The sequence below is a fragment of the Salvelinus fontinalis genome, chromosome 13 (assembly GCF_029448725.1).
Source record: "Salvelinus fontinalis isolate EN_2023a chromosome 13, ASM2944872v1, whole genome shotgun sequence".
Lineage (NCBI taxonomy): Eukaryota > Metazoa > Chordata > Actinopteri > Salmoniformes > Salmonidae > Salvelinus > Salvelinus fontinalis.
In genome coordinates, this window is record NC_074677.1 from 49,100,574 (window position 1) to 49,236,060 (window position 135,487).

The following is a 135,487-nucleotide window of genomic DNA, read 5'->3' on the forward strand; positions in this document are numbered from 1 at the left end:
AAGGGCTATGTGCCACAAACAAAGTTAACCTCCCACAAAGACAGGTGGGAAAAATGGCTACCTAAGTATGGTTCTCAATCAGAGACAACGATAGACAACTGTCCCTGATTGAGAACCCTACTCGGCCAAAACATAGAAATACAAATAATAGAACTAAAGAACATAGAATACACACACCAAATCCCACCCTGACCAAACCAAATAGAGACATAATATAGGATCTCTAAGGTCAGGTCGTGACAAAAAGAGCACATTTTCCATAACCTGTAGGTATCCTTGTGGTTAGAGCGTTGGACCAGTAACCGTAAAGGTTGCTAGATCAAATCCTTAACTGACTTGCCTAGTTAAATAAAGGTTTAATTTAAAAGGTAGGTAGGTAATGGGGTCTGAATGAATAGTTAGTGCTTCTGCTCTTTTCTATGACCTGTAGTGAACACAATATATGGTCTATACTTGGCATGTAGGTTTCTCACTTATGGGTGGTACAAATTGGGATATGGAAAGGGTATATGTAAACTAAACACTACAGTTTAACTATAGTATTACAATAATTAAACGGTAGTGTTTTTGCAGACTGTAGGATACTGTAGTATTTACATCTCATCGCTGTATTCTACAGTGTACTACAATCTTCTATAGTAATTGCTACACACGATCGAGAGACTGTAGTATACTGTAGTATTCTACAGTATACTACAGTTTACTACAGTATTCTACAGCAAACTGTAGTATTGTTTCATGTGGGACTGCAGTCAAAGTCGTACACAACCTCATATGGATGATATTATGCAAGAAAGAAAACAGAATGACACAATTTCAAGAACATTTTATGAATGGTCTAGACCCTTCATGTTACCTAAGGAGAAGTGTGAAGCCATTTATCTTACACATTTACTGTTCATCGTTATACTTTGTGTTCTGCATGTTTCTGTGTTCTCTGTGAGTATGTGTGTGCATGCATGCACTGTGTGTGTCTCCAACATCGTGACCTTCCATTTTAAAGCTTTACTTTGGTGTGGATTGAGGCCTACACATTCATATCAGTTGTGTTCCTACATTGTATTCATCTTTTCTTATTTCTATTGTGGATTGTGTTTATGTGCACCAATGGAAAGTCTACAAAACTATGAGCAAACCAGCCTATGTATTGAATACATGGATTTGGATTGTGATGATATTGATGAATGAATACTACACACAATGTGCTTATTTTTATTCTCATTGTTATGTATTTATAATCAGGAAGAATATTTGATTTGATGTGTATGAAAGTGTTTGGTGAAATATGAATAAAAAAGAGACTAATTGTCCATAATTCTGCACCTTTGGATAGTTCTACTGTCATGTGTGCTCCCTCTCCAGCCTCTAGGTCACCAGGCTTCTCGTTAAGGCACACACCTGTCACCATTGTTACGTGCATCAGCGCATAAGACCCTCACCTGGACTCCATCACTTCCTTGATTACCTGCCCTATATATGTCACTCCATTTGGTTCCTTCCCCAGGCGTCATTGTTTCTGTTTCCTGTTTTGGATTTTGTTCTATTTGTTTATTAAATGTTTCACTCCCTGAACTTGCTTCCCAGCGAACACATTACAGAATGACGCCTCACCATAGGAAAGCATCAGGGAGGTTTTTTTGTGTTGGAGGTGATGTCGGGTCCGGTTGTCCGAACCGGAGCTACCTGGGAGGCCTCAGCCGGTTTGTCGGATTTCCATGCCCAGCGGGCTCGACGGGCTCCCCTGCCTGAGCGGGCTCGATGGGCTACCCTGCCTCAGCGGGCTCGATGGGCTCCCATGCCTCAGCGGGCTCGACGGGCTCCCCTGCCTCAGCGGGCTCGACAGGCTCCCCTGCCTCAGCGGGCTCGACAGGCTCCCCTGCCTCAGCGGGCTCGACGGGCTCCCATGCCCCAGCGGGCTCGACAGGCTCCCCTGCCTCAGCGGGCTCGACAGGCTCCCCTGCCTCAGCGGGCTCGACGGGCTCCCATGCCCCAGCGGGCTCGACAGGCTCCCATGCCTCAGCTGGGTGAACAGGTTCCCATGCCTCAGCGGGCTCGACAGGCTCCCATGCCTCAGCTGGGTGAACAGGTTCCCGTGCCTTGACAGAGGCAACCGGTCCACTTCTGATACCCGGGATCGTCATTTTAGTCGGCGTCCTGAGGCTGGAGCTGCGCATCGGGGAGGGGGTACTATCACGTGTGCTCCCCCCCCCGACCTCTAGCTCACCAGGCTGCTCGTTATGGCTCAAACTTGTCACCATCGTTATGCTCGCATCAGCGCATCCCAACGTCCAGTGCACATCGCTACATATACTTCCAATTTTGATAATGATTTACTGACTGCAAAGAAAATGTATTGATCTACTTGGATTTTTAAAAGACAAACTAACTTTCTGTTTTGTCTGCTCGGACTCAATAGATAAGCATGGTTGTGTTTTTGCAGGCAGTCGTTCTTTTGATGAATGTATTTGCAATTTTGAATGCTCAATATACACTGCTCAAAAAAATAAAGGGAACACTTAAACAACACAATGTAACTCCAAGTCAATCACACTTCTGTGAAATCAAACTGTCCACTTAGGAAGCAACACTGATTGACAATAAATTTCACATGCTGTTGTGCAAATGGAATAGACAACAGGTGGAAATTATAGGCAATTAGCAAGACACCCCCAATAAAGGAGTGGTTCTGCAGGTGGTGACCACAGACCACTTCTCAGTTCCTATGCTTCCTGGCTGATGTTTTGGTCACTTTTGAATGCTGGAGGTGCTTTCACTCTAGTGGTAGCATGAGACGGAGTCTACAACCCACACAAGTGGCTCAGGTAGTGCAGCTCATCCAGGATGGCACATCAATGCGAGCTGTGGCAAGAAGGTTTGCTGTGTCTGTCAGCGTAGTGTCCAGAGCATGGAGGCGCTACCAGGAGACAGGCCAGTACATCAGGAGACGTGGAGGAGGCAGTAGGAGGGCAACAACCCAGCAGCAGAACCGCTACCTCCGCCTTTGTGCAAGGAGGAGCACTGCCAGAGCCCTGCAAAATGACCTCCAGCAGGCCACAAATGTGCATGTGTCTGCTCAAACGGTCAGAAACAGACTCCATGAGGGTGGTATGAGGGCCTGACGTCCACAGGTGGGGGTTGTGCTTACAGCCCAACACCGTGCAGGACGTTTGGCATTTGCAAGAGAACACCAAGATTGGCAAATTCGCCACTGGCGCCCTGTGCTCTTCACAGATGAAAGCAGGTTCACACTGAGCACATGTGACAGACGTGACAGTCTGGAGACGCCGTGGAGAACGTTCTGCTGCCTGCAACATCCTCCAGCATGACCGGTTTTGGCGGTGGGTCAGTCATGGTGTGGGGTGGCATTTCTTTGGGGGGCCGCACAGCCCTCCATGGGCTCGCCAGAGGTAGCCTGACTGCCATTAGGTACCGAGATGAGATCCTCAGACCCCTTGTGAGACCATATGCTGGTGTGGTTGGCCCTGGGTTCCTCCTAATGCAAGACAATGCTAGACCTCATGTGGCCGGAGTGTGTCAGCAGTTCCTGATAGAGGAAGGCATTGATGCTATGGACTGGCCCGCTCGTTCCCCAGACCTGAATCCAATTGAGCACCTCTGGGACATCATGTCTCGCTCCATCCACCAACGCCACGTTGCACCACAGACTGTCCAGGAGTTGGCGGATGCTTTAGTCCAGGTCTGGGAGGAGATCCCTCAGGAGACCATCCGCCACCTCATCAGGAGCATGCCCAGGCGTTGTAGGGAGGTCATACAGGCACGTGGAGGCCATACACACTACTGAGCCTCATGTTGACTTGTTTTAAGGACATTACATCAAAGTTGGATCAGCCTATAGTGTGGTTTTCCACTTTAATTTTGAGTGTGACTCCAAATCCAGACCTCCATGGGTTGATAAATTTGATTTCCATTGATAATTTTTGTGTGATTTTGTTGTCAGCACATTCAACTATGTAAAGAAAAAAGTATTTAATAAGAATAGTTCATTCATTCAGATCTAGGATGTGTTATTTTAGTGTTCCCTTTATTTTTTTGAGCAGTGTAGTTTGATGAATGTATTTGTTTTGAGATTTGGAAAACCCATTTACTGTTTTGCAAAAACAGTCTTGTGGACTCTGTTTTAAAAATCAACAACAATCAAAAAAATGCTTGTATGTGATTGAAAAAAAAACAATACGGCCGGCTCTACAGTGCATATCTCTGCCCGCAGTTATGCATGGGGACTGCATTTTATTTGAGTTGCAGGATAGAAATGTTTAGAGCCTTTGCATACCTTGTCACGCCCTGATCTGTTTCACCTGTCCTTGTGCTTGTCTCTACCACCCTCCAGGTGTCACCCATCTTCCCCACTTATCCTCTGGGTATTCATACCTGTGTTTTCTATCCATGCCAGTTCATCTTGTTTGTTCAAGCCTACCAGCGTTTTGTGTGTCAGCTCCTGCTTTTTCCAGTCTCTCTTCTCTCACCCTCCTGGTTTTGACCTCTGCCTGCTATCCTGTACCTTTGTGCCCCTACTCTGGATTACCAACCCCTGCCTGGTCTGACCCTGGGCCTGCCTGCCGTCCTGTACCTTTGTGGCCCTACTCTGGACTACCAACCCCTGCCTGGTCTGACCCTGGGCCTGCCTGCCGTCCTGTACCTTTGCCCCTACTCTGGATTACCAACCCCTGCCTGGTCTGACCCTGGGCCTGCCTGCCGTCCTGTACCTTTGTGCCCCTACTCTGGATTACCAACCCCTGCCTGGTCTGACCCGGAGCCTGCCTGCCATCCTGTACCTTTGTGCCCCTACTCTGGATTACCAACCCCTGCCTGGTCTGACCCTGGGCCTGCCTGCCGTCCTGTACCTTTGCCCCTACTCTGGATTACCAACCCCTGCCTGGTCTGACCCTGGGCCTGCCTGCCATCCTGTACCTTTGTGCCACTACTCTGGATTATCGACCCCTGCCTGCCTTGACCTGCCCCTGTTACAATAAACATTATACTTCTACACAGTCTGCACTTGGGTCTTACCTGATATACCTCTCATATAGCTCCCTCCTCTTCATCAGGTCCCATTGATGGGTTTTGCTCTGAGGCATTTATCCAGGCCCACTTCACCATTACTAGATATGAAGTGCATAGTCGGCCCTCAAAGATCTCTTTCCTGGCTCACTCCTGATTGACTGTGCATATTCTCTCTAAATTACAGTCAATCTTTCCTTATATTCAGACTATGGTTAATTCATGATCTTGTGAGAAAAGTACTGTATGTTTGGCCTGTGCTGACCGGGCTTGCTGTCTGCTGTGGATGTTGCCAGCGTAGCGCCTCATGCCTCTGTAATTTGATTGGTGTTTGGATAGCACAGTATAATCACATCAACTGGGAGCTTTCATAGCTCCCCTATGCCAGTGTCATCCATCCTTAATGATTGAATTGGATCAATCAGACCTGTTCAGGCCAGGTTTCATCTGTCTGTAATGGGAACACTAGCTACAGTACTTCACCTGGGTTAGGGAGTTGTAGAGGGAGGGCAGCTAGTGGGAACAACACAACTGTCACTGGTTGTAAACAAGAGACTGTCTCCATTGAGCCAATTATAACATAATCCCATAAGAACATGGACATTTTCAGTACCTTTGGACAAGTCCAAGCTAATGTTAGAGCCCAAATGTGATGTGTTATTCTAAGAAGTGCTAATGATGTCTCAACATGGTTTATAAAACAATACCTTGTCTGGTGGCCATTTCCTAATTTTCAATGTTAGATTTTGAGTAGGCCTTTAGGTCATCTTTGACTCCTGGGTTCTGGGTCCAATATGTAAGCTGGGTACTCAGAAGGCCTGCAGATAGACTTTAGCTAAGCTTCAAGCTAATGCTGGCGGAATGTTCTGGTGTTCTTCCAGAACAAACAGCACCACACTGCATCAGAAGCAAGTGCATTCATTAACATTTCTCCTTCACATGATGTGCAATTGAATTACCATCATGAAAGAAAACAATTATTAAATGAAGTGAAGGACGACCTTTGATATTTCAACCATGTACTGTATATTAGACACCAAAGGGCCATTGTTTCAGTTTTGTAGTCTAAGAGATGTGAATTTTCATACATAAAAATATATATATATTATATATTTGCATAATGATAATTTTCTCATGGGTCAATGCAAAGGCTGTTATGTTATCCAACACAGCCTTAACCTCGTACCACTTAACATCAGTCTAGTAATGCCCTATCATGTTGAAATCAACATAGCCTAATGGCCATTGTTTTGTTTTTTGTACACCAGGGCAGCTTCAAAGAGGACATCTTCTGTGAAATGATGAAAAAAGAGATGGCTGCAATACAGCATCCCCCTACAGTGTCAAGCCCTCATTAATCTGATGGATACTGACAGCTGAATTGACAGGACCCTGTCATTATACCAAGTCCTCAACAAGCTTGTTAAGCAGAGGGCTGGATTCTGTGCAGTAGTCCTGTCTGTAGTCCTGCCTGCAGGAGCAGATAAGCTGACAGAAGCAGTAGGTCTGATGTGGAGGCAGGGCTGGACCTTGTGACCTAGTGCAGGGGGAGGGACACCATGATCTCCACGGCACTCCGTTGGCTGTTTCTGGTGTCCTTCATCGTGGTGACCATCGGCGGGAACGTGCTGGTGTGTTTGGCCGTGGGGCTCAGCCGCCGCCTGCACCGCACTGCTAACTGCTTTGTTGTGTCGCTAGCTGTAACGGATCTGTTGCTGGGCCTGCTGGTGCTGCCCTTCTCTGCCTCCCTGGAGCTGCGGAGTGGACACTGGCCCCTGGGGGGCACCCTATGTAACATCTATGTGTCTCTGGATGCGATGTTTTGTACGGCCTCCATCCTGACTCTGCTGGCCATCAGTGTGGACCGTTACCTGGCCATCTCAGCCCCACTCTGCTACCCCCGCAGGGTCACCCCTCCCCGAGTAGCCCTGGCCATCACCACCATCTGGGTCACTTCCATGGCCATGTCCTTCCTCCCCATCCACCTGGGCTGGAACACGGCTGACTTCAGGGTGCAGAACCTGGACTGGGGCATTTGGGACGAGGTGGAGGAGGGACGCACCTGCCGCTTTGAGTGGCATAACAACTACGTGCTCCTAGATGCCTTTGGCACCTTCTACCTCCCACTACTGGTCATGTGCGGGATGTACTACTGCATCTTTCAGATAGCACGCAAACAGGTTCATTTTATTCCTTATATTTATTTGTTGTGTGGTAGTATCATTACCAGTGATAGTAGTGATAATAGTAATTATGGCTGGAGCAGCAATAGTAGTACTGGAATAATTAGTAGTAGCTATTATAGTTCCATCCATTTATTAATGTCATCCTTCCAGTCATCCATCTGCTGACCCTCTTCCTCTTTAACCTGTCTATCCATCCATTCAGGTACGGTGTATCCGAGCTGCCACACCCTCATTCGCCCCCACAGCATCAGCGGCGGCCACAGCGCGGGAACACAAGGCCACAGTGACTCTAGCAGCAGTTCTGGGGGCCTTCATTATCTGCTGGTTCCCCTATTACACCTTCTTTACCTGCATGGGCATCGGGGCAGAGACTAACCCCCCTACTACTGCCCACTCTGTGGTGCTGTGGCTGGGCTACTTTAACTCCGCTGTCAACCCCATCCTGTACCCGGCCTTGAATAGGGACTTCCGCAGGGCCTATGGGGAGCTGCTGTGCTGCAGGGGGCCGCGGTGGAGACACATGTCCACAACTATCTGTGTGTCCTTGCAGAAACAAGTGCCCCTCTCTAGCGAACACAGAGACACTCATCTGACCAATGGCCACACAGACACCCTCCCTAAAGACAATCAGCCAGAGGGAAAGAGCCTCACCCCTCAGAAGACCAATGACAGCAACATTGCTGACCAGACCTGGTAAAATACAGTACACACTGGATAGGGACTAGGTAACACATACAGGACACTTTATAAAGGTGAATGAGAGACAGTTGTGCAGTAGCTAGTACAGTATGATATAAAATGGCTGATACGTTATCTACCACCAGCTTTTAAAACAAAGGAGAACAAACCCATACCAAGAAGATAAAGAGAACATAGCCGAGTCAATATTAACTGTCTAAATAGCTGTGTCCGTGCTGATCATTTCCCAGCTAACTGGTGGAGACATAGGCAGTTAAATGTTTTGGTGATCCTTTCTGTTGCAGACCCACTGGTGGTGAATTAGTGACTAACCTGGCTGGATTTACTTGAATGTATGTATATGTGTCTTCATCCCTAAAAGGTACAGAATGTCCCGTCAGAGGTACAGTATGTTGGATGGCTTCCAGGAGGTTGGCGGAGGGGATACAAGGACATCTGGATGTGTCATCCAGGCATCCCGGCTCCATATGGGATACCTGTCCACCTTTAAATAATGTACCCCTGCATCAACAGCCAGTTGATGTAGTTCCACTGGGCATAGGTTCCCTGACGTCAGTGGTTTCTAAACCTTTTGGTGTCGTGACATCTTCCTGTGGTCCTCAGATTAACATAACTGTTTCCTGTCACAGCCGACAGCCCAATCTGTGACCCAGTAGAAATAACTGACCTACTGTTTGACAATTATTAGCTCACATCAACCCCCACATTCACATGTGCTGCCAAGATACACTCACCTGTGCTGCTATTATATGGCATGTGACATTCACACCATGAGACATTACTGTTGGCTGTTTATCAGAATGTAGTGTAATTTGTCCACTGGATTTGTAGACTTTGTTTGTCTGACCATGTGACCTCATATTGTACATACAATAGTTCATGATAAGTGAATGACATTTTTCAAAAAGTACCCGCACAATAAAATACTCTCATTCACACTCAGACACTTGCAAACTATGTACTTTGTCTGCAATGACTTCCATAAATAACATGTCCCTGCCCTCTAGTGACCAAATGTGTCATCACACTCACCCTTACAAGAAGAGGTGACAAAAATCAATTGTATCTGTTTGTACAAATCATTGTTACAGACACATGTTTATCTACAATGTATTATACATGTACATATGACCAATTATAATGACCTAATATGTCCTGGTTATTGTTGAACTGCAAAGCAAGAAATAAAATTCCAATCTGAAAATGGAATTTAAACATAACCTGACTATTTATTTCCACTAAGCACTTTCAGTACCTGTACTGTAATTAAAATCTGGAGAAACAACCAATTCTCCACTCTCACACACTGAACCCTCTCCAGCACCCAGCCAATCAAACCCTTCTTCTGGAAACTCTTGTTGCTGTCACGGTCGTCGTAATAATTGGCCCAAGGCGCAGCGTGCTTAGAGTTCCACATCTTTTAATAAACAGAAACTCACCAAACAACCGCACAAATGAACCGCTACTGGTGTGCACACAGGCAACTATCTGTAGACAAGATCCCACGAAACACAAAGGGGAAATGGCTGCCTAAATATGATCCCCAATCAGAGACAACGATAAACAGCTGTCTTTAATTGGAAACCATACCAGGCCAACATAAACCATTAAACACCTAGATGACCCACCCTAGTCACTATCACGCCCCAACCAACAGAGAATAAACAGCTCTCTATGGTCAGGGCGTGACAGTTGCTCTTGCTCTCAGTGACGAACCACTTCATATCCGAAGACAGACAGCAATCATATCCTCAATATCATACACAACAGTTTTTGACATTATACCTTTATGTGAAAATATTGTTTCTTCTTGTCATGTGTTTTTTTATATCTGTAGTAGTAGTGAACTACCATTGGGATTACTGAAGGTCAAGACAGCTGATGACCTCCAGGGAGAAGTTGTCTGAGCTCCAAGGAGACTCCTCAGCTCCACGCTTCTCTCCAGGCCCACTCTCTGAGTTAGGGACATCCTGACACATCTGAGATTAAACGCACCAGATATTCATATCCAATAATCATATTCCTAATTTTACATTTCTCTGACATCATTTGCATATTTCTGCTTATGACAAATTTGCGAGGAAATGTTGCCTGATAAGCCTGCATTTTGCAACACTGTTTTATGATATACCAAGAGGGATTATTATTATTAAGTTTATAAAACAATACATAAAAGATTAGTCTTGGGTCAAGGGAATGCATCACAACAAGTCATACCAGTTATGTCTTATATCCGCAGAAGCAAGGAAATAGCACTGAACACATAGCAGAGGGGTGTACCCTGATCATTCATTACTTGTTAGCACCAAGCTGGAAAACGTGAAACAAACAACAACAAAAAAATATTTGTCACATCCATTAGTAAATCCATTTAAATGCACTTTTTGACAGCACCTCTTTTGATTTGAACGAAACCTTTCACACAGAAAGGTTTCGTTCAAATCAAAAGAGGTGCTGTCAAAAAGTGCATTTAAATGGATTTACTAATGGATGTGACAAATATTTTTTTGTTGTTGTTTGTTTCACGTTTTCCAGCTTGGTGCTAACAGCTTGGTGCTAAGTGGTCAGAAAGTGACTTTTTGGACCTGAATGCCAAAACATTCAAGAGATAAAGGTGCTCAAAGTTGATCTATTTTGCATCTACCCCACCATGCCATGAGACATCCATGTCTTCTTCAGTGGAAAAGATAAATGGTTTAGATTGATATCATTTAAAAACTGTCAATTTTATCATTTAGTTTAAAAAAATGTATATACAAATTGCCTTTTTTTACATTAAACGTCAATTATCTAAAAACTCGTAAACTCCTATTTTTTTCATATTTCAGCTTAGACCCTCTTTTACATCATCTGATGTTTTTGTGTTGTGCCTGTCATCGGTTTGAGACACAACATGCTCTTTCTATGATTTCAATAGGTTCCTAGCCCAACACTTAACCGCTAGGCTACCTGTTAACAACAAGTGATGGTAGGCCTTGTCTGTTACAGCATTCCTTATTTTGATTTAGACAAACACATGACTAACTTGATCTTGGCGCGACAACAAATTGTCAACTCATGCACAATTAGGCCTAATCTGTGCTTCAGTCTGTAGCCTACTGATGACAACGACAGCTGCAGGTAGCCTAGCTTGTTTACTCTGATCCCATCTGGGCCAGGGGTAACGTAACGTCATGTTTTTATGGACTTATAGGCCCATTTATTTTTGTTCTGAGAAAATGTGAATGTGATCAAATGGGGTTTATATTCACACTTCGGGTGGCTTGGCTACCAAGACCTTTTTAATCCAGAATTATTGACTGGAATGAATCAATCAACACAATAGTGATGACATGCTGTATGAGTATCTTTTTAATTACAGATCCAAAGGCCGACATGATGCAACCCTGCATACAACCATCTCAGCCCTGTAAATTATATTGTCCAATCACAGTTGTTTTTTTAAACCATATGACCTGATTAGAAAAAAATAAAGCTGATTTATTACAGTCATACCCTACAACTAGGGTCTGGAGTTTTACCTGGTTACGTTAGCCTACCAGATCAGGAAAAACTCTGGTCCCCGGGAAAACTATTTCCCCCCCACCACTCTTGGATACTACCTCTGAAAACACTACACAATGTTACAAATGAAGAAACATACGCTACATAACCTGTAAGTACGTTTACTATCTTGACGTTTTGGTGGCAGGAATGTGCAGGGGGATAGATATGGACCTTACAGGAAGGACACATTTACCCAGCAGGTGGCACTATGTCTCAGATAATAACTTTACTCATATGTCCATGTTTAATTCCAAAATAACCGCATCGAGACTATGCCTCATTAGGAAAACATGTGGATCAGTTAGCCCTATGGGTCTACTTTCGAGATTTCACAAGGTCCAGCAAGGCACATTAACAGGGCAGTCATTTAGTGTATTTTGTTAGGATGTATTGACATTAACAGATGCCATTGGAATTATTGGCTTCTCCTGATACTGAGATGCGCTGCCTGCCTGTCGTGGTCTTGTGGATCATCATTCTCCCGAATGATAGAAAAATGTATTTCATCATGGCCACACATTTCTCTGGCGCAGCCAATATTGGAATCCTGGCACCGCCAGTGGCTGGCTGCAGCTTCTTTTGAGAGAGAGCAGTAGTAAAGGTACGCACACAAGCACGAAACCCGCCCTGCCCGAATCAGTTCTCAGAATTTGAGGCCCAGCCCAGTATAAGCCTTGAGTGGAAGAGGAAGGTAAGATAACAGAGAAATGTTGTTGATTTTTTTCTTGCCTTTTTTTTCTTAGGAGGACCCCCTGGTGTTGTGAGGCCCCAGGCAATTGCCTTTTTTGCATAATGGTAATTCTGCCACTGCTGGCAGTAAACAGTCTGTAGTCTATCCAGTCACTGGTCTAAGACTACCTGATAACGTGCAGAAGGGAAGATGGCACCGGGTAGAGAGGGACAGCAAGGGCTAGGCCTGAGCTAAGACTGGGGCCTGGGGCTGGGCCTGGGTCTGTTGCTGCTCAGGACACTTGACAGATATACTGACAGACTGCATTATGTATATGGCCAGATGTCACTTTCACTGAGGACAGCACACATTCTATCAGGATGTTACACACATTGGATAACTTGTTTTATTGAAACCTGTCCCAGAGATCACTTTCAAATTGAACTCTAGTTGTGTACAACCACATTACCAAGCAAATGTGTACCTACAGTATGTGATCTGATCTGTGATTTATCATGTGCGTCCATAAGAGTGATTCTGTGGAAAAGTCAACCTGAGCATGAACAAATAAAGTTAGTCATTTCCAAATGAAAGCACGGAGAGCTATATGTTGGAGCTCAGGCTTTTGACCATTGCAGAGTACGAGGCCAAGTCTCAAATAGCAGCATACCACCCTGCATACCACTGCTGGCTTGCTTCTGAAGCTAAGCAGGGTTGGTCCTGGTCAGTCCCTGGATGGGAGACCAGATGCTGCTGGAAGTGGTGTTGGAGGGCCAGTAGGAGGCACTCTTTCCTCTGGTCTAAAAAAAAAAAAAATATCCCAATGCCCCAGGGCAGTGATTGGGGACACTGCCCTGTGTAGGGTGCCGTCTTTCGGATGGGACGTTAAATGGGTGTCCTGACTCTCTGAGGTCATTAAAGATCCCATGGCACTTATCGTAAGAGTAGGGGTGTTAACCCCGGTGTCCTGGCTAAATTCCCAATCTGGCCCTCAAACCATCATGGTCACCTAATAATCCCCAGTTTACAATTGGATCATTCATCCCCCTCCTCTCCCCTGTAACTATTCCCCAGGTCGTTGCTGCAAATGAGAACGTGTTCTCAGTCAACTTACCTGGTAAAATAAAATAAAATAAATAAAAATAAGGCTTTCATATTTCATTGCTTTTAGAAAGGGCTCACAGAGCTTGTTTTTCAACTCACAGCTGTCTCCCAGTGTTAGTTATTGAAGTTGAGATGTTAATGAAGCAATGCAGATCAAACTGAAGCATCTTGGGTTTTGTTTGTGTGTTCTACAACCTTGTAAAGATAGGGGGGTAACTGGGACAGGCAATGTAACACTCCATAATGGTTTTCAGGAAAGGTTTTTGTAAAACATTCATCGTACTTCAACTTTCATCAAGGTTTTATATGGTCTAAAATTGTTTTAATCTCTTTTCATTGTCAGTATCCTTTTTCAGCGTTATGATATGCGTAACATCCGTAATAGTTGTGGATGTTATGGATATTGATGTATCAAATCTTAGCTTCAGAAGCTTGTGCATTCACCACATTTTGTGTGCTTGTTTCTGGGAAGAATTCTTCAGATTTTAATAGAAGCAATTGTTGATACCTTGAAACTGATGTGTTCGAGCTAAGATTAAGCCTGCTGAAAAAAGAGCATAGACCAGCAGAAATGTCAAGCTGGTCAATGCTGGTCCATACTGGTCTATGCTGGTCCATGCTGGACAGTGCTGGTCTAATACTGTTGGTCTGACCAACATGGTCTAGCTGGTTATGCTGGCTGGCCTGTCACCAGCATACCAACATCACCAGCATCAAAGCGTCCAAAACATAACAAAGACTGGTCACCAGCAAAACCAGCACTATGCTGGTCTGTGTTGTTTTTATTTCTGCAAGGAACTTAGATGCTGAAATGCATATATTATACATGGCAGTTTGTTTTAGATAGAAAGATGGAAAGAGTTGATCAGCTATCTGTGAATAGTCCTGGAGTGGCGGTATACTGTGTCATTTGCATACTTGTAAAAAATATTTCAGAAAAATGTTAATACGAAAATAAAATGGTTATACTTGTGTCTACATTCAACTGGTAAAGGTTACATTTAAGGTGTGATGCCAGGCCTGTTATACTATTCAGGCTACCTGTAATTATGCAATCAAGGTACTATGCATTCTGCTGATTATTTAAAACATTTCAAATGACAACAAATGACAACAAATGAGTTACGATAGATTTTTATCAAGAAATCTTTAAGATTTGAATGTCCATTTCAGACTCCGTAACATCCATAACGTAGGGTGTAACCTCCATAACGGAGGGTGTAACATCCATAATGTAGGGTGTAACATCCATAACGGGGGGGGGGGGGGTGTAACATCCATAATGGGGGGGTGTAACATCCATAATGTAGGGTGTAACATCCATAACGGAGGGTGTAACATCCATAACGGAGGGTGTAACATCCATAACGGAGGGTGTAACATCCATAATGTAGGGTGTAACATCCATAATGTAGAGTGTAACATCCATGATGTAGAGTGTAACATCCATAATGGAGGGTGTAACATCCATAATGTAGGGTGTAACATCCATAACGGAGGGTGTAACATCCATAACGGAGGGTGTAACATCCATAACGGAGGGTGTAACATCCATAATGTAGGGTGTAACATCCATAATGTAGAGTGTAACATCCATAATGTAGAGTGTAACATCCATAACGGAGGGTGTAACATCCATAATGTAGGGTGTAACATCCATAACGGAGGGTGTAACATCCATAATGTAGAGTGTAACATCCATGATGTAGAGTGTAACATCCATAATGGAGGGTGTAACATCCATAATGTAGGGTGTAACATCCATAACGGAGGGTGTAACATCCATAACGGAGGGTGTAACATCCATAACGGAGGGTGTAACATCCATAATGTAGGGTGTAACATCCATAATGTAGAGTGTAACATCCATAATGTAGAGTGTAACATCCATAACGGAGGGTGTAACATCCATAATGTAGGGTGTAACATCCATAACGGAGGGTGTAACATCCATAATGTAGGGTGTAACATCCATAACGGAGGGTGTAACATCCATAACGGAGGGTGTAACATCCATAACGGAGGGTGTAACATCCATAACGGAGAGTGTAACATCCATAATGTAGGGTGTAACATCCATGATGTAGAGTGTAACATCCATAATGGAGGGTGTAACATCCATAATGTAGAGTGTAACATCCATAATGTAGGGTGTAACATCCATAACGGAGGATGTAACATCCATAACGGAGGGTGTAACATCCATAATGTAGAGTGTATTATCCATAATGTAGGGTGTAACATCCATAACGTAGGGTGTAACATCCATAATGTAGAGTGTAACATCCATAATGTAGGGTGTAACATCCATAATGTAGAGTGTAACATCCATAACGGAGGGTGTAACATCCATAAAGGAGGATGTAACATCCATAACGGAGGGAGTAACATCCATAACGTAGGGTGTAACATCCATAATGTAGAGTGTAATATCCATAACGGAGGGTGTAACATCCATAACGGAGGGTGTAACATCCATAACGGAGTGTGTAACATCCATAACGTAGGGTGTAACATCCATAATGTAAAGTGTAACATCCATAACGGAGGGTGTAACATCCATAATGTAAGGTGTAACATCCATAATGTAGAGTGTAACATCCATAATGTAAAGTGTAACATCCATAACGGAGGGTGTAACATCCATAATGTAGAGTGTAACATCCATAACGTAGTGTGTAACATCCATAACGGAGGGTGTAACATCCATAACGGAGGGTGTAACATCCATAACGGAGTGTGTAACATCCATAACGGAGGGTGTAACATCCATAACGGAGTGTGTAACATCCATAATGTAGAGTGTAACATCCATAATGTAGGGTGTAACATCCATAATGTAAAGTGTAACATCCATAACGGAGGGTGTAACATCCATAATGTAGGGTATAACATCCATAATGTAGAGTGTAACATCCATAACGGAGGGTGTAACATCCATAATGTAGAGTGTAACATCCATAATGTAGGGTGTAACATCCATAACGTAGGGTGTAACATCCATAACGTAGGGTGTAACATCCATAACGGAGGGTGTAACATCCATAATGTAGGGTGTAACATCCATAATGTAGAGTGTAACATCCATAATGTAGAGTGTAACATCCATAACGGAGGGTGTAACATCCATAATGTAGGGTGTAACATCCATAACGGAGGGTGTAACATCCATAATGTAGAGTGTAACATCCATAACCGAGGGTGTAACATCCATAATGTAGGGTGTAACATCCATAATGTAGAGTGTAACATCCATAACGGAGGGTGTAACATCCATAATGTAGGGTGTAACATCCATAACGGAGGGTGTAACATCCATAATGTAGAGTGTAACATCCATAATGTAAAGTGTAACATCCATAACGGAGGGTGTAACATCCATAATGTAGAGTGTAACATCCATAACGTAGTGTGTAACATCCATAACGGAGGGTGTAACATCCATAACGGAGGGTGTAACATCCATAACGGAGTGTGTAACATCCATAACGGAGGGTGTAACATCCATAACGGAGTGTGTAACATCCATAATGTAGAGTGTAACATCCATAATGTAGGGTGTAACATCCATAATGTAAAGTGTAACATCCATAACGGAGGGTGTAACATCCATAATGTAGGGTATAACATCCATAATGTAGAGTGTAACATCCATAACGGAGGGTGTAACATCCATAATGTAGAGTGTAACATCCATAATGTAGGGTGTAACATCCATAACGTAGGGTGTAACATCCATAACGGAGGGTGTAACATCCATAATGTAGGGTGTAACATCCATAATGTAGAGTGTAACATCCATAATGTAGAGTGTAACATCCATAACGGAGGGTGTAACATCCATAATGTAGGGTGTAACATCCATAACGGAGGGTGTAACATCCATAATGTAGAGTGTAACATCCATAACCGAGGGTGTAACATCCATAATGTAGGGTGTAACATCCATAATGTAGAGTGTAACATCCATAACGGAGGGTGTAACATCCATAATGTAGGGTGTAACATCCATAACGGAGGGTGTAACATCCATAATGTAGGGTGTAACATCCATAACGGAGGGTGTAACATCCATAATGTAGGGTGTAACATCCATAAGAGAGGGTGTAACATCCATAATGTAGAGTGTAACATCCATAAGAGAGGGTGTAACATCCATAATGTAGAGTGTAACATTCATAACGGAGAGTGTAACATCCATAACGGAGAGTGTAACATCCATAACGGAGGATGTAACATCCATAATGTAGGGTGTAACATCCATAATGTAGGGTGTAACATCCATAACGGAGGGTGTAACATCCATAACGGAGGGTGTAATATCCATAACGGAGAGTGTAACATCCATAACTGAGGGTGTAACATCCATAACGGAGGGTGTAACATCCATAATGTAGGGTGTAAAATCCATAACGGAGGGTGTAACATCCATAATGTAGAGTGTATTGTCCATAATGTAGGGTGTAACATCCATAATGTAGAGTGTATTATCCATAATGTAGGGTGTAACATCCATAACGTAGGGTGTAACATCCATAACGTAGAGTGTAACATCCATAATGTAGGGTGTAACATCCATAACGTAGGGTGTAACATCCATAACGGAGGGTGTAACATCCATAATGTAGAGTGTAACATCCATAACGTAGTGTGTAACATCCATAACGGAGGGTGTAACATCCATCATGAAGGATGTAACATCCATGATGCCTCTTATTTTATTTACTTCTCCAAAAAGCCAATATTTATTTGTCCGCTTTTTATACACTCCCCCAAGGGGCACTATAGACAAACACATCAAAAGTTTTGTTTATATTTTGTTTATCCATTCTGTGAGACATTAAAGTTGTGATTTTGCATTCAAATGAAATGGTCGTAACGCTGGAATCGCCCATATCTTTGCACATGTTGACCCATACACACTCTCAACTCACATGTTGACCCATACACACTCTCAACTCACATGTTGACCCATACACACTCTCAACTCACATGTTGACTGTATGCAACATAAAGCATCACTAAAGCTTCCAGTATCCTAACTTCCCCAAAACAATTCATACTGACCTCAAAATAAAGAAAAGGGAAAGCAAACAGAGGCGATAATGGATGGATGAAGAGAGTGCATCAAAATGCGTCTGCAACTTCAGCACCTGTCTGCAGAACCCCTAGGGGGAATGGATAGTTCAATGATCTGAATACACTGTACCTCAGTTGACAACCGCAAATCTAGTTTGGAGACAATTACTCTCCTCTATCCAGCTCTCTGTTTGTTTTTTTCCATCTGTGTTTTCCAATCTGTTGAACTGACATGGTCTTTCCAGGTAAAAGTCTGTACAGATCAGATAAATCCTGTGCATTGAAGATTTATTTCTCATGTGAATAAAATGCACAACAAATATTTATTACTCCCAGAGTTGGCAATACGGTAAAAGAAAAGCAACAACACTGCATCAGAGAAAATCTAGTATGAACACACAGTCCTACAGAGAAGTCGGGAAAAGGAATTGATCAGAGATCATTTCCAACACCAGGGAGATGGAGACTGTGTTTTCCTCCAGAAGCCAGGCAGAGGGAGACTGTGTTTTCCCCCAGAAGCCAGGCAGAGGGAGACTGTGTTTTCCCCCAGAAGCCAGGCAGAGGGAGACTGTGTTTTCCCCCAGAAGCCAGGCAGAGGGAGACTGTGTTTTCCCCCAGAAGCCAGGCAGAGGGAGACTGTGTTTTCCCCCAGAAGCCAGGCAGAGGGAGACTGTGTTTTCCTCCAGAAGCCAGGCAGAGGGAGACTGTGTTTTCCCCCAGAAGCCAGGCAGAGGGAGACTGTGTTTTCCCCCAGAAGCCAGGCAGAGGGAGAAGAGGCAAGCAGAATGTAGCGACGTGATATTGCGGCAGAGATGGCATTTTTTGCTGAGCTGTTTCATTACTTTTCCACTCATTCATACCTGTCCCTGTTATAGCCTTGATTTGTTGTTCTCTTTTTAACACTCTTTCTTTACTCCTCCTGAGGCTATTGTTAGTTTTTGATTCCCTCTTTTTATAGTTTTGTTTCTGTTGGGCTGGAGGGGGCTCCAATTCCCTGCATTACCGCTCCCCTCACATTTAGAGTGCTATCATTCACACTGCTGCAGTACAGAGAGAGTGGGGGAAGAGAGACAGGGAGAGGGGGTAGAAAGAGGGAGAGGGGGCAGAGAGACAGGGAGAGGAGGCAGAGAGAGGGAGAGTGGGTAGAGAGACAGGGAGAGGAGGTAGAAAGACAGGGAGAGGGGGCAGAGAGACAGGGAGAGGGGGAAGACAGACAGGGAGAGGGGGCAGAGAGACAGGGAGAGTGGGTAGAGAGACAGGGACAGGGGCAGAGAGACCGGGAGAGGGGGAAGACAGACAGGGCGAGGGGGCAGAGAGACAGGGAGAGGGGGCAGAGAGACAGGGAGAGGGGGAAGACAGACAGGGAGAGGGGGCAGAGAGACAGGGAGAGTGGGTAGAGAGACAGGGACAGGGGCAGGGAGACCGGGAGAGGGGGAAGACAGACAGGGCGAGGGGGCAGAGAGACAGGGAGAGGAGGCAGAGAGACAGGGAGAGGGGGCAGAGATACTGGGAGAGGGGGCAGAGAGACAGGGAGAGGGGGCAGAGAGACAGGGAGAGGGGGCAGAGAGACAGGGAGAGGGGGCAGAGAGACAGGGAGAGGGGGCAGAGAGACAGGGAGAGGGGGCAGAGAGACAGGGAGAGGGGGCAGAGACATAACAATAAGGGAAAGGGGTGACAGAAACAGATGCAGAATGGGGGAAAAGGAGTCATGAGTACAGTGCACAGTGTAAAAGTATTTATATCTCTGCCAGTCTGTCTGCCTGTGTCTGTCTCTTTCTTATGCCCCTAATAAAGCATGGTGTTTCTCTCTTAACCAGAGTAGGTGTAGGAAAAACAAGAGTCAGAACTGTGAGCTCTGCGTTAGCTGCAGTATCGTGATGGGGAGGGAGCAGCTAAATAAATTATTATTGCTGCTGTTTATAGCTGCACAGTGCAAAGGGCTATTCTAAACCTGCCACACAAGCACCGTGCAATGATTACACCCCTCCGTGTAACACAGACATGAGCACCTTATTACATCCTACTAATCACCGACACACAATTATCACAGTGGGGTGCGGTTACTATTACTGAATTATGCGACTACACACACACACACACTCATGCTCTCATTAAAAGTGACCCCAAAAAAATCAGTGCTGAAGGTATATCTGGAATTATGTATTATAGTATTAGTTGATCCAGACTCTTCTTTTGTGCATCATGTGCTTAATATAAAACAAATCAATATGACTTTACGTCCCTCCTGTTTTTTACATTAATCCTCCAGTACACCTGGGATGCTTCACCAGTGGCCCCCTCACTACCTCCTTCCTGAATGGGATGGCGTGACAGCATTGATACTCACTAGGTGAGCCATTTATCCACGTACATACATGCTGACGTCTCACTCTATCTGTTGATGAATAGAGTATACTTGGCTAGCTGTTATCCCCTCACAGAATATTGACTGAATTAAAGGTACCCCCATCCTCCTCTGTGCGACGACTCCCCTGATAGCTACCTGACTCCCCCAACCCCCTCTCCAACCATACCAGAAGGAACTACCTTCTCAGACATGCAGGACGACATAGACTGTGAGAGGCCTTGGTCCAGGAAAGACAGAGAATGAGATTAGGGCAGATAAAGAGAGATGGGAGTTAAGGAGTGAGATATGTGGTGGTTTAGGCACTGTAATGTTCAACACTGACCTGTAGTCACTCTCTGACAAATTCTCATGGATACAGTATGGAGTGTGATAACAGATTAGCCTGCGCTGGGTTTCAGTAGTGGAGTTTTTGCGGTATAGGCCTGTACTTGTGGGATTAAAGAGTTGTACTGTGTTGCAAGGTAGTGTCAGTGTAAGTGCGAGTGTTAAGTGTGTCTTGCAATAAACCAGGTCTCTGTAATGTTCTGCTGCCCCAGATATCCCTCTTCTCCCTGGCCTCCCACTGTCTCTGTCACAGACCATAATGACACACACAGTTAACTGCTAATCTCCTGGAAGCGTCTGGAGATCCCAGGCAGGTTTAGCATGTACATGCTGACTACACCGGTCACATGCGTTTTTTTATTTAACCTTTATTTAACAAGGCAAGTCCGTTAAGAACAAATTCTTATTTACAAAGACAGCCTACCGGGGAACAGTGGGTTAACTGCCTTGTTCAGGGGCAGAACAACAGCTTTGTACCTTGGGGATTCGATCCAGCAACCGTTCGGTTACAGGCCCAATACTCTAACCACTAACCACTAACCACTCTAACCACATTTGCCACCCCCAAATGTTTGTCTACCCCCACCAGATGCGATCAGGACATGCAGGTTGAAATATCAAAGCAAACTCTGAGCCAACTATATAAATGTAATATGGGGACAGGTCGAAACACATATGAAACATTCATGGACATTTAGCTAGCTTGCTGTTGCTAATTTGTCGGGGGATATAAATATTGGGTTGTTATTTTTTCTGAAATGTACAACGTCCTTTTTTCGCTGGATCTTTGTAGAATATCAACCCATTTTGAGTCACACAAAACCGTGTGTTCTCTGCTCCAACAATTAATCGACAGATTAAAAGGGGAAACCTAGTTGGTTTCTAGTAATCTCTCCAAATTTAGTCTTCTTCTTCCGTGGATTTTATGTGGTGGTTGTCCACCAACTTTAAGGTGCATTACTGCTACCAACTGGACCGGAGTGTGGACCTCGTTCATCTTTCAATCACCCACGTGGGTATATGCTCCTAAAAACCAACAATGAGATGGGAGAGGCGGGACTTGCAGTGCATCAAGCATATTAAATAGAACCCATGTTAGTGTATAATTTAGTATTCAATATTTTATTAGGATCCCAATTAGCTGTTGTCAAGATGGGGTCCAAACAGAAAAAAAACTTTACATCATACAAATTAACATTGCTCAATTATTATATTAACATTTTACTACATAATACATTACCAAGAATAATGTGTAGGATATGTGTAGAGTGTGTGTGTGTGTGTGTGTGTGTGTGTGTGTGTGTGTGTGTGTGTGTGTGTGTGTGTGTGTGTGTGTGTGTGTGTGTGTGTGTGTGTGTGTGTGTGTGTGTGTGTGTGTGTGTGTGTGTGTGTGTGTGTGTGTGTGTGTGTCTACCCATTGTGCTGTAAACTCAGCAAAAAAGAAATGTCCCTTTTTCAGGACCCTGTCTTTCAAAGATAATTAGTAAAAATCCAAATAACTTCACAGATCTTCATTGTAAAGGGTTTAAACACTGTTTCCCATGGTTGTTCAATGAACTATAAACAATTAATGAACATGCACCTGTGGAACGGTTGTTAAGACACTAACAGCTTACAGACGGTAGGCAATTAAGGTCACAGTTATGAAAACTTAGGACACTAATAAGGCCTTTCTACTGACTCTGAAAACACCAAAAGAAAGATGCCCAGGGTCCCTGCTCATCTGTGTGAACGTGTCCTAGGCATGCTGCAAGGAGGCATGAGGACTGCAGATGTGGCCAGGGCAGTAAATTGCAATGTCCATACTGTGAGACGCCTAAGGCAGTGCTACAGGGAGACAGGACGGACAGCTGATCGTCCTCGCAGTGGCATCCCACGTGTAGCAACACCTGCACAGGATCAGTACATTCGAACATCATACCTGCGGGACAGGTACAGGATGGCAACAACAACTGTCCGAGTTATACCAGGAACACACACCCTCCATCAGTGCTCAGACTGTCCGCAATAGGCTGAGAGAAGCTGAAATGAGGGCTTGTAGGCCTTTTGTAAAGTGATGGTCGCTGGACCAGACAGAACTGGCAAAAAGTGCTCTTCACTGACCAGTCGCGGTTTTGTCTCACCAGCAATGCCACCAGCCATACAGCTTGTTCTGTGCGTGATTTCCTGCAAGACAGGAATGTCAGTGTTCTGCCATGGTCAACGAAGAGCCCGGAACTTGCAGGTGCCTTGGTGGAAGAGTGGGGTAACATCTCACAGCAAGAACTGGCAAATCTGGTGCAGTCCATGAGGAGGAGATGCACTGCAGTACTTAATGCAGCTGTAACAGCAAGTACTGACTGTTACTTTTGATTTTGACCCCCCCCCCTTTGTTTAGGGACACATTATTCAATTTCTTAGTCACATGTCTGTGGAACTTGTTCAGTTTACGTCTCAGTTGTTGAATCTTGTTATGTTCATACAAATATTTACACATGTTAAGTTTGATGAAAATAAACGCAGTTGACAGTGAGAGGATGTTTCTTTTTTTGCTGAGTTTATATGTATGTCCAGTCTCTACTGTGTCATAGATGTTTTCTTCAGTGCCATTCAGACTAGTGTCCTCATGGTTGGAGACACTATACTCTACATCTGTTATTGCGGCAGGTTTTATTTACTTTGATGAAAGTTGAACGCCGAATTTCAACTCTCGAAAACGTTGAACTGTGGTAAACTATCGTGTTATCCAACGCTCTCTCATCATGTGTATCGTCTCCCTCCTTTTGTTCTTACTATTCAAGCTCTACCTTTCATCGGAGACATTCCCTCCCGCCTCCAGCTCTTTGCTCTCATGCAGTTGTACAGAGCTGGCTGTGGCAGTTAGTGCACTTGATAGATATTGGAGGGAAGGGTGTACTGTTGGTCGTTTGCCAAATCTTCTCACTGATGTGGATGACCTTACTGTCTTTTGAAATGTGTTTAATAATAGGGATATGTTTTTACTCTACACAACCCTCAACTGTTTATATTGCTCTCACTACTTCATGCAAAGACTCATCATCATTTAGATTCCTATCTACATCTTTCTATCTTCTTGACTAATTTAATGACCTCTAACTGCTCTAATTTACACTCATTTTACTTTGATCTACTTTTTATAATAGCTGCTTAAAGCAAACATCCAAAGAGGAGGTTTGACTGGATTAGTGATATACTGTATGATGTGCTGATAGTGGTTCTGACAGTACTGGCTATCTTTGGGGTACTATTTTTACCTTGCCACTCTCTGGGTGAAGTGCTCCTCTCCTGGGAGACTGAAAGGATTGTGTAAACCACCTCAGGTCACAAGAGCATCATCCTCCCTGTGTGTGTGAGTGTGTGTGTGTGTGTGTGTGTGAGTGCCCATTTGTGTGGTGTTATAAATAGAATATAAGCACTTCTATTTTTTGTTGTTTAACCTTTATCTAACTAGGCAAGTCAGTTAAAAACAAATTCTTATTTACAATGACAGTAGGAACGGTGGGTTAACTGCCTTGTTCAGGGGCAGAACAACAGATGTTTACCTTGTCAGCTCAGGGATTTGATCTAGCAACCTTTCAATTACTGGCCAAACGCTGTAACCACTAGGCCACCTGCCGCCACTTAGTAGAAGCAATCTTTAGCAGTGATCACTAATTCATTATTTTCTAAATCCTTCAAGCTCTGTCAAATTGGTTGTTGATCATTGCTAGACAACCATTTTCAGGTCTTCTTGGTAAGCAACTCCAGTTTAGATTTGACCTTGTGTTTTAGGTTATTGTCCTGCTGACAGGTGAATTCAGCTCCCAGTGTCTGGTGGAAAGCAGACTGAATCAGGTTTTGGTCTAGGATTTTGCCTCCATTACGTTTATTTTTTAAAGGGGAAAAACTCCCAAGCCCTTAACGATTACAAGCATACCCATAACATGATGCAGCCACCACTATGCTTGAAAATAGGGAGAATGTCACTCAGCATTTGCGACAAACATAACACTTTGTATTCAGGACAAAAAGTGAATTGCTTTGCAACATTTTTAGCAGAATTACTTTAGTGCATTGTTGCAAACAGGATGCATGTTTTGACATTCACTGCTTGGCCGTGTGGGGGAAAAATATGGGGTAGTCATTCAAAAATAATTTCAAACACTATTTTTGCTCACAGATTGTGTCCATGCAACTTATTATGTGACTTGTTAACCTTTACTTAACACCCATCCCGGATCCGGGAGCATCCTCATCAGTAAAAGCTGACTAGCATAGCCTAGCATAGCGCCACAAGTAAATAATAGCATATAAATATCATGAAGTCACAAGTCCAATACAGCAAATGAAAGATAAACATATTGTGAATCCAGCCATCATTTCCGATTTTTTTAAGTGTTTTACAGCGAAAACACAATATAGCATTATATTAGCTTACCACAATAGCCAAACACACAACCGCATTTATTCACCGCATAGATAGCATTCGCAAAAAACAGCAAAAGATATAAAATTAGTCACTAACCTTGACCAACTTCATCAGATGACAGTCTTACAACATCAGGTTATACAATACACTTATGTTTTGTTCGAAAATTTGCATATTTAGAGCTGCAAACCGTGGTTATACATTGTGAATATGTAGCATGGATTCACCAGAATGTCCGGAGCTATTTTGGACACTCACCTAATCTGACCAAAGAACTCATCATAAACTTTACATAAAAATACTTGTTGTATGGCAAATGAAAGATACACTAGTTCTTAATGCAACCGCTGTGTTAGATTTTTTTTAAATAACTTTACCATAACAAACAGCTTGCATTATTGCGAGACAGCGCCCGCCAAAACGGCAGAGAATAGGAATCAACATTTTCCACAGAAATACGAAATAACATCATAAATTGTTCTTACTTTGTTGAGCATCCATCAGAATCTTGTACAAGGAGTCCTAGGTCGAGGATAAATCGTTGTTTGGTTTTAGAATGTCCTTTTCTCCTGTCGAATTAGCAACCTTAGCTAGCCATGTGGCGCGAACATGCCCATCTTCTCTTGACGCAAAGAACGGAAAACTCCAAAAGTCCAAATAAACGTTGAATAAACTGATAGAACTCGGTTGAAAAAACCTGCTTTACGATGTTATTATCACATGCATCAAATAAAATCAGAGTCAGAGATATTAGCCGTGTATACCGAACGCTTATCATAAGACAATATGGAGGTGCTTCCCGCGCCTAGGTAGAAGTAGGAAATTCTGGACACGTCATTCCAAGAGCTCTTGTTCGACCTCAGATCAAGCTAGACACCCCATTCCACCTTCCACTGCCTGTTGACATCTAGTGGAAGGCGTATGAAGTGCATGCATATCGATAACTATTAGGCAATTGAATAGGCAGGCCCTGAAACAGAGCCTCGTTTTCAGATTTTTCACTTCCTGTCTGGAAGTTTGCTGCAAAATTAGTTTTGTTTTACTCACAGATATAATTCAAACAGTTTTAGAAACTTGAGGGTGTTTTCTATCCAATAGTAATAATAATATCCATATTGTACGATCTAGAATAGAGTACGAGGCAGTTTAATTTGGGCACAATTTTTTCCAAAGTGAAAACAGCGCCCCCCTATTGTTAAGCAAATGTTTCCTCATGAACTTATTTAGGCTTGCCATTATTGACTCGACATTTCAGCATTTTTTATGTATTTTTATTAATTTGTTTAAAAAAAAAAAAACATAATTCCAATGACATTATTGGAAGTGTGTAGGCCAGTGACAAAATAATCTCAATTTAATCAATTTTAAATGCAGGCTGTAACACAACAAAGTGTGGAAAACGTCAAGGGGTGTGAATACTTTCTGTTGGCATTTGTGAGTGACAAGAATGGAAGGTTATTGTGGGGCTAAAATAGTCTCTGAGCAATAAATGTCAGCCCTTCTAGACAGAAAAAGGGTGGAGGTAGAAATAGAGCCTCCTGCATTGACTGACTGAGCCAGTTCAGTGGAGTGAGCAACAGAATGATGTCTAAAAGCTCTGTCTCCATACAGCACCAGCTTACGTAATGGTTCCCAATCCAGTGTCTGTATATGTCTCTCTGTGCGTATTGTGAATGTGGATTTGCATGTTTGTGTGAATGTCTCTCTCGGTTGTGCATGTTTGTTGCGTGATTTAATGAGACCGTATGCATGCGTGCGTGCGTGCGTGCGTGCGTGCGTGCGTGCGTGCGTGCGTGCGTGTGTGTGTGTGTGTGTGTGTCTACCCATTGTGCTGTATGGTGATGTATAGGTATATTCAGTCTATACTGTGTCATAAATATTTTCTTTAGTGCCATGCAGTCTAGTGTCCTCATGTATGAATGTTTTTGTGAGTGGGACCTAGGGCTGTGGCGGGCATGAAATTCTGTCAGATGGTAATTGTCATGCAAATGACTGCCGGTCTCACGGTAATCAATTGAATATAGCCTACGCCATTAAAATAAAATGATTTCTTGTGTTGTGAGAGGCCTATAAACCTGGGAATGTCTGATAAATCAAATCATATGAGCTCATGATGCGACTCTATATTGCTGATTTGAGAAAAAAAACGCTAAAAAAGCATGGGCTCTGATCCTTGCGCATCCAGCGGAGAGAGATAATTGCTGGGACAAAGTGTATATCTGTGTATTTCCTCGGTCCTCAATGACAAACATTCCCAGCCTCTTTCCCGTTAGTAAGGCCTTGCTACTAGCTGTCTGAATACAGATGTAGGATCTTAATTCGATTGCTCTTTTGTTGCTGAGAATGCAAACTTTTAGTGTATTTGAGGTTTAAAAAGGCATCTAAAGTTTGTGAAGTTTCTACTTTAAAAAAAAAAATGATTACCAAACCTTACGAAATGTTTATTATAATCCAAATAATGTCTCACAATTCCTGTTGCTGCAGCATTATTTTCCTGCTGTAGCAAACTGGCACAAATTAAGATCGTACATCTCTAGGCAGAGATGTGCATTTAGGACCTAAGGGGCAGCCTCCTGCTGCAGCCTCTTATGACTCATTGTATTTGTGAAAGCCTGCATTATTAATGGATGTAAAACTCACTGCTCTGCTGTTTCAGGAGAAAAACTTTTTTTCACCCAAAGTCACTTTTCGGGTCAAGGGCTATTTTCACTGAGAATGTACCATATTACGTCACAAATGTCCACAATCATCCAACCTCAACCCAAATGAGATGATTTGGGATGAGGTGGTCCGCAGAATGAAGGAAAAACAGCCAACAAGTGCTCAGCAGATGTGGGAACTCCTTTAAGACTGTTGGAAAAGCATTCGTGAGAGAATGCCAAGAGTGTGCAAAGCTGTCATCAAGGCAAAGGTTGGCGACTTTGAAGAACCTCAAATATAAATATATTTGGATTTGTTTAACACTTTCTAGTTAATACATGTTTCTATATGTGTTATTTCATAGTTTTGATGTCTCCACTATTATTCTACAATTTAGAAAATAGTCAAATATAAAGAAAAATACTGGAATGAGTAGTTGTGTCTGGTACTGTACTGTATATATGGTACTGTATATATATTAGTATGTTTGGTTTCTGTATTTGTGTTTCCAAATTGATGTGTATGCATTGGGAGTAAGTGTTTGTGTGTGGATGTAGCTGTGTGTATGTGGATGTATATTTGTGGATGTGGGTGTTTGTGTGTATGCATGTTCAGCGAAAGCTGTAATACTCCATTATGGTGATTACATATCCTTTGGGGAACACAGGGAAAAGGCGGCAGTGAACAGAACAGAGTCGCTCCATGAAGATTCTGCTCGCAAATTGCTTCACTGAATGGAAAACAACGACCCACTAAAGTACCCCCGCAATGGTGCACTAATAAGTTAATTTACCGAGCAACCCTAGGCTTCTTACCTGACTCAACAAGACCGTCCCGTAGGCCTGAGTTTTAGTTAGAGGGATGGAGGGGTTGGACGGAGAACTCTTGATGTCAAAAACATATTTTAAGGTTTTTAGAAACGAGGAAGAATTAGAAATGTGAGCGATAGGAGGGAGAATAGAGAGGTTTACTAGGAAGAGAAAAGATCGAGAGGATGTGCGGAGTCATTGTAACAAGGGACAGATGAGAATATAGTCATCATAAAGGGGTATAGTTGCGTTTTAGTGCAATGCTAGACTTAGTGGGTTGTTTCACTAGGTCTAGGACACCAACTGAAACACTGAGGTAACAGTCTTAAGTTTTGGGGACGAGTCACAAAGGAATCCATTATCTTTAATTACCGATCGATGAGGGGCACCAAGTGGAGAAGAAAAGTGCAATAGATCCTCACAGTATTTTCTCTACAGTATGACTGCTGCGCTTAAAACAGGCTTGTTCGCACCAATGTGTCGGAGGAAACATCGTTCAACTGACGACCGAAGTCAGCATGCATGCGCCTCCGGCCGCCACAAGGAGTCACTACAGCGTGAATGGACACAGACATCCCAGTTGGCCAAATCCTCCCCTAACCCGGACAATTGTGCACCACCTTATGGGTCTCCCGGTCGCAGCCGGCTGCAACACAGCCCGGGATCGAACTCAGATCTGTAGTGACACCTCTAGCACTGCGATGCAGCGCCTTAGACCGCTGCGCCACTCGGGAGGCCCAGAAGAACTTAGAGCTAGAGCAGAGGCCCAGCTGCAGTAGCAGACAGAAATGCAGTGCTGATTCATATCAGAAAGTGTCCAAAAGCCTCATTTATAAATGTTGCAATTCTAAATGTTTTATACATGCCAGAAGTTGTCATTCATAAAAACTGAACTTGATGTGAGAATGTGCTTGTCCTCCCGCAAACTTTAAACCAGGCGTACGCACAGTTTATAGTGGTTGAAGTATTGCATTACAAGAAGGCAAAAGTAGTAGATGCCTTGCGGGAATGAGGAATATATGATGCTTATTTATTAAAAAACTAAAAAACTGGTAGCTAAACATAATAACAAGATGCAATCAATTGCTATTAGTGACAAGAGTGAATATCTGTTAATTTTATCTTCGCATTCTAAAATAATTTGAAATCTATTTCCAATTCTTTATTTAATTTCAGATTCAATTCCTCACCTTTTCTGACTGTGAGGGTTTCATACTCGTCAAATAACCTATAGGCCTACAACAAGTTAGGATAGGCTAAGCTACCTATAGGCCTATTTCAATTATTTTGCTCTATGCAATCCGATCCGAAGTGCAGGTTAACGATAGAACAGACGGTTCACCTTTTCCACTGACGTTTGTAGGCTACGTCTGAACATTGTAATTTCTCCAGTAGCCTAGACAATATTTCATTTATAAACATAATACATATATGATAAACATTGCATCTTTTCTGGCCAAGAGTTCATATTCCCCAAGTAGCCATACAACAAATTACCATGTGCATCTCTCAGTTAATTGGGCCTATTAGAAAGGCTTATTATAATTTCAGGTTTTTGCTCTATGCATCCAAAAGGGAGAGTGGTTTATAACATACAGCAGAATTGAACAGGTGAACAGACAGTTGATATTTTGAGTTGAAGTGTGTAGGCTACCACTGTTAGAAACCCTACTGTAGTTTTTTTCCTTCAGATTATACAATGATTCAGAGTTTGCGGGCAGTGCAGCAGATTCAGGTTTGGGAGAAAGAGAATATTAAACATTATTGAACTCAAACAATCTGTTTCCAGGTCCACCACAATTTGCAATTGTTTTTGTGTTTCAGAAATAGCAAATGTCACTGAAAAACAAACAACATTCTGCCAACACCTAATTGATATTTCCTTTAGGTACACTGTCTTGGCCTAATTCCAATACGTCCTAAGTATACAGCAAATCAGGGCGTGTTTGTCACCATAATGGTCGTTATTCAGGCAGAGTAATAATGCTCGTTCACGCGTGCACAGTTTTATATTCGGTCTGATTTTGCAATGACCATCTCTGTCTCCGGGCTTGAAACCCATTGAAAACGGGTGGTTTGAATTGAAGAGGGGAGTACACAAGGGCAGACAAAGATTATCAAGGATCTGGATGGATTCTGTATGTAGGAATGGTCTAAGATCCCTCCCAATGAGTTTTCCAACTCATAAAACCTTTTAGAAAGAGGCTCAGTGCTGTTACCCTCGCAAGATGAGGTACTGAAAGGTATTGGAAACATTTTGACCCCTGCCTTTTTTAGGAGAAAATCATAGCACTTGTTAAACAAATCTCTTTCTCTGAGCCATCCTATTAGAATAAAATAATATCATTTCCCCAAAAAGTTGAGCTTACAATATAGCTCAGTATTTGAATGATTTATTTTATACAGTCATTTTTTGCTAATCTTTTTCAAGGGTGACAATCTTTTCTGATCCCACTGTACATATATATTTATCCTCATATTATTCCTCATCTAAAGCGTTAAGCAGAAAGAACAAGGTGCTCGATACAGCTTGGGAGTCAGTGGCCATCCATTGATTGCTCTGCTCTAAACTCACCTCCTTCCCCTCCTCCTTGTCAGAAAGCATCTCCATGGCGACCAGCCTTTAATTCTCCTTCTCACTGCTCCGGTTCATCTCTACAGCTCTGCCTCACAGGGCCATCCTCCTGCAACCCTACCGCATACCTACTGTACACAGTAATACAACAGACCCCAACACAACACTGTGTGTTCTAGAGCAGTGCTACCTAACCCAGGTCCTAGAGTACCTCCCAACAGTACACAGTTTTGTTGTAGCCCTTGACAAACACACCTCATTCAATTCATTGAGGGCTTGACGATTAGTTGACAAGTTGAATCAGGTGTGCTTGTCCATGGTTACAATAAAAAATGTGTACTGTTGTGGGTATCCCAGGACCAGGATAGGGAAACACTGTTCTAAAGATCATGTTACGCTGAAATGGTCTCTCACTGCCGCAAACTAGGAGTTAACATCTGTCCCAGCGCTCACTCCAATAAACGTCATCTGACCTCTTGTTGACCCCAACCCCAAGAGATGAAGACTCAGCCACAGCTTGCGTCCACAGGCCTACAGCACACACACCCACAAAGCCAACCTTCCACTTGCATTTTCCACACCCATTTCGTAACGCAGCTCAAATGAGATCATGCACACTCAGTGTCTGAGAGTTCTGACTGTGCAGAGGGAGCACTCTAAACTTGGAACAGAGGAAGACAGTGTGTCTCATTACATCTTCCATTAACCTGCCTTCCTCTGACCTACATGTCACTCCATTCCCACTGGATCTGTAGCTTTACACTGCTGTCTACTGCCAGGGATACTGAGGACAGATGTGTCTATTCTGTATAACAGGGGACCACATCGCAATTCAGTAGTAAGCGCAAATAACCCAATGTATTATTCCAGGCGAGAGCCATTTCCTTCCTGTTCAACAGAAATAGAGTAATTGTAGTTTCATCCTCCTTTGTTGGCCTCTAAACCCTGAGCTCTCTCAGCTCTAGGCTAATAGACATTTTATCTCTTATTTAATATCTGGCTTTAAAAATAGACAATGATTAACATTAGCCACCCTTCTCTGAGGCGTGTGCTGACCCCATAAGAATGGTAGTAATAGCTAATGGTTCTGACAGAGTGTGTGAATACACCTGGGGTGACCTGGCCACGGGAGAAAACGATGCCACCCCCTATTAACCTACATGTACCACTGTTAATGTAATGAGTTACTTAATGAGGTGGTAATAGCAATTTTTATGCCGTTATTATGGGGGTGGAAATACTGCAGTAGCAGCAGCTTTGTTTTAGCCTACTGAGATGGGGTTTTTGGGTACTCTTGTATGCTGTTTATGTAGTATTATTGTTTGTATTCTATAAGGAAGAATTGCTACAGTGGTTGATATACTGGATAATTAAGCAATAAGGCCCGAGGGGGTGTGGTATATGGCCAAAATACCATTGCTAAGGGCTGTTCTAATGCACGACGCAGCGCAATACAGCGAAATGCAGAAGACACATTTCAGTTGAATGCATTCAGTTGTACAACTGACTAGGGATCCCCCTTTCCCTTTCCTTTCCCTTAGACGTGATATATTGGCCATATACCACAACCCCCCGAGGTTCCTTATTGCTATTATAAACTGGTTAACAATGTAATTAGAGCAATAAAAATAAATATTTTGTCATACCCGTGATATACCATGGCTGTCAGCCAATCAGCTCTCAGGCCTCGAACCACCCAGTTTATAATATATGCTAATGCTAGTGGAGCTTCTCCTGATTTCATACCTTTTTGACATAAGTGCTTTCCAGTTACATAATAGCATTACCATTTGTTTGTCTTTAGGATGTTTTCATTGCACAGGTAGCAAAGTGGCAACACTGCATTAAAGGAAGAGCAGTATCATGGGTTTGAGTTAGCCTAGCTTTGCATGATGACGATGTACCAATGGGACAATAAACAGGCTACTGTACTTAATTGTGCAGTGTTAACACCACTATCTAATTATGCAGTACCTTTGTAGTGGTACAGTGGGACCTGGGAAATAGGGGCAGATTGGCCATCTGGCAACTCTGGCAAATTCCAGATTGGCTGGACCATTTTTTTGTTGGGTGTACTGGTTGAAATTAGCACACACACACATTTTTTTTATGAAAAGGTGGCATGGCCAGCAGCCCACGGGCCTGTTAATGTTTTTACCTTTCTCTGTTATACTAATCTATAATGAGCCTTTGGCTGATCTGTGAGCAATGGCCGGCCCATTTTGTTTCATGGCTCTGTTCAGGGCAGTCTTCGACAATCCTCCAGAGGGCAGAGAGGGAGTTGAGCAACTTTTCCAACTCAAGCAGGGTGCCCAGACCACTGCGGAGTACGCCCTCACCTTTTGAACTGTGGCAGCCTCCAGCGGATGGAATGAGCCAGCGTTCCATACTGGTGGCCCACCTTGGCGCAGGACGTCGCCCACTATGTCAACTCATGTTGGGTATGTACTCAATCCAAATCTCCCCGGCATGCTCCAGCAGGTAACCTATAGTTTAGAACTTCCCACCAACTACCGGATCTCACCCTCCTCTCATGTTTCCCTCCTCAGGTCGGTGGTTCCTGGTCCCCTGGCTGACACACCTCCACCTCCCCTGGACATCGAGGGGTCCCGGTGGCGGACATGCCAACTTCTGCTTCCTCCCTCTACTAACCACCGGTCCTGGCAACCCACATTGCGCACACCTGCTTCCCATCTATAAGCACACCTGGACTTCATCACCACCCTGATTACTCTTTCTTCTTTCTTCTATTGTTTTGTAACTCTCCATGTTCGTTGTTATTATTAAACTCACCATCTGCACCTGCTCCCTGAGTCTTCATTACAGCCCTGCCCCTATGCCTGTACCCTCACTGGGGCCTGCTGCTGTGATGAGCATGCCACTCTCATCTCCCCCCATGTACCCGAGAGAAAAAAGTGTCCTGATAGTATAACATTTCAAAATGCAATTGCTGGAAAAACACAGCTTTGAAAGCTTCGTCCCCTTGTCACTGCCGAAGAGAGGAGTGTCTCAGCTTTCTGTAAGTACAATTAGTATTTCTCAATTCTCAATGGTATCTATTTTAGAGTTAGCTTTCTACTGCGTGCCATTAAAAGCACACAATGTGTACATCATAAGGCCACACACAGCAGAGCAGATGTTAAACGTATCCCTCGGTATAATCCGCATATTAACTTCAAACCTCACAGGCTGTTTCAGGGAATATCATCAAACCAAGATCAATCAATTTTACACAAATGTGCTCATATTCACACACACATACCACAACACATGCACAGATACTGGGAAATACATTACATACATACGTAATTATCCACACTTCAATGCAAACATGAGATCACTGTATCATACGTCTCTTGCTCCAGTACAACGATCTGGTTTTAACTGAGTGTGAACTGAGCTGATATATGACAGCTAGTGTATTATGAAGTATGCATGTGTCACGAGGTGGAAAGGTGACAACATTTATTAAGACATGGTTTTCCATACTTCCATTTCAACACTTTCCAGTTTTTAATTTCCATTCAATTGCTTTGTTCCCATGAATATCATTTATTTAACTTTTTACTCTAAAACCATGCTAGTTCAAATCCTCAAAACAAAACAAAGAAAACAAAGGGGCACCGGAAGTGGTGCAGCACGGAAGGCATCCATCTTCTCAACACCTCCATTTTATCTTAAAGAACCTCCATTAGCCATGAGCTCACCAAAAAAAGCATGGGTAGCTGCATCCCAATTTGGTGACCACAGAATGGGCGAGTGGGTGAGTCGAAAGGAGTGGGCGTATGGAAAGTGAATCAGCTAATTAGGCAGATTGTTTGCCACTTAAGACCATTTTGCTTGACTGATTGGGCTGCACTATGAGTCGCTAGAAAGCCGGCGTCCAGTGCACCGGTGTTGTGCCTGCTTCCTATTGGGTGTCATGGTCGTGTCGCCGGTGGTAGCTACGTGGTCATTTTTTCTCAATTTGATTTTATTTAATGTATGATATCTTTTTGTGTAAGCTGCTATCTAATATTGATAACCATCTAGATGTCAGCTTGATACATACATAAGGTCTACTACTCAATGGGGATGGCATAAACGTCAACAACACAGCAACAACACATGGACAGAGTGCCCTTCACTCCTGCTTGACAAGCACTACTATCCGACACCGGCGTGGAAAGTAGCTACCTAGCCAATATTAGGTTCACAGTCACAGTAAGCACACGCAATGAAGCAACAGTACACCCATCTTTTCATAAAAAATAAACAATCTTCAATGTTATAACTCAAAGTGTACAATTATTTGTGTAAAACTAACAGTGAAATACGACTCAGACTAATCCACTGGCTTAAAAACAGAAGTCCAAACTCGTTCAGTACGGTAGCTCAATGTACGGTAGTTGCATCATGGCATGAAGGGAAAGAAAAAAAACACAGCTGAATCAAACTGTCTAATCTATAGCAAAGCACTTTCGACACACCCACTCCTTTCCACATGCCCACTACGTTCCTTTCGCGCACCCACTCGCCCATACTCCGGTCGCCATATTGGGATGCAGCAACCCCCTTCTCAAACAAAGCCCTACGTGCACTAACAAAACCTAGGATCCACCATGCCTTCGGACTGCATTCGCTTCTTGTCGGCGGCCGCCTAGAACACCGAAAGAGTTTGAACACACAGAATCCAAGTCACATGACTCATCAATTATCCAGTAGATATTCTTAATTTAGATGGCATATGCAAATAGCTCACAACTGTGACACGTCTGATGTACACTGAGTGTACAAAACATTAGGAACACCTGCTCTTTTCATGACATAGACTGACCAGGTGAATTCAGGTGAAAGCTATGATCCCTTTTTGATGTCCACTTCAATCAGTGTAGATAAAGGAGACAGGTTAAAGAAGGATTTTTAAGCATTGAGACAATTGAGATGGATTGTGTATGTTTGCCATTCAGAGGGTGAACGGGTAAGACAAAAGATTTAAGTGCCGTTGAACGGGGTATGGTAGTAGGTGTCAGGTGCACCGGTTTGGGTGTGTCAAGAACTGCAACGCTGCTAGGCTTTTCACTCAACAGTTTCTCGTGTGTATCAAGAATGGTCCACCACCCAAATGACATCCAGCCAATGGCAGGCCAGTGGTCGAAAGCAAGTCATTGATGAAAGAGGACAAAGGAGGCTGACACAAGTTGGTGCACAAAGACCCATAAAAAAAATGCACAACTTGTCGTACCTTGACATGAATAGGGTATGGCAGTCGACAACCTTACAGATTTCCTCTTCTTTCAGCAAGAATTAAGAAACTGCGATTGGAGTGGGCTAAGGAATGAAAACACTAGACACTGGAAAATTGGAAAAACATTGCCTGGTCTGATGAATCCAGGTTCCTGTTGTTTCACACTGATGGGAGGACTAGGGTATGGAGAACCACATGAGTACATGCATCCATCATGCCGCGTGTCAACATTACAGGCTGGTGGTGGTGGTGCGATGGTGTGGGATGTGTTTTCATAGCACACATTGGGCCCCTTGATAAAAGTGGTTCAACATTTGAATACCACAGGATATCTGAACATCATTGACAATCAGGTGCATCCCTTCGTGGCAGCAGTGTATTCATCTGCAAAGAGATTTTTTCAGAAGGATAATGTGGGCTCCCGATTGGCACAGACATCTAAGGCACTGCATCTCAGTGCTAGAGGCGTCACTACAGACCGTGGTTCGATGCCATGCTGTATCACACATTGTAAATAAGATTTTTTTCTTAACTGACTTGCCTAGTTAAATCAAATAAAAAATGCCGCAAAGCTAGGATTGTCCAGGAATGGTTCCATGAACATAACAGTGAATTCAGCTTACTGCAGTGGTCTGGCAAGTCACCAGATCTCAATCCAAATGAGCATCTGCGGGATGAGATGGAATGAGCTATTCTGAGTAGATATCTACAACCAACCAACTTGACACAACTGTGGGAGGCATTGGAGTCGAAATGGCATCCCTGTGGAACGCTTTCGACGCCTTCTAGAGTCCATGCCCTAACTAATTGAGGCTGTTCTGAGGGGAAAAGGGGGTGCAACTCAACATTAGGAAGGTGTTCCTAATGTTTTGTACGCTCAGTGTAGATCATAATGAGTGGTATCGGTCTTTGTGAGTAAGTGATGATGTGTGTTAGTGATGCACAGGTTGACTCATAGCCCGCAGTCCCCACGGTTATGTCCGCGGGCGGACTGGTTTAGGGTCATTAAATATTGTGTGGCTGAAGGGCTGGTGGATGGCAGGCGGTTGAATAAAGAGAAACAATACATAGTAAATTCCATAAACGTATAATTATTGTGAAATGTATATAGGCTACATTTAAGTTTTTCTTTAATTATTTTAGGCATTAGTGCATAAGCTTAAAATGTAGGGCTTAACTGTACACACGCCAAATAGCCTACATAGCCTATCCCAAACACTGCTTTTGGGAACAGGCAGAAACAATTCATGTCTTTCCACAGAGGCAAAAAGGACACTGTCAAAGTTTAATTGAGTAAGACAAAAGCTGCGAAAGGAGAGTTGAAAATAAAATAAAGTGGTAAAAGAGGATGATAACAGTCACAAGACGGGGACTTCAAATAGGCCCGTGGCATGTCAAGGGAACTGTAGCCTACTGTTTGATGGGTTTAATGGAAACTGAAATCTGGACATTGACTAATCAGAACAAATTAGTTTTTTTGCAAACTACAAAGTCCTCTGATAACACTAGTCCCCTTGCAAATCGGCATCCCTCTGTTTTGAGAGAAATGTCTGAGTTTGTCAGGTATTGCACGCGGTTTGAGCAAGAAAACAACAACTGATTTGATCAACTGAAGTGCTGCGTATAGCCTACTATATGAAGGGCCTGCATGTATCAACTTTCCCAGTGAACTTTTGTTTCTACGTTTTGTGCGAATGCATTGTACGTCACCAAATGCATCATTAATATTCCACCTATTTAATGCAACCCTTGCTGTTAATAGATCGCCTAGCGTAGCAGCATACAACAGATCTAAACCTCTGGAACAAGTTGACTTTCTCATCCATAGCCTAATAACGCATATTAAGTGCAAGGGCACTATTTAGCTCACATCTCAAGGTAGGGGGGGCATTTAGGACGTCTACTGTGGATCGCTAAAATATCCTTATGATTATGATCACACTTCCTCAATTCAAATATTATGGCGACACTATAGCAAAGATGGTTTAGGATGGTTTAGAAACTTGGGAACCAAGCTCGAGACATCAGTGTAGCCTGTTAACGTCTGGACTTGTCTTCACGCCTAGAAAATAACATCCAGGTTTACGTCATAGCTGTCAACTTACAGAAACATTTGTGTGATACTAGTCCCATGCGAATAGCCTAAATATGAACTCCTGCAGAATTAAGCATTTATTGCAGTAAAATGATACACCAAATGTAGGCAAAATATGGACAGCTTCTACCCCCAAGCCATAAGACTGCTGAACAGCTAATCAAATGGTTACCCAGACTAAATGCATAGTCACTTTACCCCTACCTACATGTAGGGCCAACATATAACCTCGACTAACCTGTACCCCCGGACATTGACTCAGTATTGTACATAGCCTCCTTATTGTTATTTTATTGTTTCTCTTTAATTTTTTACTTTAGTTTATTTAGTCAATATTTTTCTTAACATTTATTTTTATTAAAACAGCATTGTTGGTTAAGGGCTTGTAAGTAAGCTTTTCATGGTAAGGTTGTATTCGGTGCATGTGACAAATAACATTTGATTTGACTTGGGAACAGGAGTGGAGAAATATGTTTAATTTATTTCTTCATCTTTAAGGAATGTAATGCTCAGTTAGATACCATCTGTTGAGGGGCTGTCTTAATCATAAAAGCATCATAAAAGCTGATGGTATTTCAACCACATCAAATATGCATCAAAGCCGAACTGAAATCTTATCAGAAACACATTGGGTTGTTTTCAAAGCTTTCTTTTTACTCAGAACTGGTCAAACTGATGTCATTTGTGTCACAATACAGAGGCGGATGCAAGATGCAAGCAACGATGGTTTAATGAAATAGTTTACAGCATCAACAGGACAGACAGAATATACTCAGACAGAATCCAACCCAGGGCCTAGGGCACATCCTCTTGTGGTAGCGTGCTGAGATATCCAAGGGAGTGAGTCCGGCTGGGTAGGAAGGAGCACAGCAGATCATCCCCACAAGGGCTGCGAGAGAAAGAGCACTGACACACACGACACAACCTCAGGGAAGAAACAACGATCTGACAACAAGAAACACAGGTTACAGAACATATAAAGGGGAAGATAATTAATTCCAGCTGGCGCAGACAATCAGGCCAAGATTGGGAACCACGCCCACACAAACACAGGAGAGAGAGAGAGAGAGAGAGAGAGAGGCAGTGGATTCATGAACCGGGACAATTTGGACATTTTTCACAGAAAATCTTTCCCGTTTTTTATTTTGCGTTATTGTATTTTCTCCTCTTTCCCTAAACTTATTTGCTCCGCGATGAATGACAGAGAACTTTACCGATGTCAACTAGGTTCAAGAATTCATTCTATCGAATGAATTCCAAAATGTCAGAAATGATAAGCAGAAACATATCTAAATCAGGCAACAACAAAAAAATACTGCACCCCCACTCAAAAAAATTGCTCTGCAGTCTTAGACTGTAGCCTATAGCGCATTTTCTATATTTGCGTGTAAGGGTTGGGTGCAGGCCTCAGATTTTCACTTTAACAGACATGGTCGGGTGATTGTGGATGGGTTATCAGCAATTGCGCCCGGGTGCTGGTGAAAAAACAGCTGACCCAAGCACCACTAGTGTGTGTTACTAACTCGCTACACTGTCAGTTCATGTCTGTACAGACAGCCTAATTTAAAAAAAAGTATTTTGACCAATCAGATCAGAAAAAGATCTGATGTGAAATGATCTGATGTGATTAGTCGAAAGACCAATTAGTGAGAGAAAAAAAAGATCAGAATAGTGCTGCCTGTGTAAACACAGCCTATGTCTCTCACTCCCTCTCTGCTTTTAATGCCAATCTATATTTAAACCAGCTAAAAGAGTGCATCATTCACTTCTCATCAATCAAGCCCTCCTCCCACAGACATGTTAGTCCCCTCAAGGAGCAGGACTCTAACCCGGGGGCTTATAAGAAATCCCGCAATACCCTCCGACGAACCATCAAACCGGCAAAGCGTCAATACAGGGCTAAGATAGAATCGTACTACTACGCTGCCCAGTGACACGAGCCTAGCAGATGAGCTAAATAACTTCTATGCTCGCTTCGATGCAAGTAACACTGAAACATGCATGAGAGCATCAGCTGTTCCGAAAGACTGTGTGATCACGCTCTCCGCAGCCGATGTGAGTAAGACCTTTAAACAGGTCAACATCCACAAGGCCGCTGGGCCAGACGGATTACCAGGACATGTACTCCGAGCATGCGCTGACCAACTGGAAAGTGTCTTCACTGATATTTTCAAACTCTCCCTGACCGAGTCTGTAATACCAAAATGTTTCAAGCAGACCACCATGGTCCCTGTGCCCAAGAACACTAAGGTAACCTGCCCAAATGACTACCGACCTGCAGCACTCATGTCTGTAGACATGAAATGCTTTGAAAGGCTGGTCATGGCTCAGATCAACACCATTATCCCATAAACTCTAGACCCACTCCAATTTGCATACCGTACCAACAGATCCCCAGATGATGCAATCTCTATTGCACTCCACACTGCCCTTTCCCACCTGGACAAAAGGAACACCTATGTTAATCACCATAGTGCCCTCAAAGCTAATTTATAAGCTAAGGACGCTGGGACTAAACACCTCCCTCTGCAACTGGATCCTGGACTTCCTGACGGCCCGCCCCCAGATGGTAAGGGTAGGTGACAACACATCCGCCACGCTGATCCTCAACACGGGGGCTCCTCAGTGGTGTGTGCTCAGTCCCCTTCTGTACTCCCTGTTCACTCATGACTGCATGGCCAGGCACGACTCCAACACCATCATTAAGTTTGCTGATGAAACAACAATGGTAGGCCTGATCACCAACAACGATGAGACAGCCTATAGGGAGGAGGTCAGAGACCTGACCTTGTGGTGCAAGGACAACAACCTCTCCCTCAACGAGATCAAGACAAAGGAGATGATTGTGGACTACAGGAAAAGGAGGACCCAGCACGCCCCCATTCTCATCGACAGGGCTGTAGTGTAGCAGGTTGAGAGCTTCAAGTTCCTTGGTGTCCACATCACCAACAAACTAACATGGTCCAAGCACACCAATACAGTTGGGAAGAGGGTACGACAAAACCTATTCCTCCTCAGGAGACTGAAAAGATTTGGCATGGGTCCTCAGATCCTCAAAGGTTTTACAGCTGCACCATCGAGAAAATCCTGACTGGTTGCTTCACTGCCTGGTATGGCAACTGCTCGGCCTCCGACCGCAAGGCACTACAGAGGGTAGTGCGTACAGTCCAGTACACCACCGGTGCCAAGCTTCCTGCCATCCAGGACCTCTATACCAGGCGGTGTCAGAGAAAGGCCCTAAAAATTGTCAAAGACTCCAGCCACCCTAGTCAGAGACAGTTCTCTCTGCTACTGCACGGCAAGCGGTACCGGAGCGCCAAGTCTAGGTCCAAGAGGCTTCTAAACAGCTTCTACCCCCAAGCCATAAGACTCCTGAACAGCTAATCAAATGGCTACCCAGACTATTTGCATTGCCTGCTGCTACTCTCTGTTATTATCTATTCATATCCCCTTTAATAACTCTACCTACATGTACATAATTACCCCGACACCGGTGCCCCAGCACATTGACACATTGACTCTGTACCGGTACCCCCTGTATAGAGATCCGCTTTGGTTATTTACTGTTGATATTTTATTATTTGTTATTCTTATCTCTTACATTTTTAGGGGTTTTCTTAAAACAGCATTTTTGGTTAAGGGCTTGTGAGCATTTTGTCACCCTTCACTGTAAGGTCTACACTTGTTATATTCGGCGCATGAGACAAGTACAATTTTATTTGATATACTCTCATCCTCTAAGTATCCCCTTTTTCCCCCCCTGAAGTTCCTGCTCCGTATTAGACATGTACAATATACGCTTTATCATTTACAACCCTTAAAAAAAATCTCTCTCCCTCTCCCTCGTTCTCTCTCTCTCTCTACAGATGAATTGTTTATTATTATTGCTATCCTGGTACGCAGCTGTGTGCCTCTAACTGTACAGGCAAGACACTGCGCACAGCCTACATGCTCTCATCTCTTTCCCCGCCAGTACCTTTCTGTGTGTTGTTTCCAGTCAGTGGTAGGTGGCTGTATACAGTGAGGTCCGGAATTATTGGATCGATTGATAAAGCTGATCAAAAAATATTTTATAAAATGAACAATACAAATACTGAGCTGAGCACGCCCCCATTCTCATCGACAGGGCTGTAGTGGAGCAGGTTGCAGCATCCACATCACCAACAAACTAGCTAACTAACATGCTCCAAAACATGGAAAGATTAAATTATATTATACTAATACAATTCCTCTGTAACGGCTGTCGTCTTCCTCGTCTGAGGAGGATAAGTTAGAAGGATCGGAGGACCAATGCGCAGGGTGGTAATTGTTCATCTTACTTTAATAAAGGTGAACACTCAAAATACAAAACAACAAAAGTGACAACCGAAACAGTTCTATCTGGTGCAGACACACAAAGACTGAAAACAACCACCCACAAAACCCAACACAAAACAGGCTACCTAAATATGGTTCCCAATCAGAGACAACATAAAACACCTGCCTCTGATTGAGAACCATATCAGGCCATACACAGAAATAGGAAAACATAGAAATATAAACATAGACTGCCCACCCCAACTCACGCCCTGACCATACTAAAGAAAGACAAAACAAAGGAAATAAAGGTCAGAACGTGACATCCTCAGAGAAAAATATTTTATTTAAGAAGTAAAAAATATATAGAGAGATCCCCTGTTTTCAATCATCCAGCACCCCTCCCCCTGCGAGGATAATGACACTGAGACTTTTTCGAAAATGGTTTATGAGATTGGAGAACACATTGGGAGGGATCTTAGACCATTCCTACATACAGAATCTGTCCAGATCGTTAATATGCTTTGTCAACGCTTATGGACTGCCCTCTTCAACTCAAACCACAGGTTTTCATTGGGGTTCAAGTCCGGAGACTGAGATGGCCATTGCAAAAAGTTGATTTTGTGTTCAAAGGCTTAGTGTCGTTATCCTCACAAGGGTAGAGTGCTGCTGTATTGAAAACAGGGGATCCAATCATTTTGACCCATATTACTTCTTAAATAAAATATATTTCTCGGATAAATTGTATTAAATATAATATTTAATTTATATTTCCATTTTTCGAACAGGGTACGGTAGTAGGTGCCAGGCGCACCGGTTTGTGTCAAGAACTGCAACGCTTCTGGGGTTTTCACGTGCAACAGTTTCCCATGTGTATCAAGAATAGTCCACCACCGAAAGGACATCCAGCCAACTTGAAACAACTGTGGGAGGCATTGGAATCAACATGGGCCAGCATTCCTGCTTTCATCACCTTGTAGTGTCCACACAATTCAATATTAAGAAGGCAATATTAGGAAGGTGTTCTTAATGTTTTATACACTCAGTGTAGCTAGTGTTCATATTTGAACAGCTTTAGTAATGACAAAATGAGATATGCCTTCTCGTGGGGATAATCCACTTTTCAAACTCACACCATTCCAGATAAGAATATCTCTATGGACCGAGCAAGGCCCAACACTAATCTGCACTTTAATTAGAACTATGAAAGGCTTTTTAGAAGCATATTTTCTCCTCTTTGCATACCTATTTCTCACCACTCCCCCTTCCATCCATCCATCCTCCATCCCTTCCTTCCACAGCCTCTTCGCACAATAATCCCAGTAATTTGCCCTACTACTGTCATCTCAGTGGCTTCCTCCTCTAGCAGTTACAATCCCTGTAGCTGGCTGGTGTATTAACCCAATGACGGCAAGCAATAATCAGTGGCTTAAGGCTCACTTAAAAAGGATGAAATTATATACATTAAAATAAAGAAAAGATAGATTAAAGGAAGGGGAAGAGAGAACCAAGGGATGTCAATTGTTGCCTCATCCTCATGTGGCTATGGGGGGGTAGGAAGAGGTAGGAAGAGTGTGAAGTAAGAAGAGTGTGTGAGACAGAAAATGAGAGAGAGACCAACAGAAAGATAGAGAGAGACAGAGCACATGTGCGAAAGGGGAGGAGAGAGAGCGAGGGAGCAAACAGCGGTGGAAGTGGGTGGCGTTCTCTGCTGCAGGGATCTGTCCAGGAGCAGAGCTAGACAGCGGCAATACACAGCAGTACAGAACCGAACAGAACAGTACAGCACAGACGCAGGGCTCCAGCTATAAGCGGCCCAGAGAGGACCAGGCAACAGAGAGAGAGAGAGGTTGAGAGAGAGGTATATAAAGATAGAGAACCCGCTGACCACAGAGACCTCAAGAGGAACACCCCAGAGACTGAGGGAGAGAGAGGGTTGATCAAAAAGACAGAAACACAGAGGGGAGGAGAGAGGAGAGAGGAGTGGACACGGCATCTACACGGACACAGAGAACTTTCTGCAGCGCACTGAGTTCTCTACGATGGTCTGCATTCTACGCCTTCCTGAGACACTCAATTATTAATCTTTCTCTTCTCATCTGATGTTGAAACACAACTTTTCCTTTTAAAAGTTTGAGAGATGGACGTCTGGGTATTTCTTACCTACCAACATATATTTGTTTCTTATACTGCTGGCTGTTTTTCTGTCTGTGCAACAGAACAGGCTTTGGATCTTACCTGTGTGCCTGAGTGTGAGTGAGTGGGTGGGTGTGTGAGTGTGTGAGTCGGTGTGTGAGTTGGTGAGTGTTAGTGAGAAAGTGGGTAACTGAGTGTTTGAGCGTATAAGTGATTGAGTGAGTGTTAGTGAGAAAGTGTGTAACTGAGTGTTTGAGCGTATAAGTGATTGAGTGAGTGTTAGTGAGAAAGTGTGTAACTGAGCGTTTGAGTGTATAAGTGATTGAGTGAGTGTTAGTGAGAAAGTGTGTAACTGAGCGTTTGAGTGTATAAGTGATTGAGTGAGTGTTAGTCTGAATGAGTGAAGAATTGAGTTTTGGATTCAATGTAAGAAAGGCCTGAAGACAGGTACTGTACCTCTAACTTACAGGCGGCTTCATCTTTCCTCACAGTTTTCCCCATGAGGATTCTCTAAATGGGACTTTGAAATCTCTTCTCTAAGGGCCTCATCAAGAAGATATGTGTTTTCACACTGGATCATTTTAAAGGGTACGTCTTTTGCGTGTACGGAGCCAGTGAAGGAGACATTTCTCCACCTTAGGCTCCTGTCAACTCTTTGAAGAAGGCATTCCTATCACATATAATGAACCTTTGAGAGACAATTTGTTCTACTCTTCTCTACCCCATCAGGAGTGGGTGAGGAGGACAGTGGCAGATCAGCTCCAGTGACGCTCCAGTGGCCACGTCGGCCTCCTCTGTCAGGATGGCTGGCTGTACCTGCCGCTGCAGACAGGGGGTGCTCAAGTTCATTCAGTCTCTACGCAGACTTGTCTCTGGTACACTTACCAAAGGTATTGCACCCGCCTCATCTAACACGCCTTTACATCCTCTGTTTTCTTTCAGTTCTCTTATTTTCCTTGGCATCCTCCTTTACTCTCCCGCCAGCTATGTACTGTAGATATGATATTGTAAATATTATGCGAGAAAGGAAGTAACTACGTCTGGTCATTTCCATGTAGAAGGACCCATGAGCACCAACATGTGAAGTTTATCGGAGCATATCAAATTGGGTGTCAAATGACAGCTAAGAGACTATATTTTCGAACATTTTAATTAAGGCATTTTTACCATTTTCAACCATTTTAAATTGTAAAAATGTAGAATAAGCAAAAGGCTTTGATTTCTTGTCAAAGACATTGAAAAGGAGGTTTTAGAAAACGGGAAAAAGTCGTATTACAAATACACTACCAGTCAAAAGTTTTGGACACACCTACTCATTCAAGGATTTTTCTTTATTTTACTATTTTCTACATTGTAGATTAATAGTGAAGACATTCAAACTATGAAAGAACACATATGGAATCATGTAGAAACCAAAAAAAAGTGTTAAGCAAATCAAAATATATTTTAGATTTTAGATTCTTCAAAGTAGCCACCCATTGCCTTTATGCCAGCTTTGCACACACATTCTCTCAACCAGCTTCACCTAGAATGCTTTTCCAACAGTCTTGAAGGAGTTCCCACACATGCTGAGCACTTGTTGGCTACTTTTACTTCACTCTGCAGTCCAACTCATCCCAAACCATCTCAATTGGGTTGAGGTTGGGAGATTGTGGAGGCCAGGTCATCTGATGCAGCACTCCATCACTCTCCTTCTTGGTCAAATAGCCCTTACACAGCCTGGATGTGTGTTTTAGTTCATTGTCCTGTTGAAAAACAATTGATAGTACCACTAAGTGCAAACCAGATGGGATGGCGGATTGCTGCAAAATGCTGTGGTAGCCATGCTGGTTAAGTGTGACTTGAATTCTAAATAAATCACTGACAGTGTCACCAGCAAAGCACCCCCACACCATCACACCTCCTCCTCCATGCTTCACGGTGGGAACCACACATGCGGAGACCTTTCACCTACTCTGCGTCTCACAAAGACATGGCGGTTGGAACCAAAAATCTAAAATTTGGACTCATCAGACCAAAGGACAGATTTCCACCGGTCTAATGTCCATTGCTCGTGTGTCTTGACCCAAGAAAGTCTCTTCTGATTATTGGTGTCCTTTAGTAGTGGTTTCATGGCAGCAATTCAACCATGTAGGCCTGATTCATGCAGTCTCCTCTGATTAGTTGATTTTGAGATGTCTGTTACTTGAACTCTGTGAAGCATTTATTTGGGCTGCAATTTCTGAGGCTGGTAACTCTAATGAACGTATCCTCAGCAGCAGAGGTAACTCTGGGTCTTCCTTTCCTGTGGCAGTCCTCATGACAGCCAGTTTCATCATAGCGCTTGATGGTTTTTGCGACTGCACTTGAAGAAACTTTCAAAGTTCTTGACATTTTCCGGATTGACTGACCTTCATGTCTTAAAGTAATGATGGACTGTTGTTTCTTTTTGCTTATTTGAGCTGTTCTTACAATAATATGGACTTGGTATTTTACCAAATAAGGCTATCTTCTGTATACCACCCCTACCTTGTCACAACACAACTGATTGGCTCAAATGTATTAAGAAGGAAAGAAATTCCAAAAATGTACTTTTAACAAGGCACACCTGTTAATTGAAATGTAACTACCTCATTCCAGATGACTACCTCATGAAGCTGGTTGAGAGAATGCCAAGAGTGTGCAAAGCTGTCATGAAGCAAAGGGTGGCTACTTTGAAGAATCTCAAATATAAAAAATACTTTGATTTGTTTAACACTTTTTTAGTTACTGCATGATTCCATGTGTTATTTCATAGATATGATGTAGAAAATAGTAAAATCACAAAACATGTTTGGGTCACCTGCTACTGTCCTACCGTACACTGGCATACTGTTCAGCTGATAACTGTTTTCTTTCTCTTTTGGTCGTCTGGTGGTCAAAGCAAGAGTATGAAAAGTCTGGACAACCCCTACCTCGCTCTCTCTCTTCTCTCTCCCTTCAGTTAATGTCCCCTCTCCCATCTCTTACTGACACCTACCCATGAGCCCCCTCTCTTTCCATTTACTTTAACCAGCATCCTCACCCACTGAGCACCGACCAACACGGGATGTCCATGGACGTTGAAAAGTAGTTGAAATTTGGGCAGTCCGCCCTGGCCTTGATTTCAACGTCCACAGACGTCGCTTTTTTGTCCGGTCCTTCATTTGGCCCAAACCAAATCTGAACCAAATATAGACGTCTGTATTTCACAAGTTAGGACAGCACAGTACAGTACTGTACAGTACATTAAAGTACATTGATGTGATGACATTTCAGTACAGTACAGAAAAGTAGAGTACAGTTCAGTACAGTACAGTCCTATACTGTACTGTACTGTACTGTTAATTAGAGTTTAATATAGTGGAGTAGAGTTCAGTACAGTACACAGCAGAGCACACTAGAGTTGAGTACACTATAAAGTACTGTTCTGTTCTGTACTGTACTGATCTCTACTGTGCTGTACTTTGATGTCCAAACTTGTGAAACACAGACATCTATGATTGGTTTAGATTTGGTCTGGTTGTTTGGTGGCAGAGCACTTTAAACTAAGAGCCAGTCTGTAGAATAATTTGCAAATTAGGATATTTTTATATTTCCACCTTTATGTACCTATTATACATCACCATGAAGAGAATGACATTCATATCCATAATTATGCATTTCTGTGTAGTACAGATCAGGGACCCATGATGAAATTATGTTACCGCAATTCTGTTGCCGGTTGTAAATCCACTTAATTCGGAGCAGACGTTTAAGAGAGTTTTTGGAAAACATGGTCACATAAAAAACTGAGGGAGATTTTACTGAAATTCTGTTACCAAAATGTGGATCTTCACAGTTTTTCCAGTGAATGTGTTTGTGCAAAATGTTCAGTGTAAATTGTTAAAAGTAGTCCTTGTGCATCGTTAAACTTTGAAATAAATGGGGTTTTTTTTGGCATACATTTTATGTAAAAATCTGGGTCTCAGGGCAATTCCATTATCGTCGAACTTCCTGCCTGTCTTTGCATAATATCCTCCATGGGGTTTGTCAACTTGCCTGTAGCACTATATCTATTACAGAGAGGTCATCTGAACTATAGGTCCATGTACATTTTGACATTAGCTAGGGTAACAGTGACATTAGCTAGGGTAACAGTGACATTAGCTAGGGTAACAGTGACATTAGCTAGGGTAACAGTGACATTAGCTAGGGTAACAGTGACATTAGCTAGGGTAACAGTGACATTAGCTAGGGTAACAGTGACATTAGCTAGGGTAACAGTGACATTAGCTAGGGTAACAGTGACATTAGCTAGGGTAACAGTGACATTAGCTAGGTGTTGGGTCAAGCCTGAGGCTGACAGTAGAGAACAGCAGTATCACATCAAACCATTGATGCCACTACATGACCACTCTGACTAATACAGCTCCTCTTATCACATACAGTCTATTGTCCATTTCATCTTCGTCTTTCTCACACTGCCCACTCTACCCGGTGTCCTCAAAGGACTAGGAGACTGGCTGTAGGCACGGCCTCAGGATCCTCAGAGGACTAGGACACTGGCTGTAGGCACGGCCTCAGGATCCTCAGAGGGCTAGGAGACTGGCTGTAGGCACGGCCTCAGGATCCTCAGAGGGCTAGGAGACTGGCTGTAGGCACGGCCTCAGGATCCTCAGAGGGCTAGGAGACTGGCTGTAGGCACGGCCTCAGGATCCTCAGAGGACTAGGACACTGGCTGTAGGCACGGCCTCAGGATCCTCAGAGGACTAGGACACTGGCTGTAGGCACAGTCTCAGGATCCTCAGAGGACTAGGAGACTGGCTGTAGGCACGGCCTCAGGATCCTCAGAGGACTAGGAGACTGGCTGTAGGCACGGCCTCAGGATCCTCAGAGGGCTAGGAGACTGGCTGTAGGCACGGCCTCAGGATCCTCAGAGGGCTAGGAGACTGGCTGTAGGCACGGCCTCAGGATCCTCAGAGGGCTAGGAGACTGGCTGTAGGCACAGTCTCAGGATCCTCAGAGGACTAGGAGACTGGCTGTAGGCACGGCCTCAGGATCCTCAGAGGACTAGGAGACTGGCTGTAGGCACGGCCTCAGGATCTTCAGCTTCAGTTTCTTCAACGAAGACTAATGAAGTCATTCAGCCTCTGGCAACTGGTCTGTGTTCTCAATGATCTCAGCGGCTGAATAAGGAGGAAACAACCTGTCCACTTTCTCTCTTACTCTGGGCTGGAACATCTACACTACAGACAATCCATTAGTGCCACATGAACCAGGCATTATTAGAAGGCAGTTCAATTAAAACCCAATTGTGAACCTTTCACTGAAGGGATGTCTAATCAAACGGGGGCCATCACGCTCTCCCAGAAGTTTGGTTGGTGTGTAAAACCCCTGAATTCAGATAAGCAAATAGGTGTGAGGGGTCCCCAGGAGGGATTTCTGGCAGAGCCTGATAAAACTCACTGGTAGTGTGTCAGGGATGAGCATTCCTTCTCTCTCTCTCTATGTGCCACGGTCGGTTACCATGTTGGTGTGTCTGTGTTGGATGGTGTTTTACGGTGAGCGAAAGCGAGGCTAGCTCTTATTTATCACCCTGGTTTACAGCTCTGTGTGACAGTAAGCTCTGGAAGATAATGAAAAAGTGCTTGACATTTTCAGAGAATGACAGTGCGATCAATCTGGCTGTTTTGGGAAGGGTACAGGTGTAAAAGCACTTCCCTCACGCGCTGGATAAAAGCATTGTGTGTGTGTGTGTGGGTGTGTTTCCCTGTGTTTGAGTCAGTGTGTGTGTTTGGATTCTAAACCTGAATTCATGCAGGACTAAGACTCTCCTCTCCCTGCCCTCTCCTTGAGGCTGAAGCTGCAAATGAAGTGTCAGTTTACAAAATGTTCCTGACTGCTTCCATTTCAAGGTTCTCTTCCTCTCCCTCTCTCTCCTTCCCACTAAGTACCATTACCTTGTTAACTGTATCCTCTGTCCTTTCATCCTCTCATTGCAAATATTCCACATCCAACCGAGATGATTCCTTCTTCTCTCGTTGGCACCACTGGAATATTCTGCTGCCAAATATTCTCCGGCAGAGTGTTATGTAAATGTAACATTAGATCCAACAAGCCTTTATTCAGGCCCACCACACGAGCACGCAACCCCCCCTTCTACCTCTTCTCTTTCCTCCCATAATGAGTAAATAATGAGTACATGATGATTATGTGTGTGTATATTTCTGTAGGTTTTTGTGTATTTCTGCAAGAGTGTCTGTAGGTGTATGCCTGGGATGCATCGTAACCTCAGGCAAGCAAGCAATGCTGATAGGAGGTATCTCAGGTCAGGTCCTATCTGCAGGCTGCATGGGCCTGGCTGGCGTGCCATGGGACTGCTGCTCTGCTACACCACTCATCCAGTCATCCACGCAGATACACTCAGAGAGAACATGGGAGAGATGGAGTGAAAGAAGGAGAGTGCCCTGCCTTCCTGGCCTCTCATGGACTGTATTTGGAATGCTATAAATGACTAATATTGGTGTGTGTGTGTGTGTGTGTGTGTGTGTGTGTGTGTGTGTGTGTGTGTGTGTGTGTGTGTGTGTGTGTGTGTGTGTGTGTGTGTGTGTGTGTGTGTGTGTGTGTGTGTGTGTGTGTGTGTGTGTGTGTGTGTGTGTGTGTGTGTGTGTGTGTGTGTGTGTGTGTGTGTGCGAGAGAGAGAGAGAGCCCTTTCTAATCACAGCAGGCCCTAAACAACAGTAAAGGTCCATGTTTTCTATTCAACATTTTGAGAGTTGTATGGACCATTAATTAAGGGCATGTTTTTTGTCTCCGTTTAAATGGCTGTATGATATGCAATATATACTGTATATTTTTTTTAACTTATTTGATCACTTAATTCTCTCCATGTACATTGTGAAGACAAGGTGTAACTATTTCCTGGAACATTATCCAGTGATTGCTGTTGTTCTATACCTTGTGTTTGGCGCATAACATCCCAGTCTCAAGGTGTTTGCATGAGCAAATGTGTCCATTGGACTGTGGCAGATCTGATTTGTTCAGGCATATCTAAACTGCTGAATTCATAAATAAATCAATCCCAAACGAATTACCATAGACGTGTGAGTGAGCTGTAGCAGTTACCATGGTAATGGTTAACAGTTCTTTTTTTGAAAGACCTTTCAGGGGTCTTGAGGGGGTAGCTTGAGGGGGAAGCTTGAGGGGGAAGCTTGAGGGAGTGAAGCGAGACATTGAAGTGAGAGTGAGACAAGAGAGGCGCCGCTGACTGCCCCGTCTGCCCAGTCACTCAGCTCTCTCCCAGAGGATTATGGGTGAAGTTGGGCTTCTCTTTTGAGAGACCAGAGGAGCACAAACTGAACACACACTCACACACTTGGACACAAACAGAGACAAAGACCCATTCTCTCATGAACATGCAAACACAACAAAGAGTCTTACACACTAATACACACAGACACACAGCAAGACACACACACACACAACGGTGTGTGTTGCGCACACACACTCACGGAAAAACCCACATGACACACTTCAAATGGGCCCACACACCTTGATACAGGCACATCTACGTTCCTATAAAGGTTACACGGTCTGATCACGCACATTGGCATACACTTGGGTGAGTTTAGTTAGAACATCTGGATTCAGGTCCCACTGGTTGGGGTGTGGGGCCACAGCAAGGTCATTTGTCCCCCTCCATTATATCCTAGCCCTGCCTCTTACACCCTGGCTAGACTGGCCACATTGCGTGCAAGAGCATTGCAAAATAAATGTATGCGTATATGTTATTCAATCATTTCATCCACACTGCTCGCGCACGTCAATGAGCGTCTGCGTTGCCGGATGCTAAAATAGAACTTATTTCTATTTGAGACGCTTGACACGCTGCAAGTCCCGCCTCTCCCATCTCCTTATTGGTTTTCACAAAGATACAAACCCACGTGGCTGCTTGAAAGATGAACAGGGATAGATTAATCAAAGACAACTAAATAACAACTCAAATCTGTGGATGAATCATTTTAATAGAGAAACACACAATTGTGTATGACTCCGGGTCAAAATTCCACAAAGAACCAGCTAGAAAGTGGACCATACTGTATGCATGTCAGATATAATAACAAAGCAATATTAATCTCAGGACAAACTAGCTAGCAACAGCTAGCTAGCTAAATATACATGAATGTTTCATGTGTGCTTCGACCTGCCCCAAAATTAATATAATTGATTCACAGTTGGTTTTGATATTTTAACTTGATGGTGTCTGGTGGGGATAGACAAAATCACATGTGCACAATGACGTACACGGAAGGTTGAACCAAGGTGTTAGGTATTTAATCCCCCCAGTTGCTCTCTGCAGCATCACTCTTCCCCCCTCACCATCATGACCATGCTCTCGCCCATCTACCACCGCAGGTACAGTGACATTATTTGACTCTTCATACACACCGTGACTCAACCTTTCTTTACAGTACATCCACCTGAACGCCCTGCTCCCTTAGATGTACACAGGCGATGCTCCTAAAGTCTGGCTGGAACACTTTCCTTTCTTCTCCTCCACTTTACACTCCTCTCTCTCTGTCTCTCTCTCTCTCTGTCACTCTCTCTCGCTCTCTCTCCGTGTGTGTGTAATGGTAGTAAATTGAAGCTGACAGTGTGCACGTCACCACTTTTAATTTTTAAATCCTTTCTCCTCCCTTTTTACGTAATCTCATTCCCTCTCAGTTTATTTATATATCTTGCCTCCTCTATCTCTCTCTCTTTCTCCCTCTCTCTCTCTCCCTCTCAAACACTGCCCTCGTTTCTATCTCTCTCCCTCTCAAACACTGCCCTCGTTTCTCTCTCTCTCCCTCTCAAACACTGCCCTCCTCTCTCTTTCTCCCTCTCAAACACTGCCCTCCTCTCTATCTCTCTCCCTCTCAAACACTGCCCTCCTCTCTCTTTCTCCCTCTCAAACACTGCCCTCCTCTCTCTCTCTCCCTCTCAAACACTGCCCTCCTCTCTCTCTCTCCCTCTCAAACACTGCCCTCGTTTCTATCTCTCTCCCTCTCAAACACTGCCCTCCTCTCTCTCTCTCCCTCTCAAACACTGCCCTCCTCTCTCTCTCTCCCTCTCAAACACTGCCCTCGTTTCTATCTCTCTCCCTTTCAAACACTGCCCTCGTTTCTATCTCTCTCCCTTTCAAACACTGCACTCCTCTCTCTCTCTCCCTCTCAAACACTGCCCTCGTTTCTATCTCTCTCCCTCTCAAACACTGCCCTCGTTTCTCTCTCTCTCCCTCTCAAACACTGCCCTCGTTTCTATCTCTCTCCCTCTCAAACACTGCCCTCCTCTCTATCTCTCTCCCTTTCAAACACTGCCCTCCTCTCTATCTCTCTCCCTCTCAAACACTGCCCTCCTCTCTATCTCTCTCCCTCTCAAACACTGCCCTCGTTTCTATCTCTCTCCCTCTCAAACACTGCCCTCCTCTCTATCTCTCTCCCTTTCAAACACTGCCCTCCTCTCTCTCTCTCCCTCTCAAACACTGCCCTCCTCTCTCTCTCTCCCTCTCAAACACTGCCCTCCTCTCTCTCTCTCCCTCTCAAACACTGCCCTCCTCTATCTCTCTCCCTCTCAAACACTGCCCTCCTCTCTCTCTCTCCCTCTCAAACACTGCCCTCCTCTCTCTCTCTCCCTCTCAAACACTGCCCTCCTCTCTATCTCTCTCCCTTTCAAACACTGCCCTCCTCTCTCTCTCTCCCTCTCAAACACTGCCCTCCTCTCTCTCTCTCCCTCTCAAACACTGCCCTCCTCTCTATCTCTCTCCCTCTCAAACACTGCCCTCGTTTCTATCTCTCTCCCTCTCAAACACTGCCCTCCTCTCTATCTCTCTCCCTCTCAAACACTGCCCTCGTTTCTATCTCTCTCCCTCTCAAACACTGCCCTCCTCTCTCTCTCTCCCTCTCAAACACTGCCCTCCTCTCTCTCTCTCCCTCTCAAACACTGCCCTCCTCTCTATCTCTCTCCCTCTCAAACACTGCCCTCGTTTCTATCTCTCTCCCTCTCAAACACTGCCCTCCTCTCTATCTCTCTCCCTCTCAAACACTGCCCTCGTTTCTATCTCTCTCCCTCTCAAACACTGCCCTCCTCTCTATCTCTCTCCCTCTCAAACACTGCCCTCATTTCTATCTCTCTGCCTCTCTAACACTACCCTCGTTTCTCTCTCTCTCCCTCTCAAACACTGCCCTCCTCTCTCTCTCTCCCTCTCAAACACTGCCCTCCTCTCTATCTCTCTCCCTCTCAAACACTGCCCTCCTCTCTGTCTCTCTCCCTCTCAAACACTGCCCTCGTTTCTATCTCTCTCCCTCTCAAACACTGCCCTCCTCTCTATCTCTCTCCCTCTCAAACACTGCCCTCCTCTCTCTCTCTCCCTCTCAAACACTGCCCTCCTCTCTCTCTCTCCCTCTCAAACACTGCCCTCGTTTCTATCTCTCTCCTATATATCTTGTTCTTACTCTCCGTCTTCTTTGGCCTGTCCTCATTTGCCATCAGTATGGTACTGTATATTATAGCACAGTTTGGTATAGTGTAGTATGGTGTGGTAAGGTACATCACAAATTGATATAGTATATAATGAAATAGAGAAAAAATCCATGCTTTATTTTTTACTATTTCAATCAACTTTAGTCTGGTATTCCATTCACTTATAAGGAAATGATATAGCCCTGGCTTGAAGTGGTGGTGAAAGGAAGACTACTGTAAAGATTGAAATTGTGTGCTATGCTGCCATCTGTTGGTCATGAATTTGCACCACAGCAACGTGTTACTACTGTAAGTGCGTGTTTTGTGTGTGCTCAGGTGTTTGTATGTGTTTTTGATGTGCTAAGTATGTATTCTTGATTGTAATACAACTCTTAGAATCTCAACAGCTTTGGTAGAGATAAATTGATCTGTTAGAGATGCAACTCTCAAATACAGAAAAAGAAACTCTGAGTTGACAAAATGTGAAGATAATGCTCTTTTGCTATTCTTTGGTGATCATCTCATTTCTATCTCATTTAACCACAGATGGAAATGTGCTCCTGCTGTATCAGGGGCCATGGAGAATGGCATTGAGTGAGAGACAATATTTGAAACAGAGTGAAACCAAACAGAATAGAATACGGAATAGGGGGTCATTTGAGTGTATGCTATAGGGTGAATGTATGCTATATATATATATATATATATATATATATAGAGAGAGAGAGAGAGAGAGAGAGAGAGAGAGAGAGGGAGAGAGAGAGAGAGAGAGAGAGAGAGAGAGAGAGAGAGAGAGAGAGAGAGAGAGAGAGAGAGAGAGAGAGAGAGAGAGAGAGAGAGAGAGAGAGAGAGAGAGAGAGAGAGAGAGAGAGAGAGAGAGAGAGAGAGAGAGAGAGAGAGAGAGAGAGAGAGAGAGAGAGAGAGAGAGAGAGAGAATGTAAATAAATGATAAGGAAAAGACAGGAAGGGGGAACATAGAGAGAGCGTCGGGCTACGGGTGAATATTTATGAATGGGGAGTGGAAGCCTAAGTGTACTGTCCCACTTCCTGTAGTATTTGACGATTAACCTCTCATTAAAGTGTTAAAATAAATTAAACCTCCCATTAAACCTCCCATTAAACCTCCCATTAAAGTGTTAAAATAAAGGTCAAATGAAATTAAATATGTAGAGGTCAAAGACTCAGGGGATCTTAGTCGATGTCTCAACAGTAGTACATCTGGATGCCTTGTAGAGGTCAAAGACTCAGGGGATCTTAGTCTATGTCTCAACAGTAGTACATCTGGATGCCTTGGTTCTTTTCTCTCATTCATCCACTCAGGTATTCATATCTGATATCACTATTTAATAGCTAGAATCATTCAGAAAGAGTCATGATCCAATAGTAGACTAGTAGAGAGCACCATCATTATAAACCAATTACAGACTCTCTCCTCTCCTCCTGACTCATCTCTGCTGGTTGGTTTCCCTGTCCTCTCTGTCAGGACCCAGTGTGAAGAGAGGGACAACGAGGGCAGAGCAGGAGGGGGAGAGATGTTAAGGGGAGAGCGACGGAGAGATGAAAGGATGAGAGTTCTTGTATGGACAGATTAAAGGGGGTTTAATGGAGGCCCAGAAGCACTAAGGCTTTGTTGCACATTTGGCCTCTGACAGTACCATCCACGTAGACAGGGAAGAAATGAAAACACTCATATTTCCTCCCTGATCTCTAACACTCCCTCCTCTCTTTGAGGCTATTTTCTCATCTAATCATCAGTTTCCTTATCCCCCTTTCTCAGTCTTTATCTCTTGCCCTCATTGAAATAGTCTCTACCAACTCATAACCTTTTCTCTCTCACAACATTACACCACCAAAAGTGAACAACAGACCTGGTCTCAAATGTTATTGGTTTTTCCTCCAAATAATCATTGTTCAGTGCGTTCAGGTGCACCCCAATCTCCCGTGTATTGTCCTGGTGTGTGGTCATCCCTCTGTTCTCACCGTAGGGGGACATCGAGTCAGTCATACAGATGGACACTCCTCATTTGACCCTCCTCCCAGGGGATTGTAATTAACTATCTCATTTCATCTCTGCTCCGCTCTCTCCTCGGTGGATGAGGGAAAGGAGGGTAGAGGAACTATTTCTGTGAAGACTTACAAATGAGCATGTGTGGAGACAAACGACAGGACATGGGCAGGAGCACTCAAGGATGTGTTGTTAATTCATCGGCTCACAACTTTTCATTATCACGTCACACTTTAGTTTGCTGCATTTGAATGAGCATGTTGTGTTTATTAATGCCGTTGACTTTTATGAATGACAGACAGACGACAGGAAGGGATGAAGGGTTCTCAAGAGGGAAACAGTGAAGAGAAACCCATTGATTTATCACAACAAAAATGTCCCCTTCAAGTCTTCAGGGATTGTGTGAGATAGAGGGTAATGAAGAACTGAGGCGAGAAGAACAAAATATGTAATCAAATGTCAAATGTCCCACTTAAATCACAATGTGTGACTTGGCCTGTGTGTGTAACTCCCTGTGGACTTGAGACACTTTTATCCATAACCTCCTCTCCTCACTCCCATCTCTCCCGCTTATCGCCGTGTGCAACACACGCAGCCCTCCAAATACACAAGATAGAAAGTAGAGGAGGAGGAACTAGAGAGGAGGATTCAGGGAGCAGAAAAACAAGTTCGGAGAGAGAGGGAGAGAGGAAGAGAGGGAGAGAGGAAGAGAGGGAGAGAGGAAGAGCGAAGATCACAGCATTTTGAAACAAAGACAATGGTTAACTGCAGAGAGAAGCACACACTGGTGTGAGAGAACAGCAGGGACTGAGACCCGCCTGTAGAGGTGTAGAGAACAGACGAACAGAGAGGAACTCAGAAAGACAGTGAAGGAGAGCGGTAGAGAAATCCAAAGTCTTGAGAAGAGGACCTAGACACTGAGATGGGGGTTGTGCTGGGGACTTTCTCTGTGCACACCAAACAGGTCGACTACAGAAGACGAGGTATGAGAACACCTGAAAATGTGTGTGTGTGTGTGTGTGTGTGTGTGTGTGTGTGTGTGTGTGTGTGTGTGTGTGTGTGTGTGTGTGTGTGTGTGTGTGTGTGTGTGTGTGTGTGTGTGCGTGCGTGCGTGCGTGCGTGCGTGCGTGCGTAGACACATGAGGAGTTCTAGACCAAGTCAATAGCACAGCACTCTCCAAGAGATGCATTTCAGAGTTTATTATAACCTGTTTACCTATTGATTGTTCATTGATTTTGTTTATGAGAATTCAGCACATCAGTCTGTAAACACATTACAACTGTGATGTGAGAGCACTGTTTGCATCTGTTTTAGAGGAGTTACTTTGTGTTAGTGTGTTTAACACCATAGGAGGCTGCTGTGGAGTACAGAGATGGTTACCAAACCAAGCATGTTTTAGGGCAGTTCATCTGACTGTGTGTGTGCACGTGTGTGTGTGCGCGTGTGTGTGTGATGTATGTTGTGGTGGCATTCCTGTATATTTTCCCTATGTTTTGGGCCATTGTCAAAGTGTTACAAAGTCTCTTCATGGCTACAATTGGCTGTTTTTAATGGAAAGAGAGGGAGTGAGACAGTGCCAGTAGAAAGCAGAGAAAGAGAGGTGACATGAGAGGTGGCTGTTAACATGAGATAAGAAGGGGAGATACACGATGAGAAGGGTGGGAGAGTCCGATGGTTACACATCCATGATTATTCATGCCTCGATGTTTAATTCATCGCTGCTGTATGTATGAATACACACTCACTCACTCACTCTCACACATGCACACACACACACACACACACACACACGCAGGCACACACAAACAGCCTCACATCACTTGCTCGGTTTGGTAACTAAGACACAACCTTTCAAGTGAAAGTGTGTGTATAACCTGTTCACCTTCAGATGGTTGTCTATACTACTCTACTGTATGAGGTGCAACAGATACACTGCCTGATCATCTATTTCTACTGGTCAAGCAACGGTGACATACAGGACGGTGTTAGGAATTAGTGGAGAAACATTGATCTATTGTCAATACTGAGATGAATACAAAGGGCATCTGACAGAGCCCAAGGATAGCCATAAAACCAACTGATTTCATGGGAATGCTGAATATAGTAGATATTGGCTATTGGACCGCTTCCTATCATAGTTGTCAACATCTCTTCCACAGGAATAGAATGCATCATATAACCGTTTGATGTAAATCTGCACTTCGTTGTTGCCCACTTACTCTCCCTCTTCTCCAAGCCTTCCAGTCTTTTTGCTATTTGAGAGAGAACAGAATTCCTTTCAAGTATGAAGAGAAAGTTGAAAGGGGTGTAGAAAAAAGAAATGGGATGCATTTTTAAACGATGGGAGACTTTTTTAGAACACAGACACACGCAGAGACACGCAGACACACACAGACACACGCAGAGACACGCAGAGACACGCAGACACACGCAGACACACGCAGAGACACGCAGACACACGCAGAGACATGCAGACACACGCAGACACACGCAGAGACACGCAGACACACGCAGAGACACGCAGACACACGCAGACACACGCAGACACACGCAGACACACGCAGAGACACGCAGAGACACGCAGAGACACGCAGAGACACGCAGACACACGCAGAGAAACGCAGAGACACGCAGACACACGCAGAGACGCGCAGAGACGCGCAGAGACGCGCAGAGACACGCAGACACACGCAGAGACACGCAGACACAAGCAGACGCACGCAGACACACGCAGAGACACGCAGAGACACGCAGAGACACGCAGAGACACGCAGACACATGCAGACACACGCAGACACATGCAGACACACGCAGACACATGGTGACACACGCAGACACACGCAGACACACGCAGACACATGCAGACACACGCAGACACAAGCAGAGACACGCAGACACACACTGACACACGCAGACACACGCAGACACACGCAGAGACACGCAGACACATGGTGACACACGCAGAGACACGCAGACACACGCAGACACATGGTGACACACGCAGAGACACGCAGACACACGCAGACACAAGCAGAGACACGCAGACACACACTGACACACGCAGACACACGCAGACACACGCAGAGACACGCAGAGACACGCAGACACACACTGACACACGCAGACACACGCAGACACACGCAGACACACGCAGAGACACGCAGACACACGCAGACACACGCAGACACACGCAGACACACGCAGACACACGCAGACACACGCAGACACACACTGACACACGCAGAGACACGCAGACACACGCAGACACACGCAGACACACACAGACACAAGCAGAGACACGCAGAGACACGCAGAGACACGCTGACACACGCTGACACACGCAGACACACGCAGAAACACGCAGACACACGCAGACACACGCAGAGACACGCAGAGACACGCAGAGACACGCAGACACACGCAGAGACACGCAGACATACGCAGACACACGCAGACACAAGCAGACACACGCAGACACACGCAGAGACACACTGACACAAACTGACACACGCAGACACACGCAGACACACGCAGACACACGCAGACACACGCAGAGACACGCAGAGACACGCAGACACACACAGACACACGCAGAGACACGCAGACACACGCTGACACACGCAGAGACACGCAGAGACACGCTGACACACGCTGACACACGCAGACACACGCAGAGACACGCAGACACACGCAGAGACACGCAGAGACACGCAGAGACACGCAGAGACACGCAGACACACGCAGAGACACGCAGACACACGCAGACACACGCAGACACACGCAGACACAAGCAGACACACACTGACACACGCAGACACACGCAGACACACACTGACACACGCAGACACACGCAGAGACACACTGACACACGCAGACACACGCAGAGACACGCAGACACACACAGAGACACGCAGAGACACGCAGACACACACAGAGACACGCAGACACATGCAGAGACACGCAGACACACGCTGACACACGCAGAGACACACTGACACACACTGACACACGCAGACACACGCAGAGACACGCAGAGACACGCAGAGACACGCAGACACACGCTGACACACGCAGACACACGCAGAGACACGCAGACACACGCAGACACAAGCAGACACACGCAGAGACACGCAGACACACGCAGACACACGCAGACACACGCAGACACACGCAGACACACGCAGACACACGCAGACACACGCAGACACAAGCAGACACACGCAGAGACACACTGACACACGCAGACACACGCAGACACACGCAGAGACACGCAGACACACACAGAGACACGCAGACACATGCAGAGACACGCAGACACACGCTGACACACGCAGAGACACACTGACACACACTGACACACGCAGACACACGCAGAGACACGCAGACACACGCAGAGACACGCAGAGACACGCAGACACACGCTGACACACGCAGACACACGCAGAGACACGCAGACACACGCAGACACACGCTGACACACGCAGAGACACGCTGACACACGCAGACACACGCAGACACACGCAGACACACGCAGCTTTCTGGTGGAAAATGTCCTGTCCTACTGTAACTCTCTCTGTATGTCTGTCAGTGTCTCAGTCTCTTCCACGGGCAGGAAGGAGATAGGGGTGCTGTTGAATGAGTCCTGGATCCTGTGTAGACTGGTTATGGTTGATGGCTGTTTCTGTGTATGCCTGGTTCAGATGAACTCTTACACTGTGGGGACTGCCTCTGATGGCCTGCTTCAGGAATAAATAAACCAGGTTGGTGTGGTGTGAGAGGACTGGCTATGAATGGAGTAGTAAGAAGCAGACACAGCTAACTCCGTATTGGCAGGCTCTGAATGTTCTAATATTTATCTTACACCTAATTCAAGCCCAGAGGGGATTCTGTCAGTCTGACTACTGAAACTCTCCCTATCCCTCTCTACTTCTCTTCTCTCCCTATCCCTCTCTACTTCTCTTCTCTCCCTATCCCTCTCTACTTCTCTTCTCTCCCTATCCCTCTCTACTTCTCTTCTCTCCCTATCCCCCTCTACTTCTCTTCTCTCCCTATCCCCCTCTACCTCTATTCTCTCCCTATCCCCCTCTACCTCTCTTCTCTCCCTATCCCCCTCTACCTCTCTTCTCTCCCTATCCCCCTCTACCTCTCTTCTCTCCCTATCTCCCCTACTTCTCTTCTCTCCCTATCCCCCTCTAATTCTCTTCTCTCCCTATCCCCCTCTAATTCTCTTCTCTCCCTATCCCCCTCTACTTCTCTTCTCTCCCGATCCCCCTCTACTTCTCTTCTCTCCCTATCCCCTCTACTTCTCTTCTCTCCCTATCACCCTCTACTTCTCTTCTCTCCCTATCCCCCTCTACTTCTCTTCTCTCCCTATCCCCCTCTACTTCTCTTCTCTCCCTATCCCCCTCTACCTCTCTTCTCTCCCTATCCCCCTCTACTTCTCTTCTCTCCCTATCCCCCTCTACCTCTCTTCTCTCCCTATCCCCCTCTACTTCTCTTCTCTCCCTATCCCCCTCTACTTCTCTTCTCTCCCAATCACCCTCTACTTCTCTTCTCTCCCAATCACCCTCTACTTCTCTTCTCTCCCTATCCCCCTCTACTTCTCTTCTCTCCCTATCCCCCTCTACTTCTCTTCTCTCCCTATCCCCCTCTACTTCTCTTCTCTCCCTATCCCACTCTACTTCTCTTCTCTCCCTATCCCCCTCTACTTCTCTTCTCTCCCTATCCCTCTCTACTTCTCTTCTCTCCCTATCCCCCTCTACTTCTCTTCTCTCCCTATCCCCCTCTAATTCTCTTCTCTCCCTATCCCCCTCTACTTCTCTTCTCTCCCTAGCCCCTCTACTTCTCTTCTCTCCCTAGCCCCTCTACTTCTCTTCTCTCCCTATCCCCCTCTACTTCTCTTCTCTCCATATCCCCCTCTACTTCTCTTCTCTCCATATCCCCCTCTACTTCTCTTCTCTCCCTATCCCCCTCTACTTCTCTTCTCTCCCTATCCCCCTCTACTTCTCTTATCTCCCTATCCCCCTCTACTTCTCTTCTCTCCCTATCCCCCTCTACTTCTCTTATCTCCCTATCCCCTCTACTTCTCTTCTCTCCATATTCCCCTCTACTTCTCTTTTCTCCCTATCCCCCTCCACTTCTCTTCTCTCCCTAGCCCCTCTACTTCTCTTCTCTCCCTATCCCCCTCTACTTCTCTTCTCTCCATATCCCCCTCTACTTCTCTTCTCTCCCTATCCCCTCTACTTCTCTTCTCTCCCTATCCCCCTCTACTTCTCTTATCTCCCTATCCCCCTCTACTTCTCTTCTCTTATCTCCCTATCCCCCTCTACTTCTCTTCTCTTATCTCCCTATCCCCTCTACTTCTCTTCTCTCCATATTCCCCTCTACTTCTCTTTTCTCCCTATCCCCCTCCACTTCTCTTCTCTCCCTATCCCCCTCCACTTCTCTTCTCTCCCTATCCCCCTCTACTTCTCTTCTCTCCCTATCCCCCTCTACTTCTCTTCTCTCCCTATCCCCCTCTACTTCTCTTCTCTCCCTATCCCCCTCTACTTCTCTTCTCTCCCTATCCCCCTCTACTTCTCTTCTCTCCCTATCCCCCTCTACTTCTCTTCTCTCCCTATCCCCCTCTACTTCTCTTCTCTCCCTATCCCCCTCTACTTCTCTTCTCTCCCTATCCCCCTCTACTTCTCTTCTCTCCCTATCCCCCTCGACTTCTCTTCTCTCCCTATCCCCCTCTACTTCTCTTCTCTCCCTATCCCCCTCTACTTCTCTTCTCTCCCTATCCCCCTCTACTTCTCTTCTCTCCCAATCCCCGTCTACTTCTCTTATCTCCCTATCCCCGTCTACTTCTCTTCTCTCCCTATCCCCCTCTACTTCTCTTCTCTCCCTATCCCCCTCTACTTCTCTTATCTCCCTATCCCCCTCTACTTCTTTTCTATCCCTATCCCCCTCTACTTCTCTTCTCTCCCTATCCCCCTCTACTTCTCTTCTCTCCCTATCCCCCTCTACTTCTCTTCTCTCCCTATCCCCGTCTACTTCTCTTCTCTCCCTATCCCCCTCTACTTCTCTTCTCTCCCTATCCCCCTCTACTTCTCTTCTCTCCCTATCCCCCTCTACTTCTCTTCTCTCCCTATCCCCCTCTACTTCTCTTCTCTCCCTATCCCCTCTACTTCTCTTCTCTCCCTATCCCCCTCTACTTCTCTTATCTCCCTATCCCCCTCTACTTCTCTTATCTCCCTATCCCCGTCCACTTCTCTTCTTTCCCTATCCCCCTCTACTCCTCTTATCTCCCTATCCCCCTCTACTTCTCTTCTCTCCCTATCCCCCTCGACTTCTCTTCTCTCCCTATCACCCTCTACTTCTCTTCTCTCCCTATCCCCCCTCTACTTCTCTTCTCTCCCAATCCCCCTCTACTTCTCTTCTCTCCCTATCACCCTCTACTTCTCTTCTCTCCCTAACCCCCCTCTACTTCTCTTCTCTCCCAATCCCCCTCTACTTCTCTTCTCTCCCTATCCCCCTGTACTTCTCTTCTCTCCCTATCCCCCTCTACTTCTCTTCTCTCCCTATCCCCCTCTACTTCTCTTATCTCCCTATCCCCCTCTACTTCTCTTCTCTCCCTATCCCCCTCTACTTCTCTTCTCTCCCTATCCCCCTCTACTTCTCTTCTCTCCCTATCCCCCTCTACCTCTCTTCTCTCCCTATCCCCCTCTACCTCTCTTCTCTCCCTATCCCCCTCTACCTCTCTTCTCTCCCTATCCCCCTCTACCTCTCTTCTCTCCCTATCCCCCCTCTACTTCTCTTCTCTCCCTATCACCCTCTACCTCTCTTCTCTACCTATCCCCCTCTACTTCTCTTCTCTCCCTATCCCCCTCGACTTCTCTTCTCTCCCTATCACCCTCTACTTCTCTTCTCTCCCTATCCCCCCTCTACTTCTCTTCTCTCCCAATCCCCCTCTACTTCTCTTCTCTCCCTATCACCCTCTACTTCTCTTCTCTCCCTATCACCCTCTACTTCTCTTCTCTCCCAATCCCCCTCTACTTCTCTTCTCTCCCTATCCCCCTGTACTTCTCTTCTCTCCCTATCCCCCTCTACTTCTCTTCTCTCCCTATCCCCCTCTACTTCTCTTCTCTCCCTATCCCCCTCTACCTCTCTTCTCTCCCTATCCCCCTCTACCTCTCTTCTCTCCCTATCCCCCTCTACCTCTCTTCTCTCCCTATCCCCCTCTACCTCTCTTCTCTCCCTATCCCCCCTCTACTTCTCTTCTCTCCCTATCACCCTCTACCTCTCTTCTCTCCCTATCCCCCTCTACTTCTCTTCTCTCCCTATCACCCTCTACCTCTCTTCTCTCCCTATCCCCCTCTACTTCTCTTCTCTCCCTATCCCCCTGTACTTCTCTTCTCTCCCTATCCCCCTCTACTTCTCTTCTCTCCCTATCCCCCTCTACTTCTCTTCTCTCCCTATCCCCCTCTACCTCTCTTCTCTCCCTATCCCCCTCTACCTCTCTTCTCTCCCTATCCCCCTCTACCTCTCTTCTCTCCCTATCCCCCCTCTACTTCTCTTCTCTCCCTATCACCCTCTACCTCTCTTCTCTCCCTATCCCCCTCTACTTCTCTTCTCTCCCTATCCCCCTCGACTTCTCTTCTCTCCCAATCCCCCTCGACTTCTCTTCTCTCCCTATCACCCCTCTACTTCTCTTCTCTCCCAATCCCCCTCTACTTCTCTTCTCTCCCTATCACCCTCTACTTCTCTTCTCTCCCTAACCCCCCTCTACTTCTCTTCTCTCCCTATCCCCCTGTACTTCTCTTCTCTCCCTATCCCCCTCTACTTCTCTTCTCTCCCTATCCCCCTCTACTTCTCTTCTCTCCCTATCCCCCTCTACTTCTCTTCTCTCCCTATCCCCCTCTACCTCTCTTCTCTCCCTATCCCCCTCTACCTCTCTTCTCTCCCTATCCCCCCTCTACTTCTCTTCTCTCCCTATCACCCTCTACCTCTCTTCTCTCCCTATCCCCCTCTACTTCTCTTCTCTCCCTATCCCCCTCTACTTCTCTTCTCTCCCTATCCCCCTCTACTTCTCTTCTCTCCCTATCCCCCTCTACTTCTCTTATCTCCCTATCACCCTCTACTTCTCTTCTCTCCCTATCCCCCCTCTACTTCTCTTCTCTCCCAATCCCCCTCTACTTCTCTTCTCTCCCTATCACCCTCTACTTCTCTTCTCTCCCTAACCCCCCTCTACTTCTCTTCTCTCCCAATCCCCCTCTACTTCTCTTCTCTCCCTATCCCCCTGTACTTCTCTTCTCTCCCTATCCCCCTCTACTTCTCTTCTCTCCCTATCCCCCTGTACTTCTCTTCTCTCCCTATCCCCCTCTACTTCTCTTCTCTCCCTATCCCCCTCTACTTCTCTTCTCTCCCTATCCCCCTCTACTTCTCTTCTCTCCCTATCCCCCTCTACCTCTCTTCTCTCCCTATCCCCCTCTACCTCTCTTCTCTCCCTATCCCCCCTCTACTTCTCTTCTCTCCCTATCACCCTCTACCTCTCTTCTCTCCCTATCCCCCTCTACTTCTCTTCTCTCCCTATCCCCCTCTACTTCTCTTCTCTCCCTATCCCCCTCTACTTCTCTTCTCTCCCTATCCCCCTCTACTTCTCTTATCTCCCTATCACCCTCTACTTCTCTTCTCTCCCTATCCCCCCTCTACTTCTCTTCTCTCCCAATCCCCCTCTACTTCTCTTCTCTCCCTATCACCCTCTACTTCTCTTCTCTCCCTAACCCCCCTCTACTTCTCTTCTCTCCCAATCCCCCTCTACTTCTCTTCTCTCCCTATCCCCCTCTACTTCTCTTCTCTCCCTATCCCCCTCTACTTCTCTTCTCTCCCTATCCCCCTCTACTTCTCTTCTCTCCCTATCCCCCTCTACCTCTCTTCTCTCCCTATCCCCCTCTACCTCTCTTCTCTCCCTATCCCCCTCTACCTCTCTTCTCTCCCTATCCCCCTCTACCTCTCTTCTCTCCCTATCCCCCCTCTACTTCTCTTCTCTCCCTATCACCCTCTACCTCTCTTCTCTCCCTATCCCCCTCTACTTCTCTTCTCTCCCTATCCCCCTGTACTTCTCTTCTCTCCCTATCCCCCTCTACTTCTCTTCTCTCCCTATCCCCCTCTACTTCTCTTCTCTCCCTATCCCCCTCTACCTCTCTTCTCTCCCTATCCCCCTCTACCTCTCTTCTCTCCCTATCCCCCTCTACCTCTCTTCTCTCCCTATCCCCCTCTACCTCTCTTCTCTCCCTATCCCCCCTCTACTTCTCTTCTCTCCCTATCACCCTCTACCTCTCTTCTCTCCCTATCCCCCTCTACTTCTCTTCTCTCCCTATCACCCTCTACCTCTCTTCTCTCCCAATCCCCCCTCTACTTCTCTTCTCTCCCTATCCCCCTGTACTTCTCTTCTCTCCCTATCCCCCTCTACCTCTCTTCTCTCCCTATCCCCCTCTACCTCTCTTCTCTCCCTATCCCCCCTCTACTTCTCTTCTCTCCCTATCACCCTCTACCTCTCTTCTCTCCCTATCCCCCTCTACTTCTCTTCTCTCCCTATCACCCTCTACCTCTCTTCTCTCCCAATCCCCCTCTACTTCTCTTCTCTCCCTATCCCCCTGTACTTCTCTTCTCTCCCTATCCCCCTCTACTTCTCTTCTCTCCCTATCCCCCTCTACTTCTCTTATCTCCCTATCCCCCTCTACTTCTCTTCTCTCCCTATCCCGCCTTTATTTCTCTTCTTTCCGTATCCCCCCTCTACTTCTCTTCTCTCCCTATCCCTGTCTACTTCTCTTATCTCCCTATCCCCCTGTACTTCTCTTCTCTCCCTATCACCCTCTACTTCTCTTCTCTCCCTATCACCCTCTACTTCTCTTCTCTCCCTATCCCCCCTCTACTTCTCTCCTCTCCCTATCCCCCTCTACTTCTCTTCTCTCCCTATCCCCCTCTACCTCTCTTCTCTCCCTATCCCCCTCTACTTCTCTTCTCTCCCTATCACCCTGTACTTCTCTTCTCTCCCTATCCCCCTCTACCTCTCTTCTCTCCCTATCCCCCTCTACCTCTCTTCTCTCCCTATCCCCCTCTACCTCTCTTCTCTCCCTATCCCCCTCTACTTCTCTTCTCTCCCTATCCCCCTCTACCTCTCTTCTCTCCCTATCCCCCTCTACTTCTCTTCTCTCCCTATCCCCCTCTACCTCTCTTCTCTCCCTATCCCCCTCTACCTCTCTTCTCTCCCTATCCCCCTCTACCTCTCTTCTCTCCCTATCCCCCTCTACTTCTCTTCTCTCCCTATCTCCCCTACTTCTCTTCTCTCCCAATCCCCCTCTACTTCTCTTCTCTCCCTATCCCCCCTCTACTTCTCTTCTCTCCCAATCCCCCTCTACTTCTCTTCTCTCCCTATCCCCCCTCTACTTCTCTTCTCTCCCTATCCCCTCTACTTCTCTTCTCTCCCTATCCCCCCTCTACTTCTCTTCTCTCCCTATCCCCCCTCTACTTCTCTTCTCTCCCTATCCCCCTCTACTTCTCTTCTCTCCCTATCCCCCCTCTACTTCTCTTCTCTCCCTATCCCTGTCTACTTCTCTTATCTCCCTATCACCCTCTACTTCTCTTCTCTCCCTATCCCCCCTCTACTTCTCTTCTCTCCCTATCACCCTCTACTTCTCTGCTCTCCCTATCCCCCTCTACTTCTCTTCTCTCCCTATCCCCCCTCTACTTCTCTTCTCTCCCTATTTCCCCTCTCTATTTCTCTTCTCTCGATCAATCCACTCTCTGAATACCAATTGTCCCATCATCATACTAAAGCAGTTACATATATATTCCCACAGCATGTAGAACACTGTGAGTTATGCAAAACAATATTCACTACTCAAATGCTACAGAGAGCAGAAATAGGGTTGAGTAGAATCCTGCCATGTGCAGAGGAAAGACTGTATTAGTCTCTAATAGGCCGTTCTGTGCTCTGCAGCCAGAAATCCAACGTAATTGGGACGAATCGGAATCTCAGTTCCTGAAATTGTTTGTTTTTCTTATAATGAATTAGGATGTGAAGTTTTGATTTAACTTCAGGAGACTCTCTCTAATCTCAAACCTCTCAGTTAATGAGAGCAAACATCAGGCAAAGCAGGGAACAAAAACAAGCAGCTATTTATACAGACCATTAGAGACAGAGGAGGCTCCAGCTAAAGGAACTGGGCTGCCCTCCGAGACACACAAACACAGTGTGAGTTCGTGCATGAGTGTGTGTTTGTGCGTATGTGCATACATGCTTACGTGCGTACACAACTCTGTGTGGGTGGTGGGACTGTGTCTACGTTTTTACATCAAATCTGTCATAATTCTAATTTCCATCATTATCTTTCTTCTCCTGAAATGGAGAATCCACATCTCCTCTACTCATTCCTCCTCGCTAGCACTGACATGTTGTTCTTAGGGGAAATACACATGCAACAGCAAGGCAGGACACTGCCATATGTCAAAGCAATCATGCATAAAGGGAAGCAGAGGGGTATTTTAGAGGTCATCTTGTGTGTGTGTGTGTGTGTGTGTGTGTGTGTGTGTGTGTGTGTGTGTGTGTGTGTGTGTGTGTGTGTGTGTGTGTGCGTGCGTGCGTGCGTGCGTGCGTGCGTGCGTGCGTGCGTGCGTGCGTGCGTGCGTGCGTGCGTGCGTGCGTGCGTGCGTGTGTGTGTTTGTGTGTGTGTGTGTGTGCATGTGCGTGTGTGTGTGAGAGACGGGGGGGGGGGTGTTCCTATGGTTTGCAAAGAAGGGCACCTATTGGTAGATGGGTGAAAATTTAAAAAAGCAGACATTGAATATCCCTTTCAGCATGGTGAAGTTATTAATTACACTTTGCATGGTGTATCAATACACCCAGTCACTACAAAGATACAGGCATCCTTCCTAACTCAGTTGCCAGAGAAGAAGCAAACCGCTCAGGGATTTCACCATAAGGCCAATGGTGACTTTAAAAGAGTTACAGAGTTGAATGGATGTGATAGGAGAATATTAGGGATGGATCAACAACATTGTAGTTTCTTCACAATACTAACCTAATTGAGAGTGAAAATAAGGTACAGTATAGCACATATTCCATGACATGCATCCTGTTTGCAATAACTTTGCAATAATAAATACTGCAAAAAATAAGAAATTAACTTCATGTCATGATTACAAAGCATTATGTTTGTGGCAAATACAACACAACACATCCCTGAGTTGGGTAACACGGAGTCATTTTTTTTGCCTTGTCCTCCAGGAACATTTTGTGGGGTTCAGGCCTTTCTTTTCCTAGGCCTCGCCTTTCTGTATCCTTGGCCTATTACCTCTGCCGCTGTTAGTCGTTGTAGAACTGGTACTTTAAACAAAAAGAAACACACAAATAAACAACAACAAATACTCATGAGCATTGGTTCAGCAAACACTTCTTTCTAATCACTCTATACGTTACTATATTTTTCAGAGAATTTGTGTTGACGTTTTTTTTTTCTTGCCAACGTTCGGAGCAAGGTCACTGGAGATCTGTGGGTGCTGGCTAGGCTGTGGGGTGGAGGTTGTAGCAGAGGTTGAGGTAGGGGTAGAGGTCATAATGGGGGTGAAGCCAACAGCTCAAACCAGACAGTTTTTTTGTGGGATACGGATGGATAATTCTGTGTGCTGCTTCATAAAGCTGTAAAACAAGTCTATGCCTGCCAACCACCTTTCTTTGCTGAATGTGTTTTGGATTCCTGTCCTCTCCGCCAGGTCAAAGGCCAGTTTCCGGACAGCCGAGGGCTCTTTTCATTTCTGGGATATGACTCACCAGGTCACATTCGAAAGAGATTGGTAACCCACCAAGATGGCTGTGGCCTGGGCTTTTGACCTGCTTGTCTCGGCAGGGCCTCAGGGTTTGGGTTGCACATTAAAAGCATGTGCAGTTAATGCCCTGCCCTATTCTGACCCCTAACAATAACCGCTATTATGACCCTAACCTTCTAACCCCTATTCTAACCCTATCCCCTATTCTCACCCTAACCTTCTGACCCTAATCCTAAACCCTATTCTGACCCTAACACTTACCCCTGATCTGACCCTAACACTTACCCTAACCTACTAACCCTAACCCCTATTCTAACCCTATCCCCTATTCTCACCCTAACCTTCTAACCCTAACCCCTATTCTAACCCTATCCCCTATTCTCACCCTAACCTTCTAACCCTAACCCCTATTCTGACCCTATCCCCTATTCTCACCCTAACCTTCTAACCCTAACCCCTATTCTAACCCTATCCCCTATTCTCACCCTAACCTTCTAACCCTAACCCCTATTCTAACCTTATCCCCTATTCTCACCATAACCTTCTGACCCTAATCCTAACCCCTATTCTGACCCTAACCCTGGCCCCTATTCTGACAATAACCCTAACCCCTATTCTGACCCTAACCCCTATTCTAACCCTAACCCCTATTCTGACCCTAACCCTGGCCCCTATTCTGACAATAACCCTAACCCCTATTCTGACCCTAACCCCTTTTCTGACCCTAACCCCTTTTCTGACCCTAACCCTAACCCCTATTCTAACCCTGACACCTATTCTAACCCTAACACCTATTCTAACCCCTATTCTAACCCTAACACCTATTCTGACCCTAACCCCTATTCTGACCCTAACACCTATTCTGACAATAACCCTAACACCTATTCTAACCCTAACCCCTATTCTAACCCTAACCCCTATTCTAACCCTAACCCCTATTCTAACCCTAACCCCTATTCTAACCCTAACCCCTATTCTAACCCTAACCCCTATTCTAACCCTAACACCTATTCTAACCCTAACCCCTATTCTAACCCTAACACCTATTCTAACCCTAACCCCTATTCTAACCCTAACACCTATTCTAACCCTAACCCCTATTCTAACCCTAACACCTATTCTGACCCTAACCCCTATTCTAACCCTAACCCCTATTCTAACCCTAACCCCTATTCTAACCCTAACACCTATTCTAACCCTAACCCCTATTCTAACCCTAACACCTTTTCTGACCCTAACCCTTATTCTGACCCTAACCCCTATTCTGACCCTAACCCCTATTCTGACCCTAACCCTAACCCCTATTCTAACCCTAACACCTATTCTAACCCTAACCCCTATTCTAACCCTAACACCTTTTCTGACCCTAACCCCTATTCTGACCCTAACCCTAACCCCTATTCTAACCCTAACCCCTATTCTGACCCTAACCCCTATTCTAACCCTAACACCTATTCTGACCCTAACCCTAACCCCTATTCTAACCCTAACACCTATTCTGACCCTAACCCTAACCCCTATTCTAACCCTAACCCCTATTCTAACCCTAATCCCTATTCTCACCCTAACCCCTATTCTAACCCTAACCCCTATTCTAACCCTAACCCCTATTCTAACCCTAACCCCTATTCTGACCCTAACACCTATTCTGACCCTAACACCTATTCTGACCCTAACCCTAACCCCTATTCTAACCCTAACCCCTATTCTAACCCTAACCCCTATTCTAACCCTAACCCCTATTCTGACCCTAACCCCTATTCTAACCCTAACCCCTATTCTGACCCTAACCCCTATTCTGACCCTAACCCTAACACCTATTCTGACCCTAACCCTGGCCCCTATTTTAACTCTGCCCCCTAACCCTAATTCTAACCCTGCTAACTGGGGGTTATCTGGCTATGCTAGCAGACATTACCTTATGCTAACTAGCTGACTAGTATTTATTTTATCTCAGATTGACCAAATTACTGCTAGAAACAAATGATCAACCATAAGGGGCCATCTCACCCCATTGTGGGGGTAGGGGTCCTCTTGACCCCATCATACTAACCTAAATTACCTTTTTCTAAATGACAAAACATTTGATAAATGTACCTCAAAAACGTTTAGATGGAATGACTTAAAAAATGTTGATGAGACAGAGATAGTTTGTAATTGATCAAGACTAGTGGCAGCCAGAGGAACTGTATAATTTTTTGTGGTTTTTCTGAGAATTAAGGGACACACACACAAACACACACACACACACCTCGCCCCATAGTACCGTACCACTTTTCATTTTTTTCAAGCATGGTGGTGGCTGCACCATGTTATGGGTATTCTTGACATCGGCAAGGACTATGGAGTTTTTTATCATAAAAAGAAATGGAATAGAGCTAAGCACAGGCTAAATCCTAGAGTGAAACCTGGTTCAGTCTGATTTCCAACAGACACTGGGAGACAAATTCCCCATTCATAGGAGAATAACCTAAAACACAAGGCCAAATATACACTGGAGTTACTTATTAAGACGACATTGAATGTTCCTGAGTGGCCTAGCTACAGTTTGGACTTAAATCTGCTTGAAAATATATGGCAAGACTTGAAAATGACTGTCTAGCAATGATCAACAACCAAGTTGACAGAGCCTGAAGAATTTTCAAAAGAACATGTACAAATATTATACAATCCAGGTGTGCAAAGCTCTTAGAGACTTAAGAAGAAAGACTCACAGCTGTAATCGCTGCCAAAAGTGATTCTGACATGCCACTCAGGGGGTTGAATACTTGTGTTTCATATTTTCATTACAAATGTTAACATTTGTATGTGTAGAACGTTGACAATTTTTTTTTAATGAAAACCATTTTAGTGGTGTGAATACTTTCTGATGGTACTATCTAGAGAGATCTAATGCAGCAAGATGAGAGGCCACTTAGCTTTAGATATTCCACCCTGTCATAGAGTAGACATGGAGGGAACGTAAGAAGGAGAGAAGATGAAGTAGCATAGTGAATGTGGGTAGTAGGGATCACTCTCAGCCTGACATACTCTATATCCATACCATTCACTAGTCTGGAGGTGTGAGCACAGCAACAATTACTGACACTGCATAACAACAAGGTATGAGGAGAGAGAGAGGGAAGGATGGAAGAGGGAGGTGGGGGTGAAGAGTGAAAGACAGGGAAAAAGAGAGTGGGGTGACCGAGGAGTGAATGAGAGCAGGGTGGGAGGGGCATGGAGAAGCATGAGCAGCTTGTGTGCGTTTGGGGAAGGAGAATTTGAGCAATTTTCCGTTCACTCAGAAACGACGGAAAAAGAGCAGGGGCATCACCATAGAGAGACAGAACGTGGACCAGACAGAGAAGAGACAGGAGGAGGGCAGAGGCTTATTCAGAGATATAGAGAGGGAGAAAGCCATAGAGAGAGGAGGACTGCTCAGTCCTCAGTTTGTTTGAACAGGCGGGTTTCCACGTCGACAACATGGGCGCAGTGGTGGGCACTTTGACCATGCAGACTAAGCAGAGGAGACGACCATCCAGAGGTATGTCAACTGCAGTGCATTCGGAAAGTATTCAGACCCCTTGACTTTTTCCACATTTTGTTACGTTACAGCCTTATTCTAAAATGGATTAAATAAATGTTTTTCCTCATCAATCTACACACAATACCTCATAATGAGTAAGCAAAAACAGGTTTTTTGAATTTTTACAAACGTATTAAATAAAACATGTAAATACCTTATTTGCATAAGTATTCAGACCCTTTGTTATGAGACTCTAAATTGAGATCAGGTGCATCCTGTTTCCATTGATCATCATTGAGATGTTTCTACAACTTGATTGGATTCCACCTGTGGTAAATTCAATTGATTTAACATGATTTGGAAAGACACACACCTGTCTATATAATGGTCCCACAGTTGACAGTGCATGTCAGAGCTAAAACCAAGCTATGAGGTCGAAGGAATTTTCCGTAGCGCTCCGAGACAGGATTGTGTTGATGTACAGACCTGGGGAAGGGTACCAAAAAATGGCTGCAACATTGAAGGTGCCCAAGAACACAGTGGCCTCCATCACTCTTAAATGGAAGAAGTTTGGAACCAACAAGACTCTTCCTAGAGCTGACCGCCCAGCCAAACTGAGCAATCAGGGAGAAGGGCCTTGGTCAGAGATGTGACCAAGAATCCAATGGTCACTCTGACAGAGCTCCAGAGTTCCTCTGTGGAGATGGGAGAACCTTCCAGAATCTCTGCAGCACTCCACCAATCAGGCCATTATGGTAGAGTGGCCAGACGCAAGCCACTCCTCCGCTTGGAGTTTACCAAAGGCACCTAAAGAACTAAGACCATGAGAAACAAGATTCTCTATTCTGATGAAAACAAGATTGAACTCTTTGGCTTAAATGCCAAGTGTCATGTCTGGAGGAAACCTGGCACCATCCCTACGGTGAAGCATAGTGGAGGCAGCATCATGCTGTGAGGATATTTTTCAGTGGCAAGGACTGGGAGACTAGTCAGGATTGAGGGAAAGATGAACAGAGCAAACTACATAGAGATCCTTGATGAAAACCTGTTCCAGAGCACTCATGACCTCAGACTGAGGCGAAGGTTCTACTTCCAACAAGACAACGACCCTAAGCACACAGCCAAGATAACACAGCAGTGGCTTCGGGACAAGTCTCTGAATGTCCTTGAGTGGACCAGCCAGAGACCGATCTCGGGAGAGACTTAAAAATAGCTGTGCAGCGATGCTCCGCATCCAACCTGACAGAGCTTGAGAGGATCCTCAGAAAAGAATGGGAGAAACTTGCATCATACCCAAGAAAACTCAAGGCTGTAATCGCTGCCAAATGTGCTTCAACAAAGTACTGAGGAAAGGATCTTGTACTTGTGTAAATGTGATATTTCCAAACACTTCTAGAAACCTGTTTTTGCTTTGTCATTATGGTGTATTGTGTGTAGATTGATAACGAGAAAACAAACAATTGAATCCATGTTCGAATAAGGCTGTTACGTAACAAAATGTGGAAAAAGTCAAGGGGTCTGAATACTTTCAGAATGCACTGTACATCAATCAGACAGACCACAGAGACACCAGCGAGACAGAGAGAGACAAAGTCCAAAGACAGACACATAGAAGACAATAATGATTGACAAGCAGGGACACCTTAACTGGATAGAGAACCTGAACGACACTCTCATGGTCATGACTGAATAACCATGGTCCTTAACCAGCAGCTAATGATCATGAGTTTGGCTGTGACATGTCTTAGTCTCTATGGGAACTCTAAGCTAGCGTGTACAGGATAATGCTATTATTATTAGTAGTAGTAGTAGTAGTTAGCAACTTACTTCAAACTGCACAGAGAGACATAAATGGCATCCACAAGTTAATCTGACTCTGGGGAAGTAGATAAAGGTCCTCATTGCCAAAATCCCAAAGTATCCCTTTAAAAGCATGAGAGCTTGTGATGTTTTATTATCAACTAATAATATATTGGATCTTTCCATGTGACTTTGTTTAAATCTGATGGTCAATGATGATCGATTCAGATCATAATTCACCATAATAAGATGATAAAATGACAATACAAGGGAGACATTATTGCTTAGAACAAGTCTTAGACTGCTTTATTGCAGCATTATAGTGCATTATAGTTGTGGGCTTCAGGTCAAAGGTTACCCTCTCTAATATGTCTGATCGCTAGATAAACAGTTAAGTCAGTAAGGTGACAAATTAAGTGCTATAGGGCTACATTAATGGATGACATTACTGTTATAAAAAACCTATAGAACGATGTCCACTCATACTGCATTAATGGTCGTATAGTAACAAGTGTGGACAGGGAGAGAATTCTAGGGACAGAACAATAGAGAAACTGAAAGAGCGAGAGTGACATACAGAAAAAGGAGATAGAGATGGATAGCATGACTGACACATAAGTGAACGCAGAGGAGAGTGAGGAACAGTGATCAGGGGAGGACTATGTGTGTGAAATATGTGGCGTCTTTCCTGTGGTGCACATTGCATGCTGTCCCACAGGCACGGTTGAAGGATTGTTGTCATATATAAGGATGCCCTTGAGAAAGACAGGGTTCAGAATCATTGCTCCTGAATCAAAGGCCTTTTATTACAGTTGGTGTGTGTCAGAGGAGGCTGGTGGGTGGAGCTATGGTAGGAAAGGTTCATTCCAATGGCTGGAATGGAATCAATGAAACGGAGTCCACGTGTTTGGTACCATTCCATTAATTCCATTCCAGTCGTTAAGATAAGCCCGTCCTCCTATAGCTCCTCCCACCAGCCTTCTCTGGTGCGTGCGTGTGAGCATGAGCGTGTGCGTTTGCGCTTGCTTGCGTGTGCACAGATGCACATGCATGTGTTCTCAAGAGAAGCTGAGTGAAAATGTGCGTATGTGTTTTGCATGTGAGCAAGTGCATTGGCACTCAGCTCACATCTCATACCTTATCCTGTCCGTATGCTTGAAAGGCTGTTGTCATGGAGACTGCATGGTTGTGGGTGCATAAGAGGGGAATGTGAACAATACTATGTGGTGCCTGATGGATGGATTATGAAGTGATGGTACTATGATATGGAGTACACACTCCAGGGACTACTGCAATGAGTCACACTGTGTGGTATTACATGAGGTGCACCACCAGAATCATGTTAGGCATGGCTTTCTACAAATACCTCACATGTAGTGGGTGGTTGTATACTGGAGGGATATGGATCTTTTGCCCAGATTTATTCTCAGTGATGAAATTCTCTAAATTGTTTGTTTTCTTGTCTTAAAATGGTGCAGATGTTTAAAATGTTTTTATATTAATGGTAGATGTTAACAGAATTCAAATATACTGCACGTTCTTTTTAAATTAAAAAACAATTTGGCAATCTTAAAAATGTTAACACCAATGAGTTATGGCTTGGGGGTGAGAGGGGCAATTCTCTATTCATACATCATCGCATTGACAATCAATGAGGAGGATTGATCTCCTTGATTAAAATCCTGCCATTAATTAAGGCTGACGTTAGTTTTAATCATGCTTCCCACAGATTAAATGCTTTGATATACGCAGCAGCAGACGGCTGTTGGATTCATCTCAAAAATCACTTGGCAAATCTTGGAAAATAATTTGACCATCACCAACACATCCAATCCCCTTCAGCGGTTTGTGAGAGAAAAATCTCCTTCAAACAGCTTGTTTTTCTTCTGGAGAGGAGAGACGGCGTGTGTTTTTCTCCTGGAGAGGAGAGATGGAGCGATGAATAGACGGAGTGTGTGACGCAGAGGTTCTGACAGCAGTGTCAGATAAAGAGACATTCCACCTTGGGGATCTAAAACTACTTAACTCAGTACTACCTCCTTCACCGCTCTCTAAACAGCCATGTCAGAACAGGTGCTGATGAATTTTCATTGGATGAGAAACCATTAACTAATTAAGTACTAACCTCAGACACTTTCTCTGACTGTCTGATTTGCCCACTGGCCTAGGTCCCTTCTGGACCTGGCTGTGACTCATGGGAGATGTCTCCTAATTGTGACTGACTGCTTAAAAACCTATTTCCACAGAGGATGTATTTTGTTCTGATCATCATGGGACTGAGTCACAGGAATTGTTGTCTTTCAGATAATTGGGTTTGTTTTGCAGTGATATGTGGTATTGAAGCTCTGTCCGAAGGCTGTTGTGCATAAGTAATCAGACTGTGGCTGTGTCTTATAAAAGTATTGAGGCCGTTAGTATTGAGAGGCCTGGTTTGTCTTTGTATCCAGGCTGAGCAGAATGAGGGTATGTCCCTCAACGTCGTGCTGAGTTTGGTTTCATGGGGGTCTCTTTTTTACTCCAATTTAAATGAGGTATGTGTCTAAATCCTGCACCCGCTTCTCCTTATCCCTCTCCCTGTGCCCTCCAGACATAATCTCAATTCCTTTACTCTTCTCTGCCTCCATGTGTTTGTTTGTGTCCTCTTCTCTCTCACTCTCTTTCACTTTCTCTCACTCTTTCTTCATCTCCTTTTCTCTTCATCACTTCAGCCTGCTCCCTTTTCACACATTCACTGTATCCTACCACCCACTATCTCCTACCCGCATTTCATCCTCTATATCATTCCCACCTTATCTATCTCCCCCTCTTTCCCTAGCTCTTTGTTGAGTACTCTATAGCAGCGATGGGCAACTTTGATGGGTGTGTGGGCCACAAAAAATCTGAACCCATCATGAGGGGCTGCAGTGGCTTGGGGGTTTGTGTACGGACATCCATACCCACACATGCAATCATAGCCTGCTCTAGCCTTTCGGGGGAACGAAGTGAAAAAGAATTACGTTTTGGAGATAATCTCCTGAAATTCCACACATTTTGCCATGGGGTAGAGAGAAATGTTTCCAGTTTTTTATATATCAGTCGGTAATTCGACCATGATTACTACGCGTTTAGATAGCTGGCTAGACTAACTTACTAATAAAAAAAGTTTAGCTGATAAGGGCTAATTGAGTAACTGTCATAACAAGAGAAAAGCTGTAATTAGCAGATGTTATTCGGGTTTTCTCTGTGCTCCTCTTCATGATTACTGGTTGTGTGTGTGTGTGTGTGTGTGTGTGTGTGTGTGTGTGTGTGTGTGTGTGTGTGTGTGTGTGTGTGTGTGTGTGTGTGTGTGTGTGTGTGTGTGTGTGTGTGTGTGTAAAGTCGGTCCCTCTCCTTGTTTGTGCGGCGGTCGACGTCATCGTTCTTCTAGCCATCGCCGCTCCACCTTTCATTTTCCTTTTGTTTTGTCTTGTTTTCCCGCACACCTGGTTCACATTCCCTCATCAGACTAAATGTATATTACCCTCTGTTTCCCCCATGTCTGTGTGTGGAATTGTTCTTTGTGTAGGGTGTTACGCTACAGGCTGGCTTGCGCTAGGTTTGTTTCTAACCTAGGTTTGATTGTTTTGTTTAATCCAGTTCATGTTACCATGGTTGTGCTTTGTGCTGCCTCGCCTGTGCCTTTGGGCCAGGGTGTATATTAAAGTTCTCCTGTTATCACCTATCTCTGCTCTCCTGCGCCTGACTTCACGGGCAACCAGTCACTCACCTCGTTACAGTAGAATAATAGTGAAGACATCAAAACTATGAAAGAACACATATGGAATCATGTAGTAACCAAAAAAGTGTAATACATATCAAAATATATTTAATATTTGAGATTCTTCAAAGTAGCCACCCATTGCCTTGATGACAGCTTGGCACACTCTTGGCATTCTCTCAACCAGCTTCACCTGGAATGCTTTTCCAACAATCTTGAGTTCCACGTATGTTGAGCACTTGTTGGCTGCTTTTCCGTCCAACTCAACCCAAACCATCTCAATTGGGTTGAGGTGGGGTTATTGTGGAGGCCAGGTCATCTGATGCAGCACTCCATCCCTCTCCTTCTTGGTCAACTAGCCCTTACACAGCCTATAGGTGTGTTGCGTCATTGTCCTGTTGAAAAACAATTGATAGTCCCACTAAGTGCAAACCAGATGGGATGGCGTATTGCTGCAGAATGCTGTGGTAGCCATGCTGGTTAAGTCTGCCTTGAATTCTCAACAAATCACTGACAGTGTCACCAGCAGAGCACCCCCACACCATCACACCTCCTCCATGCTTCGCGGTGGGAACCACATATGCAGAGATCATCCGTTCACCTACTCTGAACCTCACAAAGACACGGTCGGTGGAACCAAAAATCTCAAATTTGGACTCATCAGACCAAAGGACAGATTTCCACCAGACTAGTGTCCTTTGCTCGTGTTTGTCACGTTCTGACCATAGTTCTTGTGTGTTTTGCTTGTTTTAGTGTTGGTCAGGACGTGAGCTGGGTGGGCATTCTATGTTGTGTGTCTTGTGTTTCCATTTCTATGTTTGGCCTAATATGGTTCTCAATCAGAGGCAGATGTTTTGTGTTGTCTCTGATTGGGAATCATATATAGGTGGCTTGTTTTGTGTTGGGGATTGTGGGTGGTTGTTTCCTGTCTCTGTGTTTTCTCTGCACCAGATAGGGCTGTATCGGTAAGCCACATTTGTTATTTTTGTTATTTTGTATTTTGTAAGTGTTCACTGTTTAATCGTCATTATTAAATCATGTTGAACACGAGCTACGCTGCGTCTTGGTCCGATCCCTGCTACACCTCCTCTTCAGACGAAGAGGAGGAAGGCTGCCGTTACAGTGTTTCTTGGCCCAAGCCAGTCTCTTCTTCTTACTGGTGTCTTTTAGTAGTGGTTTCTTTGCAGCAATTCGACCAGTTCTCTGCTGCCAATGACTGGAACGAATTGCAAAAATCACTGAAGCTAGAGTCTTAGATCTCCCTCTATAATTTTATGCATCAGCTGTCAGAGAAACTTACCGATCACTGTACCTGTACACAGCCAATCTGTAAATAGCACACCCAACTACCTCATCCCCATGTTATTACTTACACTCTTGCTCTTTTGCACCCCAGTATCTCTACTTGCACATCATCTATTTTTCATCGTCGAGAAAAATAGACCCTAGCCTGAAGAAGTTCTGATGGCCTTGAGATAGAAGCTGTTTTTCAGTCTCTCGGTATCAGCTTTGATGCACCTGTACTGACCTCGCCTTCTGGATGATAACGGGGTGAACAGGCAGTGGCTCGGGTGGTTGTTGTCATGAATGATCTTTTCGGCCTTCCTGTGACATCGGGTGCTGTAGGTGTCATGTAGGGCAGGTAGTTTGCCCCTGGTGATGCGTTGTGCAAACCGCACTACCCTCTGGAGAGCCTTGCGGTTGAGGGCGGTGCAGTTGCCGTACCAGGCGGTAATACTCGGGGTAAAACTCGCTGCCTCTCCTACTCCATTTCACAACCTTTGAGACGCCAACACGGCAGCGAGTTTTGAGACGCCTGCCCTGGTCTGTCTTTCCCATTCTTGTACAGGTGCCCTCGCCACTTTCTCTCTCTCTCCCCGGACCGTTTCTCGCCTACATCATATGCATACATCGCTGACTTTTTTTTGATCAGCGGTTGAACTATTTGATTAGTGACTTTTAGGGCATTTAACAAACATGATGCTGTTGTTCATTTTTCTGGTGTCTACCCTTGGCTTTTACAATGTTGACGATACTTTTAGAGCCCTTTGCACTATGAATGAGGAAATATATGATTGTTCATCCCTCGAGTATTGTGTTAAACCCCACGCTTGCTCCGGAAATGCACATGAGAACTATGCACATTTCTCCCGAACAATATGGGAGAAATCGGACTCTTGCTCTTACATGTCAGGACTGTTCTCTTGGTACTTAACCATGTCTCTGGACTTCACACATCTCCTGAAATATGTGGCGTTAAAGACTCTGGTGACTCTGGATTCTCGTTCAACTGCTGTCTGTAACTCCAAATGTTGTAACCCTCGATCTAGACTTGTCATTATCTTGCTGCTTCTATTTGTCTGGAAATGTCCAGTCTAATCCAGGTCCTGACATTCTTACCCCTGCTGAATTAAGTAGTCAGAGTGGCCTGAAGTTTTTGCATATAAAAGTAAGAAGTCTTCTCCCGAAGCTTGATTTTGTGAATATATGGATAAAAACTGCCGACCCTGATGTATTTATGCTTTCTGAAACCTGGCTTAAAAAAATCTATTACTGACAAAAATATTGGCATAAATGGTTACAATGTGTTTCGTACAGATGGTAAATCTAAGGGTGGTGGTGTTGCTGTATACGTAAAAGACAAGTTCTCTGTGGTCGTTCTGACTTCTGTTACTAAACCTAAGCAATTTGAACATCTGTCTCTGAACCTAAACCTTGGCTTATCTTTAAATATTGTTGTATCTGGTTGTTATAGACCTCCATCTGCTACTGTTGGCTCTCTGGATTGTATTTTCGAATTGTTATCACAGAATGTAAATTCTGAGTTTGTCCTGATGGGTGATCTGAATCAAGACTGGCTAACATCTAGCTCTGATCAACTCTAAATTATGTGCAATACCTACAATCTCACTCAGATTGCTTGCTCCCAGATTGCTTGCTCCCAGACAGGCTAAATACCTTTTTTGCCCGCTTTGAGGATAATACAGTGCCACTGACACGGCCCACTACCAAAACCTGCGGGCTCTCCTTCACTGCAGCCGAGGTGAGTAAAACATTTAAACGTGTTAACCCTCGCAAGGCTGCAGGCCCAGACGGCATTCCCAGCCGCGTCCTCAGAGCATGCGCAGACCAGCTGGCTGGTGTGTTTACGGACATATTCAATCAATCCTTAGCCCAGTCTGCTGTTCCCACATGCTTCAAGAGGGCCACCATTGTTCCTGTTCCCAAGAAAGCTAAGGTAACTGAGCTAAACGACTACCGCCCCGTAGCACTCACTTCCGTCATCATGAAGTGCTTTGAGAGACTAGTCAAGGACCATATCACCTCCACCCTACCGGACACCCTAGACCCACTCCAATTTGCTTACCGACCCAATAGGTCCACAGACGACGCAATCGCAACCACACTGCACACTGCCCTAACCCATCTGGACAAGAGGAATACCTATGTGAGAATGCTGTTCATCGACTACAGCTCAGCATTTAACACCATAGTACCCTCCAAACTCGTCATCAAGCTCGAGACCCTGGGCCTCGACCCCGCCCTGTGCAACTGGGTCCTGGACTTCCTGACGGGCCGCCCCCAGGTGGTGAGGGTAGGTAACAACATCTCCACCCCGCTGATCCTCAACACTGGGGCCCCACAAGGGTGCGTTCTGAGCCCTCTCCTGTACTCCCTGTTCACCCACGACTGCGTGGCCATGCACGCCTCCAACTCAATCATCAAGTTTGCGGACGACACTACAGTGGTAGGCTTGATTACCAACAACGACGAGACGGCCTACAGGGAGGAGGTGAGGGCCCTCGGAGTGTGGTGTCAGGAAAATAACCTCACACTCAACGTCAACAAAACAAAGGAGATGATTGTGGACTTCAGGAAACAGCAGAGGGAGCACCCCCCTATCCACATCGACGGGTCAGTAGTGGAGAAGGTGGAAAGTTTTAAGTTCCTCGTGTACACATCACGGACAAACTGAATTGGTCCACCCACACAGACAGCGTTGTGAAGAAGGCGCAGCAGCGCCTCTTCAACCTCAGGAGGCTGAAGAAATTCGGCTTGTCACCAAAAGCACTCACAAACTTCTACAGATGCACAATCGAGAGCATTCTGTCGGGCTGTATCACTGCCTGGTACGGCAACTGCTCCGCACACAACCGTAAGGCTCTCCAGAGGGTAGTGAGGTCGGCAGAACGCATCACCCGGGGCAAACTACCTGCCCTCCAGGACACCTACACCACCCGATGTCACAGGAAGGCCATAAAGATCATCAAGGACAACAACCACCCAAGCCACTGCCTGTTCACCCCGCTATCATCCAGAAGGCGAGGTCAGTACAGGTGCATCCAAGCAGGGACCGAGAGACTGAAAAACAGCTTCTATCTCAAGGCCATCAGACTGTTAAACAGCCACCACTAACATTTAGCGGCCGCTGCCAACAAACTGACTCAGCTCCAGCCACCTTTAAAATGGGAATTGATGGAAATTATGTAAAAATGTACCACCAGCCACTTTAAACAATGCCACCTAATATAATGTTTACATACCCTACTTACACATCTCTTATGTATATGTATATACTGTACTCTATATCATCTACTGCATCTTGCCATCTTATGTAATACATGGACCACTAGCCACTTTAAACTATGCCACTTTATGTTTACATACCCTACAGTACTCATCTCATAGGTATATACCGTACTCTATACCATCTACTGCACCTTGCCTATGCCGTCTGTACCATCACTCATTCATATATCTTTATGTACATATTCTTTATCCCTTTACACTTGTGTGTATAAGGTAGTAGTTGCGGAATTGTTAGGTTAGATTACTTGTTGTTATTACTGCATTGTCGGAACTAGAAGCACAAGCATTTCGCTACACTCGCATTAACATCTGCTAACCATGTGTATGTGACTAATAAAATTTGATTTGATTTTGATTTGATTTGATTTGATTTAGATTGTCAACAGTGTAGCTAGGTTGAATATAAAATATCCTCTGAAATCCTCTTTGATTGATTTGATCTTAACCAATACTCCCCATCATTTTAATGCTTCTGGTATTTTTGCAAATGACAGAGGTGATCACTGTGCTATTGCCTGTGTGAGAGATGGTAAAATTCCTAAGAAATCTCCACGTGTTATTACGAAAAGAAACTGGAAGCGGTTTGATATTCAAGGTTTTTTACATGATGTATCTAGCATTGAATGGAATAGAATGGAATTAATCCCTGATGTTGAACTAGCCTTTTCTTACTTCCACAACACATTCCAGGATGTATGCAATAGGCATGCCCCTTTAAAAAATCAGGATTAAGGGCAGAGAGAACCCTTGGTTTACTAAGGAACTTACAAAAATCATAAGGGAACGAAATGCTATGTGGGCTAAAGCAAGAGGGACTGGTTCAGCAGATGATTGGATGGCTTTTAAACATCTTCGAAATATGGGTGTGGCTATGATCCGTAAATTGAAAGCAGACCACTACCTGAAATCTACTTCACAAAAATGTAATAATCCATCCAAATTTTGGCAAGTAGTGAAGGGTTTGGAATGCAAAAAAGATACACAGCTTCCCAAACAATTGTTGGTCGATACACAGATTGTAACTGAGAGAACCTCCATTCTGAAAGCCTTGAATACGCATTTTTCAGATGCAGGCAGTTTATTTGAAAAGGTCAAAGCTATAATTGAGCCCCCTATGAATTTACCTGACACCCCTGTGCACTCCTTCACCAGGTTCGCCTTTCCATCCTTCTCTGTTTCAGAAGTATGTAAAGCCCTGAAAGAAATAGATTTTTTTAAATCCCCTAGCCCTGATGAACTAGACCCCCACCTCCTACATCTAGCCGCAGACATCATTGCTCCCCCTTAACATGTAATTGTAACCTTACGCTTGATGTTAAGGAAATCCCCAAGTTATGGAAATCTGCTTTTGAACTGCCTCTCCTGAAAGGTGGAGATCCTTCGCTACTTGACAACTATCGACTCATATCAAAATGGTCTGTGCTGTCAAAGGTACTGGAGTCCTTAGTTAGTAGGCAGCTAAAGGTCTACTTCCAAGAAAACAACATCTTAAATGGAATGCAATCAGGTTTTAGGTCTGGCCACAGCACTATTTCAGCAACATTGAAGGTTTTAAATGACATCCACTGTGCTCTTGATAAGAAGTTACATTGTGTGTCTGTTTTTATTGATTTGTCGAAGGCTTTTGACACTATGGACCATGCTGTGTTAGTGCAAAGGTTAAAATGTTGTGGAATTACTGGTCATGCTCTAGATTGGTTTATAAATTACCTATCAAATCGTACACAATGTGTAATGGCGGATGATTGTAAATCTGAGTCCATAGAGGTGTGCTCAGGTGTTCCGCAAGGTTCTATTTTGGGCCCACTGTTGTTCATTTTGTATATCAACAACATTGGGGATCTTATTGAAACATTGGATGTTCATTTTTATGCAGATGATACTGTTCTTTATTCAAGTGGTAGTAGTTAATCTTTAGCTTTTGAAAATACCCAAAGAGCATTTAACATCATACAACAGAATCTGTATGATTTAAAGCTGATTCTAAATTCGGGTAAAACAAAATGCATGGTATTTTCAAATGCCAGGCATGTTACAAATCATGTCATTGCTACATTGGCTGGACATACTATAGAGCAAGTTAAAGTGTACAAATATTTGGGTGTGTGGGTTGATGATAAGCTGAGCTTCACTGTGCATGTAGAGAACTTGATAAGGAAGCTCAAGCTGAAAATAGGATTTTATTACCAGCATAAGGCTTGTTTTTCTTTTGAGGCCAGGAAGGAGCTGGTACGATGTACATTACTGTCGGTTTTAGATTTTAGTAATGTTATACACTGCTCAAAAAAATAAAGGGAACACTTAAACAACACAATGTAACTCCAAGTCAAACACACTTCTGTGAAATCAAACTGTCCACTTAGGAAGCAACACTGATTGACAATAAATTTCACATGCTGTTGTGCAAATGGAATAGACAAAAGGTGGAAATTATAGGCAATTAGCAAGACACCCCCAATAAAGGAGTGATTCTGCAGGTGGGGACCACAAACCACTTCTCAGTTCCTATGCTTCCTGGCTGATGTTTTGGTCACTTTTGAATGCTGGCGGTGCTCTCACTCTAGTGGTAGCATGAGACGGAGTCTACAACCCACACAAGTGGCTCAGGTAGTGCAGCTCATCCAGGATGGCACATCAATGCGAGCTGTGGCAAGAGGGTTTGCTGTGTCTGTCAGCGTAGTGTCCAGAGCATGGAGGCGCTACCAGGAGACAGGCCAGTACATCAGGAGACGTGGAGGAGGCCGTAGGAGGGCAACAACCCAGCAGCAGGACCGCTACGTCCGCCTTTGTGCAAAGAGGAGCACTGCCAGAGCCCTGCAAAATGACCTCCAGCAGGCCACAAATGTGCATCTTCCCTTTATTTTTTTGAGGAGTGTATATATGCAGGCCTCAGCCACTACCCTGAGAGCACTTGATTCAGTGTATCATGCAGCCCTCAGGTTCATTTCAAATCTAACACATCATTGTGATCTCCACAGCGCTGTTGACAGGTCGTCATTGACCTTGCGTAGGCTTAAACACTGGTATACACTGATTTATAAGGCCATATTGGGTAAAATGCCATTTTATCTCTGTTCTTTTTTAGTCAGGTCGGTAAATAAATATAAATTACGGTCCCATTCTGATTTTCTTCTAACAGTACCAAGATTTTGAACAGGACATGGTGGAAATAGTTTTAGTTACTTAGCTCCGTGGTCCTGGAATTCTGTTATGAACATTTTAAAATGTGATGATCTAGTTTCGCTGGTGGAGTTTAAACACTTGATCGATGTATATATCATAGAAGAGTGTAATTGTTTTTAGGACAGCTGTTTTTGTCAAGAATTTTGTGTTTTTAATGTACAATGTTTTTGTTGTACTGTATGTGTGTTTATAGTTTTGTTTAATGTTGTGTTAGTGTATGTATATTGTTTTGTCTGAAATGTTGTTCCCTCTGCTGCTATTGGACCAGGTCTCTCTTGGAAAAGAGATGTTATCTCAATGAGAAAAAACCTGTATAAAGGTCAAATAATCAAATCATCTGCACATCTATCACTCCAGTGCTAATGCTAAATTGTAATTATTTTGCATCTATGGCATATTTATTGTCTACCTCCCTACTCTTCTACATTGCACAAACTGTACATAGATTTATTACTTTTTTTATTATATTGTGTTATTGACTGTATGTTTGTTCGTGTAACTCTGTGTTGTTGTTTTTGTCCCACTGCTTTGCTTTATCTTGCCCAGGTCGCAGTTGTAAATGAGAACTTGTTCTCCACTGGCCTACCTGGTTAAATAAAGGTGAAATAAAATTCAAATAAATGAAGGCCTGATTAACGCAGTCTCCTCTGAACAGGTGATGTTAAACTCTGTGAAGCATTTATTTGGGCTTCCATTTCTGAGGCTGGTAACTCTAATGAACTTATCCTCTGCAGCAGAGGTAACTCTGGGTCTTCCTTTCCTGTGGCGGTCCTCATGAGAGCCAATTCCATCATAGAGCTTGATGGTTTTTGCGACTGCACTTGAAGAAACATTCAAAAGTTCTTGACATTTTCCGGATTGACTGACCTTCATGTCTTAAAGTAATGATGGACTGTCGTTTCTCTTTGCTTGTTTGAACTGTTGTTGACATAATATGGACTTGGTATTTTACCAAATATGGCTATCTTCTGTATACCACCCCTACCTCCTCACAACACAACTGATTGGCTCAAATGCATTAAGAAGGAAAGAAATTCCACAAATTAACTTTTAACAAGGCACACCTGTTAATTGAAATGCATTCCAGGTGACTAACTCATGAAGCTGGTTGACAGAATGCCAAGAGTGTGCAAAGCTGTAATCAAGGCAAAGGGTGCCTACTTTGAAGAATCTCAACTATAAAATATATTTTGATTTGTTCAACACTTTTTTGGTTACTACATGATTCCATATGTGTTATTTCATAGTTTTGATGTCTTCACTATTATTCTACCATTTAGAAAATAGTAAAAAGAAAGAAAATCCCTGGAATGAGTAAGTGTGTCCAAACTGTCGACTGGTGCTGTATGTGAGTAGTTATCTGCAGAAAGGGCTTTCTGAGATGAATGTATGTTGCACAGTTTTATGGTATGAACCTGGTCAGTATCCATAATGTAAAGCTACTCAGTCAGGTCGACTGTTGTTTGATCGCCATAAACACACAGAACAACAAGCCACCGCATACGCATCCAGTGAAGCTCTCCTTACCAATATCTGTTTATGTGGGTGGAGGGTTGTGGATGCGCGTTGCTGATTTATATGTTTAGGTTTTATTTTTATTGAACCTTTATTTAACTAGGCATGCGCATCTTTTTAATTTATTTATTCAATTAGTGCCTGTGTTCAAACCATGTTGCATGTTTCGGCCTCCATGACAACAAGAAATGTCTAAAACGTCAGACATTGCGACACTGATTGAGGGAGAGATTGGTGAGAGGGATTGAAGGATTGAGAAAATGTATCGACCAAGAAGTCAAGTGGAAATGAAAACAAGTAGAGAAGGAGAATAACACATTTGGGAAGAGAGGTGGACCAGGATAGGGGAGAAGATTTGTCCATTTCACAGTAATCACAGTAAATTAACTTCACATTGTGAGTGTGTGATAAAGATACATCTCGTAGTTAGTGAGGAATGAGTATCTTTGTGAGAGTCTGTGGGTGAGTGTGTGAAGTCTGTCTCCTGTTTAACCTGTATGTTTCATCATCTCATCCTCTATAATCCAGATGATCATAAACCTGGAGGCTGTCCTCTTCATCTGCATGATCAGTGTTGGTACTGATACTTGATCTGAATTGACTGACATCATTTAAATCAGTTCAAGGATGGAATCAAATTAAACCATGTCCACCTGATACAGTAATGAGCAGAGGACCTAACCCTCTAATAACCAAAACACCATTTGTGAAGTTGATCAAATGTAAGGATTGCGTGGAGGATCCCAAAAAAAGAACACAATTCAATATAAGCTGTACTGCACAAAGGGATTCAACTGATAAAGAAAAGCCTATCCAGCAAGGGTGTTCGGGATGGTGGTGATTACATAGTGTGCTAAGGGACCTATTACCATGGAGATGCCAGCAGGAGCTAGGCACTCAGGATCAGCTGATTCAGCTGTAAGGGGATTGAAGCTTTGGGCCGAATCTGTTGGAATGATGTATTATACCAATGAGGTACAGACAGACAAGAACACTCAATGTGATGTAGTAAGATCTGTGAAGTGTGGCTCATTAGGAGTTACAGGTGGGATTTGATCAGTACATCAGTCAGTCAGTCTCTTCAATCTGAATGATGGGGGGGCTCAGTGTCTCCCTCTGTGAATTAAAATGTCAAAAATATAAAATGTAATTACAACCTCCCACTTCCTCTGCAACAGTCCCTTCTTCATGTGAATGTCCCTCCCTTGCACCCTTTCTCAAAGCCTCAGTGATGCTAACACAGTTACTGCTGGACCTGCAGGGTAGGGTGTGTGTGCGTGTGAGGTTTGAATATTTTCCAGGTATTTTACAAATGTTCCGTCCCAAGGATAAATCACTTTTCTCCCAGGTAACCCAGTGTTTCCCGCCAAAACCGGAAGTGTCATGTAGAAGCATTATAAAGCATATAAATAGGCCTATATCTGGATTTGTTTGGAGATTTGATCAAAAAATCAAGCCTGATGCTACCTGAACCTGATGAGCCCTACATTAAAGACATTTAATGAGCCCAAGCTCAAAAAAGGCCAAAAGATTGGGGGCTTTTGATATATGATGTAGGCTACTTATCAGGAATCAAGGTAAGACCCAAATGCAGACTGTGTGAAGTAACAATGTTTATTGTAACCCCAGGGACAGGCAAACGACAGGTCAAGGCAGGCAGGGGTCGATAATCCAGAGGAGAGGCCAAGGTACAGGACGGCAGGCCCAGGGTCAGAGACAGTCAGTAGTCAGGCGGGCGGGTACAGGGTCAGGACAGGCAAAGGTCAAAAACCAGGAGGACGAGAAAAAGAGAGACTAGGGAAAAACAGGAGCTGAGACAAACCGCTGGTAGGCTTGAATAAACCTGACGAACTGGCAACAGACAGACAGAAAACACAGGTAATAATACACAGGGGATAATGGGGAAGATGGGCGACACCTGGAGGGTGGTAGAGACAAGCACAAGGACAGGTGAAACAGATCAGGGCGTGACACTACTCCACATTACGCACGACAGAAAAACATTGAAAGCCCATAGATGTAGCTAGCTATATGCTCTCTTGGGTAAAGAAATGAAACTAGCTCCAGTAGGCTAATATTTTTTGACTGTATTACTGAATTGCATTGTATTATACTGTATTATATGGACTGGAATTATGCACATCTTCAAACCATGATAAAGTCGATAGAGAACATACGATTCTGGTGCAGCACGTGCGGCCTACAAAGTTACAAGGATAGGCGAGCAAATTTGAATTTTGAAATATAATAGGGCCTATTTGTGTAATTAGTAGGCTGATGCATATACACACACCTTTCATAATATTTCCCCTAATGTTATTAGACTACCTCCTCTTTCTCTATTGTTGCTTCATTCCTTCCTCGCTTTCAACAGTTAAATTAAATACGTTTAGTTGTCCTTGTCTTGATCATTCTCATGACATCGTTGAATAATATAGGACTAGAAGTAGATGCAGAAGGCTTTCACTTCTCTTCACAAAGATTGAATGGTTACGGGTCTGAATAAATACCTGCTATAGCCTACCACCATCGCACGTTCGCTCTTCTTTCAAACTACCCGTGAGTTCTATTGGCTGCTGTATTTAACATTCAGCAAACAAGAGCTTGCATCCCTCTTCGAATAGTCTATTGGTATTAGAAATGCTAAGAAAAATTATGTCCAGAAAGCTATTCTAGTCTAGCTTTTCCTGCATGGGACTCCAAGATCTAAGGAGTGTTTTTAGGGAGTGAGGTCAGCGGAGCACAGGTATGTGCGTATAGCGCAAGAAACAGAGGACATAAGTTAGAAGCTTATTATGCTAAACCCATAATTAATTAGCTAAATATACAGTAAGGCTAATACTGCATTGAATGTATTACCTGAAAGAGGTAGGCTATGACATCTATACAGTGCCTGTATTCAGACCCCTTGACTTTTTCCACATTTTGTTATTTTACAGCCTTATTCTAAAATGGATTCAATTGTTTTTTTCCTCATCAATCTCAACACAATACCCCATAATGACAAAGCAAAAAACATTTTTTTATAAATGTTGGTTAATTTATTAAAAATATCACATTTACATAAGTATTCAGACCCTTAACTCAGGACTTTGTTGAAGCACCTTTGGAAGCGATAACAGCCTAGAGTCTTCTTGGGTATGACACTACAAGCTTGGCACACCTGTATTTGGGGAGTTTCTCCCATTCTTTTCTGCAGATCCTCTCAAGCTCTGTCAGGTTGTATAGGAAGCGTTGATGCACAGCTATTTTCAGCTCTCCAGAGAGGTTTGATCGGGTTCAAGTCTGGGCTCTGGTTGGGCCACTCAAGGACATTCAGAGACTTGTCCTGAAGTAACTCATCACACCATGCTTGACCATAGGAATGGTGGCAGGTTTCCTGATGCTTGGCATTCAGGCCAAACAATCAAGCGGGCTGTCATGTGCCTTTTACTGAGGAGTGGCTTCCGTCTGGTCACTCTACCATAAAGGTCTGATTTGGAGGAGTGCTGCAGAGATGGTTGCCCTTCTGGAAGGTTCTCCCATCTCCACAGAGGAACTCTAGAGCTCTGTCAGAGTGACCATCGGGTTCTTGGTCACCTCCCTCACTAAGGCCCTTCTCCTCCGATTGCTCAGTTTGGCTGGCCGGTGTGCCTTTCCAAATCAAGTCCAATCAAGTTGTAGAAACATCTCAATGATGATCAATGGAAACAGGATGCAACTGAGCTTAATTTTGAATCTCATAGCAAAGGGTCTGAATATTTATGTAAATAAGGTGTTTTTTTAATTACATTTGCTAAAATATTTAAAAAACAGTTTTCGCTTTGTCATTATGGGGTATTGTCTGTAGATTGCTGAGTTTTTTATTCTATTAAGGCTGTAACGTAACAAAATGTGGAAAAAGTCAACAGGTCTGAATACTTTCCGAAGGCAATGAATATAGGGCTATACATCAATCTAGAACAGGATTATGTATTTTGGGGTTCATGGAGAGAGACAAAGACTGTGAAAGAGTGCTTGAGCCCTGATTTAAAGCAATGATATTCGATTGATAGGCTGTTTTTAAACTCTGCAGCTGCAATTAAAAAATATATATCTTTACAATGAAAAAATAAGGTGACTCCTGTAAGACATATGGAGTTGGATAAATTTGACACTCATTCAATTAATATTACTGTAGCACAGACTATGCTGCAGCAAATGTAGGCCTACCTGTCACAATAAAAAAAAGTTACTATGATGAGACAGATGATAGGCCTACATCATTGTGGACTGCGCTCCGTACTGAGATGGGCCGTCTTTCCCCACACTGAGCGATGATGATTCTTCATGCAGTGGCCGTAGAGAAGCCACATTTAGACATTGCATATAATTTAACAGTTCCAATTCACGCCATGCTGTTCATATAAATAATTTATTATAATTTACTTGTTTCTCACGGGTATTTATCCTGATAAAAGGGAGTGGTTTTGGGTGGTAAATCCCGGTAAATTCTGCTCATAGATTATGCATGTATGAACTACACTATGACACATTCAGCACAAAGCGTGTGTGTGTGTGTGTGTGTGTGTGTGTGTGTGTGTGTGTGTGTGTGTGTGTGTGTGTGTGTGTGTGTGTGTGTGTGTGTGTGTGTGTGTGTGTGTGTGTGTGTGTGTGTGTGTGTGTGTGTGTGTGTGTGTGTGTGTGTGTGTGTGTGTGTGTGTGTGTGCCTGCGTGTGTCTGCTTGCATGTGTGATGGGGTGATGATCGACTCCATTCATGATATGCAAGAGTCTGTGTTTTGAAATAGCGACGTGTATTTGTGTGTTTTAGTTCTGAGAGGAGCACATATGTGCATGTTTCCTAGTCTCCTCCAGTGGGCCAGAGGCTGTCCCTCCCCCGCCCCCTCCTGAGAGGACGCCAGTTCATCACATCATTACCCAACATTCATCTCTCTCTGGCACCCAAAGCACCAAGTTACCATCCGTAAAGTTCCCCAAGTCCATAATGGGGAGACCAACGTCATACCTCTAATCCTCCCTCCCTCCCATCTCTTCCTCCATACAGTCTCCTCTCTTTTGAAACCTTCTCCCCTGCCTCATTTCTGTATTCTTCCTCTCCCAACATCATACTCCCCTTTTCCTCCTCTCATATTGAACTCCTCTTCTGTTTGTTTAACTTGCCATGCCTCATCCTCCTCCATTACACCCCTCTCTCTCTGCTCTCACAATCTTCTCTAGAATTCTTCTGTAGGCTTCTCTTAACTTTCCATATGTTTCGCTGTCTGACTCTCTCACCACCAAAACAGACTCGAGACGGGGTAACTTTAAAACTTATTCTTTCTGGCAACATTGATATGATGTACTGTGAAATAAACTGTGATGTCTGTGATGTTTAAATTATGATGCATCTGTGACATTTCACGCTGGTTTATTTACATAAACACACAATTAATATCTATCTCCCTCCCTCCCTCACATACTCCCTCATTCCCGCCCTCCCTCACATACTCCCTCATTCCCTCCCTCCTGCCCTCCCTCCTGCCCTCTCTCTCTCTAGACAAGATTGATGATGAGTTGGAGATGACCATGGTGTGTCACAGGCCAGAGGGTCTGGAGCAGTTGGAGGCCCAGACCAACTTCACCAAGAGAGAGCTACAGATCCTCTACCGAGGCTTCAAGAATGTACGCACCTCACCCCCCCTCCTCCCTTCCACTGTCTGTCTATCTTCATCTTCTTTTCCTCTCTCTTTCTCTCTGTCTTTCCTCCGCTATCTCTCTCCCTGTCTTTTCTCTGCTATTGATCTCCCTGTCTTTCCTCCGCTATCTCTCTCCCTGTCTTTCCTCCGCCATCTCTCTCCCTGTCTTTCCTCCGCCATCTCTCTCCCTGTCTTTCCTCCGCCATCTCTCTCCCTGTCTTTCCTCCGCCATCTCTCTCCCTGTCTTTCCTCCGCCATCTCTCTCCCTGTCTTTCCTCCGCCATCTCTCTCCCTGTCTTTCCTCCGCCATCTCTCTCCCTGTCTTTCCTCCGCTATCTCTCTCCCTGTCTTAACTCCGCTATCGGTCTCCCTCTCTTTCCTCCGCTATCTCTCTCCCTGTCTTTCCTCTGCTATCTCTGTCCCTGTTTTTCCTCCACTGTCTTTCTCCCTGTCTTTCCTCCGCTATCTCTCTCCCTGACACTCTTAAGTATACATTCCTGCCTATGTTGCCTCTCTTCTTTACAAGTGTTAATGTCAAAGCACTCTTATCTCTTACTCCGATAAGTAAATGCATTCAGCCTCGTGCCTTCATCACTTCATATGCTGCTAATCAGTTTGTACAGGCCTGCAGCTAGAGGAACTAAGCCTGTCATACACCATAACAACAATAACAACAATTAAATGCTGCGTTACCCATATACACCCAATGGAAAAATATATGTAAACATATATTCTCTACACACAAAGATGGTCAAACACCCACCGACACATTGACACACCCCCACATACAAGTTATATACACATTTCTCGTTAATTCGCTGTTAGATTTGATTGACATGTTAACTCTGTAACCAAGGGTGGTGCCATTTGAGTGTAAATGATTGGTTGATCTGGCCGCACACCAGAAGAAGCTGCATTATTTCGTTGTTTGAAGTAATGTTTTCACATGGTTTCCACAGGAGTGCCCGAGTGGAGTGGTGAATGAAGAAACATTTAAACACATCTACGCCCAGTTCTTCCCTCACGGAGGTATAGTAAACCAGACACCTCTCATTTAGATACATAACATGCCCTTTCTTGTTTGCGACTCATTTACAAGCACTCTGGGATAAAAACGAATCTCATGCCTGTATCTGGTTGTGTTGCAGATGCCAGCACTTACGCTCATTATCTCTTCAATGCGTTTGACACGACAAGCAATGGATCCATCAAGTTTGAAGTACAAACCACACACCACCACTATCAATCAGAGAATGCTTTAAATAAAACATGTCTTTATCTTATTTGTACTAGTGTTATCACTCAGTCCGAACTCAGTCTTTTTTCACTTCAATCTCTCTCCCTATGTGGTGACTCACTCAGGAGTTTGTAATGGGACTGTCTACACTGCTGCGGGGCACTCTGAGGGACAAGCTGGAGTGGACTTTTCATCTGTATGACATCAACAACGATGGCTACATTAACAGAGAGGTCTGTGTGTTTATTTACATGTCAGTTATATTGAAAGATTTACATATGACGTACTTATTAATACAGTGTTTGTATTTCTGTGTTAAAGGAGATGACTGAGATTGTGAGGGCCATTTACGACATGATGGGGAAATATACCTACCCTGCACTCAAGGGAGATGTCCCTAAGCAGCATGTGGATGCTTTTTTCCAGGTGACTTTACCGACAGCATACAATACAATGTAATACCAAAACAGATGCTTACTGCAGAACGTTATGAAACCCTTAGGTGTGCGCAACAGTTAAGCCACATAATAACAATTTCATACATATTGAAAAAAATATGTACAATTCTCTCACCTCTTCCCTCCCCACAGAAAATGGATAAAAACAAAAATGGAGTTGTGACTTTAGAGGAATTCATTGTCGCATGCCAGGAGGTATGTATAGTACAGGCGTATGTTTATACATTCAATATTGCTGTCGGTGTCTATGTAAGATGCTATCCCTATTTCATGATATGCTTTGAGTTCCATCATTGCCCCCCCCCCCTATGGCTTACATAAGAGAACCCTCTGTCTGGCTTATTGTGAAATGGGGACATCCTGTGGTAAAACAAATGATTTGCAACATTCTGTCTTACCGTCTTTCTCCTCTTCTCCCCTCAGGATGAAATGATGATGAGATCCATGCAGCTGTTTGAAAATGTGATGTAAAAAGGGAGCTGGTGGAAGGAAGGAGAGAGACAGTTAAAAAAAAACGAGAGAGAATTCTGTGTGTGTGCTTCAGTCCGTGCGTTCCTGTGCGTACGTCCGTGCACGAGTGTTTGTTTATCTGTGTGTGTCTGTCAGATTGGATGAATGTGTATGTATGTCTATCTCTCTCATCCTCTCGTCTAACTTGTCAGCGTCCATGTGTTTGCCAAATACTGTCTCTGCCTGGCTCCATGCTGTTGTATGGATCAGAGGAAGCCAGAACCACCCAAATGACCAGCTGAGAGCAACAAGCTCTCACAGTCTCACTGCAGAATTAGATATTCATCCACGTTCTCAAAACGTCAAATTTCGAAGTGTTTTTGTTGCTCATGCTGCTCTGTATCGTTCCATTTCTCCAAACATCAAATTTAGAAGTTAAGGGTTAAGTTTAGGCACTCATTCTGAATGGTTAAGGTAAGGGTTAAGGTTTGGGAGAGGGTTTAAAATTAAAAATGTAAAACCAATATCCACAACTGTGATCAAACACGCAACCTTCTGATCCAGAGTCACGGGATTACCCAAGCCTACTTGATGGTAATAGCGCTCCCTGTTGCCCCTAGCGGCCAGTTTTGAAGGCATTTCCTAACGTCCTCACGTCAAATTTCGACGTCAATCTTGAACGACCTGGCTGCTGAGAGACCCCTGGACTTGATTGTCATATTGCTGAGCCCGGGAGCATGCAGATGAATTATCTGGATAATGCTCTCTGCCTTTTTATGTGACATGAAGGTTTGTAAATCAGATGATCATACAACACAGACTGAAGTGTGAAACAGCTGAGAAAACTCAAACCTATTAAGCTGCTCCCCGCTTAATATGTGGAAAGCCTACCTCCGGAAACTACACTGGGCTACTTTGGGTTCTTTTGACTTTGTTCTTTTTGCCAAAATAGATGCATGCTTGACCCAGAGGGATCCCTCCCTACCTACCATAGAAATAGAATCGTGATTCTACTCTATGCGCCCGACCATCCATGTGCTTGACCAGGACATGGACCTTTAATAACCTCTTGACCTCTGTATTTAACTCATGCGTCCAGTGAATGATTTATGGACCAATATGATCTACTTATCTACTTATTTATTAACGTGTTTATGCTGTAAAATATGAGGTTGTCCGAATGTATTATTTGTTGGGTTTAAGTGTAATATGTCGTGTCTGTTTTACTATTGTCGTGGTGACCTCCGTACCTCTGTGTTGGCTTTGCTGTCGCTCTCCCGTCTATTCCTGTAGTTGTCTGTCTGTCCCTGACGGATGCCTGTTATAATGTGTGCTTACAAATACACCCAATAGACTTGGTTTATGACTATGATGATACATAATCTTGTATGTTGGCTGGATCTAACTAATGATGGGAAATGACCATCTGCGTAATGCAATGTGAATGGTGTGACTTATCTGTTGAAGTGTACATTTACAGTATATATGTGTCTAAACCCATTGAGGAAAACAGAAATGTGAACTAAGTATTATTATGGAGAGAGGGAATGTGTCAGTAAAACAAAGGTATGGAGAGACACTGAGACACAGAGGTTAGCTAAAAAAAAAATATCACAGAACAAAGCCACCACTCTTCTAATGTCAATCAATTATTATTTTTCTTCAAGGAATTACTAATTTGTGTTGACTTTTTCAGTTCCTCCTCAGTGTGCAAGATGGTAAATATATTGAATTAGTTTAGCTCTGGGTTTCAAAGGGGCAAAACAATATGAATACAAAATGTAAGCAACAGGTGCACCTCATACAAAACTATCTCAGACTGGGACCGATGGAAAGATTTAGCTAGGAGAGAGTTTCAGCTTTCATGTTATGTTGTACAGTGCAAATGCTATCAATAAAATGTTTTAGAGAATATGTTATGTTCTCTCTCTCTCTGTGTGTGTGTGTGTGTGTGTGTGTGTGTGTGTGTGTGTGTGTGTGTGTGTGTGTGTGTGTGTGTGTGTGTGTGTGTGTGTGTGTGTGTGTGTGTGTGTGTGTGTGTGTGTGTGTGTGTGTGTGTGTGTGTGTGTGTGTGTGTGTGTGTGTGTGTGTGTGTGTGTGTGTGTGTGTGTGTTGAGAGAGAGGAGAGAAAGGGGGATCTCTGAATCAAATAAAATATTAAGATAATCAATGATTGTATATATTAATAAAAACGCCTCTTTCCGTCAAAAGCTGTGATGAAAGGACTAGACCAATAAAAATCTTCCCGCATTCTAGAAAGAAGATGTGGTTGGAACAGCCTTCCTGAGTTCCAGGAGTGCCCAGTGGGGATTGAAATAGAAAGAATCAGGGCTGTCCAGCACCTCTCTTATGTGGAGGCAGTGCAGATAGTTGAAGGAGTGAGTGGAAATTAGGAAGAAATGGCAATGGATGCCCCGGAGCCTGCAGAAAATCTTATTCATCAGAAATACTGATTGTGAAGAAAGTAGATTTATTAGAATGGTTTCTGTATTCTGTAAGTGTGTCTACCACGAGCCGTGCGTATATTCAACATAACTCACAAACAAAACTTTGATCTGTGAATATAATAACATTTTACACAAATTAAACCATAATCTGTGAATGTAAAAAATATTTCCCAAATTAAACCATAATATGTAATATTCATGATAAATCACAAATTAATCCATGATCTGTAAATATATTCAACATAGCTCAAAAATAAAGCTACTATTTGAACAAATGTATAACGATTTGTGAGCAAATGATTAGAAATCCCAAACATTTACAACTGTGGAATGTGCATTTGCTCATTCAAAAAGTGCTTGTGGATCTGTACTTTACGCTTACATACATTTTTTGACAAATTTTCTGTCTGTTGATGTATTACTATCTACAAATCTGTGTTCAAATGAGAGTCAGCTATCTCCATTCATTGGGATAATCTTTGTGTCATTCTCATTCAGTAATTTATTGGGAGAACACTTTCTAGCTAGATAAACTTCATTAAATGTGAGTATAAGGACGATTATTGATTTTTAGTTTCATTAAATAGTGGTATATAGGTGTAGGGTTAGTTGGTGGTGCAATTTTGTACTTTTCCCCTTCCTTTTGTATATCACAAAATGTAACGTGATTGATAACACACTACCGCACAGTAGGTGGTGGCATGCACAAACAAAGTGTAAGAAAGCCAAGATACCAAAGAAAAATTGAAGTATAACATTTATTTACTCAAAAAATGATGTTCAAATGTTCAATAAATTACTTTCATATAAATGTTAAATTCGATCATTGGGGCATGCAACACAGTGTGTGCTTTCGACATGAGCCCACTAGCCTAATCTGATTAATCAGGTTGTAATACACAATTAATTGGTATATAAAGGCTGAGACATTTGTGGTGTAAATGTTCCTTAGAAGCCAGAATGTTGAATGAAATAAAATGTAAACTAGCTCTACCGGTTGCCTGTGCTGTTTGTCCTTCTGCTGCTCTACATTTTTGACTAAATATCCACAGAGTAGAGTTATTAACCTGTCTGTTCAGCATATTGGTTTGTACTTACATTTTTTAAAATTGTTAATCGAACGTGACAAACACTTCGACAATATGTCCGAGCCTAACTAAACCGCAGCCTGAACTGCAGACACTTCCAGCTGATTGAGGAAATGTGCTTCAGTCGACTTCTTACATTCGGCTATTGTTTACATATTGTCCATCACGTGCAATGTCAAGAGATTGAAAATACAAGCGACAGAACCTGTGGATACCCTATCTACACCTTGTACCGCCAAAAAGGACGAACAGCATGTACAACTGGTAAAGTAACCTCATATCATTTTAGGAAACATTCTGAATTTTAGAGAATATTGCATATTTTTTACAGCGACTTCTTTCAGACTGATATCATGGAGTAACCATGGTAACAGTTTGATGTTTAGGCAACCCACTAGCCAAGCTAACTACCTGGCAAACGTTGGACACTACTGAAAGCTAACAGGTGATCTCGTCAACTGTTTAGACAAACAACCAAAGATAAACTAATTAGTTATTTGTTAATGTAGAACTGCTCAGTTTTAAAATCCTGAAGTGGTGATCTGCCTAGCCAGCTAATGATAAATGTTGCAAATTATATTTTTCAATATGTGATTTGTTTGCCGGACGAAGCACTCTTCCCCGACTGGTGTGGAGGAAAGAAATTCTACTGTTATCTCATTAAAAACGTTAGAAATTCAGCTAGCTATTGTTTGTTCCATTTAGGCTTGCTTGCAAGCAATGTCTGGTTTTCAAACCATACAACAGCTTGTTAGCCACTCACAATGCTTTGGGGCTATGCTTTGTCTCTTGAGTTTTCTGACTTCTGAGAAATGGGTTAACGTTAATTTGCCATTTTATTGTCGCTAGAACTCACTACTGTCAACTTGGGGTGAAGTAGCTAACGTTAGCTAGCTAACCAACAACAACTGGAATGACACACTCAACCTTCAATTGCATTTTTTTTTTAAATATTTGTTTTATTTAACCTTTATTTAACTAGACAAGTCAGTTAAGAACAAAGCCTTTAGCAGCACTGCAGTCAAGTAAACAAACTCACAAATTGCTTCCTTATGTCTAAAATAGCTGGACAACCCATCATTGTTAAATTGACTACCATTTCAGACAACAAAGACTATAGCTATTATTACAGACAAAACAAAATACTATAGCTAGTGTGCCATTATTTATTGCACGCACAACCCCTGTTAACCAACAACCAAGCTTACCTTGTTATAGGCTGAGCTGGGGCTAAGTGCTAGCAACCTCTGGCCCTGAAGATCATCCCTCCATGAACACTCATACATTATTGGTGATTTAAAATATTTTTTTTGCATTTGTATAATTGTTTCTTCCTAAGTCAGAGAACAATTAGAGGCCCGTGTGTAGGAGCCATTTTGGCCTGTTTATGAGTTGTGTATACTTTGTCTTTCAAGGGTTATTTTTGCCTGTTTTGTACACTAGAGGAAAGGGTTATCACAACATATGTTTGGATCACTGGTCTCATGTGTGTATATAGGTAGCACATGTGAGAGGAGAGCACTTACAGTTGTTACTGTATCACATATATAGCTCATGGAATGCATCTCTCTGCACCTTTTGTATAGGAATGTGTTTAGTAGCTATTTATATTTGCAATAAATGGGAACTTCACCCCAATAGAGTAACGTTAGGAAAGCTGATTTTTGTGAAAGCATTATGGACAGCTCTCCTATGCCAGTTCATAGGGAATCGCCACTACAACACCTAATGTCATGACTCAAAGTGGATAAGAAAGGTTTGCTGAAAGAAGTTATCTTGCAAAGCAAAGACCCTTGAGCAGATTGCTGTATTGTACTCTAGGGTTTTTTCTGGACCACACTATTGTTTTACAGCTTGAGCCACCTGTCTGCCTTAAATTATGCAGAATCTCAAAGGGCGGTTAGCTGGCCAATTAGCTTCAGCTGTGCATCACGTGACACAAAGTATATCCCAATGAATGGATAATTGTTTTATTTTTTATTCTGTAAGCACAGAATTGTTTTTATTTAGTTAACCATTATTTTACCAGGTAAGTTGACTGAGAACACATTCTCATTTACAGCAACAAGCTGGGGAATAGTTACAGGGGACAGGAGGGGTGATGAATGAGCCAATTGAAAGCTGGGGATGATTAGGTAACCATGATGGTATGGGGCCAGATTGGGAATTTAGCCAGGACACTGGGGTTGACACGCCTACTCTTACAATTAGTGCAATGGGATCTTTAGTGACCACAGAGAGTCAGGACACCTGTTTAACATCCCATCCAAAAGTCTGCACCCTACACAGGGCAATGTCCCCAATCATAGCCCTGGGGCATTGGGATATTTTTTAAGACCAGAGGAAAGGGTGCCTCCTACTGGCCCTCCAACAACACTTCCAGAAGCATTTGGTCTCCCATCCAGGGACCAACCAGGACCAAACCTGCTTAGCGTCGGAAGCAATCCATTTGCTCACATTGTTCTGCATTAGTTCAAATTTTAGTTTTATTTACGAGCTATGTTGAGTATATCAATGTGAAATGAAAATAACAATTATTTCCCCCCCCCCCCAAAAAAATATATATTTACAGAGCATGGATTTATTTGTGACTTATGGTGAATGTTTATATTTATTTAACTAGGCAAGTCAGTTAAGAACAAATTCTTATTTACAATGACTGCCAAACTCTAACCTGGACGACGCTGGGCCAATTTGTTCGCCGCCCCATGGGCCTCCAAATCACGGCCAGTTGTGATACAGCCTGGAATCGAACCAGGTTCTGTAGTGACACCTCTAGCACGTATACGCAGTACGATTTGATTTATCCCTATTTCCGTGTTTTTCACCCCACATAGTAGGTGGCAGCATGCACATATGTGTGTTTGCGGAATGCCATAATACAATAGAAGAAGAAAGAAGGCGTGGCGATTGAGCCCGGGTAGAGTGTCTGCGTAGTGAGAGGGCCTTTCAGTTTTTCATTATCTTCGAAGTGCCCTGTCTCAGCAAAGAAAATGAACGGTCTGGACGAAGAACAAATGGGACCACAGACCTTTCTCTATGGTGAGATACTCTATTTGAACTAACAATAGTTTTTCGGAATAACATTATTTTAATAAACATATTAGTAAGCTAGCTACTGTGTCGAGAAAAAAATGCTGTTCATCAGACACAAGTAACACGAGGTACAGCAAGCTAATATTAGCACAATTAGATTACTTTAGCACCGACGTTAGTTGTAGCTTTAATGGGGGACATGTCGGAGTTTAATCAACGTATGGTCTAAATACCATTGCATTACACTATTTGGTAATGGAACTTGCTTACCCAGATGTCAACTCTGAAGTTTATCCACGAGATATCAACTTAGCTAACGTTAGCCAGCTAGCCGATAGTTAGCACATTTGAGAATTTTAGTTGGCTAGCCATCCTAGCCAACTAGTCAAGCATCTTGAGACCAAATTTGTTGTTATGTTTTGAGGGTCTTGGTGTCCCGGTTGATTTGTATGTGTTGTGTTAACGTTAACTGGGCCAGACTTATTTGTGATGGACATTAGATTCTCACTAGCTAGGTACCCCTCCATGCGTATCAAATGTCTCAACACGTGCTTTATTTAAAGATGGCGCACAAGGCCCTCTAGATAATGTCCATGCAGCGCAACACGAATTTGTGAACATTGCTTAAATTTCTAGTGTTGGCTAAAGTTGTTTACAAATATTCCACCTTATGGAGGTAGTATTTGAAGTGCATTGATCATGGCATGCTTTGTCAGTGATTTGGGGGTAACGGTTCCAGATTGGACTTTAAAAAAAAAAAAATTATAAATAAAACGTGGCATGTGTCTTTGTGAATTGTGTAGTTAAGCGACCCAAAAAATGGTTGCTTAAATTAATGGCCTGTCTACCTACCTAGTTGGCTAGCTAGTTTCATTGACATGCTGAGGGTGTACGTGCGCATTCAACCACGTGGGTTGGTGGCCCACGTTTGCCTCACCTCAGTCTACCGTTTAAGGAGATGTCCAGGGTTCCCTCAGTACCGGTTTGAGTGCAGGTTTTTAACTGTCTCAAAAAAGGCTTGAAACCGCACCATGTCATCCCACATGTTGCACACCCCAAAGTCGAATCCCTTTGCTGATAGCAATGCCTCATTTTCTCATACCTAATTTCCACTTTCTAAATTGACTTTTTCTCAACAGGGTGCGAGTTGAAATCTGGGAAGGATGTTGTTTTCAACCCAGAAGAGGATGACTTTGAGCATCAGCTAGACTTAAGAATGGTGAGTGTTAAAGCTATCTTTTTGCAGAATAAAATATATACAGATATCTGTTTTTCCTCGTGGGAATGAGAAACAATTTCTAAACTTGGTGTCTCTTGTTGATTGCTCTTAGCTGTGTGTGGACCTCAGCACCAAGGATGAGCTGCACATTGTTGAGGTGGAAGGACAGGACACAGAGGGTCAGAAGGTTAAGGCTGTGCTGGCTTCACTCAAACCCTCCACCCTGCCAAGTGTGAGTAGTCGGACCTAGAGTATCATCAATACTTCTGTGCCATCCCTGAGTGAGGGATTGTGGTTGTATGGCCTGTGTAGAGTTAATGTTAACTTCTCTGATCTACCGATACAGAATACGGGGTCACTTTCCTAAACAACTGCTGAATTGCAGGGCGCCAAATTAGAAAACATTCCTAAAAAATATTTATAGTCATGCTATCACAAGTGAAATATACCAAAACACAGTTTAGCTTGTTGTTAATCCACCTATGGTGTCAGATTTTGAAAATATATATTACAGCGAAAGAAATCCACGTTTTTGTGAGTGTAGCTTTCAATGCTATAACAGTTTAGCCTTATATTAGCTTGGTCACGAAAGTAAGAAAGGATATCAAATTAATCGCTTACCTTTGATAATCTTTGGGTGTTTCCACTCACGAGACTCCCAGTTACACAACAAATGTTATTTTTGTTTGATAAATTTACTTTTATCACAAAACACTGCCATTTAGTTTGCGCAATATTTTGAGAAAACAAAAGCCGTGTTCCGTTCGACAAATCCCCAAAAGTATCCGAAATGTTCGTAGAAACATTCCATTTTTATATATATACACTGCTCAAAAAAATAAAGGGAACACTTAAACAACACAATGTAACTCCAAGTCAATCACACTTCTGTGAAATGAAACTGTCCAATTAGGAAGCAACACTGATTGACAATAAATTTCACATGCTGTTGTGCAAATGGAATAGACAAAAGGTGGAAATTATAGGCAATTAGCAAGACACCCCCAAAAAAGGAGTGATTCTGCAGGTGGTGACCACAGACCACTTCTCAGTTCCTATGCTTCCTGGCTGATGTTTTGGTCACTTTTGAATGCTGGCGGTGCTCTCACTCTAGTGGTAGCATGAGACGGAGTCTACAACCCACACAAGTGGCTCAGGTAGTGCAGTTCATCCAGGATGGCACATCAATGCGAGCTGTGGCAAGAAGGTTTGCTGTGTCTGTCAGCGTAGTGTCCAGAGCATGGAGGCGCTACCAGAAGAAAGGCCAGTACATCAGGAGACGTGGAGGAGGCCGTAGGAGGGCAACAACCCAGCAGCAGGACCGTTACCTCCGCCTTTGTGCAAGGAGGTGCACTGCCAGAGCCCTGCAAAATGACCTCCAGCAGGCCACAAATGTTTGGAAACTTGGGAGTGTTTTTTATCCTAATCTGTAAATTATATGCATATTCTACGATCTGGGCCAGAGAGAATTTCCGTTTACGTTGGTTATGTTATTTGAAAGGAGAAAAAACAATTCTGACCCCTAGCGCTAAGATTAAGTAACAGGTTAATTGTGTCTTGCAGGTGTGTCTTGGTGGGTTCGCAATCACACCTCCAGCAGTTTTCCGTCTCAAGGCTGGTTCCGGGCCAATCCACATCAGTGGCCAGCATCTTGTCAGTGAGTATAAGTTTGTTATAGGACAGTGTTGTTCCCATGGTTTCTTTAGTGCTGCCATGGCATCTGTTGTCGAAGATGATATTTGTTGAGCTGATTTACTGACGCATTTTCAACACTGCTTACCAAAAGACTGAGACTGAAGATGCCCATTCCCTTATATGGAGAATGTAGCCGATCTATTCAAAGTTAACCGAAATCATTCCACCAGTGATGGGAGGAGATCAGTCTTTTGACGAGGATGAAGACGATGAAGAGGAAGAAGAGGTACAAACGTCCAAAAAAAGGCCTGCATCAGCACCGGCTCTTAAATCTCAGGTTAGTCCCGACTACTGGCCTTAAAGCCAACACACCGGCTGGACAATCACTTGTCACAGTGTACATATCTGCTGCGTTACTGTTGCGTTGGCCTCTGTAGTCAAAGATGATATTTGTTGAGCTGATGATCCACTGAAGCATTTTCAACACTGCTTACCAAAAGACTGAGACTAAAGTTGGCCGCTTCCATTTCTTAGAATGTTCCCAGTCTTTGCTCTTGCTACACACATCCTCACCGCCATGTCCTTCCCTATCTCCCTTTCACAGAAAAAGATGAAGATGGATGTTGGCGACGAGGATGATGACGATGAGTAAGTCTGACTAAAGCACCTGCTCCTTGTTGAGGTTTTATAAAGAGTTGAGTTGTAACATGTGACTCCTCTTTAGGGATGATGATGACGAGGATGAAGAGAGTGAGGCTGAAGAATCTCCTGTTAAGGTGAGTGAATTTTATTTAAGCCTTTACTCATTCTGCCTTTGAGAAAGTGTAGAAAATGTCACACGAAACCTTGCTGTTTTTATCAGGCTAAGAAGACTCCGTCCAAACCTCAGACTCCTGCCCACGGTGGAAAGGGCTCTAAAGCCAACACACCGGCCGGAAAACAGGTTAGCATTCTTGCACATCTTTTGCCCTACTATAACATGACATCTAGTCGAGGATGATATTTGTTGAGCTGATGATCTACTGACGCATTTTCAACACTGCTTACCAAAAGACTGAGACTAAAGCTGGCCACTTCTGCTTCTGAGAGCATTATTGTAGTGATGCGTGTTAGTCATGTTACATGTCTTGTCTAACAATTTGTCTGGTTTTCACAGGCAAAGACACCTGACAGCAAGGGTGGACAGACTCCTAAAAATGGACAGACCCCCAAAGCAACTGCAAAAACTCCCCAGACCCCCAAACCAGGTCTCAATGTCTCTGAGCTCAAGGTCAAGTTGATGGCGACTGTGGCGAAGGTTGGTGTCTGTTCGATTATGAGAAAATTCATGTGTATTATATGATCTGGAAATACACAGGCCTGCTTACAGTGATTAGCTGATCTTATCTGATGTGTGCTAAAGAACTGTTAACCGAAAGACTAGGGACACTTCTGAATATCTAGACTAATGTCAAGTCTTGCTATTTCAGGGAGGGAAGTTGCCTAAACTCCAGCCCAAGTTTGAGAGCTTTTTGAAGAACTGCTTCAAAGTCACAGAAACCAAGGTATGTTAATGCTGCTCCGGGACATCATGTTTGTCAAGAACACAGGTTAAATTGAATGTTTGGGAAATGAATGACCGCGGTGATGTCAGAGAATCGTAACACCCCTAAAGAGCAATGAAGACTATTTTGGTTTTGATCAGCAATGAGGAAAATCACCAATACCTCTAAGAAGTTCTGAGCTCTCATCAATGACATGTTTTCTGACAGTTACACAGTTGTGATTATGCTTTAATAAATATTTTTCCCCAATCTTTTTCAGACCATAGAGGAACTGTGGAAGTGGAGACAAACTGTTAAAGAGAGCAAATAACTTATTTCTTGGACTTTTTTTTAGTTTGATTACTTCAGCCATCTCATCAAGCCCCCCCTGCCGGCCTACTCTGCCCTTTCTTGGCCCCTCCCATGTCTGAATCAATGCCTTGTACTCTGTTACTCTAAACTGCTGCAGCATTTCATGTCCAGTGCCCTGCTAGAGTGGAGCTAATAGGACCCATCACCCCTGGCCGTACCAGCATCACTCTCCAAGAGGACGGGAGGGGTGGTACTATTCCAACTTTCATGTGGACGGACCTGGGGAAACCCATTTGGAACTTTGCATTTTGTAAATGTGTAAATTAAATCCTTGCTACAGTGTTGTACGTAGCATTCTGAAGTTTGTGTCAGAACTGTCCCTCTGGCATTTTGGAAGATATCTGTTCATGTTTGTTTCATTTTGATTTATTTAAATGATGGGTAAAGTGAAATGACAAGTGTTTTCACCCATAAGCTGTTGAGTTTGTCGATGCTTGTCCTTCCCTTCCAGGTGGTAGGCTCTTTAAGGTCTGAGACATTAACTTTAAGCCAAGCGTTGTATTGAACGGTTTTAGGAAATTCTCACATGTTTTATATTTTTGCAGTAAGGGTAGAGTGAAGCAGCTAGTTCCCTGGAGACATGAATGTCATTTTTGAAAGTAAAAAATATTCCTCTTCTATTAAACCTGCATGTCATTTCTGTTTATTTGTTATACATGAAGTATATGATCAGCTCTCCATCCACAGAAATATTCTGATCCACAATTAAAGTTCTGGGGAAGATTGTCTTTTAGCTTTGTGTTTATTCCTGGTTGACGAGATGGTAGAATTTCAGTGTGACGCCTTTGATGAAATCCTTTACATGAGTCTCTGCAGGACATTTAATCCCATAATATACACACTGAAGTATGAACTGCAATGTTGCATGCATTTATGAAGTTATTTTGAGGACACACTATTCGCCTACTCTGATAAATAGGCTCTAGCATGAAATAAACCTACATTCCTGGCAGACATCTATTTTTCTGTTGGCCCACTACCTTAACTACGAGACAGCGGTTACTCCTTCTTTGGGCAGACCCGCCCGCTCCATGGCATGTCCATTGTTGGCAACTCGGTAATGCTGCGGTGCAATGTGAACTGTTTAGGGTTTGTAAGTAGGCATTCCACGGTGATTTACCGCATGTGACAATTGAAGTTTGCTTTGATTCACAGAAATGCAATTTATATTTTCGTGTCGGGCTGCGCTCTGTTGACATACCTGGCTCCTACCAGGTGACATGGAAAGGTCAGTGTCCGTACCTTGCCCTCTCGCTGACTACTGCTGTCCGCTAGGCTCTTTTGTTCTCGCTGTATACATGTTTTCGCATCTCGAGATTCACTTAAAAGTTACTATAAAGTTGAGTGGGTTGACTATTTCATCTTAAATCAGCCATTACCCCCCCTCCCCCACTGACAGGTAATGGACGCTTGTGTGCAACAAGGGGGGGTAATTGAAGACGAGCATGACCCTATTGGAGCATTTCTAACCTATTGATCTATGGGTAACAGGGTCGATGTGTTATGCTTAACACAGGCGTATGCTATCCAACTGTTAAATGTTTCCTCAACATTCACACAAAATGTCTGAGGGACATAACTTCATGGACTCACCTTAAATATGGTTTTCTCCCTGTTCAAAGTATCTGACAGGGAGACCCATTCCACTGCCTCACTCTGACAAATACAAGACACCAGCCAGTAACCCACCTACCACTATGCATCTTCTGTATTGCTTTGGTCCCAAATAAGGTTGACAGACTCAGTAGGTTTGGAATGTCACCCAATCTCATTCCCCTATGAGTCGCTATAGACTCTGGCCAGCAGAGGGGGCTGGTGTATAAGTAAGCCCTTTGCTGACAGCCTTGGTTGTGTTGCATCCCTGAGGGGTTATCTCATCCTCCCTCCCAGATCTGGAGCAGGTCCAGGAGGTCAGGAGACTTCCTGTATCAATTATCCTGAGCAGAGAGGCTTTATTAATGGCTGCTCTCCCTAATGGCCTCTCAGACTATCAGGAAGAGGGTTCGTCCTCTTGCATCATCACGTCTGCTCAGCTCTAGTGTGTATAAGTATGAATAGGCCTATCTAAATAGCTGTTGGTGATTCTGCAGCTTTATATGGGGATGCTGAGATATCTTTTGTGATGTCCCATTTTTCACCACATTCATAATGGACACAGCACTGAGACCTATCAATCTCCCCCCAGGTCAGCTGAATGTGAGTCAACAGCACTCAGTGGGGGAGGGGGGGGGGGGCTTTAATGGGGAGAGCCTTTTTATGGTCTCTGTGGATCTCCCCCTCCCTGTAAGTGCCTTAGATCTGTCGTAGGCTAAATCCTCCCTGGTCAATGTGTTTGTGTGCGAGAGAACGTTAGTGGTATCGATCTTTCTGCTGCTGTTTTTGTTTGCATTGTATTTGAGTGTAATGAGCATGTTCTGCAGACATTCCACTTTAAATGTAAACAATAAAGTAGCTATGGAGAAAAACAGAAGGGCATTGAAAAATAAAGAGTGATTCAAAGCTAAAACAAGAGAATGCTTTTTTTATTATTAGGTTTTGTTTAGTTATTTACATATTTATCAAATACAAAGTATGATACATGGGGAGAGATGCTGTTATCATCCATCTATTACACCGCGTCAAATATTCTCAGATGACTCATACAACAAAGTCCCTTACACCACATTTGAACGAAGTCAACCAGACTTTCCACCTCTCAGGTCTGATATACCACCCTCATTGCACCACACTTCCCAGTGAATGGGTCCAGCCTGGCATGAATAAAACAACACTATAAATAATTAGCTTCCTCTTTTACTGGATTGCTTTTTGTCCCACTGGCAAATGTTATTATTCTAAAATAGCCCTTGAGCTGTGTATTAACTCTTCAATGAGTTATATATATAGAAAAAAAAGTTTATGTCTTGCTAGTGTTCCGGGTGTTTGTTGTTTAAAGAGGTAGCAGTTATCTGGTTTGTTCAGACATCACTAAACACTTGCCCAATAGAACAGTAAGCAGTTGATTCTACAATTTCTCACTTGTGGCTATCTAGTTTTATAGTTTGCCTTCTTATTCAAATGTAATTATTCGCCCTAATTGAGCTTTAGAGTGTTAATAGATTGGAATCAAAGCATGTAATACATTCAGTGGCTTTTTAGGATCAGTGTTTGCCTAAGTCCGTCTCCACCCAGTACAAAAAATCCTGCTAACTAGCAGTCTAAAGAGGAAACAATTAGATGGAATTCAAGATGGAAAATGAGAGGATGATGAGAATGATTCCATGCAACAGCAACGTTTTATATATTCTCAGAACATTAGTGTATTCTCTCTCTCTCTCTGTTTCCCATCCATTTTCTCATCCTTTGCAGACTGGTCAGCTCTGAGATGCAGGGGCACAGAGCTGATAGTGTAACTGTAGTGGTGAAGGAACAGATGGGACGTGGGAGAAACAGATGAGCCAATCTGTGCTGTGTCAGTCAGTCAATATGTCCGTTTGGAATTATAGGGCTGGCTCAGTGACGTGTGTCACGTACATCGCCACAGCTCATAAGCTACCACCCAGGATGTGTCTGACACAAAGGACCCAGCAAACATTCTGCATGTCCAGATCATATCAGGGTACTTAGGAACTGGAGTTTTTGTTTAATCTTCAGACTCCCTCAGACACAATTTGGCTATGTTCTGGAAGGATAATAATAAATCATTAATTTCAATTTGCTCACCGATCACCTTTGTGCAGTTTCTTAGATATCAGTCAGTAAGCATTTTGGCCAGTCCGAGTGTGTAATGTCCAGAGCGCCCCACCCTGTCCCTGTCACACTAGAGCAGTGATACGGCCCATCTTTGCTGCTTCCTCAGAGGCCCACGGCTGCAGGTTCTGCAGGGCGAACAGGGAGGAATTGTGGATGCAGAGTGGATCGGACGGAACCGAGTCACTCAAGGACTTCTGGAAGGCATCATGCTGCAGCTGGATCATCAGCCGATTGGCCTGCTGACGCTCCGCCTCCCTCTCCTCAGCTGTCTGTCGCCTGGCAACGAAGACAGGGCGGGTAGGGAGAGGACAGGGACAGAACAGACATAGACAGGACACTTATTAAGATTCACTGTTAGAGGAATTGGTTACACAGACAGAAAATGTGATGCACCCAGAGACATCAAGGCCAACATTAGAACAGGGATACTGATGACGACCACCTGTCAGCAGCTCTCACATGGTTGATTCAGTAGAGCAGGAGAGACACCACACTGGCATGAGCCATAATGACACATGGGAGAAACCAGAGAGGACACTGACCTATGTTGCCAAACAGAACATGATTGCACATTATTGCACTCAAGATGGAGCCACTCTTGCAGATAATCTTGCAGATAATATAGATAACAGAACCTTCTGTGTGAATTTTATATTTTGCAGAAACCACTATAAGAAATATTATTATTATTTGTTCTAAAAATAGTAACGTATTGATTATTTTCAATCGTATCAAATTGTTCATTTATTATTCGTTATTTGACCTTTGATATTTTCCAGCGGGAACCTGTGCAGTATCTAGACTAGACGACAGTATCATCACGTAAGCACATTTTTCTGGAAATATAAGACAGTTCAGTGTGTTTCAGTGGCATTAATCGTGCACCAAATTGTTTCATAACAGGCTACAATGTTGCATGTATTTACGTTTGATAAATTTGCACTGAGCCTGACATCTTTTTTTCGACAGTGTGTAGGCCAAAGCCACTGTGAGCGCAACAGTGTGTCCACAGCTGATGACCAGGCAAAATACATTCTTAGTCTATACGGTAGGTTAGGATAGGCTACGTTTCATAATGATATTACCCACTGGCATATGCGCCCCCCCCCTTTCAAAATACAAAATTCTCTCAGCCTCTTTGGAAAATGTGTAGAATAGCATGAGATTAGCTATAAATCTGCACATTTTTCTCTCTGCTCCAAATGATACTGGAATGTAATGAAATTCCAAAGATCTGGAAATCATCATTTGTCCAACCACTTATAAAAGGGGGAGATCCAACTCTTTAAATAATTATAGGCCAATCTTAAAGCTGTCACCCCTGGCGAAAATACCTGAAACCCTTGTTAGTGTGCAGCTAAAATAGTTTTTATACACTAACTCTATTTTATCAATGTACCAATCGGGATTCAGGAAGAAGCATAGCACAATTACAGCAGCCATGAAGGTTTTAAATGATATCACTGAAGCCCTTGACAAAAAACAGCACTGTGTCTCACTTTTTATTGATCTCTCTAAGGCTTTTGATACAGTTGATCATGCTATACTAAGGCAGATATTGTCGAGCGTAGGTCTTTCGGAGCATGCAGTTGCATGGTTTGCTAACTATCTGTCTAACAGAACTCAGTTCACTCAATTTGATGGGCTCATGTCTGTTAAATTGTCTGTCTGTAATGGTGTGCCCAGGGCTCTGTACTTGGTCCCCTCTTATTCACTATTTATATAAATAATGTAGACAAAAATTTGCCAAATGCACAACTTCACTTTTATACTGATGATACTATTATTTATTGTTGTGCCTTGTCTCTCACAAAAGCTTTACAGAACTTGCAAACTGCTTTTTATACTGTTCAACATGCCTTGTGTCAATTGAAGCTTATCCTCAATACTGACAAAACTAAACTAACTGTGTTTTCTAAAGCAAGAATATACCTCTGAACCTTTCACCTATTACTACCTGTCAGGGCAATGAGATTGAGACTGTAACCTCATCTAAATATCTTGGAATTTTAATTGATGACTGCCTCTCGTTTAAATTGCGTATTCAACAAATTACAAAAAAATTGAAGCTGAAGTTGGGATTTTATTTTAGGAATAAGGCCTGTTTTTCTTTTGAAGCCAGAAAGAGGTTAGTATCAGCTACATTTATGCCTTTACTAGACTATAGGGATATTTTATATATGAATGCTTCCACTCAGTGTTTGAGATCAATTGACACCGTTTACCATGGAGCATTGAGATTTATTTTAAACTGCAAAACCCTTTCGCACCACTGCACTTTATATACAATGATTGTCTGGCCTCTAGTCAATCATAGGCTCAGTCACTGGAATACTTTATTTACAAAGCCATTTTGGGTTTACTACCATTTTATTTGGGCATTTTTATTGTTCAGAAATGTGGTGGGTACTCTCTTCGTTCACTGGACTTTATCCTGCTAACTGTTCCAAATGTCCGAACTGAATTTGGTAAAAGGGCTTTTATGTACTCTGCGCCGTCGGCTTGGAACACCTTAAAAAATACTTTAAAACTGGAGGAACTTGTCTCGATTAGTGTTTTTAAATCATTGATGAAGGATTCTGAGGCTGAAATCCCTAACCTGTCAATGTTTTTAATTAGCTGTTTTATGATTTTGTTATACTCTTGTGAATTCTATGTTTTTTTTACTATATTACCTGTAGTTTTTCTACAGGTACTACTAGATTACCTGATTACCTATTGCCTATCTTGGCCAGGACGCTCTTGAAAAATACATTTCAAATCTCAATAAGCCCTTCCAGGTTAAATAAAGATTAAATATATAAAAATGGCAACATGTGGAATTGCAGGAAATTATTAAAAAACTGCAGCATTTTCTCTGTGTCATGGCAAAATGTGTAAAATGACATGAGATTAGCTATAAAACAAATGTTTCTGTTTGCCCCTTAGTAAAGTGTGTAGAATTTTGGAAAGTTAGCTGTCCCTCCCTTCTCTCAGACCTTGCGGAAACTGCTGGTACAGAGCTGATATTACCAAAGTTGTAGGCTAGTTGTACACTTTTTTGGCTATATAACCTATGGTTTTCTTTGTCAAATAAATGCAGATATGTGTGTCAACATAGCTCACATAGATTTAGCCTAGTCCTACATAAGATAAGCTAATTCATTTTTGTTATGAGTCAAATAATAAGCCTACTTCAGTAGGCACATCTTAATACTGAACCAACCCAACACATATGACACTAGAGCCATGCCTTTGCAATACTCATGAAGCTAGCTCTTTCAAACTAACTCTCTTATCACTGTTTATTGTACTCAGGTTTACTGCTCCAAGAATGCTCCTTCGTGATATAACATCACAATTTATTTTGTGTCCCATTACATTTGATTGTGTGGGTGTGCAAGTGATCCACTTAATACTTTATGGTTAAGCTATTACATCTGAATGTTTTATCTCCAAAACTATCGAGCCATGTTTTACATATGTCACAAAATCTTTGATCCAAACACTTTGTCCAATATTAATGATACTCTATAGAGCTGAGTGAACGGTGTTAGGAAAACCATCATCCATGAACTGTCCCTAGTCTTGTGTACTGACTGCAGAGCGGAGTGGGTAAACTGTGGCCCGTGGGCCAGATCCGGCCCACAAGCTCATTCAATTCGGCCCACTCGAGGTTTGAGTAAAAAAAAATTTGCCATGTTGGGTTAGAAAAACACTCCCGGCCACTCTTCAACATCTAAAACTAAATAGAAAGTATGGAGAAAATATAATGGACTTTTATATATTCTAATGACTGCCCTTTTTCTGGCACGCAAATTGATTTTGACAAACAGTGCGGTCCTCTGTTGAATTTCGAAATCTCAATGTGGCCCTTGAACCCAACACTTTGCCCAGCCCTGCTGTAGAGGGTCATGGTTGTGTTTGTGAGGCTGAGCTGTACAGTAACATAAAGCGGAGTGAATATGCCTGTTAGGTTTTGCGCACCTGAGTTATTGGGTACCCATTAGCATTGATGCACAATTAGCTCGGGACCTAACACAACTCTATAACATGTATTAGAAGTCAAAGTTACTGTGGATATTGTATTCAAGCTATCATTTTTCAAATTGAAAATTAACATCAGAAAGTGGTAACTGATTATATGTTTCTCTGCTGACCACTCTAGAGTAAATGTAGACTAGATCCTCATCTTTCTCCAGAGAAACCACTCAGAAAACAACTAATCTTTCCCCTCCTCCCCCTCTCCAGCCCAGTGTCTCACCTCCACTTGGTCCTGCGGTTCTGGAACCAGGTCTTGACCTGTGCGTCGGTCATCTTGAGGGTCTTGGCGAGAGCGGCCCGTTCAGCGCTGGCCAGGTACTTCTGTCTATGAAAGCGTTTCTCTAGCTCACAGATCTGCACCCGGGAGAAAGATGTCCGCGGCTTCTTCCTCTTCGGAGGGGTGCGGTTCTGATAGGGGTGACCAATTCGCCGGGTCACTGTGAATGGCGTCAGTGCAGCTGTGTGTGTGTGTGTGTGTGTGTGTGTGTGTGTGTGCATGTGTGTGTGTGTGTGTGTGTGTGTGTGTGTGTGTGTGTGTGTGTGTGTGTGTGTGTGTGTGTGTGTGTGTGTGTGTGTGTGTGTGTGTGTGTGTGTGTGTGTGTGTGACATTGGACAAACAAAGAAAGCAGGTCATGAACAGGTTCACAAGATCTTATGTTGTGTTCAATTTGTTGAAGGACATTGTAGTCCACATGGAAATCTCTAAATTGATACTATAATCAAAAGAAATGTACATGCTCATTGGTTTGACCTATATACCACCCTTCCCTCTCTCTCATAGAGGTGGAATTTTGGAGTACAGCTGTTTTATAGGGGTTTTATGGGTCTTTAGAGGCCATTTCTTTTCATTGAGTAATTCTAATCTAATTCCAATCAACGCAAAATCCAAGTTGAGCATATGTTTAAATTATTCTTATTTATTTTGAAACATGGCAAAATGATCAAGTCAGCATTAGTCCATGGTTAGTTGATAAAGTACTGCTCAAGAGATCGTTGTATTATATTTCTTCTTACACAATGGGTTATTGCCTAGTAGTAGCAGACATTGCTGTAATAGTGCTGTCTATTCAGAAAATGAAGATATGTTGACAGTCAATAATGCTGATGATGTCGATGAGAAGAGGTTGAGTGTTTTCCCCCATTCAATTCTGATGTGGAGAGTTTCTTCCTTTTGTCACAAAACACTGACAGGCAATCATCTAGAACCCTTCTGCAATATTAATGACACTTTACATAGTGCCCCCCAGAAGAAAAACAAAGGTTCTGATACATGTTATAGGGCATCCACTGAGACAGACTGGGAAAAATCATTTACGTTACAGATGAAGAGGTTTCCTATTTTACTTTTTTCCCTGAAGTGTCCAATTTACAATTATTTTATTACAACGTGACAATGACAAACAGTAGGCCTACCATAAGTATTGGCCAATTATCTAATTACTAATTTCTGTCAATGTAGGAATAGCTTAGTACCTTTCAAGTATGTTATACTATTAATTCATTTAGATGTTCCATGTAAACATTTAGTTTGAATAAATAGAAACAGAAAGGCTTTACCCCTTCTAGTACTCCAAATGATGGTTTAAAATAGTGCAATAACTGTATGTGTTCCGTGGAAATAATAATAATAATAATAATGATTAATTATAGGCCACATTTTAGTAATAATAACAATAATAATCATCATCATCATAATACACTTAGCATTATAATATGTCCCGTTTAGCAAGACACACACACACACACAGGATTCAAAATCCAAGCAAAAACTGTTCCTTCAGTAGTAACAGAATTAGGTCGAGTTGCTAAAGACAAGTGATGTAGCTAATAGCCTACGAAGAAGTCTGAAACACTTGTGCAATGTATCTGAGCACTTTCGATAACAGCACACCCATCCTATTGATCTACATCGAAATATTAAGTCCACATTTGGATCAAATGTGTTTCTTTTCATAAACGGCTCTAAATTGATGAACCTTTTAATAATGATAGTTTAATGGGAGTATACAATTGTGGTCTTCCGGTGAAATAGGCCTGTGTTTATTTATTAGAATAACACGGGTTGCATTTTTATATTTGTGATCAGTTCATATTTTCTTGTTCAATTGTGTGGTAAAACCTGCATGAAAAGTGTGCTTATTGTTATATTGACATGGTTTTAATGGTGCAACTTGCAAAGTGCCCAACGCATCGCTTTGAGAGAACGAACCTAATTCGGGCAGTATTTCTACCGCATGTTTTAATTAAATGTTTTAAAGTTGTTTTTATGTTAGTCTTTCTCCTTTGAGTTAGGCTAAACCTTACTTTGAAATATGAAATAATATAGTATAATGAATAATTCAGTGTTTCCTTATTTTGATCTGTTTGCATTTTCTTTGCATGCTATGTTCTTGTTGATTTTATTTATATCCGTGTTTTCCATCAATATAAAGCTTTCAGAATTAGGCTACAATTAATCTGGTGAACTGATTCAACTGGTCCTGTGTACTTTATTTGTGGAACTGGTCAAATCCATTTAAACTCCACGAGTGAAACGAAAATTCCTCTTTGAAAAATAATAGGCTAAAACTTATGAAAACCCTGAATTTACCGAGTTGAAATGGAAATGATTATCAGGTCTGCTGCAGTACATCCCAACTATGTGATTTTAGGGCCGGCTACCCAGTCCCAGATGAAGCCACCCCTGGACTAAAATAGCCTAAACATTGAATGGAGATAGTTTACCTGCAAATCTTTCCTTTGCGAATCTTTGGCTGCTCTCCATCCAGGGGAAGCTGATGCTCCCTAGCCCTGGTACCGCGCTGGCTATAGGAGGAGGCACTGCGGCGGCCAGCGGCCTGTGCGCCGGGACTCGTATCACCCCTCCTGGGGTGAAAGTCAAGTTCACTCCGTATGCACTTGATTCCTCGTATGATGATGCGATTCCATGGAAAGAACCGGAAAGAGAAGTGAAGGGCGCTGCACTGGCTCCACTTGGACTACCGAGGTGGTAACTTCCTCCACTTGTGAAGTTCCCAGTATCCGAACCACTTCGGGTGGTGTTCTGTGAACCGTCCTGGTCGGTACCACTGAGAATCTGGTCAATGCCGAAACTAATAGGTTCATGCTGGGGAGGTTGTGAGGGCTGATTTACGCCGCTGGGGCTTGAGCTTGGCGCCCGCTCCATTCTCGCTCCCAGAACCTTTCCAGTACTTTTACGCAGTCCTCGGACAGAGCCGATGTTGCAAAAGGTTATGATGTAGCCTACGAGTACAAATTGGTTATGTTGAGTTAAGCATCCAGCTCTTTCCCGTTTAAATCTCGTTTTGGATAGTTTGCGTTCTATGGCTTTCTATGGCAGCGAGTTTTCCACCATCCTTCGCGGCTCTGACGGATCCGTCCATTTGCGATTTGCTGATGTTTGGCACACTGACTTTGCAGGGCAATCGCAGTTCGGATCAATTCTATTTTGCCCACTACACCCCCCGAACGCAATAGTGTTTCCTCTGTCCCTCTTCCGATTGGTTAGAGTAGCTTTCCTGCACCTTATTGGTTGAAGTTTTAACTTTAATTTGCTGAATTGAATGCGAGCTGAGGGAACATTCCAAAGTGACATCATTTCTTAAAAAGCGCTCATTGCGTCGGATTCATTATTATATTGGCTGTAGGCCTATAGTCGACCACCAATGATGTGTTGTTATAGTCTATCATAACCACGGCTTATGAAAAACCGAATACTTTCGGAGATTTAATGACAATGCTTTCATAGGCTTAATGATTAGCATGCATTCCAAATTAGCGTATTTCTACATCAGTGGCACAGACAACATTTCAACTTCTAGTTTTGATTTACATTTGGTTGAGTTGTCAACTAACATGAATTCATTTACATTTACATGTAAGTCATTTAGCAGACGCTCTTATCCAGAGCGACTTACAAATTCAAAGTGAAATCAACAAAATACGTCAGCATGTCAATGGATTCAGGTCAAAAGTTGGGTGAAGAAAAGACTAAATGTCCTTAAAGATGAAATCGCTCCACCATTTCCTTGTTGCTACAATTCTAATAGTTCGCTTAATTTCATTTTATGTAACAAAACAAGCAAGTATAGTGTAGAGAATAATTGTACCATCTAAACCACTGTGAAATATATTTTCCATAAACAAAAATATTGTATTTTCAGCCGTTTGAAGCTGGTATACAAAACCAAAAGTGAAAGATGCAAAAAATGTAACTTAAAGAACGAGCAGAATAGAAATAGTGTACATAGAACATATCTATCACTTTTTAGACTTGCTTTCAACGAGAATGACAGATCTATAACACACATTCTATGCGAATTAGGTTGGTTCACCCAATGATTAGCATTGCAGCTTTAAATTTATGACTTTCTCAAACCCAATCAGTTTTCCACTTTGATTCAATGTCATCACATTGCATTTTTTTGTTAAACTGACGTGGAAAACAACGTTGATTCAACCAGTTTTTGTGCAGTGGAAATGAGGGAACTGAGACTTGCAGAACTCCTCATCAACAGCCACTCATTTGTTGATTGGACACAACCATAGACTTTTCACCGGGGCTGAGGAAAACTTGATTCAAATCAGATTGGAAGTTCGATGGTTTTCATACAACGAAAATGAACTGATTTGATTTACTTCTCTATTAAAAACATTAGGCTATATTATTATTATTATTGTTATTATTATTATTATCCTATTAGGCTGTTATTAATTATATACATAGCGTAGAATATTGATTCGATGAAGAGCTGAGATGGTCTCACGTGCCTTATACGGTTCATCTGAAGATGGGATATCATAGGCCTATTTTGTAGAATAATAAATATATATATATGTATATGTTTCATTCACTTAAACTGTCAATTCATATCAGTAGCGAATTTGAGCTTTGATCTTGGAAGCCAGATTTGTGTAATGCCTTACACGTCGGCTATAGCCTAATAGTAGATCAGCTGCTGCTAAATTCTAAACTCCATGCACTCCAACGAAGTGGCTGGTCGTTTCAATGCTAAATATGAGCCTGAAGTGCACGGGCCTACTTGCTATGCTGTGTGCATGAAAGCCATGATTTATTTTTGTTTTCAAAAGGCATGTTTTTCAGATTCAGTGAAAACAACTAGCTTATTAAAAATCACACGCATCGCAACGGTTTATTATGCGAATGTTTCAGGTTAGGATATAGGATAAAATTAGACCTGGTATTTGTTCAATTTGACGAATTGAAAATATTGCCATTATTAGGCCTATTAGTTCGTTATACGAATTCATGTTAAACAGAGCTCAAATTCAGTTTTTTAAGATTTTGTGGGGTTACTTTGTGCTGGCGGTCAAGAGTGGCACGCGGACACCGTTTATTTATACAGGGGGAAAACAGTTTCCACTCCACGCGCTAACTGAACGGGGAGCGCCAGGACACCGGATCTGCTGACATGGGATCTAAGTGGTTCCTTGTAATCTGCCGCGTAAAAGCGATTATGCTCCTTGGGCCTGGCCACCGCGTTTGATTAGCTTCAGGGGATTCAAGCTGACCGAGGAAAAATCCGTTTACTTTGAAGTAGTTGATATTTTAATAGACCATTAGTGAGTGCTGATGCTAGGAAGCACCATTCCACTGAGACCTGCGCTCAGCCAGTGGCTGAAGACACTTACGTCATCCCATGGCGCTTAGTGGTGGACATGGATAACCCTTCACGGCCAGCTCAGAGCCCTCTATGACCCTTGCTTAATGTGCATGTTTAAATCATTTCCATCTATTGTGTCCAATGCATATTGCATAACCCCCAATTATTTTAATTGTATTTATTAAAAAACGTAAAATACTGCACTCATTCGCCATCCTCATCACCATCCCCATTAGACCTATGCTTACTATTGGGGCATTGACAACGACCAGAAGACATGAGGAAAACTGAAGGACTAGGAAAAAGCATGTCATATTCTGTATACTCGACCATTGATCTCAAATCCCGGAGTAAAATGTGTCAGTCTGCCTGCACACGGCAGAAGGCGCATATGACGCACAATGTAAACCAAATTAAAAGCAGCTCCATTAAAGCCCCGAAAATAATATGGTAGAGAACGACAAGAAAAACAATGGCAAAATATGAAAGGGCATTAAGCTTTAGAGCTTTATATAAAAACGTAGTTAATATTTCATAAGAGGAGACAAGAGTGGCAAAGAAAAAGAACGAGAGACGGTAAACTTTCATTAAGCAGGTTATTTCGCTGGGAGGGAATTTCGGCGTTTTTCTCTTCCATTCCTTTTATTGCAATCATACTGATATCTCTCTCACTCCAACCCCTCCTCATTCAACCCATTTCCCCCTCCCCGTCTCCCTCATTGTCGGCTTTTTTTAAACGTAGTAATAAAAATATACTAGATCCTTTTTAAATGCACTATTACTTATCATAGCCTTTTCATATTGTACCATCAGAGGCGTTTTAGAGGCGCTATAAAAGCGCATCATTTATTATTCAAAAGCAGCGTCGCCTTTTGCATATTGTCTGCTGCGCTTTAGCTGCGAGCCTGCCAGACTACCCATTACCCATGCATGGCGAAATTGATAAAGGCAGACACACGCAATAAAAACAGCACCAGGGGCGGTCCGGCACGCGCACCCTCATATGCAGATCGCAGTAATTACTCTAGCATCTCGCACGCCTCTGTTTTTTATCAGTTTTTTTTGTGGAAGATGGAGGGATTTCATGCTTTCATTTATTTTGGGTCAATCCATCGGTTTGACCGCCCATTTCTCAGTGGGTTTCAAAAGTTGTGGAGGGAAAATACCATAGTCTGTCTCACAAGCGCACCCAAGGTTAAACACTTTGGCATGCTGGAGGTATGAGGTAACTTCAATGTGTGTTTTAATCATGTAAAGTAATATGTGTTTGGCCTCAACTCCGGATTACATTACCATCCAACACAATGGCATGCAGTTATGTAATATGGAGTCCACTGGCACAGTAATAAACCTAAAAAAGCTCAGTGTGGTGTGGGGTGTTTGTGTGAATATCATTGCCTTTCTTACCACAGCTTGTGTTAGCTTGTCCCATTGATGGCCAGTGTCAATAGTACAATATTGATAATTGTACAGAAAAAGTACTGTAGAAATATATTGAACAAAGCTCTACTTTCCCTGCAGTCACCAGATGAAAAAGGACATAGAGAACTGATTAGATTGAACGTTGCTGCATTTGAGGACCAGGTCACTCTGGATAAGAGCCTAAAATGTCAAATATAAATCTAATGAATGAAAGTTTGTGTTAATGAACTACAATTAGCTGCACAAATGCACACATACGCACACGAGCACGAGCACCTGCACAAACATGCACACACACTCCTTCCTTCCCCACTCGCCCTTCCTGAGGTCATCAATCCCAAGGAGGTTTTCTCTATGGCCATCAGTCTGGAAGTATCTGCTGCTGTTGCAGACTTTCCATTACCCACACATATGCCAATGGACTCACTCAGAGTACTCACAGAACTGCACAGACATTAGCAGAAAATAGACATACACACACACACACAAATGCACTTACATACCGACACACACACGCACGCACACACGCACGCACGCACGCACGCACGCACACGCACGCACACACACACACACACACACACACACACACACACACACACACACACACACACACACACACACACACACACACACACACACACACACACACACACACACACACACACACAAATGCACTTACATACCGACACACACACACGCACGCACGCACACACGCACACACACACACACGCACACACACACACACGCACACACACACACACACACACACACACACACACACACACACACACACACACACACACACACACACACAGTTGTTCAAACAGCATCTGCTCTTAAAACAAGGCCTCCATTACTTATTAATGGCCTACAAATGACATGCAACCAGACACACTCACACAATTTAAAGCCAAAACAAACACATTCTCGGCATCAATTGTCCTCCAGTTTTATTAATTGATTCATATTCACAGTAGTCTGCCAAAAAAAAGTAATTTATGGTGTTTTTCAATTCTAATCTTATGTGCATCTGCCTCTGAGACTCTGAGAATAAAACAAGTCCTATTAGTTATAGCTAGCAAAAATGCTTTCATTTGTGTTTCGAAACATTCATTTAGTAATTGTATCATCAATAAAAATTAAATCGAAATACAATGGCTGTAAAGCATAAGGGAAGGATTTAAATACAAACACCAGTTGTATTGTTTTACAGCTGTTCTGTCAGTCTGATTACCTGTTTATATAGGCATTGGACACCATTCAAGTTCATTTGGGAAATTAGGGACATAGTGTCATGTTATTGTACTGTATGAGTATAGTTATAAAGTGTGATAAAAGTTACAATTAGTCAACTAAGGGGAATTAGAATTTAAAGGTAATGTAAACTGTCAATGTGTTTCCCAATGTGTTCAAATTGATTTTGAAAGTTTAGCGTGAAATGATGAACCCAACATTAAACTTTTCTCAAGAAAGCAGGAATGTGATTTAGATTAGCAGCAAGTCGAACCGGGGAACAATGTTGACCATTACCCTGGATGTTTACAGAGGAATTCAACTACAGTGACGGTGATGGTTCAATGGACAAAAACGGGTAAATGTGCCTCGTAGTCTTCTAACTCCGTCCCAGGGGTGAGGGAGAGGAGGAGAGAGACGAGGAGGGAGAGGAGGAAGAGGGAATAAGAGGAAGCAGACCTCAGCATTCGCGGCCTCCAGCAGAGTCCAGTCAGACAGTTAGGGTTGCAGAAATGCCTGCTGCACTTGATTATGGAGGCTGAAAGAAAAAAGGGATGGCTAAACACAGTGGAGGGGAGACAGAGAATGATAGTGAGACTGACAGCTGTTTAAGACAATGGGCCATGCTCCAGAGTAACCTGCTAGTTGGTAGTATTTAAGGAACAAAGAGCAGAAAGAGGGTCTGCCTGAGGGAGGAAATGGATACCCTCTCTGCCCACTACCCCCTGGAGAGATGCTCTGCCTCTCTCTCTCGCTCTCTCTCTCTATCTCTCTTTCTCTCTCTCTCTCTCTGTGTGTTGCGACAGGGTATGAGGGCTGGCGGGGGGGAGATAGACGCTCAGACAGGCAGACAGACAGTAACATAGCAATCATGTTCACAGGGCTGAGTGTGTGTGTATCACATTACCAGGCTGGACCCCCCCGTGCCCCGCTCAGCAGAGCCACGCTTGATTGAGCCGAGTTTAACGCGCCACGCTCTGTGGAGACGAGCTGCAATCGGAAGCGATCTCCTTGTCTTCCTCATGGTTGATTGTGTGTCTTGTAACCTCACTAAACAGAGGGGTACAGGGCTTTGGTTTCACATAACGGCCCGGTCGCGTGAGAGAGCTTAACACGTCATGCTCTGCAGATTGACGACACCAATGCAGGGTTGGTTATGTCTCTGGTCCGGATTTGGATATTGAAGTTTGTCTTCAGTCCTTTTCAGCTTGTTGTCATTGTCGAAGAGGGATTAGTGTCCAAGAGTAGTGTGTATACTTGGATGGAGTTTGATACTTGGGTAAGTCGAGATTAGTTGTATCAGTTTTAAAATTAAAATGTCTGAGTGTCTCTGAGCTCTGTAACACAATAGAGCATGATGGGGGGGAGAGAGGGGAAGGGTGTTGGGTCTGTAGGACAGGGTTATGGGACAAAGGTGAGAGGCATGATACGAGAGGTACAGTGTTGATACGAAAATAAATCCTTGGATCACTTGGTGTGTTTTGTAGGAAAAGGCTTTTACATGAGAATGAAGGATTGATTCGTTTTTTGAATTTGTAGATTTGGATCCTATAAAGATTAGTGAGGTAGATTTAGGTAGAATGTAGTTCTAGATGATAGGTCAGTGAAGGACATGACGCAGATCTCTGATGTTAAGTGCCGTGGAGTGCAGAACCGCTCCCCTGATGGTTGAACGCGCGGCTGCTTACCACGCTAATGAAAAACAAGGAGGAAGGGGTGAGGGGTCGTGGGGTGGTGCGTTGAAAAGCATAGGAGGAGATGGGTCATAATGACAGATATGGAGCAATAATGTGTGTTATTGTGTGTGGGCTTGAGTGTGTGAACGAGTGTGTGTGTGTGTTCATGTGTGTCTGTGTGCATTCGTGTGTTTGTGTTTTGCTCACGCCCACCCGCGGGGCAAGGGATGTCTGTGTGTGTGGTGTCAGTGTCGGCAGCACTGTAAGCCTTGTCAACGGCACTCAATAAAAGCCGATTATCCTCTCTTGTCGCTGTGCCTCCCTTTGTCCTCCTAACGACTGGCTTTTGACCTTCTCACCCTGCCTGCTGCCTGCTGGTGGGGGGGAGCCAGGACCAGCTGCCACCAGCAGTGGCCTCCCTCTCCTTGGCAGCAGCGTTACTTCAGCCCCCTGCTTTTTCCTGGCCTGCTGGGCCCTCAGGGTGGAGCAAGCTGTTGAGCCACCAGTTTCCCCCTGCTGTCCCACCTGCCCTGCCTGGGGGTAGCAGCCCAGAGCCCTGCCCTCTACCTCTTCTGGCTACATCCCCTCTCTGAGTGCCTCGCCTGGGGCTCCTAGTAGCCCACCACCTCCCTCATCCATCCATCTCTCTCCTTTCTCTCTCTCTCTCTCTCTCGCCCTTCACCTACTCATAAACGCTCTCTTTATTCCACCCTTTTAGCGCTTTGTTTGTTTACGATAGGCCTCATCCATCTCTTTCTCTCCTTTTTTCTCTCTCAGTGCTCCCCTCCATTTTTCATCTTAGCTTGAAATATCCCTCAGAGAGAGATGGCTAATATATCTGATAGAGGTAACGTCAGTCCATCCAAACACTCTGGATTTTGAATCCTGTGTGTGTTTGTGAGTGTGAGTGTGAGTGTGTGTGTGTGTGTGTGTGTGTGTGTGTGTGTGTGTGTGTGTGTGTGTGTGTGTGTGTGTGTGTGTGCGTGCGTGCGTGCGTGCGTGCGTGCGTGCGTGCGTGTGTGTGTGTATGTAAGAGTATTGGGGCTAGTCACCTAACCTGGTGCAGAGGTTAGTGAAGGGGATTTGTGACTGGGAATATTCTTAAATAAGGGGTTTTGTGAATATCATCATAATAAATGGATGGAGTAGTCATTAAAGCCCAATACAACCAGCCATGAACTCCACCGATAATGTTTTGTAAATGCAGGATATCACCAGCTATCACCTGCTTATTGCGTTTGAGATTTGCAGGCACACACAAATGTACTTTCATACGTACATTCCACAGGAGGTTGGTGGCACCTTAATTGGGGAGGACGGGCTTGTGGTAATGGCTGGAGCGGAATCAGTGAAACGGTATCAAATACATAATTCGCTCTGTTCCAGCCATTATTATGAGCCGCCCTCCCCTCAGCAGCCTCCTGTGGTACGTACGCATCGCTATTTCAAAACACAGACACTTTCACATCAGGAATGGAGTCGACCACAACCCCAATGACACACGCAAGCAGACACACGCACGCACGCACGGATGCACGCACACACACATGCACGCACGCACGCACAGACACACGCACACACACACACCGCCCACACTTGTTTTAGTCCTGTCTCACTCTCCTTCCCTCCCTCTCTCACACAAGCATGATGGATGGGTCTCAAACACACACTTTATGAGCTCTGGATTCATCTGGAGTCAGAGCACTCTGGCAGAGGGAGAGAGGGAGGGAGGGAGCTGTAGCTGTGAATGGAGGTGTAAGGACTTAGGAAATAGCCTGAGATATTAGTGGATCAAATGCAGAATACCTTTTTTTGAAAGTTCACAAAAATGCAGCAAAATTAAAAATACATGTTTTACTTAATGTTGACTATTTGGACTCATACATAAAAATGCTATCCTAAAGAGTACCTACTGTACTGAGACTTGCCATTTCCCTGGTGTGTCTGAGGCAGTGTGTAACCTGGTTGATTTCTGTAAATGTTACATTTGAGTCATTTAGCAGATGCTCTTATCCAGAGCGACTTACAGTTCGTGCTTTCATCTTAAGATAGCTAGGTGAGACAACCACATATCTCTGTCATAATAAGAACACTTTCCTCAATAAAGTAGATATCAGCAAAGTCCACACTAGAAGGGGGGGGGGGTCGAGGTGAGGAGGGGGATTATTTAAGATACTGTTTGAAGAGGTAGGGATTCAGATGTGTTCGGAAGATGGGCAGAGACTCTGCTGTCCTAACTTCAGGGGGAAGCTGGTTCCACCATTGGAGTGCCAGGACAGAGAAGAGCTTGGACTGGGCTGAGTGGGAGCTGCCCTCCCGTAAGGGTGGGAGGGCCAAGAGACCAGAAGTGGCAGAGTGGAGTGCTCGGGTTGGGGTGTAGGGTTTGAGCATAGCCTGAAGGTAGTCAATGGCAGGTCCTCTTGCTATACCGTAAGCAAGTACCATGGTCTAGTAGTGGATGCGAGCTTCGACTGGAAGCCAGTGGAGTGTGCAGAGGAGCGGGGTGACATGGGAGAAGTTGGAAAGGTTGAAAACTAGGTGGGCTGCAGCATTCTGGATAAGTTGCAGGGGTTTGATGGCACAAGTGGGGAGCCCAGTCAACAGCCAGTTGCAGTAGTCCAGACGAGAGAGGACAAGTGCCTGGATTAGGACCTGCGCCGCGTCCTGTGTGAGGTAGGGTCGTACTCTACGGATGTTGTAGAGCATGAACCTGCAGGAGCGAGTCACTGCTTTGCTGTTTGCAGAGAACGACCATGTGTTGTCCAGGGTCACGCCAAGGTTTTTTGCACTCTGGGAGGGCGACACTGTGGAGTTGGCAACCGCGATGGAGAGGACTTTGAGCCGGCAGGCCTTCCCAGGGAAAAAGAGGAGCTCCGTCTTGTCGAGGTTGAGCTTTAGGTGGTGGGCCGACATCCAAGCTGAGATATCTGCCAGGCATTCAGAGATGTGTGTCATCTCCTGGGTATTAGAAGGGGGGAAGGATGAAAAGTAGATGAGTATCATCATAGTAATAATAGGAGAGACCATGTGAGGATATGAGGATATGAGTGACTTGGTGTATAGAGAGAAGAGGGCCTAGGACCGAGCCTTGGGAGACACCAGTAGTGAAAGTAGGTGGTGCAGACACAGATCCTCTCCATGTCACCTGGTAGGAGTGGTCTGCCAGGTAGGATGCAATCCAAGAGTATGCAGAGCCTGAGACGCCCAGTCCTGAGAGGGTGGAGAGGAGGATCTGATGATTCACAGTGTCGGATAGATCTAGAAGGATGAGAACAGAGGAGAGAGAGTCAACTTTGGAAGTGCGGAGAGTCTCCATGACACAGAAAAGAGCAGTCTCGGTCGAGTGACCCGTCTTGAAGCCTGAGAGGCTAGGGTCAAGAAGTTCGAGCTGGGGGAGATAACGAGAGAGTTGATCAGAGCACGCTCAAGTGTTTTGGAAAGAAAAGAAAGAAGGGATACAGGTCTTGTTTTTTACGTCAGATGAGTCGAATGTAGGTTTCTTGAGGAGGGGACTCGGGCCATTTTGAAGTCAGAGGGGACGCAGCCAGTGGTCAGGGATGAGTTGATGAGGGAAGTGAGGAACGGGAGATGGTCTCCAGAGGGGTCTGGAGAAGGGAGGAGGGGATGGGGTCGAGCAGGCAGGTTGTCGGGTGGCCAGACCTCACTGGTCACAGGAGGGGAGAAAGAGGTCAAAGCATAGGGAAGTTCTGTGTGGGTGAGACACGTGGACTCAATAGGCTGCGTGAATGAGGAGTGCATGTCATTAACTTCTTCAGAATACAGGGGGTGCTGTTTTCGCATTAGCATAATTGCCTCTACAGATTAAACTGCCTCTTATTCAATTATTGCTGTTACTATATGCATATAACCATATACCATTGGATAGAAAACAAGCTATGGTTTCTAAATCCGTTTCAATTTTGTCTCTGAGTGAAACACAGGTCATTTGACAGCACTTTCCCTGAGCCAGAAGAAGATTGCAAGATGTGTATGCTCGCTTCAACGCTCTGCCTATATATGGTCACGCCACCTATGACCCGAAACACACTTCATTCGTCTTCCTCTGGGTGTCAGGAAGACGTCAGAGGAGAAATTTTTTGTTTATCTTGTACTGACGTGAAATAAGACCTATTTCTTTAGCGTGACCGACAACTTCCGGTTTTCTGAAACGCGCGTTTTAGAGGTGCAATTGTCTTTTGTTATGCTGACGTTACGGATGAAAACTATCTCCGTCTCGAAGTTTGTTTGATACATGTGACCATATCATCGTAATGTATGTTTTTTCAATATAGTTTAATCAGATTATTTGAATTTTTTCGGGAGTTTTGCCGTGTTCCGTTCTGTGAGTTTTTTAACTTTGGACAGAATCGTGCCAGTCGACCAGTACCCAGGCTAAATGAAGAGGAAAAGTTGCCATTGTGAATGGATTGAACGACTCATCAGGACTAAGGACACCTTGATCAACATTCTGATGAAAGATCAGCAATAGTAAGACCCAATTTACGATGTTATTTCATATATCTGTCGTGCATGTGAACTGGTCGGGCGCGCCCAGCTGGTTCTGGCTGGCGTGGCTATGCTAAATTAGCGCTACATTTTGTTTTCGCTATAAAACATTTAATAAATCTGAAATATTGTTTGGATTCACCAGATGTTGGGCTTTCAATATCTGTACGCTGTGTATTTTTTCTGAAATGTTTTAAGACAAGTAATTAGTTATATAACGTTGGTCTCTGTAATTGTTCTAGCTGCATCACCACTATATCAGATTGCAGCTGCAATGTAGAACTGTGATTTATACCTGAAAAATGCACATTTAAAAAAAAAAAACTATGCTATACCATAAATATGTTATCAGACTGTCATCTTATGAATTTGTTTGTTGGTTAGTGGCTATCAATATCTTAGTTTAGCCGAATTGGTGATAGCACCTGATGGAGTAAGAAACTGATGGAGTTAGAAAAGTGGTGTCTTTTGCTAACGTGGTTAGCTAATAGATTTACATATTTTGTCTTCCCTGTAAAACATTTAAAAAATCTGAAATGGTGGTTTTATTCACAAGATCTGTGTCTTTCATTGGGTGTCTTGGACTTGTGATTTAATGATATTTAGATGCTACTATTTAATTGTGACGCTATGCTAGCGATGCTAATCAGTGTGGGGGGGTGGGGGGTGCTCCCGGATCCGGGTTAGGTACTCGGTAGAGGTTAACCTTCTTTTCAAAGTGGTTGACAAAGTCGTCCGCAGAGATTGAGAGGGGGGGGGGGGGGGGTTAGAGGACTAAGGAGGGAGGATAAGGTGGAAAATAGTTTTCTAGGGTTAGAGGCAGAAGCTTGAAATTTAGAGTGGTAAAACGCAGATGGATTTAGCAGCAGATACAGAGGAAGAGGATGGTAGAGAGGAGGGGGAGAAAGGATGATAGAACCTCAGGAAGTTTCATTTTTCAGCAGCCCTGTTCTGTAAGCTAGCAATGAGTCACTCAGCTATGGAGCAGGAGGGATGGGCCGAACTGGCCCGGAGGAAAGGGGATAGTGCAAGTCATAGGATGCAGAAAGGGAGGAGAGTAGGGTCGACATTGCATGACTCTTCAGTCACTGAGCCACTGAACTGTGCCTGGAGAAAGTTTCATCTTGTCTCCACCATCACTGGGTTTCAGAGACACGAACAGGCAATGACAACTCAGTTACTGTTGGTTACAAAGGACCTAAGAAGCCTGGGTCTTAAGTCTGCTGCTGATTCAACGTGTGTGCGTGTGTGTGTGTGTGTGCGTGTGTGTGTGTGTGTGGGGGTCTCTCTCCTCTTTTCTTTCCTCTTTTATTTCTCTCCCTCTCACAGCGATTAATGCCCGGAGGAAAAGACAATAAATCCAGGACGTGCTGAATGAACGCGATTCATCATATTCATTTTCCTGTCGATACAATTATGAAATGCCTCTGGCCTTTCTCTCTTCCTCTGGAACTCAATTCTACTCTGGGAAAACGCAATTAGCGCAGTATGAGTGGGAGAGGGCTATCTCAAAATCCCTCGCCCTCTCCTCCTCCAAAACTATGTCCTGTTCTCTCTCTCTCTCTCTCTCTCTCTCTCTCTCTCTCTCTCTCTCTCTCTCTCTCTCTCTCTCTCTCTCTCTCTCTCTCTCTCTCTCTCTCTCTCTCTCTCTCTCTCAAAAATGTGAATTCAGATATTCCCTATTGGTTGGAAATACATTGTGTAAATATTGTCAGTGCATATTGTTTGATGCTGAGTTTCTCCTTCTGTCCCACCAGCGTCAGCTCTCCTCCTGTGAATATGAGGAGCAGAAAAACTGAGCGCTGCCCCAGACAGACTGACACCCACTGGTCCTCTGTAGTATTGCAGTAAGTGCTAGGATTTCCTCTCTAAGGCATGTCAATATTAATTGAGCGTTATGTGGATCTCTGTCTGTGCTTCTCTGTCAGCCACTGCATCCTAGCTTGTCAATTAGTGTGCTTGTTAATGGGCCAATAGATCTCTGAGCATCTAAGTGATTATCACCCAGTAATGGCCTGAGTGATCAATACCATCTTAATCCACAGAGAGAGAGAGAAAGAGAGAGAGAGAGAGGAAGAGAGAGAGAGAGTCCAGCTCTCTGACCACTTATCATACTTTATCACTTGTTCATGAAGCTGCACTTTACCAATGTATGATACAAGTTGAGTTTCAGTTACTGTGAGATGCAACACATAGGAACATGTTACTGAGGTAAAATAAATCAAGGAATGGATATGGAGGAATTCTGGAAGTCCCTTTGCAAGCTAAATTATTCATCCCTCGCTTTCTGAAGAGAGAGAGAAAGAGAGAGAGAGAGAGAGAGAGAGAGAGAGAGAGAGAGAGAGAGAGAGAGAGAGAGAGAGAGAGAGAGAGAGAGAGCGATGGGCCAAGGTGAGAATGAAAGAGGAGAGGAAAGATAGATCGTGGAGTGAGAGAGCGAGAGATGGACAGAGAGATGGAAAGCGGAGGAAGCTGGGCGGATGGGTAAGCAATAAGAGAGGCGACTCCAGGCCCTCTAGCTGTCCTCTGAAAGACGATTTAACATTTATTAACACACGTCTTTAACTGGTTTCAATTGTACTTTCAGCAGCAATAAAGACCAAGTGTTCCTTAAGCCATCTCTCTCATGTTCACTCCTCCGCTGTCCTCAAGTCTTCCTCTCATCTCAGGTAATTCATGAGGTCCACACTCTGACTCTATACTTCAGTTTCATCTCTCTCCCCTCTCATAATATTTTCCTCTTTCATACCATTATTAATGAAGACAGAGATGGGGGGAAAGGATGAAATAGGGAGATTGTAAACCATTGAAAAGACGGATGAGAAAAAATAAGATCAAAAGAGAGGGAAGATAAGATACAGTAGTGATAGAACAGGGGGAAGAGAAGATGAGAACAGATGGAAGGGATCAGGGAGGAGAGGGACAGAGAGAGAGGAGGTTGGATCACAGGAAAGTGAGGCGAGGTGCTGCGTGGAGGCTTTGGGGGTGCTGGAGTGAGACAGTGTCCAGAGACAGGGCCATGTGTGGGGACAGTCGTCCTCTGTGGGTCCTTGCCCCCCTCTCCCCCATCTCGTCCACCCCCCTCCCGGTGCTAATTGATTCTGGCTGGGCAGGGCTGATTGGTGTGAGGACTCCTGGGGGTGGTCGGAGGGGAGAGACAGCTGTCCCTGAGTAGGGTGGCAGGGGACGACTCCCTCACTGTGACATGGCCACACCAGCGCCCTCTATTGGGCTGGAGCAGAACTGCCCCAACCCCAGATCTGCCCCAATCCCAGAACTGCTACACACACAGACAGACAGACAGACAGACAGACAGACAGACAGACAGACAGACAGACAGACAGACAGACGATAGAAGAGTGAAATAATAAAGATTAGAATGAGAGAGAAGAGAATAAGAAGAACTTCAAAGATCTTGTTTGTGATGATCTGAATAGTGACTCAGGCCTTGAAACCAACACAATCCACTGGAGCCACCTGTGCATAAACTAAACGGTCTGCTAATAATGACAGTGATTATAGAGGCTAGACAAAAATGAGCAGGTTAAACCAGATGAGGGTTATGTTATGATGGAATCCGGTAAATTACAGAAACGGGGTACTGTAAACAAGACCATGTGAATGATACATTTGATGACTTAAATTGAGTTTATCAATCAATCAAATTTATTTATAAAGCCCTTCTTACATCAGCTGATGTCACAAAGTGCTGTACAGAAACCCAGTCTAAAACCCCTAACAGCAAGGAATGCAGTGATAGAAGCACGGTGGCTAGGAAAAACTCCCTAGAAAGGCCGGAACCTAAGAAGAAACCTAGAGAACAACCAGGCTATGAGGGGTGGCCAGTCCTCTTCTGGCTGTGCCGGGTGGAGATTATAACAGAACATGGACAAGATGTTCAAATGTTCATAAATGACCAACATGGTCAAATAGTAATAATCACAGTGGTTGTAGAGGGTGCAACAGGTCAGCACCTCAGGAGTAAATGTCAGTTGGCTTTTCATAGCCAATCATTCAGAGTATCTCTACCGCTCCTGCTGTCTCTAGAGAGTTGAAAACAGCAGGTCTGGGACAAGGTAGCACATCCGGTGAACAGGTCAGGGTTCCATAGCCGCAGGGAGAACAGTTGAAACTGGAGCAGCAGCACGACCAGGTGGACTGTGGACAGCAAGGAGTCATCAGGCCAGGTAGTCCTGAGGCATGGTCCTCAGGGCCCAGGTCCTCCGAAAGAAAAAAAGAAAGAAAGAGACAGGAAGAAAAAGAAAGAGAGAATTAGAGAGAGCATACTTAAATTCACACAGGACACTGGATAAGACAGGAAAAATAATCCAGATATAACAGACTGA

General features: G+C 43.8%; 4 protein-coding genes and 1 non-coding gene across 5 annotated transcripts; 4 read left to right on the forward strand and 1 right to left on the reverse strand.

The window, feature by feature from the left end:
• The first annotated feature begins 6,291 nt into the window (after positions 1–6,291).
• Positions 6,292–9,113, forward strand: LOC129867806 (histamine H2 receptor-like). Its single transcript, XM_055941306.1, has 2 exons — positions 6,292–7,199; positions 7,408–9,113. The coding sequence occupies exons 1-2, from the start codon at positions 6,579–6,581 to the stop codon at positions 7,900–7,902; spliced, it is 1,116 nt and encodes a 371-aa protein (XP_055797281.1). The 5' UTR covers positions 6,292–6,578; the 3' UTR covers positions 7,903–9,113.
• Positions 9,114–44,739: 35,626 nt separating this feature from the next.
• LOC129868853 (Kv channel-interacting protein 1-like) lies at positions 44,740–99,519 on the forward strand. The gene is made up of 10 exons (XM_055943166.1): positions 44,740–45,090; positions 45,673–45,769; positions 45,911–46,071; positions 95,322–95,446; positions 96,420–96,489; positions 96,609–96,679; positions 96,823–96,930; positions 97,019–97,123; positions 97,288–97,350; positions 97,579–99,519. The coding sequence occupies exons 3-10, from the start codon at positions 45,984–45,986 to the stop codon at positions 97,624–97,626; spliced, it is 678 nt and encodes a 225-aa protein (XP_055799141.1). The 5' UTR covers positions 44,740–45,090; positions 45,673–45,769; positions 45,911–45,983; the 3' UTR covers positions 97,627–99,519.
• A 4,519-nt stretch (positions 99,520–104,038) lies between these two features.
• On the forward strand, positions 104,039–109,653 carry npm1a (nucleophosmin 1a). The gene is made up of 11 exons (XM_055943167.1): positions 104,039–104,182; positions 105,316–105,395; positions 105,508–105,627; positions 106,959–107,052; positions 107,261–107,367; positions 107,635–107,678; positions 107,755–107,806; positions 107,893–107,973; positions 108,187–108,327; positions 108,500–108,574; positions 108,834–109,653. The coding sequence occupies exons 1-11, from the start codon at positions 104,134–104,136 to the stop codon at positions 108,882–108,884; spliced, it is 894 nt and encodes a 297-aa protein (XP_055799142.1). The 5' UTR covers positions 104,039–104,133; the 3' UTR covers positions 108,885–109,653.
• LOC129869142 (small nucleolar RNA SNORD61) lies at positions 108,686–108,756 on the forward strand. The gene has a single exon (XR_008761864.1). It is a non-coding gene; the product is annotated as a small nucleolar RNA SNORD61 (small nucleolar RNA).
• Positions 109,654–111,426: 1,773 nt separating the features above from the next.
• Positions 111,427–120,195, reverse strand: LOC129868855 (T-cell leukemia homeobox protein 3-like). Its single transcript, XM_055943168.1, has 3 exons — positions 119,405–120,195; positions 116,901–117,138; positions 111,427–112,933 (listed from the first exon to the last, which is right to left on the reverse strand). Exons 1-3 carry the CDS (start codon positions 119,844–119,846, stop codon positions 112,720–112,722), a joined length of 894 nt encoding a protein of 297 aa, XP_055799143.1. The 5' UTR covers positions 119,847–120,195; the 3' UTR covers positions 111,427–112,719.
• Between the last annotated feature and the right edge of the window lie 15,292 nt (positions 120,196–135,487).

What these genes read in the sequence shown, in the direction of transcription:
- LOC129868855 (XM_055943168.1), bottom strand. Translation starts at nt 119,846, where the DNA reads ATGGAGCGGGCGCCAAGCTCAAGCCCCAGCGGCGTAAATCAGCCCTCA. An exon ending in CGCAAAGGAAAGATTTGCAG is followed by an intron (nt 117,139 to 119,404) that starts GTAAACTATCTC and finishes ACACACACACAG; the next exon opens with CTGCACTGACGCCATTCACA. An exon ending in AACCGCAGGACCAAGTGGAG is followed by an intron (nt 112,934 to 116,900) that starts GTGAGACACTGG and finishes CTTCGTTGCCAG; the next exon opens with GCGACAGACAGCTGAGGAGA.
- LOC129868853 (XM_055943166.1), top strand. Translation starts at nt 45,984, where the DNA reads ATGGCTGGCTGTACCTGCCGCTGCAGACAGGGGGTGCTCAAGTTCATT. An exon ending in ATGGATCCATCAAGTTTGAA is followed by an intron (nt 96,680 to 96,822) that starts GTACAAACCACA and finishes TGACTCACTCAG; the next exon opens with GAGTTTGTAATGGGACTGTC. An exon ending in TCATTGTCGCATGCCAGGAG is followed by an intron (nt 97,351 to 97,578) that starts GTATGTATAGTA and finishes TTCTCCCCTCAG; the next exon opens with GATGAAATGATGATGAGATC.
- npm1a (XM_055943167.1), top strand. Translation starts at nt 104,134, where the DNA reads ATGAACGGTCTGGACGAAGAACAAATGGGACCACAGACCTTTCTCTAT. An exon ending in ATCAGCTAGACTTAAGAATG is followed by an intron (nt 105,396 to 105,507) that starts GTGAGTGTTAAA and finishes GATTGCTCTTAG; the next exon opens with CTGTGTGTGGACCTCAGCAC. An exon ending in CTGAAGAATCTCCTGTTAAG is followed by an intron (nt 107,807 to 107,892) that starts GTGAGTGAATTT and finishes TGTTTTTATCAG; the next exon opens with GCTAAGAAGACTCCGTCCAA.
- LOC129867806 (XM_055941306.1), top strand. Translation starts at nt 6,579, where the DNA reads ATGATCTCCACGGCACTCCGTTGGCTGTTTCTGGTGTCCTTCATCGTG. An exon ending in TTCAGATAGCACGCAAACAG is followed by an intron (nt 7,200 to 7,407) that starts GTTCATTTTATT and finishes CCATCCATTCAG; the next exon opens with GTACGGTGTATCCGAGCTGC.